Below are 137056 nucleotides of genomic sequence, written 5' to 3'. Positions count from 1 at the left end.
CGAAACAAAAAGGATGTAATTTTACTCACTGCTCCATAGCTTTAAGCCAGAGGGGTTCAACTTTGGCTAAGCCTTTGACTAGCTTTCTTGTTTTCGTCAGCAAATCTCCTTTCATGAACGACATGGCCTCAGCAGTCAGCCCTTGAACCACCAGCTTCCGGTATAATTCAATCACTACGTCCCGCCCAGAAGAATGAAATCAGTAAATAGATCCCATCAAATGCGCATATAAAGATGTAGTACTATGGATGCAAAATCTTCCCTTCTTTGCTAAATTAAACACCAGGAGCTCTCATACAACTCATTGCCGAAATTCAATGAGGAAACTAATACCAATATTAGGGTAAATTCACAGAGGATTGATTGAGCCAATTACGATTGACGGCCGAGAAGGACCAGTAAAGTTTAGACTGTTCGTCTTTTTGGGACTTTTTAGGGGGGTGACTTTGCAGATATAGTCCTTAACATTTGCAAATATTCTGATATTTTTCCAATATTTTTCCTATATATTCACTATCTAGCATGTTTTAAAATGTTAAGATTAATACTAGTGGCTCCGTTTGGATTAGCTGTTTTTTGGGATGTTTTTGAAAAACTTTGCTGTAGCAGAGTTTTTAGAGTATATTTTGAAATATTTTTAAAAAATATTTTGGAATATTTTTTATTGGCACTTTATTTTGAGATATTTGGTAAAATTTTAAAAAATTTTAAATTAATTTTTAGATTATCTTTTAGAGTACTTTGTTATAACTTTTATTGTATTTGAAAAACTAGTTTTTGAAAAACACTCCAAAAATAGGAGATCCAAACAGAGCCAGTATCATTTCAACTAGAACTGTAAGCAAAGTAGCTCGAGTCCGAATTCGATTTGAGTTTGGTCAACGTCGAATTTGAATTAATTAAATCGAACTCGAGTTCAAAAATATTGAACTCATTAGTTCGTGAGTTGATTCGAACTCGATTATATATATATATATAGTATTTTAATAGTAAAATTACATATATATTCATTATATTTTATTATTTGTTAAGAAAAATTATTATTTTATTTATTTTTTAAAAATAAAATAATTATAATTTTATTTTTTTTAACTCAAGGTCAAACTTGACATTTTGAACTCATCGAACTTGATTTCAAATTCAATTTTTATAAAATTATGTTGAGTTTCGATTCGATTAGATCGAAACTCGAATCGACTTGGTTCATTTGCATTCTTATGCTCAACAACCAACCTCACTAGTCATTCCCTCTAAAAATTTTTTTTTCCCTAAACTTTTTTTTTACGAATACATATTTAAATACATGACATATAATTCATTCAAACCAATCCTTATTCCTGACCTTTAAGCTAATCCATTTTTCGCAAGTATACTACAGTCCTCACTAAATATGAATTTTTTTGAAAAGAAAAGGTGACCAAAAGGAGATTTCAAATTTGTTTAGCGCAGAATACAACACACTTTCAGCAATATGAGGGGACCATATTTGCAATTATAGTGCCCTTTGTTGGGCCTACTACTAGGTGAGCATGGGCTAGAATGAGCAGGCCAAGTCGACCCGAATGAATCCCCAAATCAACTAGGATCCAACAAACTGGGGCAACCGGCCAAGTTCCGCAGGAGAGTAGAGAGGCAAGAGCAAAATGGCGTTGAGGCTGTCCATGCTAAGAAATGCGGCGGCGGGCAACGTCGCGGGCAGCTTAGGCCTCCGGAGGTGGGTCCACACCGTTGCCCAACCAGCACCCCTTCACGGTGCTATGGACAACTTCACCACCACATCCCCGCCGTTGGTTCTCCCCGAGTCCGGTAACACCTCCACTGAAAAGAGCATCGGTTTTCAGTTTCCGGGCTTCTCTTTCATCGACGGCTCCATGGAGCTCATGGCTGTCCCTAAAAGGAAGGTAAATGGGATATTAGGCTTCTACTGTATTTTGTGGTTTCTATGTCATTAATTGTCCAGTATTTTTGTCATTTTCACGATTAATTATCTGCCTGTAATCTTGTGAATAGCCTAACTTGGATCGTGGAAACTGTAAAACCGTGTTCTACTATAAGAAGGAAGAGAAAAGAAAAAAGAAAGCTCTTAACTTGTTGGCTAACAACTATAAGGAAGTAGGTTGAACTTCATTCCTCAGCGGACTTGTAAGATGGGAATGGCCTCTTCCTTTATTGGGGAATGAGGATAGATTATAGGATTTAGTGTTGGGAGGAATAAACTTCATCGTGGGGAGGAAGAAAAATTCATGTTATTGACTGAAGTGCAATGGGATTTTATTGCTAGCTTTTGGAATTTCGGGGTTGAGTTGAATTTTATGTTATATTACACAATTTTGAGGAGTTTAAAGAATTACAGTTTTAAAGGGGGGCGGGGGGGTTGTAGACGGGCATTTGAAGAAGAAGCATGGTCTGAAAGGGATTTTCAATCTCTGAATATGTTTTCACATACATGTGAGGAGCAACTAATTTTATAAATTAGTACCACGAGAAGAGTAGTTGTTTGGAGGCCATCAATGGCAGACGTATTGTGATTTTTTTCATGAATACTATCAAGCAAGAGCCAAGATGGATTTTGTAGGCTTCATGATCTTGTAATATCTCCTTTTAGTTCATGGATTATTGGGAGTTGTCTTCTTTCGACTTTCTTTTATGATGACTAAAATAGCTAAAGACCACTCTGATATCATATTCCACTTCTGATATAATGTCTATGGTAGGGTTGCAAACGAGTCGAGTCGAGTCGAATTTTGACTTAATCGAGCCGAGCTTGACTTAATTTTATCGAACTTAAACTCGAGCTCGAGCTCGACGAGCTGACAATTGTGAAGCTCGAGCTCGAAAAAATAAAAATAATTATTTTATTTTTAAAAAATAAATAAAATAATATTTTTTTCTTAATAAATAATAAAATATTAAGGATATTTATGTAAATTTACTATTAAAATAAAAAATAAAAATATATAACGCGAGCCGGCTCGTGAGCTAACGAGCTTAATATTTTGAACTCGAGTTCGAGCTCGACTTTGACTCGACCAGCTTGAGCTCGAGTCGAGCTTGAATCGAGCCGGCTCGCGAGCGGCTCGATTCGTTTGCACCCTTAGTCTATGGGGAAGGTGGGTCTATAATATATCTTTCAGGATCAATAAAATAGCAGAAGTATCAGTAAAATGTGACAAGATTGCTGAAACACAATTGGAACCAGCTTCTTTCTTACAAAGGTTTATCACTAGAAACTTTTATTTGTCATCTGTTTAACTTTTATGGCAACAGAAAGCTGGAATTAGTCTTGAGAACTATAGATGAAAAACTAGCAAAATTTCGAGCATCTACATGTGTGTTATATGTCATAACTAGGAGAATTGACATATTGAGTGCATCTGAGTAGCTCAAGAGATTTGGTTATCATGCAGGTCTCTCCACACAAGAGAGGAATAAGAAATGGACCAAAGGCTCTGAAACCTGTGCCAGTAATCGTGCGTTGCAAGTAAGGGTTTTTCCGATGAAGTTAAAAATTATTTGTGCTCCATACAAGTTTATACTATGAGTTACTGCTGTTTGGTAAATTTAATCAGTTCAAAGAGCAGATTTGTGGAGTCTATTGATATATACTCAACTACGTGGTTCATCTCCCTTACAATGAAATTCTGTAGATATAGTTGAGCTTAATCTTTTGAGAGAGTGAGCCATCATTAAAATATGATGTTTCTAATCCTGTATTTCAGATTATTGGTTTTGCCTTATTGTGGTTGATCAAATGCTGTATATCTTTGAAGGGAACAATGAAATACATGTCAAAAAAGGACCTTAGGTGAAATAGCAACATGTGGATGTACACACCCTGTCTCTTAAGATGATTCGTACACCTAATCAGAACGTCTCGGTTGTGAGGAATGAGTTATATCTCAGAAAAGTTATGAGATTGACCTAAGCCCAGCCCCCCCCCCTCCCCCCCGGCGCGGGGGACCCAATTATATTTGCTATTTTGCCGGACTTCTTGTTACATACCAGAGGAGATTCTCCATGTTAAATATTCCTGGACTGGAATTCAACATTCAAATTCAATCTGCTAACTTTTGATTGCTGAATAAGAAAAAGAAATAAAGAGAATATGGATACTTACATACATATTGCATGATTCTCTTAATATGTGCTAGGCATCCTTCTGCAAGTGCATATGTGGAAATTTAACTGGTGGGTGTACCTTTTTCCAATTTTGGAAAACGTCAAGAATATTACTCCCTCCGTCCCACTTTGATAGTCCTGTTTTCCTTTTTCGTCTATTCCAAATTGTAGTCCACTTTCCAATTGAAGAATGTAGTTATATTTTAATTTTCCTAAAATGCCCGTATTCAATGTAAGTTGTTGTTACTATAAACCTACCCCATTTAATGAGAGTTGATTCTTTTTTTACCATCAATTCAAGTTCCCATAAAGTTATACTTTATTTAATGTGAGGGTATTTTAGGAAAATAGCAATCTAAATTTACTTTTCCAACAAAGTTAACTACTTTTTCTTAAACTGTATAAAAAAAAATACAGAACTATCAAAGTGGGACGGAGGGAGTAACACTTTTATCTCATCTAATAATGGTAGAAACTGTGTTACCTGCTTGTCCATAATGATTGATGTCTACTTTATAGTACACTAATGCTGTAAGTTCTCTTTTATTGCTCATTTGAACACATATCGGGCGCCACGGTGTGTGCTAGGTGCTTAATTTTGGATTTTGCAGCAAACTGATATTCATGTTACTTTTGTGAGACAGTTTCAAATGCTCAAGGGCTTCAAAACTTCTGGCTGTTTGTTCCCTTTAACCAGTGTGGATGATGAGTCATTTGAGTATTAGTTTGGCATGCTTTTGTTTTATAATATTTCTCTTGTTCCAAATTGTGGAAGAAACTGTTGCCTCATATGCGATTTTTCCTCTGTGCTGGAGTGTGTATGGGGAAACCTTGAATGGGGAAGTTGAGTAGTGTTTTAATAACTCACTGGTTCTTGACTGAACTTAAAATGCACTTCTGCAGGGTATGTGGTCGAGTCAAACTACCACATTTCTTCTGTTGCAGTGGAATAAAGCCAAGCCCTGGTGAACAAAATTGATCAACAAAGTGAGAGTTTTAGTTTGCGGATCTCTAGAGCATGATCAATATCCATGGTTCTGTTCATCTTTCATGCGTTTCCCGTGAAAGGCCACAAGATTTTGTACAAGATCTTCTCTTTTTCATGTAATCTTAGGTTAACGTGGGGGCTGGCTGCAAGATCACGTTTGTCAATGTGAACTAGAATTCTGCTGCTAATATGAAGCACTGATGTTAGCATTCAGTATAGACGACTCCCATGATTTGTACAAACATTCTGGTTCTACATTTCGATATTGAATAGAGACTTCGGGGAAGGGTAATAAGTCGTAATACCAAGACTTTATCATTCGTGTCGTAACAAAATTCTTGCTTATAGTTATCGCAGTTTTGAAGACAAGTGGTGCCCTTTTATTGTCCTAAAGGTGATAAAAAGGAGAAATTTAGGTCTTGAAGACGGCCAGGATGGGTTGTTGGATAATGGATGTAGCTTGTCTTAACTAAATTCTCCTACTCGAAGGTAGCTCATTTGTCATTGGTCTGCTGCACAAGGAGTTCTTCTGGGAGAATAAGTTCCTTTTTTTTTTTTAGAAGCAAGAGAAAAAGTGCCTTCAGATTCACATACTGTATTTTGGAGGCAGGTGTGTGAAGAATGAATGAGAACTCCAAATCCTGAACCAATCGACTAACTACATCATAAAAATCAAAATGAAAAACACTGGAAAAATGGGACAAATCTGATATGGTGGTACCAGTATGGTAACAATTAACGGGAAAAGAAAGAAAGAGAAAAAAAAAGACAAAGAACACGTTTATATATATTCAAGAACACATCTTCGAACTTGTTGCATGTGGGATTCGAACATTAAACGTTTGTGGTCGCATTTCAGAAATCAAAATTTCAAAGATTCGTACGGTTGCGATCGCATCTTATGCTACCCTTTACGGTGGTCTTAACACCACCAAATTCCCCCACCCTAACTAACTGAGAAGTTGAAGCATAGAGCTGTTAATCGAACCGGGCAGCTCGCGAGCCGAGCTCGACCCGGCTCGATAAGGGCTCGACTCGGCTCGTTTATTGAGAGAAACGAGCCGAGCTCGGCTCGTTTAAGCTCGATAGGCTCGAATAGTAGGGGTATTAGTGTCATTTCATTATGTATTTGATACTCTACAAGCTCGATAGGCTCGAGTTCGAAATCGAAATTGCTTGAATAGTAAGGGTATTAGCGTCATTTTAATTGTGTATTTGATATTCTACAAGCTCGAGTTCGAGCTCGATAAGCTCGACTCGATTTTGAACTCGAGTTCGAGCTCGAGCTCGAGTTTTCTACCGAGCACATCGAGTCGATCTCGAATAGTTTGTGAAGCTCGAATTACTAATCGAGCGAGCTCGAGTTGGCTCGATTAGGGGTTCGAGTCGAGCTCGATTATCACATGCTCGAGCTCGACTCGGCTCGTTAACAGCAAATGAAGCAGTGGCAAAGCAGCACAAGAAACTTGGGAGGGAGGGGTTTAGAAACATCTCATGCATTCACATTCTGGGTTCTAAAACCGTTTTCTGCTCTGCTCTGCGCTTCTCAGCTCTCTCCGCGACTGAGGCACTTTCTCTCTCTAGGCTTTTCTATTCAGTACACAGTTTCTCTCTCTCTCTCTCTCTCACACGCACTAAAAAACAGGCTAGAACACTCATTTTCGAGTAGTGCTGTGCGTGATAGTAGAATAGTTTTAATAATTATTGTGAAAGCTGTAATAAATCATGGGGATAAATGAAAATCTCATGCATGCACCGCCCGAGATATAGTGCTTGCTTCTGAATTTGGATTGCGCGATTGAAGCTTTCGAATGCGTTTATATATATATATATATATATATTTGCTGTTGATTTGATTTGTTATCTGTTTTGTTCTGTCCAAAAATTCGAGCTACATTTAGCTTAAGAGAAAGGATTGATGAGTTTGGGTAATGTTAAGTTGTATACGCTAAAATGTAGTTTGGAATACTATTACGAATCTGTTACGCGATTCTTTTTTTAAAGTTAAATTGGCTGGTTTTCCCTTAGGTTGTAGTGTTTGAAATTTTACTAGCAGTGTTAGAAGAAGAGGTGAAGAAAATAAAAGAAATTATGTTTGGTTAAATCATTATGTAATTCTTGTTGGTTAAGAAGTATTGATAGGGATTATATAGTCATGGAAGTGAACCAGTCAAATTAATCTCAGCCAGCCAACCCCCCAGGCTGACTTCTGGAGTTCATCTCGTTATAGCAATAGGCTAATGATTAATTCTGTACTGAGCTACGGATGTGAATTCACGGTGGTGTTATTGTTTGAACATAAATAAAAATTTTTTGTTAATAGACAACTAGAGTTCCTTGTCATTTGGAAGAAAGAGAAGTCGTTCAGGGTGACAAGTGGTCTTGAAATTCTGGAAAAGCATAAGGTTTCCTCTCCACTATGAGATGTAGTTACTGGCTAGATTTATTTCATGTGCATTTTGACCATGTTCAGATACACATGCTTGATCGATTGATTTTCTGTACTATAATTAGTTGACAATTAATTGCGATGATTCTACAGTGTTTGTCAATTTCCTTCTCCTGTTGCATACTACAATTTGTTTCCAACCCAACTCATGTTGCATGGTGGAGAAACGGCACTTAATTTCACTTTTCTCTTGTATTTTGTAGAAATATATACATGATTGTGTAGAAAGGAGGTACAACCACATTGTCTGCAGTACAATGCAGAAATGAAGTTTGGCAAGGCATTTAAAAAACAAAAGGTCCCTGAGTGGACAGAAGCCTATGTTGACTATAACGGACTCAAACATGTATTGCAAGAGATCCGTCGACTCAAACAAAGTAAGCAACCTCCAACTCCATTAAGATCTGCTCAAAAGAGAAACTCTAGTGGTCTAAATCTACAAGCTAGAAACAGTTATGGCATGGGGGATATAGAAGACCAAGCTATAGCTGTAAATACTGTTAAACAGCAGAACTCTAGAAAGTTATACAACACAGAGTTTCTTTTGTCCCCTGAAGAAGGAGGAGAGAATGAGAAAACATTCTTTAGAAAACTTGATGAGGAGCTCAACAAGGTCAATACCTTTTATAAGGACAAGGTGGAAGAAGTGATAAATGAAGCATCTTTGCTCAATAAACAGATGGATGCATTGATTGCTTTCCGAACTAAGGTGATGAATCCACATCGTGGTACATCAAGCTCTCCAAAAGGCATCCCTACAGATGTCAAAAATTCAGCAGACTCAAAAACTAGTTCCCCTAGTAGAGCTGCAGGTAAGTGCATAAACTACATTACGGCTTTGTCCCCTAAATCAGAAAGTGAGCACAGCTAGACCGATTTGAGATGCAATATGCATCTGAGTGAGCTAAATACAGTACAAAGACTACTAAGTGTGGCATCTGAATTGAACTGAAAACTAGTTTGTGAATGAATTTCAAGAACTGGAATTTCTACGCTGATGTGTTCAAAATATGCAGAAGAGATAACGACAGAAAGGTGTTATTCAACACTGATTGTTCTTTTAAAGAGATTGAAATTGTACCATCTGTGATATTAACCAGGAAAGCTTGAAATTTACTTGTTAGTTTGTGGGCGTGGTATCTCATTGATTGTAAGTATTTCCATGTGACACAGCAAGTGCTAAATTCTTAGGATTGTTAAACTGGGACAACAGAAATAACTAGTTTTTTCAAGGCCAAAATACAACATACAGCGCTGATGGCTTCTTCATATTTCCGCAAGCTTGCAGAAATTTGATAATGTGGTTTCAATACGCTTATGATTGTGGAACTGAATGAATTAGCGCAAGTCATGTATAACCTTGTTTACAATGATCCACGTGTTGTCAATTGCTTCAGAACCCATTCTAGAAATTATATTCTCATACTTCTTAATTTGCCTTCATACAGAACAAGTGTGAGAAATGGCAGACTTAGAGTTGAAATTTGTAATACTGCAAAAATTGACTGTTCAAGCAGTGAGGCAATGCTGATTCATAAGCATTACCGTCTCTTTTATTGATTTTCATAACTGCTCTGAGGTTTTACATTAACATGCCAATATACAGCAACGGAGCAAACTGATTTAGAATCTCCAGTAGAACTACAGCATCTGAACAATGACAAAGTCACTGGGAGTTCTTTAAGGGAGGATGCAAATGTCAGAGAAAATGAAACACATTCTTTAGATATCCTTGATAGAGTGAAGATTACTAATCCATTAGAAAGTCCAATATCAACTATTAGAGGCTTCTTGATGGATGAGAAAGAAAAGGGCTTGAGTTTCAACAAAGATGAGCTAAAGAAAGTTGAGGAAAGACTAAAAAATATTTTTTCTGAGTACTATAAGAAGCTTCAACTTCTCAAAAACTACAGGTCAGGAATGTTAACTTTCTGTTGTATTTCATTGAATTCTTAAAACAGTTTTTGCTTCATTTTCAAATAATGAATTTGTTGTTCATTTCATGGACGATGTCACAGTTTCATGAACCTCTCGGCATTTTCCAAGATTTTAAAAAAGTATGAAAAGGTATGACACTAATCTCCAAGCTTTTCAGATTGGAACCTTCCAATATGTTGTTAAATGAAGAATCTTCATTTGAAAGCCAATTCTGGAAGTTCTGTGATTGGTAAAGTGGAAGCAGAAATTGTCATCTAACCTTTTCCTGTGTGCAGATTACATCAAGGAATGCAGCGAGACCATACATGAGAATGGTAGATAGTTCTTACCTTGGGAGTTGTGATGAGGTTTGTTTATTCTGCTACTCGTTTATAACCATATAACAGGTTGATATCATGTTTTGTATAATTTCAATATTGAGTTAATGCATCTAAGACATGATAGAGTGAATTCTTAAATGTACATAAGAGACTGATACCGATCTTCAAACCAAGGAGCACACATATATTTGCTCTCTTATTTTGAGAGTTCCTCTTTTAAAAGATTGAATTGGGTTGAAAGATGCGATTAAGGTCCACATTGTTGTGTTCTTTGTTTCTCAACAATGGTTAATTCTCAAGTTTCAAGAATGTGGTCTTTGAAAGTAATTACAATAATGCTATTTGTATTCCTTACTTTATGCTGTCTCAGGTTAGTGGGCTCTTGGAGAGGGTGGAGGCAACCTTTATCAAGCACTTTGCAAAGTCTAACCGCAGAGAGGGCATGAAGTTATTGAGGCCAAAACAGAAAACAGAAAAGCACTGCATAACATTCTTTTCAGGTGAAGAAAGATTGTTGCCAGAATAGGCTGCTTCAAACTTGAAAAGTAGCTTGTAACATTCAACTCTTCTTAATAAGGGAATCTTTATTTTGGTTTAGCTGGTAATCCAATTTGATCTTTCCAGGCTTCTTTTCTGGTTTCACGATCGCACTTCTAATTGCAGTTATATTACTACTAGAAGCTAAAAGATTAATAGAGGATGGAAACTTGTACATAAACAGCATTTTGCCACTTTACAGGTAACAGAGAACTTCCCTCTTCCTTTGTTTGAGTATGTGATACGTTTCTTAGGAGTTCACTTTTCTATTCTGTCTTTAGTTCCTCTATCCTGAATACAAAATCTTCTTGCAGTTTCCATGCCTATCTTGTTCTACATACGCTCTTGTATGCTGCAAACATATATTTCTGGAGGCGCTACAGGATCAACTATCCTTTTATATTTGGTTTCAAACAGGGAACTGAATTAGGTTATCAGGAAGTATTTCTCCTCGGGAATGGACTTGCAATGCTTGCTCTTGCCACTTTCCTGGTACATTTGCACATACAGATGGACTCAGGAGCTCAAGATCACCAGAAATATGCCAAATTCATGCCTTTAGGCCTGATCACTGTGAGATCCAATTATCAACCAAATGTTGATCAACTACTGCTACATTGATTCCATTTATGGGCTGAAGTATTTTGTTGATAATATAGGTTATATTCATCATTATGTTCTGTCCTTTCAACATTATCTATCATTCAAGTCGTGTATTCCTAATGAAAAGCATATTTCGCTGTATCTGTGCTCCTCTTTATAAGGTAATTTTGCCTGGAAAATTTTGTATATGAACATAATTATAGAGGTATACATATTTATGACTACGTTCTTTTCTGAATTCTGCATTCATGCAGGTCACTCTTCCAGATTTTTTTTTGGCAGACCAACTCACTAGCCAGGTCTAGATCTTACTTATGCTTCAGGGGGTTTTTGTTTGGGATACTTTGCTCCTATTTTTATGTTTTGTATTTTGTTCAATTACAGATACAGGCGATGAGGAGCATTGAGTACTATATTTGCTACTACGGTTATGGGACTTCTAAGGGACAAAATAAGTGTACTACTCGTGATGTCTATGCCGTTTTCTACTTCATTATTGCAGTCATACCATACTGGCTTCGCTTCCTTCAGGTCTCACTCAATTCATTCTCCTCATTGAGTTTTTAACTCCGCAAACATTCATGCTTTATGATCCATCAAAAGATTTTAACAGCAATATGGCTTCGAGCATGATGTAATGAATCATCTTGGTGACACGTCGTTCTTTCTTTTTATTTCATTAGTTTACCTATCTCATGTTCAACAATTATATTCACCAAGATGTAACCCACTTACAGGTATAAAACAGAGAAACCTCTGACATTGCTAATGCAGGAAATAGATTTTGGACTAACAAATCCATGGTACTTTCTGTTTGGCCTTGTTGTATATATGTGGCTAACTAATATAAACTGCTTTTCTTCTGATGGTTATTCCGCTAGCTCATTCTTAGTATCCAGAACTTAAATGCAAATCTTTTCTAGTTCTTTGTTAATATAATTGTCAAGATAAGGGCTCTAAGAAATTGCACAAGAAAGTTCAATAAATTGTTGATGCGTCTAAGCCTTCATAAATAGTTGATCCTCTCATTTTCTACTCGCTTGTACAGTATAAGGAACTATGTAGTAATTACTGAAAAAGAAATGGAGAGGCCTGTGATTGACAAAGGCAAGTGAAACAATAAATTGTTAATGAAGAGCATCAAGACCTGTGTTCACAGTCCAGCAGTTAAAAACTTATGCAACCTGTTTCCTAGAATCTTTTATTTTACTCTTCATGTTTGGTAATTATTAGGACTTCACAACTGAGATATCCAAAATACTTCACTTGTGCTCCTTCTGAACCCAAAAAAGAGCTGATATCTACTTACTGTGCGCTTGTTGGTTCTTTATTTAGCAATAACATTGCTTTTTTGGCCAACTGGAACAATCATAGGCTCCATGTGACTTTGTAGTGTGTCCGACGACTGTTGGAAGAGAGAGATTACTGTCACGGATGTAATGCTGTGAGATATTTCTCAACAATTATTGCAGTTGTCATCCGAACGGCTTTTGAACTGAGGAAGGGTTTGACATGGAAGATATTGGCCATTGCGAGCTCAGCAATTGCAACTATCATGAACACGTACTGGGATATTGTAGTGGATTGGGGACTTCTTCACAAGAAATCAAACAACTTTCTTTTGAGAGATAAGCTTATTCTTTCCCACAAGAGTGTGTACTTTTCAGCTATGGTAATGTGAAAAGCATCTTCTCGCAATTTATTGGGTTTCTTGTAGAGTAAGATGTCTGTTGTGTTATGTGTTGTGTTTTTCTTATCAGGTATTGGATGTTCTTCTAAGATTTGCTTGGCTACAACTGGTATTGCCCTTTGATTTGCATTCCCTCAGTGGAAATGCAATTTTAATCACATTTTCTAGCCTGGAAATCCTTCGGCGTGGGATGTGGAACTTTTTCAGGTAAATTCTCCTTATTTACTTGCAATTTAACCATGGTGCCTTTTGGCAGTGCCAGTCTCCCAAGCCATAGATTTAATCGGGCACTTGGCTCAACCAAGACATTTCCATATCATTGCGTCTGCTTCTGTACTTCAATCCATGCATTCATTAGCTACTTTAACATGACCTTATTTCCTTGCTTGGAGTAACTACTGGAAACAATCTTGTCGTTGTGCTTTCACAGAACCATAGAGAAAAAAAGGGGACTTTAACACGAAATCTTTTTTTACTCCATCAGGTTGGAGAATGAGCATTTAAACAATGTTGGAAAGTACAGAGCATTCAAGTCGGTCCCACTGCCTTTCAATTACAATGACGAGAATGACGAGAATGATGAGATTGATGACAAGGATGATTAAACATCTATAGCTTTTATATGACTTCTGGCTGGCTATGAAACTATCCAATGATACTCTTCCGTCAAAGAAGTGGTGTCGCAAATGGATTGTTATCACCCGCCAGCTCAATGATCATTCTTTTTTTTTTTTTTTAACAAGTGTCAAATAGACAAATAACAGAGGCATTTTACCACTTTGTAGGAGTTTTGATCTAGCTAGATTCGTGGTGAATGTCATTTAGTTCAGAGTTGCCTGTTTTTGGTCCGCCCGGCAACAAATTACTGTCAAAACTTCTGCTCATTCAAATGCTACTAGTCGCATTCGGCAAGGAACTGGCAGATGGGACCTAACTATCGTTGCATCCTTCCTCTTTTGTTGCAGAGCGGAAAAGAAGAAGATGAAGACGTTGAGCCAACTTTGGGACTCCATGATAGAGTAGTCATTTGTGTGGCAAACGTAGATTGACCCTAGCAAGTGTCATTTGAAAATGTCCAGTACTGATAATGATACTAATTGTCAAATTCGCATGCTTTTCATTACACTTCTGGATCATATATATAGGTTTTAACTAGTAAAAACAGACCTTCAAGTTCAAATACAACTACCAATTGTTCAATCACCAAAAAAAACATCCCAAAAAACAGGAAAATTGGGGCCCAAATTGGAAGTGTACAGGTAAAGCTGAGAACCTTATGATCTTTATTTTATAGGAAAAGGGCTAAGAAGCTAATAGAATCCAATCCATCCATAATAAAACTTAAAAAAGTAATCAGCACTCAAATCAAAATAAGTAGGTTTTAAAGTTTCCTTTTGGTTGTGGACTTGCATGGCTGCATGGACTGGCTTTGTCTCCAAGTAAGCGCCCAAACGTTATACTTGTGAATTCTTCTCGAGTCGAGTCCCCAGAAAAGAAAGTACTAAATCGTTTGTAAGAGGCTCTTCAAAAAACAACTTCCATGGCAACCAATTTGGCCTCCACCTCTGCTATGTCATCCCCAACTTCCCAAGAAACCCACAATTCAACACTTGAATCAGAGCCAAACCATGAACCCACAGGGGCCACAACCCCTGCAGGAACCGAAGGAGCCGCAGCAGAAAAATCATCATCGGAAGATAACTCACAAGTCAAAAAAGACTTCGCCGTTCCAGAAGGTCATGAGGTCAGAGGAGAAGGAGGAGGAAAAGAAGTAGAAGAGGCTATTTGCGGGTTTCGCCTATTTTGGAAAGACCACCGTTTTAAAGACATTATAGTTTTGGAAGAGTGGCAAAACTGTGTGGAAGAATGTTTAGAAAAGGCAGATGATGATGATGAGGAGGAAGCTGTCAAAGAGATTAACAGAGCATATGTTCAAAGGGAAGTGGTCAAGAGCTTTAACATTACTACGGTGCTGAAGGGGTGCGTAAGAGCACATCCTGATTACTGCGGCCCACTGTTGCAGGCTGAGAAGGCTGCGCGGAGGGAGGAGGAGGAGGAGGCGGCCAGGAAGAGGTTGGGGTCAGTCACAGCTTGGATCTTGGATTGATATATGCATTTTTTTTTTATCCTTCAGAATTTACGTACAGTTGTTGTAGTTGTGGACTCGTAAGCTAGGAGTTCTGGAAGTTGCATTTTATGTCTGTTTTGCTGCTTTGAACTTTCGCGTCTTACTTCTTGACATCTATTCCTAACACTTGCATGAAATACGTAAGCAGTGGCTGCCAAGAGTCTAGTCATCAATGGATTTTTATGAAATCAAGATAATTTCATAAGTGAAATAGACGAATTAAATGCACTTCAATTAATTTAGAGAAATCGCAAACGAGAGAGAGAGAGAGACAGAAACGAAGGAAAAGTGAATCTCCATCATTAGAGTTTTTTAAAAATTTTTTAGTAAAGAAAATGTGAAGATAATATTAGTAGTTTTAAAACTTAAAAAAAAAAAGCTACTAAACATAACATAATGTCATATTAAAAAAAAAAGGTTACCCCAAATAAGTTGCTCTTGAGTGTGTAAATAAATATAGAACAAAGGGAGAAAACAAAAAAAAACAGTAAGGCAGAAGAATCCTTGGGTACAAAAGATTATTATTCCTTTTTTTTTAAAGAAAATATTAATTACAATGCCCTTTTGTTAATCATACTTTCAATATTATTTTTATCAATAATTTTTTTATTAGATTATATGATAAAATAAATAGGAAAAGTGTGATTAACAAAAAGTGAGTGTGTTTCGATAGGAGATTATTAAAATAATTATTGTAGAACTTTTTGTGACGTGGTGTATGTGAGATAAAAAGCTATGTTAAAAATTGTGGTTGTAATGTAAGCAAATAATTTTTTTAAAAAAGCTATGTTAAAAATTGTGGTTGTAATGTAAGCAAATAATTTTTTTTCCATATAATGGTAGTGTAACTTACATAGAACTTCAATTTTGATTACAATTGCCGAATCACTAACTTGATTTCTTTGTTCTCTTTTGACAAAATTACTAACTTAAAAGGGAAAATCGTTCAAAATATTCCTAATATTTTACAAAATAACTTTTTTCATCATTCATTTTTAAAAGTGTAATTTTACGTCCCTTACAAATTCATATTGATTAAATTTGGTTCTTACCTAGGTTTTCGACTAGTTTTTGGACGGAATTCACTACGTGCTTTGCACGTGATCATTTTTTAAGGGCAAAATTATTAAATCAAATTTTACATATTTCGATTCACAGTCACTCACATTTCATAAAATGAATTTTTTCGTCCCTCATATTTTACAAAATAAATTTTTTCATTTTTCATATTTTTCAAAATGAATTTTTTCATCGCTCATTAATCATGTGTGCTAATAGTTTTTTTTTAAACCCATGTATATATCTATTTGATTTCACTTGAATAGTACAAATAGCATGTAATATATCTTTAATTGATTTTGCCAGACGAAATAAAAAACTAATCGAAAACCTAGATAGGGACCAAATTTGATCAATGTGAATTTATAAGGGACGTAAAATTACACTTTTAAAAATAAGGGGCGAAAAAAGTTACTTTACAAAATATGAAGAGCGTTTTAAACTATTTTTCCAAATTAAAAATTGCACAAATGAAACAAAAGAAGACTCAAAATTGAAATTTGAAATATAAAACTACAAAAAATTATGCCCATCCATAATTTATTTATTTATTTATTTTTTCTATAAGTTGCCCGTCCATTAATTTTAAACAAAAAAAGGAAACCAAAACTTTATCTAGTCGTCAACCCCATTTGTCAAATTGAAATTGGATTTTATCTTTTAAACTGACTTCATCCCCAAGCCATGAGAATTGTAATCACCAAAACTCTATACCTATACTTTGCTTACTATTCAGCCCTAAAAACGAACGAAGGAACCGTTTTAAAGTTAAAATTCCACAACAAACAATTAACAATAAAATAGAAAAAGTCGGAGAGAGACAGAAAGGGTTTAAGAGAAATAGAGGGTTTAAGAAGGAAACTGCCATGGGAGGCAATTTGTCTACGACTTCATCAGAAAACCCTAGTTCCCCCACCACCTCCGCTACCACCGCCACAAAAACAGCCTCCGCCGCCATGCCACCCTCGGTTTCCCCACCAACCCACAATTCTAAGCCCCTGTCGGAGGCAACCCATGATCATACACCGCGTGAAGCCAATACCGCAGTGGAAGAATCATCGGATCCACCGTCAGAAAATCAGTCAGAGGACTTGGAACTCAAAAAAGACGACGCCGTCCCAGAAGGGGAGGTTGAAGGAGGAGGAGAGGAGGAGGAGGAGGAGGGGGAATGTGGGTTTTGCTTATTTATGAAAGGGGGAGGATGTAAGGACGTTTTTATTGAGTGGGAAAAGTGTGTTGAAGAAGGTGAAGCAAAGAATGAAGACATTGTGGACAAGTGCGCTGAGATTACTGGTAATTTGAAGAGATGTATGGAAGCTCATGCTGATTATTATGGCCCACTTTTGCTGGCTGAGAAGGCTGCTCAAGAGGAGGCCAGAAAGGAATTGGAGAAAGATAAAGAAAAAGAAACTGAGAAGGGGAATGAGGAATCAGCATCAGTGGAAAATTCCGATAAAGATGGAGCCTTGGGGGTTTCCGAGCAGAAGATTGAAGAGAAAGACGGAGTCTCGGGTGATTCGGAGCGGAAGAGTAAGGAGAAAGATGGGGCTTTGAGTGTTCCTGGGCAGAAGAGTGACGAGAAAGATTGGGTTTCGGGTATTTCTCAGCAAAAAAGTGAGGAGAAAGATGGAGTTTTGGGTGGTTCTGAGGAAAAGAAAGATCAGGGTTCTTGACTTTTTCTTTTTTGTCGGAAATTAGGAATTTTTTTGCTGTTTTCAATTCATATGATGAATTTTGCGGAGGATTGGGAGCAATGGAATTATAGAGATTATTATAAGGTAACTGTAGGGAAATGCTGAGATTTTTTACCACAATTGATAAATTTGAAATAATTGTACTTTTGACATTAGCTGGAAAGTTCTAAATTGTAGTACTATTATTCCTTTGCAATCGAAAGTTCTTTGCTTTAATGATATTTCTTACATTATGTTAAGGTCTGATTTTGGATGTGTACGTGATAAATTATAAAGTGAGGATGTGTTTGTGACCTGAAACTGAGTGAGATTTGCTTGTTCATAAAAAGTTGGTGTACAACTTATTGCTTTCTCAAATTTAAATGATTTGAATGTAAAATCATCTTGGTGGAACGTTTGAGAGTTCATTGCCAGTAAAGCTGAACAAGATCAATCATTGAATGTTATGCATTCAGAGGGTAATTGCTTTTCTCTGCTTCTGACGCTACCAGTTCAGTGGATTTCGCGGAATCTGTTTGTTCAGATTCTTGTTATGTCAACACTGAATGCAAATTCTTTGTTTTGCTTAGGGAAGTGATGGTGAAATCTGTCTCTACATTCCCCTGCTTCTGTGCATTTGTGGTGTTTGATTGTGGGGTGTGTGTGCTTATAGATGTCAATTAGCACTACGGAGTTTTTGCAAATATGGGACATAGGTTTAGGAGCAAGGATGCAAATTTCAGCAACAGCTATCTTGAATTGGAGACTGAATGATAAAGTTTTAAACCTAGAGCACAAAGTTTCTTAAGACTTCAAGCATTCACCTCCATAGCAAGAAACTTGACTGACTTGGAGTGCAAGTTGAATTTTTTCTAATTTCTCTTAATGGTTAATAACTATTAGGCCTTGAAGCACATTTGAAAGTCTTAATGAATATGACCAATTGAATTCCGGCATAATCTTGCATCCAGAGCAATCCAGAGCACAGAGTTTCTTAAGACTTTATGCATTCACCTCCATAGCAAGAAACTTTACTGACTTGTATTGCAAGTTGAATTTATTCTAATTTCTCTTATTGGTTAATAACTATTAGGCCTTGAAGCACATTTGGAAGTCTTAATGAGTAAGACCTAATGACTTCTGGCATAACCTTGCATCTGCACTCTTACTTTGTTCAGATATCCAAGTTCATGTGGACAATTTCTCATGTTGCATGTCTGCTGTCTCCTGCCTGAGCTCTGGACCTTTGGTGATAATCTGATATTTTATCTGATCTGCCATTCGTAGGAAACTTTGTTTGCATCTATGAAAATGGGAATGTGAATTTGGCAAAGGGATATCAGAGGGAGTTGCTTTGTGAATGGACGTTGAGTCTAATATTCAACAAACTTTGACTCGTTTCTCTTCCGCTCTCTATTTCTCTTCTCTGTCGGTAATACGTACTATGTGTTTGTGAAATAGTTGTTTTTTTAAGATTTGTCTTCTTTCTTATGCACTTGTGAAATAGTTGTTTCTTTTAGATTTGTCTTCTTTCTTATGCACTTTTGTAGCTTCAAACTTTAATTGTCCAAGAAATAGAAGGTTCTACTTCTACATGAATCACAAGGCAAGAGCTTAATGAGAATTACATATATACATACTCCTGTCACTCTATTGCTGAGCATTTCCTCCAAAACATTGCATCTACTGTTCTTGTTTTGGAGAAAGCTGATTATTCTTTTATGCATGAGAAGATCGTTCATGATTGCGCCCCCCCCCCCCTCCCTCCCTCTCTTCCCCTCCCTTCTTTTATGCATTAAGGCCTATATACAACCTGTAGGGGTAAATCTTTTAATGGATGCTGTTTCCCTTTTTGGGGAAAGTTTTTGTTGGTCTTTGGGTGAAAGAGGGGGGGAGGGGGGGGGGTTGCGTTTCTGATGCACAGATGTCATCACATATTTTTAAATTCGCTTCGTTTGTAAGTCATTGCCTATTGAAAGTTAAGTCTATTTAAACGAAAAAATTTGGACTCCGGAGAAGCAAAAAAGCTAGAACTGTCTGCAGTGTATCAGAGGGACGCAGGGATGGAGCGTGTTACAAGGAGAAAGATAACAAAGTGGAAAAATAGTTTCTTCCTCCATTGCAAGTGTATTTTCCTCGTACCAGTTTTCTTCAAAACTTTTGCTGATGCATTATAGAAGCTACTGACTCAGCATTGCGCAATTCCATCACTGCTTGTCCCACCTTCAAGCGGAGTTGCATGATTCTCCGAAACTGGACACAGATTACGAATTGAACTACAAATTGCAATTACGAAACCTCTAATACGTGCTATAGGCTTCACTTGGAAAATTAATAAGACTCAATCATAGAGTAAAAGAATTCTTCCAAGTATGAACAAGGCAGATGTTAAGAAAATGGCAAATGGAAGAAGAATGGTTACCATAATAAATAAGAAAAGCAAAGCTACATATTAACTTTCTCGAATTAGCAACTTGTAGGCTTCCAGCAAGATTTAACTGTTGTCTCAAGCAAATTTCTGAACTCAAATTTCAACCCTCACCTTCCCCCGGTCCTCAAGTATATTACGAAGGGTAAGACGCTCGAATTGTCCCGTGGAAGACAAAAGGTCTTCTTATGTTGTATAGAAGACAAAAAGCTCGAATTGCGTGTTTAGTTCGCTCAACCAAAACAAGGAAAAACTAAAAAAGAAAAAGAGGTAATGGGATAAGGGGAATAGAGAAAAGGAAATGATTATCCATTATCAGAAGCTATAAATAATTGCCACGGATTTAAACCTCATCTTTTGCCTCTCTGCTCATTGAACCAAACCAAAGAAAAACAAGCAGAAATAGCAATGTCCAATCTCTTCTCTCTCAATCCGTCGTCCTCCTTTCCGTATCTCTCCCCTTTAACACCCCCCAAAAAGTTCTCTTTTTGGAAAGCAAAACCCACTTTCCAGTTGAAGAAACCAGCACTTGTAACCTCAGTTCTCTCGACTAAAACTGACCCACAAATTCCCCAATCTGTACAGACATTCTGGCAGTGGCTTTGTGATGAAGGCGTGGTTTCGTCGAAAACTCCAGTGAAGCCAGGTGTTGTCCCAGAAGGCTTAGGCCTTGTTGCCACAAGGGACATTGCTAAAAATGAGGTCGTTTTGGAGGTTCCCAAGAGATTTTGGATCAATCCTGATGCAGCTGCAGCTTCAGAAATTGGTAGCGTTTGTTCTGGTTTGAAGCCTTGGATTGCTGTAGCTCTATTCTTGCTCGCAGAAAAGTCTAGAGAGGATTCTAAATGGAAATTTTACTTTGAAATTCTTCCACAGTCTACTGACTCCACTATTTTTTGGTTGGTCCAACTAAATTTACTATATTTGTTTTCTGTTCTTTTAGAAAATTTTTGCTTTTGAAAATTTGCAAGATTGAGTCTTTTTGATCCCTATTGTTTGACATGCTCTTCCAGTGCAGGTCAGACGAGGAGCTTGCTGAGCTTCAAGGTAATCCAGTTTGTTTTCCTTATTTCGCTTTTTTACATAGGGGTGACGGGGGTGCAGTGCACCTTGCACCAATTAACAAGGGGTGCTACAACTGAACCAATTGGGATTGTGGCATATAATTTCTCTTGTAGGACAAAAATCTTGGTGAAATTTTTTTGGCTATTTCTATCTTTTCCTCGAATTGCTGTCTCTAATATACTAAAGATTGAATTTTGAGGTTTACAAAATGAAGATCCGTAAAAATAGCAATTGAAAAGTAAAGGAGCTGAAGAAGCTTTTTATTTTGTTGCAGATTTTGCTCTGCATCCAAGATTGAAATGTTTTTTACTTCGTCTTTTAGGGACACAACTACTGAGCACGACATTAGGTGTGAAAGAGTATGTGCAAAATGAGTTTTTGAAAGTGGAAGCAGAAGTAATCCTTCCCAACCAGAAGCTTTTCCCTTCTCCTATAACTTTGGACGAGTTTTTTTGGGCATTTGGGATACTCAGATCAAGGGCATTCTCACGGCTTCGAAATCAGAATCTTGTTGTAATCCCGTTTGCTGACTTGGTAAGTCCTGAATGTATTGTTAGATTCATGTTCTGCTGTAATTGCTTTCAAATTTCATGTGCTGGTGGATCCTTTTTCAAAATAGTTGTTAAAATTGGTGAAAAGATAAAAATCCTAACCATACCATATACCATTGGAACATGCTTGAAACCAAATGCTTTTTTTATTTTTTAATGTTATTTTGCGTTAAAATCTCAAATATTTGCACTTTGCTTAGCTTCATTGGTTAGGAACATACGTTGCATGCACTAAATGTCTCACTGAGGAAACGTGATGGTTTTTCGAAGTCCAGCAAAAATGCGAACATGAAATGATACACACACTCGAAGGCTCTGTGTGTTGCTGAAAATTCTAATGCCAAACTTGGGATAAATACAAGGAGAAAACAAAGGATAGTATGAACCTTAGATGCAATAATAAACCTAAAGGCTCTTGTTAGCATCTTGAAGCTCCATTATTATTTTCTTTATTGTACAAGGACTTCTAAACAGATATAGAGGATTGAGTAAATGTCAATACGTCAGACACAACCAATTGTGGCCCTTTTATTACTCTTAACAATTTTGAGTTGTTCAGTCCTTTGATGTGGAACATAATTTCAACAGCTTTATAGAGTTCACTTGGACAATTATTTTTTTAAGACAGTTGGTATATGGATCAGATCAACCACAGTGACATTGTAACCACAGAAGATCATGCGCATGAAGTTAGAGGACCAGCAGGTCTTTTCTCTTGGGATTACCTATTTTCTCTGAGGAGCCCGTTACACCTTAAGGCTGGTGAACAGGTGAGGTTTATTAGCTGAAAGTATATATACTTTTTCACTTAGTTAAAAATGCTGCCTCAGGGATATCTGTACAAACACACACACGCACAAATGGGCACTTAAATTTGTTAAACTTGAATATGTAACTTATCTTGTTATACCATGGATTGTCTTGTAACTCCTAGTATGTCTTTCTCATAAGTATTTCCTTTACCTTCTATTGCTTGTATATCAGTGTATTGGTCAATGACCATTTACACCTGAGACAACAAAAGAGAAGAGAACCATTCTAGGAGCTAACTAGGTATGAGATCTGAGTTTAAGGGTCCTTTCTCTTCTAACTTCAGTTAGTTGAGGTGGGATATAAATGCACTTTGACAATGTACAATATGTGAATCAGTTCCAACTGGTTAGAATGCTAAGTGTGAAGTCACCAATTATTTCACCCAATTAGAGTAAGGCCCCATTTGGGGTTGCGGTGGCTTATAAAGAAGGATTTCTGACACAAGTTCTTTTAAGTTACCAAAAGTTGGGCTGCTTAAGTTACGGGAAATTAGTTACCAAACACTGTAAAAGTACTTTTAGTGCTTAAAAGCGCTTTTTTTGTAAACGCACCACAACCCCAAACGGGGCCTAAGTGAACTATGAAGTTAAAAAACCACACAATGGCATTCTGATTCTGCAGGTCTTCATTCAATATGACTTAAACAAGAGCAATGCTGATATGGCTTTGGACTATGGATTCGTTGAATCAGGGTCAAATCGTGATGCATTTACATTAACATTAGAAATTTCTGAGTCAGATCAATTTTTTGGGGACAAGCTGGATATTGCTGAGACAAATGGTTTAGGTGAAACTGCTTACTTTGATGTTAAATTGGATCGCCCTCTTCCACCAGCTATGCTTCCATATCTCCGGCTTGTAGCACTTGGCGGAACCGATGCTTTTCTTCTGGAATCAATTTTCAGAAATGCTGTTTGGGGTCACCTTGAATTGCCTGTTAGCCATGCAAATGAGGAGCTTATATGTCAAGTGGTTCAAAAAGCTTGCAAATCTGCACTTTCTGGCTACCCCACCACCATTGAGCAGGTGAGCAAGTCCTTTTGCTTTACGACCGAAATGAGTTCATTTTTTGAGCATCTTTGGCACATCTTGTTTAACTGAAATTAATGGACTTGTGGTTATCTTGTATGCTCCCTTGGCAATTGATAGACTAGGAGAGAAGACTGAGTTGTCCTCATTCATTTAATTCTGTTATAGTTGTTTGCCAAAGTATACCATTTGAAAACAGATCCTCTTAACATCTATATGACCATTGCAATAAATGGAAGCACGGTTAAAGCAGATCCAAGTGGCATGAGATTTTTATGGATGATGCAGAGATGTTGCAACTGCCTGTATACTGCTGTTGCTTACAGGCTCCAGAATTTTGCATAGATTGTATACTCTGTCTTCCTGTGTCCTAAAATCTCAAGCTCATATCCTTCAATTTTATTTCTTTAAGTACTCTATACTCTTTTCTTCCTCTAATAGGACATGATAGTCCCCTCATTCCTAGGATCCATGAAAGTCTTCTTGACTGTAGCCTGTAAGACAGTAGTTGGCTTACAAAGTTAGTTTGTCTCTGTGTTTTGACTGTGTCTTGAAAACTGGACCTGCATAATAATATATTTCAACCAGAAGGTTGTTAAAATGCTAATGAGGATGTAAACTGCAGGATGAGAAGCTAATAGAGAGAGGAAATCTTTGCACAAGGCATGAGATGGCTGTTAAGATAAGAGCAGGAGAGAAAAAGGTACTGCAACACATTGACAAAATCTTTGCAGAGAGAGAATCAGAGTTGGATGGCTTGGAATATTACCAAGAAAGGAGGCTCAAGGATCTTGGTCTAGTCGGCGAGCAAGGTGAGATAATCTTTTGGGAGTAGAGGGTAGCAGCCACCACCAAACATTTCTTGTTTGTTCATGTATTATGCTGCGAGGGAAGGACACAGACACAAGTTTACGTGGGATTAGCAGAGCATCTCTAAGTGGACACCATTGGCAGTGCATCTAAATCCTGCAGGAGGCAACTACAGCAATCATCATCCTCTGGAAAGCAGTCACCACATATTTCATAATCTGAACTCCCGCCACTGTCTGCAAGTGGTCCGGATTCATGAGCTTCTCTGCACTCGTGTCCTAGGATGGTCTTGGAGATTGAGCTTTCTGTTTTCCAAATTTTGAACTTGCTAATCTTACATGCTTCTGTTGGCCTAAATTTAGCAGGAACATTGTTTAAAGATACAGATCTGTACACCTGTTTGCCTCAATCGATGTGGACGTGTTCTAGAATCAGATGCACTCGCCTGCGAACCTGGGAGTGTGGGACACGAGATTGCTATTGGTAGTTATAACTCTAACAAAGCAAAGATAGGTTAAGGCCTGTACTCCCTCACGAACTGATATGAGTTAGCATCTACATAACAACCTGTAAGTCCTCTTCATCCTCGAATAAGTAAAAAGATTCAGAACCCCTTAGCTTAACAATCCAATGGAGAAAAAGGAACTTTGATACATCAAGGCTGGGTTAATCAAAGAGAACGCTTAACGGACCTGTTCTTTATTGCCTCAAACGTTACAGTACATATATAGATTTCAGATTCATATCATTTAACCTCCGTAATTGATTGTTGTGGAAAGGAATTTGTTAACATCAAAATAAGTGGAAGATTAAGTTATCTCAATGCATCAAGAAAGACACTAACTCAAAAACCTCAGAAGCCACTCAAATTTGCTCATATTGGGAATTTTACAGTGGTATTGGAGTAGTTATTGATTACAACCATCTAAGAGGCCTTCACTGCCTCGATTTTACCATCTTATCTGATCAGACAAGTGCCGAAAATGGCACCTGTTGACTAATCAATAGTGACACATGAATAATTAGCTTTCAGCTGGCAGCTCTTATGCTAAAACAATGAAAGATCCCATGAATAACCATCAGAAAAAACCAATTACATATGAACAAAAAGAATGATTAAAATTAAAATCCAAGTGGAACTTCTAAACCTTCATTTTCATTTCTATGTATTTTCTGCTGCTTCTTACAAAGCTCCCCATGTATGAACACACCGCTCTGATGCCCATGACAAGTCTGACATTTTCTTGATTTCTGAAAGATTTTCGATGGATGAACGCTAATGATCCCAAGCCTTTGCTAACTGAAACACCATGATTTCTTCACACGGTGTCTAGCAAGGACCCTTGGAATTGAATCACAAATTGAGGCTTGGTTTGGCGGCACATGTTATCGGACTACAGTTGAATTCCGAGGGCCTAATAAGTCATCACAACTTGTTCCCTCGCACAGGCATTCTTGCGGATTTGCATAGAAATAATCTTCTTCTTTCGGTTTATCAACAAGAACTCTACGACGTGCAGGCTGTCCCATTCTGCTCTCATGTGCCAACCGCACAGCAACAGAAAACTCATCCCATGAGATCGTCCCATTCTGATGCAAATCCAATAGTGCTACAAGTCTTTTCCGGTCCAATTGGATGGTTCTTTTGAAACCCAGATACCTGCCAAAAATGTAATCAGGGCCTTTCACAGTGCTAAGAGCTCTGATACACCAAAATGGCTCCCAAAACACTTATAATTTGTAAAACATATACCTTCGATGACCTTCCACGACTCTTGCCATGTTTCCATCATAGGTGGGAACAAATGTATTACTGGCCACTGAAACAATGAAATCAAGGGCAGCCATTTGAGATGAATGATTCTGAAACTGTCGCAGATCTTCAGGATCTAACAGCATCTCCTTTTTCACCTGAAATTGAAATAGCAACGGAATTCAAGGAAATAACATTAAGGTATTTTTATAGGACCATTAAGTCATTTTAACATTAAGTCATTTTGAAATTGAAATAACATTAAGTCATTTTATATAGCACATGCACCAATCCAAACATTAAGGTATTTTTATAGGACCATTCTACATACGTTATTGAAAGGATCAAGTGGAACCGTCCAGTCACTGATTAAGTATACATTCTGGGATGGAAAATTAAAAGCTGGGCAGTAACAGTGATGAGATTTGTACATCAATTGTTTCCCAACTATTTGGAATTATTAGTTTGGTTATGTAGATGCACTCCGAATGGACAAACAATCTACTTGTGTAGATTTTACCCATTAGCTACCAGCCCCCAAGATCCAAAAAAAGGTTGGAAAAATTACCACGCTGAGCCCACTTCTTAATTATTACTTGAAGTTTTCTAGTGACACTCCATCATTTAATAAGCTTTCAGGAGAAACAGAATTTAGCACGCCCAATATTCACTGCACAACATGTTAGCGAAAGATGATCTTGTCTGCAATCACTTACAATCCTGGGAAATGCAGTTCTTAGTGCGGCAAGTCTCCTTGCACTGCCATATATTTCACCAGATGCAATATATATCTGTGTGTCTCTGTCAAAACCCAATGCTTTCAAAATCAATGATGTCTCCTCCGGGGTAAGAGGGCATAAGCCCTCAGATCTTTTTACATCAGATATTATCTCTTTCTCTTTCCACCAAGGAAATGCATACCTGAAACCACAGTACAGCCTAGAAATTCCATAAACCTGAAAATCATATTCTAAGTATATTTGTGAAAACATGATGATGTAATAGTTCTCTAACAAGGAATTATGGACCAAAAAATTAATACTCCACAAATCTCTGTCTCTTCTAACTTTATCATACTTTACACTTTGTTTGAACATCATATAACCACAAAGTAGTCTTCTAAGAGACATGGCATAAAAAGACTCCATCTTTGCAAGGGAAGCATGGGACTAATTGCAGTCAACCCACCTCCATTGGTCCAAAACTCGATCTGACAAAGTGATGTCAATGGGAAATTTAAAAAAGAAAAGAATTGTGTGAAAAAATGCGATCATAGTTCTACTTGACCATCAATCTATGTTTCCAGGATAGCAATAATAGATAACAGACAAAGTGACAGGGTAAACCAAAAGCCTGGTGTAGCTCTACTCACCCATCAATCTACATCTTCCAGGATAGCAATAATAGAAAACAGACAAGGTGACAGGGTGAACCAAGAGCCTACTTAGGTTCAGAACTTTTGTTTTGGGGGAGGGGAGGAGGGGAGGGGAGAGGGGAGGGAGTACACCATGTCTTTTAATCATGCATGAAATAGCGATCGCTTTAGTCATTGCAACCGCCAATTATGTAGAAATCCATGAAATTAATCTGGAATAAGCACCCATGTCACTCATCTCTCAAGCACAAAGCTTGAGAGATAACCTAGTGGATCTTTTCCTAAGAAATCAGTATTCATGTTTCTGGCCAAAAGACCTGATATAGATACATGTGTCTGCTACTGAGCAACAAGAATCTTATTTCCCCCATTAACTAAACAGAATATCCAGCATTGGATGATTGTGTCTGTATCATGTTAATGTAGTCAATGAGAATAAAATCTGCCATTTTTTTATGCTGAGAAAAATTCCAGCGACATATTTATCCAAATAATGCATCAAATTCAACAAGCAATTACCTCAACCGTTTAAGCTCCTCAGCTTCCTCCTCAGTGCATCCATGGGTACAACCGGAGAAAGCCAACATGTCCATCTCATATCTTAAATGCAATGCCATGAACGGTCCACTTTCTTGCAGAATGCGCACCAACTTTCGACCCAAAGCCTCAATCTCAGGGGTGAACTTAAGTGCTTGGAAATTGACACGACATCTGAGTCTTTGAAGCTCAACAGGAAGTCCATTGTTTGCGAGTCGAGTGTCTGTTCTGTTGAAGTGTATCACCTTGTACTTGGCAGATAAGGGTAAGATCTGCATGTTCAAATGAAAGCACCAAGTTTGATCATGGGTTCTTCTATAGAAGTATAAGAAGCATATTTAGGTGTCTGTCTACCTTTGTGAAAAGAAATGTCATCCAGATTATGTAATTGATAGAGATATATTTGTAACAATACAAAGTAAACAAACCTGTTCCAAGTAGTACTTATCATTTGACCAGCTAACAGGAGGCATCTGTAGAATTTGGTTCCCAAGTTTCCTTCCAAACCTTTTAGGCAATCTCTTAATAATCCGAACTTCATCTCTTAATGAGTCAATGAAGTGTCTTACGTTAAAAATGTCATCAAAATCACTGCAAGTTATACACCATAGAAATTTCTATAACAGAAAGAAATGGAGGTATAGAAATCCAAATGCTTCTGAATTACTACAAGTTAACCACTTCTGGATAAAATCTGAAGTACCTAGGATCAGCCCAGAATGATTTCTTATCAAGCTCTGGAATAATCAAAGTGAGATTTAAAAGCCGAGCAACTGTTACCATGTCACAGATCTAGCATTCCAAATTGACTAAGTCAGTAACTAGACAATAAGAAGACCACTGCAACAGAAACCATAGGAGTTCCATACATACCGCAGCGCGCATTTGATTCAAGCCGCCATTGCAAGACACTTTAAGAAAACCATTACTTGTATAATTTCCTGCAAAAACACACATTCCTCTCTCAGTATGTGCAAAACTTATTTGCAAAGACTGACAGACATCATTTGCTTATTAATGGTCAAAAGGTAATTACTTTTGTCTATACGTAGCAACATGGACAATAAACATAAAACTGCATATGCCACTAGTGTATTTATAGGTTTACTACTTAACAGTGGTTTATAATCCCTGTGACAGCAATCCAATATGTTTCATTACATTAACAGTGGCTGGATATGTGACTTTATTATCCCCATGGTACTCATTGAAAGAAACACTTGCTACTTTGTTTTCCTCACGGACACTCAAACTCCACATCATGTTAGACTACCATTACCTATCATATATATCTCCGCTTGAGAAATCAATTACTTACTTGTCTCACAAATGACCAAATATTCAGACCAAATTTGAAAAGTCAAGTCTACTATTTCTTTTACACTTAGTCTTTACCACACCAAAGGTGTAAGAGCTTTTTACTACATAAGCACGTTTAGATGAATGTTACATAAATTACATCTGAATGTCAAACAAAATTTTTCTGCACATTGCATCGTAGGAAAGACAAATCCTTTATTTCAAGCTTATCATGCAAAGTAATTAAACATATTACTTTGTATGAACTCAAATTGAGTATGTTCTTGCTCTCAAATATATATATATATATATATATATATATATATATACATATATCATCGATCAAGGTTCCAAAAAATATACCATGTTGGAAGAACCTCAGCATCTTTAAACAATATATCGTCATGAGAGAGGGTGAGAGAGAGAGAGAGAGAGAGAAGAGAGCAGCTTTTTCAGAGGTAGTTTACATTACAACCAGAAGGTTAAAAGAATGCATATAAGAATAACTTTCAGAGTTTTTTCTTAAGAGAAGGGGAGTATGATTAGTGTGTCATTTGGAGGCCATTATGTACTATTTGTAGTATATCATCAGTACCTCTTCAATCTGGTTCCTTAAGTTGACCTAGCGCTTTGGGTGAGTAATAAGATTAATTAAGCAAATGAAGGCAGAGAATCAAAGATGTGAACATTTAAAATTTCATTAGTACAAACTTAATGAAAATTCAAGCCAAGAAGCTTCTTTTTGCTTCTTTAAGCCAATTAAATGAAGATCAATGACCCAAATTCAGTTTATTATATAGTGTCTTAAAGAGTTAAACCAACTTTAAGAGATAACAACATTCCAAAGAAGCAAAAGGGATGTAGAAAATCTATTACAAGTAAAGGAGGCAAAAACAAGGCCAAAAGTTGGTGAAATAGCAAACAAGTTTAATTGCAGGCTACTGTAATAAGCACAAACTACAAGACTTGGAGTTGGCCTGTTTCGTTGCTAAAGTAAAGACCATCTTTTCCATGCGTAAGGTGTGGATAAAAAGAAATGTAAAACTAACAATAATTAGATATCCAGAAGAAAAAACACAGCACCTTTTATATATTTAGAGCTTGCCATTTATTTGTCATTGTAAAGGCAAACTAATATTCATGCAGAAAAAACCAAACAGCCCATCTGTCCCTGAATTCAATAGAGATAAATAATCAACTCTGTAATTCCGTGATTACACAATTACAACAACCTTTCTCCAATTTTCTACTTAAGTTTGTCATATTTGACGGATTCCTACCACTGCTAGGTTATGTCTAATACTGTGTACAGATAAACATTTTCAATGAATCAAGCATCAATCATCCACATTGAAGTTAATATCTGACATCTAGTCACTCACTACTTTATGCATATCCAAACAGTAATAGAAACCTATTCCACAGAAACTCTATATGAATTTCCACGCCGTCCAGCAGATCTCACATCACCGACAAAGAGCTAAGACCACAAATACCGATCACATTATCCTAAAATGATGTAAAAACCACAAATATGCTATCAAACTCGCAATCTAAAATGCACATCCACGATAAAACAACCACTGGAAATGAATTTGGAGCTTTCAAGAAACTCACTGGCAGGCAAAAGAATGGGAGGAGATGGCACAGCATCTTCAACACGAAAGGACAATGTAGACGCTCCACTGAACCGGCTTGACAATCCAGTTAGTAAACGCGGATGCCACAGCTCGCCGACAGCCACCAGCTGAACCAAACAGGTCCATATCAAAATGCTTGAGCATACCCTTATAAACCAGACCTGTAACCTTGTTCTCTGGATTACTTGGCCCCCTTGTAAACTTCCCTTTTCTTTTTCGAGCCTTGCCTGTCCCAAACTCTCTGATCTAACCTCCATTTTCTTTAACCTTGCTCATCATTGAAGCCTATCCTTCATCTCAAAAATCAGCATTTAAAAAAATAAAAAGTTGCAGTCTTTTCTCAAATTCATGCAACCCGTTTTTAAAGATCTTAAATTGATGATGCTCAATTGGAGCAAATGCCAGAATGTAACTGAAATTTAGGACACTGCCCAGTTAAAAATTTTCAAAACTTGAGAAAACCCAATTGATGAAAATGCACCAGCATCTAATTAAAAAAAATCCAAATTTTGAACAGCGTCCCTCCTTCCCAAGAAATCCCAATTGGCAAAAACAGACAAATTTAATTTAGATACAAAGTTTATATTAGAGAAATCATGCAATCCCAGATTGGGAAAAAAGCACAAAAACGATTTCCACAAAATAAAAATCCAAACATGAGGAGGAAATGAGAAGAGCAAAACCGACGGTGGATTCACGAGGTAAGACGTAGAGAAATTGAATATGGTCGGAATCCCTTCAATGAAAATTCTATGTGATTTTCCTTTGAGAAAAACAATTCTTATTTCTCTCTTTTGTTTCTTTTGGAGTGGAAAATAAAATATGAGAAGTGTCTGGGCAGTGGCCCTGTGTGAAATGATCAGTTGAAAAATGTATCTGAAAGAGAGGGGGAAGATGATCTCGCAGTGTCAAGGAGACAAAATTATATTATTTTGGAATATTTTTCCATCATTTCTAATATATACTATTAATGCATGTTTACCAAATACCAACCCAAAAAAAAAAAAAATACTAGTACCAGTAATGATGTTATGAATATTTTAACATCCAAATATGGGAAGTTAGATCTGCAGGTTGAGACTTGTGCTTTTAATTAAACTTGTTTTTATTGTCAATATAAAGTATAGTATTAAAAAAGAAGTTTTGTTTTTGGGATGACACGTGACTAGGAGTTAACTCATAGCACCAGTAAGAAAAAGAAAAGAAAAAAGGGAGTAGTTACTCTAATAGCAGACCTCAATTATGAGTGGATTTGGGATTACTACGCGTAATTAATGAAGAGTTACTAATTTTGGAAGGAATTACATCTTCCAAAGTGTTTCTAATTCTCTTCTGGATTTCCATTGATCTGTAGACCAGGCGGAGTTTGGAAACTTGTGGTAGGAGCTAAATTATTTTACAGTGTAAAAGTGTTGAGAGAATATTTAGGATACAGTGCCAATTAGTATCAAAGATTAAAATAATAAGTATCTAAAAGTGTAAAAATCGATACTTCCTAAAGGTGAATATACTACTAATAATTGGTATCCCCTCATATTACAACTACAAGACAAGTGCTGATTAATCTTATGCTTTATCAAATGAACTAAAACCATTTCAGTTTTTAGAAAGAGGATTTGCATAAAGTGATAAAGATTTGGGTGAAACTATCTGTTCCTTGTTTCCTGTATGTTTCACTTAAAGTGAGGAAAAGTGGATAAATCTTTGGTTTAGATATATGGCTTTTGCAAAATTTGCATCCATGATATACCCTCCCTTAGCTTAACTGGCAATACCTTTGACCAAAACTGCCTGCATGGCTGGTCTGTTGTTCAACTCGTACATTATTGTCTCCTTGTCCTTTAAATAAAGTCCAAATGTGTGTGTGTGTGTGTGTTTTTTTTTTGGCCCCCCAAAGGGTGGGTGGTAAAGACAACCATATGAGGATTTCATTTCCGCTGGTGTGTTAGAGACAGGTTAATGGTAGAATTGAATGGAGAGCTTGAATCTGAGAGAAACTAAATTGTGTTTGGATTGCATTTTCCGTCATTTTTCATGGAAAAATTACTGTAGCGATTTGATATATGCGAGGGAAAAAGGTGATAGGAAAATGTGATCACGGAAAACGATAATATTTTCCGACGAAAACAAGCAATCCCTAAAAAATTCTACTATATCAGTTGGGATTTTCACTTTTAACAGCAGAATCCACTTGAGATGCCCAAAGTTTAACCTGGAGTAGATGCATGTGTCTGTGTTGGTTCAGGTTGGCAGAATTTTTCTCAATGAAAAAAATGCAGTTTTGGTACCCAAACTTTGATACACAAGCGATTTTAATCCCCAAATTTTGGACAAAAATAATTTTTTAATTATTGAGCATATTTAGTACTCATGATGAATTTTTTCCAAATAACTACCAAAAAAGTTACTTGATAGTTATATGTCCGGCAACTATTGTATAAAAAAATGTCAAAAAATGTAAAATTTTCTTCTGACATTAAATGTCACGTAAAATATCTTTTTGACATTAAGTACTACGTTTAAGGACTAATAATTTTATCAAGTAAAATATCCCTCTCACACTAAGTACTAAGTTTAAGAACTAATAATTTTATCAAAAGGATATTTTACATTTTTTGGCAAATTTTTGTTAATAATTGCTAGACATGTGACTATCACGTGATTCTTTCAAGTAACAATTTGGAAAAAAAAAAAATCGTCAAGAGTATTAAACGTGCTCAAAAGTTGAAAGTTTGGATATCATATTTGTTTTCGTCCAAAGTCTGGGACTAAAAATGTTCATCGGGCAAAGTTTGAGCATTTTTCTCTTTTCTCAATCATGACGGTTACCCCATTGTTTCTCCCACCCCATCTACAGATTCCCTCGTTTTCTTTTTTGCAGGCAAATCTTATAAATCTTCCTCCAGTTCCATGATGCATCAAAACGAGAGAGTGGATTACACTTACAGTCGTGATCCTTCTCATACACATCTCATACATATGCCAGTTGTTTTTGCCATGTTAATTCACACACGATATTAACGCAGTGCACGTACTTTCTTGGAGGACATGAAAAGCTGGTTTCTAGCTCCCGCTGATCAATTGTTGAAAACTTCCCTTCGACGAAAAGTTAGCTTTGTTTTGTACTGAGGACACACTATAATAATGTCATTGAGGAGATGAATATTAGTACCATCCTATTTCCAGTGCAAAGGTATGATAGAGATCATGATGGTGAGCCAAGAAGGGGTACCAAATACTCTTAATCGCAATCATGATATACCCACAATTTCCCACAGGAGATTTTTCAAGTCAAGATGGATGTAAAATGGCCAACCTTTGTTCGGATTGTTTTTTTTTTTTTGTGGAAAAATTTGGGATGTTGTGGGTTAAGTTAATTATGGTCCATACTAATAATTTCTAAGTTAATTATGGCCAACCTTTGTTCAGACTAGTAATACTTTCTAAGATGCACCTTGCAAGCTAACTTTTTTTTTTTTTTTTGATTGTTGCAAGCTAACTTCAAAGCATGGATGAGTATAATATCAAATTTTCCCTAATTATAAATTTGGTGTCTTAAGGACAATAGAACTGAAAGTTAGAATTAGCAGTCCTCTAACATATGTAAAACTATATAATATTACACCTCCACTTACTTAGCTACGTAATTTTGATATAGATTAAGACACATAAGTTGCCTATTTCAAATTTGTAGCCAGCATTGCAATTATACATACTTTGCGATGAATTCCTCTGATACCTTACCATACTAACGTACCTTTTATAGTGGTTTAAAAAACAAACATAATCAATTGTTTAAGCTTGTGCACTTATTTTAGTTAGAATTTTGTTCAACTGTTCTTTTTATCACAAAATTAACAATAGTGTATTGGTTACTGGTGTAGTTTATTTACCCATCTATTGTTATTTCATATTACAAACCCTATTCTATGTTGACCTAAATAAACTACGACTCTATTTTTCAAGACATAAAATACACTGTTAATTTTAAATCTAGCTCTGCAATTAGAATTTTAATTCTTCTTGACAAATATATCCATTTGGAAATTAGAAGTACAAAAAAAAAAAGCAAAGAGACATATTAGAATGACAGTATAGTTTAGCTAAATTTCACTATCCCGTACCAAGTCACAATTTCAAAACTATTGAATGATTGTCACTTGGAAAAATGAGTTGGGAGAGCATGGTAGTGACTCAAATAAGCCTTAAGCAAAAAAATAATAGAAAGGCAAGGTTTTCTCTTTTTGTTTCTTTTTTTCCTTACTATTTAGTGCTGGTTAATGACTCGTAGTTTACTGCAATCTCTGGAATTTTTAACAAACAAGAAACAATATACTTTTTGTGAGATGTACTAGGTTGAAGAATCATCCCAATCTAGCGTACGGGAGAGTTTTAATGGATTCTCCTTGGATATTGGGCCTTGGCCCAATGGTTTGTAGTTTTCTTTTAGTTTGTAGTATCATTAGTATCATTTTGCATTGTTTTGAAAACTATATTGGACTGATCGATTTGATTGATCGGACTGGGAATCGTTAATAGTTTTGGTCCGATTCATACTTTAGATTGATTGGATTTAAAAACCAATAAGAATTATTCAAACCGTGTGAATTGGATTGAACCGTTAAACCAGCAAATTTTTTTTTTGTCTATTAAATTGAAAAAAATTAAAAAAGAATAGGTTTTTCTTAACCCTAAAAACTAATTATTAAATGCCACATCCATCGTTTTTTTCTCATTTTTTGCCTCTTATCAAGTTTGTATCTTTATTTCTATATTCCCGATTTCCTCCAAACTTCAAGCTTTTTTTTTTAAGTTGCAATATCTAAATCCTAAAAATATGAATTAAATTTTAAATTCACAATGTCTAATTCCTATAGATGTAAATTTTGTATAATTTCAGAATATTGTGGTATTTTTTAATTGGATTTAAGATTTTTTTTTTTTGATAGATACAATTGAGATTGAGATGAGATTTATTTGTTTCAACTTATAATTTTAAAAATTTATTTGTGAAATTCAAGTTCTTTGAAAATCTTAAACTTTTCATCATATAGAATCTTAAATTAGTCTATTGCATATCTCATTTTGTGCATATATATATTTATATAAATTATTTTTAAAAAATTCCTTGAACTAGGGTTAAAACTCGACCCAAATACCTTGCCGGTTCAATTAACGATTCGGATTTCAAAACATTGTCATTTTGTACAACAATACCTAGTCCGAGAGAATAACGCATAGAATGTACTGAACAGACTAGAGTGTCATTAGGCCCATTATGATTAAGCTACCTAATGATGAAAATATCCCTAAACCAATAGATCAAGGTGGTCAATTGCATCGTTATTTCACAAACAAATTCAAACCACTAAATGAGCAGACGGACCAAAATGCCACCTCAATAGCATGCCAGAATGACCAAAATATCCCCAAAACACCAAAAATTACAATGAAAACCTTTTGTTGATTTGACCATTGCAATAAAGCAATCCCTTTCATAAAGCTCACGTACTCCCTTTTTCTTCTCCCTTTTAAGTTTCATCTAGCCTTCTCTCACCCTACCCCTCAAATCCACTCAACAATCACTACAATCTTCTCTGACCCTAATTCACTAACCAATCACTGCAAGCACTACGATGCTGCAAGCTGCATTTGAAAAAAGAACTTGTCAATATCTTTCCATTCATCTCAAGTGTAAGATCTTAGAATTGAAGGATTGGATTCTTGTTTTGGCTCAATTGAACATTGAGTTGGTCGAATTAAAGGCCGGCTCAGGCTTCACAGTGCACAAAAGAGCTGTCAACTCCAATATTATGGGAAGAAAAGGTGTGAACAGGAAGCATGTGGCAAGCATATTGAGCAATTGAAATTTGACATCAAGAGGGAAATTAAGGAAATGCCGAGTTAAAAGGGTGGTTCTGTGGCAATGTTGAAGACATTAGAGTGATTTCTATAATGAATGAGGAAGTTGATTTGGGAAAAGCCTTGGTTGGTTTCTACCTGAGAGGAGAAGATGAAGATGAACTCACCCACACTAGACTTATCTATGGTGTTGAGATGAGGAATGTTTCAATCTATGGATTGGCTTGTACCATGTCTGATGATGGTAACATTTGTTTTATAACTAAAGAACTTGAAGCAAATCTACGTGAACTTGAAGCAAATCTACGTGAAATTCTGGCATTAACATCAAGAGGAGTAGCAAGCCTTGAGGAGGATTTTTTGCATGAAGAAAAGGAAGGCGGTTTGGCCGATCCAATTACCTATCTTATACAAAATTTGGAAAAATCTGAAAATTTGAAAGGATTCTTGTGTGTTGAAGCCTCTAATGTTGAAGTCTTGGCCAGCATCAAGTCTGAATTATTGATAGTTATAAATCTAACCCGAATTCAAAGAAATTAAGGGCGATGGCATTGATTTGTCACGAACTGCTTAATTTTCTATAAGCACTCATACCGTGCGGCACTAGCAGTTGTTCAAGACTTGAGCGATAAGCGCTTTGCTAGTTCAGCCTAACCTCTACATGCGCGAAATTATGCACAAGTCAAAAGTAGTGAGAAAATAAAAGAAGTATTGGAGGCTAAGAAAAACTTGTATTGCTCTTGAAAACGCTTGTACAGGATATTTTATAAATAAGGGGATTTGACCTATTAATAAGCAAGTCAAGAAAGTTTTACAAGTTTTTAGAGAATTCTACAATAAATTTTTCGACACACAATCTCTAGAATCTTCTATACAATACAAAAATCTTATGTACAGATTATAGGCTATTCCTCAAGACTCTCGCGCGACATATAACATTCCAGAAACCTTTAAGGCTTTCTACATACTTCCAATACTGTTTGGAAGAGTCTCCATGTCTAGCTAGCCTGGGGCAGGTGCACGTGATCGGTGTGCGATCTATGTCATTCTCCCCTATTTGAATAAGACATTGTCCCTAATGCCTTAACTAGGTTCAAACATCCGAATAAACTCCCCAAATTGCTACTACTTTTTGACCAGCTCCCAACTAATCTCGAATTCCCGTAGCTCACACCATCGCACCAAGTGCTTCTTTGATGGTGCGTGATTCTTGTACGAAATAATATGATCGGCCACGATCTCCTAGACAATCTTATCGTACTTATCCCTCATACCCGCAAGTGCCCTCGCTGACATGCTCCTTGATGGATTGTGCAAGTCTTGATAGAACGGCTTGAGTAGATTGACATGAAAGACCAGATGGAGTTGGGATAATGTTTCGGACAACTCCACCTTATAGGTTATGTTTCTCACTCTTTTTAGTTCAGTAAACAATTCCTCATATCATCGCATGAGATCCTTGTGCACCCCACGAATACGTTCGTGTTGATAGAGTTTTACAAATATTTGGTTCCCCTCTTTGAACTCGTGGAACGTGTGCTTACGATTGGTTCATTTTTTCATCCGTTGCTAGGCCTTCTCTAAGTATAGTTTGGTTGTGTTCGCTCGTTCTTGCCAATTCTTGGCAAATCAATAGAGGGGAAGACTAGTACCCTTGTAGCCATTAACAATATCTTTTGCGGTTATTGGCTGAAATTCAAGTACGATCCCAAACGAGCTCTTGCTAGTGCTCTCGTTTCTTTGCAAATCGAAATAAAATTGGGCAACGTCAAGTAATTTTGTCCAATCTGCTTGATTCACTATCAAATAGTGCCAAAGGTAGACCTCTAGTACGTTATTCACACATTTTGTGTGCCCATCCATTTGCAGGTGCATTGTCGTTGACATATTGAGCCCTGAATCAAGAAAACGAAATAAGTCTGTCCAAAACTTATCCATGAACCGTGAGTTTCAGTCACTTACAATCGTTGCCAATCATATTTGACGATATGGCCTATAAAAAGTTTGGCCATCACCTCTACTATGCATTCTTTTGGGGTTGGGATGAAAGTAGTATATTTGGATAACGGATCCACTAAAAATAGTAAGCTTACCTCAACATATTCTGGTTTTTGGACAAGCTTCTATCTTTTTTCTAGGGTTGAAATATGTGATATGTTTGTTTTAATTACTTGAGAAAGATCTATCACCGGTTTCAATGCCGAGGGTTCACTATTGAATTTTTCTAAAGGTTAGGAATATCTGTAAAGATTATGAAAGAAATAATAAATTTAATTTCCAGATAACTAATAAATTAATGAAAGTGAGAATTGTTCCAAATATTGAGGCCAACCTTTGTCCAAGCTATATATATGCTGGGTTCTGCCATTAGTGATGACAAAATAGAAAAATAAGATTTGTCGTTTAACTTTAGAAATTGAAAAATACCATAGTACAATTCAAAGTTGTATAAGTCGACTTACCATAGGATGATGGCATTAAGCGCCTTCTTTAAGTTGCAATCATAATAAACTCTCTCCATCTCACTTTGATAATCTTGTTTTCCTTTTTCGTCTGTCCCAAATTGTAGTTCACTTTCCAATTGAAGAATGTAGTTATCTTTTAATTTATCTAAAATACCCTTATTCAATGTAAGTTGTTATTAGTATAAACTACTTTATTTAATATAGATTGTTAACCTACCCCATTTAATACATTTAAATTTAATGTGAAATAATGTAAAATGAGGATTGATTCTTTCTTGACCATCAATTTAAGTTCCCATAAAATTATCAATTCAAGTTTTCGTGAATAATTAATATAAAATTGTACTCTATTTAATGTTAGGGTATTTTAGAAAAATAGCAACCTAAATTTATTTTTTCAATAAAGTTAACTACTTTTTCTTAAATTGTGTAAAAGAAAAACTAAAACTATCAAAATGGGAGAGACAGAGTACAATGAATCTACTAATACAATAATTGTGTATACTAACACGATAAATATACAAAAAAAATGGTGTATATACATACTTAAGAAACGAGAATGTTCTTTCACCTGTTTAAGGGATTATCAAATTCAAGTCCAAAACAACAAATATAGAAAAAAAAAAAAGTCAGCCATAGCAGAATTAATACTGTATAGTTAAGGATAAAAAACGAAAAAATCCCATGTGGTAAACCTAATACACAGAAAAATTTTTCGTGGTTTCAAAACGTACAACATGACACATCATATTTTGAACTAAATTATAAAAGTGACGAAATCCGTTAAACTTAATGGAAATGACTTATTAGAACCTGAAAAAAAATTTTATACCTAATTTTTAACAAATATACCTATTCTACTCTTTAACTCTCAATTCTCTCTATTTAGAGAATAAAATAAATGATTTTTTTGGGCCGTCTTTTGCTTAAATATATCAGGATATTTTGGTCATTTCGTCCATTTCCGTTAAGTTTAACGGATTCCGTCACTTTTACAATTTCGTTTAAAGTATAGGATGTCATGTTGTATGTTTTGAAACCACGAGAGGTTTTTCTGTATATTAGATTTATCATGGGGTTTTTTATTTTTTACCGTATAGTTAATTATATTTGCAACTGCAGAGAGTCTACAAACCCCTCAAGTCCTCAACTGACATAATTAATGATTTAACAATAATATTAATTGGGCAAAGGGCACTTTTGATGCGTCAAATTTTCATTTCTTTGTTACCATTTCTTGATCAGAAGATTTCGACACTAAAGTAGCTATCATCCCTAGTTATGTATAGGACATTTTCTATAGAAAGTTTTATATAAGTGGAATGTTTTCCTTTGTTTCAACTCTGTGGCCCAAAGAATTTGCAGCATCTGGCTTTCAAAGATAGAGATTGACCATTTTAGAAAGAACGAAACTGTTGAAATAGTGGGATGTGGAAGTGGAACCCTTTTTATTCTTGTTAAATAAACACATACAAAAATAAATTAATCCTATGATTTTGGACTTATCAATGACGTTGTGTTAGAAATTATTTTTCGGCTACAAGCTAAAGTATTTTTTTTTTGGAGCAGCTATAAGCTAAAGTCAACTGTTTTCATCCTTAAAAATTGTTATCCTTTCAAGCATTAGAGAATTGTACAAAGATTTGAATTTGATAGGGTAATTACAATTTTTTTTCGACTTTTTCTCTAGTCTTATCCCTACTCTTCCAAAGAAAAAAGAGAAATTATTTTATTAATCTAACACAGACAAATAGATAGATGGGAAAATAAGCCTCCCCATCTTGGAGATGAGAGAAAGAAAGGTAAGGTCCCGTTTGGATTGCATTTTCCGTCATTTTTCATGAAAAAATTACTGTAACGATTTGATGTATGTGAGGAAAAAAAGTAATAGGAAAATGTGTTCACGGAAAATGACGAAATTTTTCTACGAAAAACAGCAATCCAAGCAAGGCCTAAGCCTTTTACCTTCTGCTTATTCGTTTGTCAACAAAATTTTTATCTTTTTGGTCAATAAAACAAGTACTAGAATTTTTAAATGAATTTTTTTATAGTCTATACATCTCTCTTTTTTCCTATAGCCTATGCATCTCTTGAACAAGAGAAGAGTAAACAGGGATCGCATTTTGACATTTCTTTAGACATATTGACAAATAGACTAATACTACTGCTATTGCAACCATAATACTCAGCAAATGTCTAAATTTTATTTGCGCCTGCAAACTTGAAAAGTTCAGTAGATGTATCACACTGGCGGAGGTGGCATTTGGTTTTGAGTTGAGGTCAGTAGATCTTCATATTCGATGAAACATTCGAGGAAGCAACTATAAATACATGGATTTGGGCTGAATTTGCATTTGACGTTTCCCCCATGGTATAAGCATTTAACTTGTTCACTCTTATGAATAAGAACATGAAATTAAAAAAAAAAAAAAAAAGGCTGCAGTATAGGGGGAGAAAAGAGGTAACCATCAATTCAAGCCTTTGTTTGTCTGTTAATTAACTCTACTTAGACCATGTTTGATAACTCAATTCACCGTTTAAATTTAATGGATTCAGATCTTAACATATTCAGACTGTTTGATAACAAAAAATTGAACATTTGAATTAATTAAATGACACTAAATTTTCTAAACAAAACTTATTCACAAAATTAAGTGATAAACTATTCACTTATCACTAAATATAATATATACTCAAATGTATTAAATTTAATATTAAATAATTTAATATCTTAATATATTTAAATTTTAGATTACAAACTCCAGATTTCAATTGTATCAAACGTATCCTTATTCAATCTTTCCTACTTTACTGCTTTTGTCATTCGGGCATCAGTTCCGAATTTGGTCCACACTCTGCGCTTTCCCTCTTGTGGGATGCGGGCCAAGGTAATGTACCCGTTTTTACTATAAAACGAATCTACTTAACCCGTTTTTAACATAAATCTGAAAACGAAAGAAATAACAAGTAAATGTTGAATTAAGGCCGAATCTGATCTTTGCTACAAGCCTTCACCAGCCCAGTTCCTGCCTTTCTCTGCCTATGCGATTTCTCCTCTTTCTCCAATCCTAATCAAAATTTTCCCTTTTTATTTTCAGCTCAATAATTTTCATCATCTTCGTCTTCATCGAGCCCCCCGACCGCAATCACAAATCTTTCTCTTCCCAAATCCTGCTTTATCAACTGGAATCTGAATTGACCTTATTAGAATTGATCAAAAGATATGGACCTTTGTAGTTATCCTCAAAGATTTAATTTTTGTATATTCCTATTAGTCCTGAGTATTATCTCAACTCCGGTTCAATCAATCCGATTCGATCTGGATTCGGGTCATACTAAATGCATAGCTGAAGATATTCAGTCAAACGCCATGACCGTCGGCAAATATCATATTGTTAACCCAAATGAAGGCCAGCCCTTACCTGATTCTCATAAAGTCACCGTTAGGGTAATTTATCAAAGCCCTATTTTTTCTGGGTTTTATTTATTTTTGTCCGTTTCGGTTTAATTATGTGTGTCACATGCTTGTTTATATTTTTCAATATTTGCTGCATATATGTTTAAAGGCTTTAGGCTAGTTGGTTGATTAGTATAGCTGAATTTATTTTTTTCTTTGCTATTTTTTATGCGAAGAAAGCAAGGGATTTAGTGAATTTGATTGTTGTTTTATTCAACATTTGTGTTTGGCTGGTTAAAGATTTGATTTTGATGGATTTTGATGGGTTACTGAACGAAGACTATGATGGGTTCTGTCCAAAGATTCCGTTGCCTCTAGTAGTAAATATTGTGTTTAAGTGGATATCAAGGTCTTTTTTTTTGTTTTTAAATTTCTTTGATGTATTTTTCTGGTTGTTTGATACAGGTTACATCAGGTTATGGGAATAACTACCACTATGCGGACCATGTCAATACAGGGCAGTTTGCATTTCAGACTGCAGAGGCTGGGGATTACATGACTTGCTTTTTTGCAGCTGATCACAAGCCTGCTGTTACGCTCACCGTTGATTTTGATTGGAAGTCTGGTGTCGCAGCGAAGGACTGGTCAAATGTTGCGAAGAAAGGTTCTGTTGAAGTAAGTATCAGATTTACACAAGTGCTTTTTCTTTTGTATTGATAACATGAGTGGGGGATTTAATAGTCTTGAATTGTATTTGAGCCATGTTTCATGCCTAATGAAGTATTGTACTTTGATCATTCGCTTGGACTGTTTTTTGCCAGTGGCCATGATTTTTTTTCCTTGGGGAATTGAGGAAGCAAACAGATGTTTTCCTAAGATTCTCCTTGGCTTGTGTTTGCTTTTGTGTTGGTAAATCTAGTGCATTTGTTACTGCAAGTTTCGAACACCTTTGTCGCACCTCATCATCAAGGAAAGTAACAGCTTACAAGTCCTTCAGTGGGAGAGTATAGCTTCCCTGTTGGAGGTGGCTTTTGTTTAAAAAAGTGGCGTCCATTTACGTATGGACTAGATAATGATGAATTTGAGAATAGCCTTTTCTGTTAAGATCTTTGATCATTGGCAAAGGAACAAAGCAGTAACTGGGTGTGGTAGACACAGAGACACAGTTTTATGCATAAATGTTGGTTCAGTGTTGTAAACAACATTTATGCATAATCCCATTCCTTCCTGCTTCTTAAATCCCACTATCCTCTGCTAAAATAAAAGAAAATTTTAAAAAAAGTATTGTGAACACACAAAAGGTGTTCACTTTATTAATTATCCAATGGAGTCCCCTACTTTCAAAGAAGCATAATAGAAAAAATATTGTAAACTGGTTTCGTTTGCTAACAAATAAATGATTATCATGCAGTAATTTACACGAGGCTTTGTGTATCTTTAAGATACTGTAAATTTTTAAGGAGAGATGATTGAAAAGTGAATATTCCTCTTTTAGAAATAATTTTACTGTTCCAGTATTCTTTAACTTCCAAATGTTTTTGAACCGTGTTTTGATACATGCCAAGTTATCCCCCCTGACCTTCCATATATACATAGAGGTGCACACCCATAAAGAATACCTCTCTTAAACCAACTCTTCAGAGCATTCTTCAATTTGTACCCCTGATTGATTTTCTCTGTGATGTCATACAAGGGCTCGTCTTTAATCTAGTCGCAAGCTGTTACCAGATTGAGAATGACATAAAGGCAAAGAAAAATATGCACCTTTACGTGCTGCAGTTGTGTCAATACTGTTCACTTGTGGAGTTTAACATGATCATATTGGGTATATGGTGTGCCCAGAAATGAGTTCTTTAAGATATAATAGCTGGAAGTAGCACTACCTCGTATTTGAGGTATTATTTGTTTTCCCTGCCTGCCCTATCCTGTAAACGAGATGCTTCGGTGTCTTTTTTTACATGGCACTTTCTAGGGATAAAAATGCTTTTTAGATGTTATGACTAACTTGGCGCAATTTTGAATTTTCTTTTGGATGAGAATATTGACTAGTGGTTCTGCATAGTCTGCGTTCATGATTTGATTGGTTATAATTTCTCTATCATCTGCAATTACTTTGATCACTGTCTTTGCCCTTGCAATGGCCCTGATGGGTACAACCTCTTTCATGACCTATGGCCCTAGTCTGTCACTTGGTTAGCAATTAGAGATTTTTTTTTTTTCTGTAGAGATTTTTAGGTTGTTTAAGTAGTGGTTTGAGAATTTTGGATAATTTTGTTTGAAGAATATTGCATGTACTTGCATAGCAACACTTGTAAACACAACTCACATGCTACTATGGATATTGTACACAATGATTTTCATTTTTCTTCCTTCCAATGCCAGTTAATGGAGTTAGAGCTGAAGAAAATGTTTGATACTGTTCAATCCATTCATGACGAGATGTTCTACCTGCGAGAAAGGTGGGTTTACATATTCTCATTAACGTCAATGTAAAATATTTCTCATAGTGGCGTGTTCATATCGTCATTATCTCTGCTCAAAAATGTTTTTATGTACTGACAGTCATCTTATACTTGTTACAGGGAAGAAGAGATGCAGGAGCTTAACAGATCTACCAACGCGAAGATGGGTTGGTTGAGTCTTCTCTCAATTGTTATTGCCTTGTCCGTTGGAGGATTGCAGTTATGGCATCTGAAGTCGTTCTTTGAGAAGAAGAAGCTAATATAACGTTTTTTATAGGCGCTTTTTAGTTGCAAACTAAACTTGTTCGTGTACAATTTTGGACATGTTGAAAACAGGAACGCTATGAATTGATATGACGAGATGTTGGATCCTCAATAATCTTCAAAATACAGATGTTGCACGGGCAAATAGGGCCGTTTTCCTGTTTTTGTCTCGTGAATTACATCTTGTTGCTTATTTATGCAAAGCACCCATCGTCACGCATCGCGATCAAGCATGTGTAAACTACATTACAAAACGACAACATAACAACAAAAATAACATTCAAACTATTTTTGCAGATTACATTACAATTCTGTTTTGCACAAGAGTTGAAAGAAAGGAGGGGGAGACAGGAATAATGCCTACATGCATGCTTTGATCATCTACAACCACAATTTATAACAAACACTGGCTTAAGAAATCAGACCAAAGTATAGCATAGAAGATGTTACTTTCACCAAGCTAGCTTAGAATATTTCCGGATCAAGTTCAGATTTGCAACTATATTAATTCAGATATCTAGCGAAGATGTCCATCTCCTAAAACCAAAATCCACAGTATGGAAAAGAATTGGTGACAGCAGAACTCCTGAAACCTCGTGAAGTCTATTCACAACCCTTTCTGCGTGATTGCATGTGTGGGGTGAACTGGGAAGCTCGCTGATAAACTTTGTGATTTTCACATCCAATTATCTTTTAGGATAGGATGCTATGAAGTGAAGAGGTGCCAGTGATGATCCGAAGGCAGAGTATCCTTAATTTTTTCCAGCCTCTTCAGAATTTCCAAGAAAGAGGGTCTCTGATTCATATCTGCTGCCCAGCACTGCTCAACCAACCTGAGCAAAGATAATACAACAGATATAAGGAACCAAAAGAAAAACAACGCCATCCAAATGCAGCATCCCTAATGCTAAAGAAACTTCATGATACACTAAAGTTAAAACATCCCCAACACCAAGAGTTGCAGAGTTTACTTACTCTCTCAATTCAGGAGTAAAGCCCTTTGACCTAAACATAGGTCTGTGTCCTTCTGCAACATACTTAGCAGCATCATACGGTTCATAATGTGAAAGTGGTGGGTCACCCTCAAGCATCTGCAACATTCGTCAAGCACACTACTCAATCTATTATAGATGCGTATGTTGCATGAGTATTTTTCTGGATAAGATAATGAACAGAAGTTACCTCATATAGTATCATAGCAAAGGAGAACACATCAACCTTCTTATCATACTTTCGGTGCTTGAATACTTCAGGAGCCATGTACCGATCTGTTTACACAAAAAAGAAATTAGATAATACTTTATCCATAGATGAACTTGTCACATTGAGAGACTTAAAATGGTACTTACAACTTCCGGTCTCTCCGGTCATTTTGTACACATCATGTGAATTTTGAACCCTGATGAGTTTACTTAAGCCAAAGTCTCCAACTTTTAAATGGTCTGCACTAGAGTTCACAAGCAGAACATTCCTGAAAAGAAAATTCAGCAGGCAGCTCTTCGTGATTTAAATCGAAAAAGCCAAATGGAAAGATGGGCTTCAACGCAAGAGACACTTTGCAAGGTGCAGAAGCTCACTAATTGGCAAACAAAAGATGTATATGTAAATATGAAACTAGATAAATAGAGTCACCTTGGCTTTAGATCTCTGTGAATCACGACATTTGGTTCATTGTGAAGATAAGCCATGCCTCTGCCCACATGATTTATAAAACGCATCAAAATATTACACAAAAAATTATTACACTGCCTGGTGTCAATCTGAGAATGCTTTTTTCTGACGATGATATCATAACGTTTGCATTGAACAAACTGAGAAACACAGAGAACTCACTACACCTCATTAGCTACTGACAGATAGCGCATTAATGTTCTTAAGAGTACAATAGGCTGTGCGTATTGTAACAAACACCCAAAGTATCTACATGTTAACTGCCAGACTACTTTGCTGCAGTGCTAGAAGGAATTCAATTGCAAACTGAACTCTATCCCCAACCTCACTCCATAACCAGAATAAGTTAAACTTCTTCTAAGTCCATAAGCAAATCAACTTCTCTACTTTTTCCAATCCCACAAACATGACACATCCAGACATCCTTTTCTATTGCTTCTCAGCATAAGACTTCAATCCTAGACAAAGTTTGACGATAGAAAAGAAATGTAAGGCTAATCTATAGTAGCTACTCGGTATTGCAAGAATAGTTCCAAATTCCTGGAAGCAAGATTTCCAATTAACAAGGCAAGCAGAGAATCCAACTTCCACAAGATCATCTACACATGAAAATGGGAATTTATAGCTACTTTAGTCTGAAGCTCTCCGCTGAAGGTAAAAAGAAAAGAACAACAAAGTTGAAATACCTGGCAATATCTAATGCAAAATTGACTGCTGTTGACGGACTAAGTGCACCTTTTTCCTTCAGGTACTGGTGTAGATCACCCTAGAGGAAAACATGACGCTGATAGTTAACCCCTTGATGTGGAAAAGTTCATCAATACAAGATGATGTACTCATTCACTTACCCCCCTTAAATATTCAGTAATGAGCATTAATGGCTTCCTTTCAGTAACAGCTCCAAGGAACTGAACTATATTTGGATGCCGAAGTTTTACTAGCAAGTTTACCTCATGCCTGAAATCCTGACTGCATCGAGAATAAAAAAAATAACTTTTAATATAGGCTGAAACAACCAAAGCATCAGCAGGTTTTGCTGTTACAGCTACTGTGAAACTAGAAATTATATAAATTGAGTTGATTGAAAAATACTTTAAGTGATTCAGGATATTCAGAATTTCATCCAAAGGTGCCAACAAAAACTCTTTTAATGGGCCAAGAAAAAGCATGGTAACATCTGATAGAATGATGAAATCGGAAACTTATCAACAAGTTTAAACTGCAGCCAGCTTTATTCACTTATAATTGAACAACTTCCATAATTTACAAGCTGCACTTCTGTATAAAGTTATTGGAAAGGGTTTCCAAGAAAAAAAATATGAAGTCTTTACCTTTGTTCCACTAAAGAGAAGTAACCGAGGCAAAACCAATTAGCATTACCAATCAATGAAATAGCCTGGATTGTTAAGATCTTAAAACTAAGCCAAACCGGCATAGGACACCTCTACCCCATAGCCATTATCCTTCATGAGGTTTAAAGAGACTCATGTTACTAAAAAAATCTAAAATAAAACAAAAAAATGCTTCTTGAGTCGAGGTATGATTCATCTTAGATAATTAATCAAGCACACATTCACTGAGAAAGAATCAGAAGAACTTAATAACAAATTGACTATCATACAACTTAAGCAGATTAAAATACCTTTATGGCAAAAATGTTACAATTGACCTTGCAGTTGAGAAACTTACATCACCAATCTATCATCTGAGAGGTTTGGAAGAATTCGTTTAACAGCTACAGGTGTTCCACGCCAACAGGCTTTTAGTATCTCCCCAAAGGACCCCTAAGGATTTCTCATTAATCAGAAATGAACTTTTCAATATCAACAAAGTAGCAAATTAACATTAGCATATTTCCTAATAGTCAATTATAAGCAGCATAAGATGCATTTCATTGAACTATCTACAACAAGACATGAGCTACTTAAAGCAAAAGGAATTGGTGACCTGTATCTGTTTTGCCCCCGCTATTCTCCCCCAAACAACCCCCGTCCCAGAGAAAAAATTAGCAAAGGCAAAAAATGCCAAAAGCTAAGTAAGATGATTCGATCATCATCCCTCAAGTTTGTTAGCAATCAGACAAACAGAAAAGTACAGGAGAACATGTACCTCAAACTAAAGGCTACTGCATATAATTGGAGGAAATGGAATTAAGTCTCTTCTCTTTTTTTTTTTTTTTAAATAAAGTAGATTTAACTCTTTAAGAATGACTGTTAACAACTCTTTCCTGCCTAAAGTATGTGATCAGCATTGAGTGATCACACACACACTCTCTCTCTCTCTCTCTCTCCTGGCCATCAGTTATGAGTGATCATTCAATTAGTGAGTTATCTTGAAACCAGTATGAATGTCAAATCACATTAGTTCAATAAGATATTAGATACAAAAAGAAAGAAATCAATCATACAACTAAATGCATGTATACAAGCAGTTTAGCAGGACTGAGCACTTCATCATAAAAGTTAAATGGATTACAGAATCATTTGAACCCACACCTTTCCTATAGTAGCTGAATTTTTAAAGTCCAACTCAGAAGGTTCAATCTCCCAGTCACACTTATTTGGTAGCGGCGGAGGAACAGGCCTTGGTTCAAAATGGCTTCCACTCTGGCCCTGCAAAATCCATTATAAGACTCTTAAGCTGAAAGTAAACCCCACAAATTTCAACCTGTACATATTTTTCTCCGCCAATTTTGCTACAGTATATTAGTACTATACATGCAAACCAGGGAGTAGCTTTCGAACTTTAAACATTCGTTAAGCGGAAATGAGAAAACAAGCTGAAAGATTCAGATTGATTGAATTGTGCATCAAATCAGTACCTTTCACTACTTTCAACTTGGTGTGGGCTATATTACAGTCACCTTCCAAATACACCACCCATTAATCGGAAAGAAACTTACAAAGATGGAAGAGAAGAACAAAATACATCTTCTGAGCTTATACGACAAGCAAGGTAACTTGAAAGAACTTGTATTCCCAAAAAGCTCACAGGAAGCAACTAAACCTCTATAACAAAACCCCAACAGAATGTTCATTGCACAAAACAAGATTGCTCTCAATCACAACTCTGAAAATCTGATATGGAGGACGAAACCAAAGGAAAATGAGACTGACATTTAGATGTTCACTTAGAAATTCTAAACCCATTAGAACCAATATACCCACATTAGGAAAATTCACAACATCATACTCATAACCTGAACCAGCTAACGCAAAGTAAATGGTCCAAAATCATATACTTCAACTGACTATGCAAATGTGTAGGCATCCCATAAGAATTCATGAAAAAGCAACACATCATATTTTTCCATGAATGATGAGAAGTGTAGCAAGGGTAAAAATGATAATTAAACAGAATAGAGAGGAAGAAACTGCTTCCAGGAAGAGCAGATGTAATAATATAGCTTAAAAAGGGAACAAGCCATAGTTTTAGGAGTTAAAACAAGAAGGGAGAGGAGGAATAGAAGAAGAAGAAGAAGAATAAGTAGCTGATGATGATGATGATGAGAAGGGAAGAGAATACATGGACAGCATCAAAAACTTACATAAGATAAACCGCCATATGACTTCAACAATTCAATCATGCTATGCTTTTTTGCTCCTTCAGCATCAGCTAGAGGCTGCCATCATAAACATTGAGCTCAGAAGAAAAGCTGAAAAATAACACAAACAACGGCTGATAAAGGCTTCCTGACAAGATTAAGATGTTAATTAAGTGTGTCTCAAACAGATAATCAGAAGGCACATAAGATACTACAAGTAAATAGAACACCATGCCCTGTATTAGCGATGAAGTATCCCAACGTGAACTCTCCACAAAACCATATAACCATCTATCTCTTTTTTTCTGTTTCCATAACACAATCATGATTTTCAAAAAAGATCGTATACAAGTTCGCAATTGACTCCAGATATGTCTCTAATTCCACTAAGCTGCTATTAACTGCAGCATAAAGGGCTAGAAAGCTCGAAGATGTAAAGAAATTGCCTGAGTTACCATAATCATAATAGCTTTCAAACATTCCTGACCACATGAAAAATCGCAAAATAGACTGGTATCACCTTGCTTTCACCTTTTGTAAACATACCAAAATAACGCATCCAACAGCCCATGGACTTCAAAAGTAACCTCTAAATGACCATAGCAAACTAGAAATGTCCAATATTAGTAACATGAAATCTCATTGGCCTGATTCACTTTAGAGCACAGCAATTACAGTGTCAAACACTTAACCACTGATTAAATGCACATAGCTTACAAAACGCAGTCAATAAATTACCACTGATCCCTTCTCCCCCTACTTGAAAAAAATGTTTCACCTTTACCCAAACCAAACCATTTAGTCAATAATCTAAGCACAAACTACAATTACTTTTGCCTAAAGAAACAAATATAAACATAATAGACCCAAAACACTGCATCAGAATTGTCAATTTCAATTGCACTAGATACATTTCCGCGCAAATTTAGCAAAGAAAAAAAATTAGCACTAAAAATCATAACTATAAAAAAAAAAATTTTTTGATAGCATAGAGTATAGATAAAATGTACCGTATTTTTCCAGCGATCTTGAGCGTTCACATCAGCACCATACTCGATTAAAGTCTTTGCAACATCGATCCAACCGTGAAGAGCTGCAACGTGGAGCGGAGACCTGTTATCGTAATCCTTAGCTTGTACCAAAGTCCGATCTTCCTCAAGCAGCTTCCGGACCGCAGCGGCGTCGTTCTGGTGAGCGTGCCAAAGTATCATCGAGGTTCGACTTACTCTGGCCTTTTCCTTCTTCTTCTCAACGGTTCCCACGGCCGCCGTCCCGGCCGCAGGAGCTTCCCCGGCGGCCGAATGGTCGGAGCTGCCTTCGCTCCCGCTCATTTCGGATCGGACCTGATCGAAGTGGTATCTCTCCCCCTCTGCGTGAAATTAGTGTGTGTTTCAAGTGCTGTTCTAATTATTTGTATGCAACTGTATGCGCGTGTTTGGGCGTCCTATAACTAAGGGATAATTTCAGAAACCTCCCCTGAGGTTTCTGACACTTTCACTGACATCCCCTGAGGTTCTCAAAATTTCACTTACCTCCCTTGCTTTTGATTTTGTGGTAACAATCCAGTCCAAATCAGATTAAAATATTATTTTCATGTGTGAGAAGGTATTTTTATTCCATAGCTACCCTTTGCAGAAGTTGTATTAGTAGAAGATTCAAAGAAGAATAAATGATTTGGACTAATTAGTAAAGTTGAGGGGGGGTAAGTGCAATACAAAAAATTGCATGCACCAGATGTGCCATGCAACAGTTATTTGGCAGATTTTGCAACGGCTAACTGCAAATTGCAACGGCCAGAAGGTTTGCTGTTTCAGTAGCAATAGCATATAAAGCAAAGCAACTTAACTACCTCTGAGGTTTCAAGCTATTAACATTCTTTGCTACTAATTTGGAGTGATAACAAGTGCATTTGCTGTGCTACAATTAGAGCTCTGAGTAAAAAGTTTTAGCTGCAACCATGGCCTCTTCAAGCCATAGGGGAGAATCATGGAATTCACCTACATCTTTCTCCATTAAAAACAGGTTTTGCCGCTGTAATCGCAAAGCAACCGTAATGATATCAGAGAGTGAAAGGAATCCAGACAAGTTGTATTTCTATTGAGAAATTTCCAACTTTGTGATGAATTTTAAAAAAATTCTACAAAAGGGGTGATTTTGGGTTTAATTTCCGTCAGGGGGGTTTTCGCATTTGTGAATTTCACAAATGCGAGCTTACAAGAGCTCGCATTCGTGGAATGCGAGCTCTGGTTATTGAGCTCGCATTCCACGAATGCGAGCTCTTCTCAATTTTTTTTTTCCTTTTTTAAGAGCTAGGGAATTATTTCTAGGAAGCAAATGCGAGCTCTTATCTTTTTTATTTTGGTATTTTTTGAGAGGTAGGGAATTATTTGCAGAAAGCTTCTAATTTTTGTTTTAAAAAATGTTGCAAATATTTAAAATTTTGCAAATAGCTCGCATTTGTTAAATTTGACCTGCAAAAATTGTATTTAACTTTTTTGTTAGATTTCGCATTTATAAGTATGACTTGTAGAAAATTAGATTCAAATTTAGATGTATTAGGGTTTTAAAAATATTATATAAGTGATAAAAATTTTATAAATTGTAAAAATAAAATCAAACTGCTTGGATAATTAAATGTTATATTTGCATAAGAAATAATACAATAATCATAATAATGATAATACAATAATATTGGTGTAATAAAACTGCCATTAATTTAAATATTTACTTATAATGCCCAAAGAGCCTAATTACCAATTTTTTCTTCTCGCGCTCAAATATAACATTAACCCGCATGCGAGCTAACCTTGAAATAGAAAAAACACAGAATCCCGCTTGCGGGTTTCAGGAGTATTCGGATATTCTCATATGCACCTATGCAAATCGAACCAACCGGATATCTTATCCGTATCCCATTTTTTTAAATAAAAATCTTATAAATTTGAAAAATAAAATCAAATTTAGATGTATTAGGGTTTTAAAAATATTATATAAGTGATAAAAATTTTATAAATTGTAAAAATAAAATCAAACTGCTTGGATAATTAAATGTTATATTTGCATAAGAAATAATACAATAATCATAATAATGATAATACAATAATATTGGTGTAATAAAACTGCCATTAATTTAAATATTTACTTATAATGCCCAAAGAGCCTAATTACCAATTTTTTCTTCTCGCGCTCAAATATAACATTAACCCGCATGCGAGCTAACCTTGAAATAGAAAAAACACAGAATCCCGCTTGCGGGTTTCAACGTTATTCTGCGCTTCGTGTGTTTGCTTTTGTTTTGCTTTTGTCTTTTTTTTTCGAAATGGAGGGTTGGCGGTGGAGCTTAGTAACAATTAATTCTTCACTTTGTTGCCGCTACTCCAGTGCATATTAGGACCACTGGTTTGATCACAATTTCCTTTCCATTTTTGTTCTTGTTATTTCCTCTGTTTCTTTTCCTATATCCAGAATGTCGTATAAGACCACATATAAGTGATCTTATATGTGATCTTGTTATTTCCTCTTGTCAAATCACACCAGGCACAAAAAATGGCGCCAATATTGCAGCTCAATTGGCGCCTTACTCCCAAAATGACTGGATTAATTCATGTATCAGGAATCAAGTTTCTATTATTGTTGTTAAGCTTAATTAATCATATCAGATGCCATTATGTAACTAAACGGTAGTAATTAACCCCAACTACTTGGGATATATCTGTAATTTTGGCCCTGATGACGTCAGAAAAGGGGCCCAATTTTTTATCAAGGGAGGTAAGTGAAATTTTGAGAACCTCAGGGGATGTCAGTGAAAGTGTCAGAAACCTCAGGGGAGGTTTCTGAAATTATCCCTATAACTAATGCCTAACTGCTTTTTAATCTTTTTTCAGTTTATTATTTTTCATTTCATTTATCCGCTGGGCGGCTCTGTTTGGATCTCCTATTTTTGGAGTGTTTTTAAAAAATTAGTTTTTCAAATACAATAAAAGTTACAACAAAGTATTCTAAAAGATAATCTAAAAATTAGTTTAAATTTTTTTAAAATTTTACCAAATATCTCATAATAAAGTGTCAATAAAAAATATTTCAAAATATACTCTAAAAACTCTGTTACAACAAAGTTTTTTAAAAACACCCCAATTTATCGGGAAAGTACCTCAATAGTTCTAATTTAATTTTATGGGTATTTTCTTTACCCTTTTTGGGTGGGAGAATCTTGGCAGCCAAACACGGTCTTTTACCTTTTCTGCTTGGCCCGAATGAGATTCGAACCGCAGAAATCTAGCTTCCCTTTCGGATCTCTCCCCCTTTTTTTCTCCTCTCGTTTCATATATAAAGGGGAAAATTCCGTAACATTTACAAAATTACACATGCCTCCCATAAGGTTAAGATTTTGATAACAAATTGGTCCAATCAAAAAAAGTAACATTAAAAAAGTATGTTAAGGAGAGAGATGCAACCCTTATTTCATAAATACCCCTTATGCATGTATATAAGTTGTATTAGTAAAAAAATGAAAACAATTAATGCACATATTTTACTACTCAAAAAGTTGATATTAATATATTAGGCAATACTAATAAGAAACAAAATTACATTAATGATCACAAGATTCATCAAAACAAACTAGACATCTCTTTTGACGTAATGTTTGTTATGATGCTTGTGATCTTAAACAAAAAAAATTTCGAATTTTGCCTTTTTTTTACCTTCTTTCTACTTTTATTTCCATGAAATCACTTTACAATTATCACAATTTTAAGAATTTCAAAGAAAATTAAAAGGAGGGAAAAGAAAGGCAAAATTCGAAAATTTTTCTGTTTAAAATCACAAGAATTATAGCAAATATCATATTAAAAGAGATGACTAGTCTGTTTTGCTGAATCTTGTAATCATTAATATAGTTTTGTTACTTGTTGTCTAATTTATTAAATGTGAACTTTTTAAATAGTTAAATGTGTATATTAATTATTTCTAATTTTTAATTATTTTTATTCTTTTACTAATACGACTTATACACATGCATAAGGGATATTTGTGAAATAAAAGTTTCATCTCTCTCCTTAACATACTTTTTTAATGTCACTTTTTTCTAATTGGACCAATTTGTTATCAAAACCTTAACCTTGGGGGAGGTTTATGTAATTTTATAAACTTTAGAGGAGACTAATAAAATTGTCAGAAACCTCAAGGGAGGTTTCTAAAATTATCCCTTTATAAAGTTACCAACTTACATTTCCATGTAGTAATTTTTGCATCTGGTTTCCTTCTGAACCTCAATAAGTTACTGAAGAAAGGGGGGGAAAAAAAAGGCTTGATAAGTTTTCAGTTGACATTGAACTGTTTTTTTACCCTTTTTAAAGAAAGGAAGAATCATGAGAGCAACCCTTACCTTGGGGATGAATCTGGACTTGTACACAAAAAGTATGTAAATGGATTTTCCATAAAAAATTCTCTACATTTTCTGTGAATACATTTTCCAATCACCTTTTTATTTCGCATAAATCAAATCATTACCGTACATTTTCTACAAAAATTTCAAAAAATTACAATCCAAACACGACCTTAGTTTTCTTACCCCGAAAGCAGTATACATTAGCCAATATCTGGATGTGGAATATACGAGTTTCTTAGACAATTCTACCTGTCGCCAGTGTCCCTCATCCAGAAAGAGATGAAAGCTGTGCGTGGCATACAAATACAAGTTGGTAGGGGCATACTGCCTTAATCATCAATGTTGGCTGCTCTAGCGTCTAGACTAGGTCTTCTTTCTCACTTCTCCCAATCACGAAGCAACCGTGTAGAGTGGTCATTAAGTCTTTGTGGCATTCATGCTGATTTAGTTCAACCGCATTCATATTGGTACTTGAATCATTCCCAAGCACAGGGAAGGTTGAAGTTGATGTAAAATCTACTCCGACTTCGTCAAGAAACTCAGATAGCTGTAGCAAGACTCTTATACGCCAACAACTCTCTCGTGTAGTTCAATTTGTAGACAGGAAATGGCTTTCTTGCAGTCTATTTGCCAAGAAATTTTAGCAAATGGATCTGGTCAAATCAATCATTGTTCCAGATATTGAGGATTCAGAGTCATCCTTAGAAGAGTCAACCGTGAAACATGTTGCTTACAGAGATCACCGTATGATCATGCACGAGAACTTTAATTAACCAAATGATAAATCAAAGGTTTGACAAAAAAAAAAATGATAAATCAAAGGACTCTTCCCCAAAATACAAAACTATTCAAAAGGGACAAGGCACCATAACCAAGTTGAAGTTACAGCAGGTCAAGTCCCTTGTTAAACAACTAAGTGGTTTCCAATATCTCGTAGACAGCTGAAAGAGCAAAATAGATGAATAGGAAGTTTCAACTTGTAAGGAATAGTTCAATCTGTTAACTTTATCTGCAAAGATTGCATTTTTTGTGTAATGCAGAAAGAATCCGCGTATGACTGCAGATATAAATGATGTTACTGTGTCCAGTTAATCTAGCTACTTTTACAGTATATAGACGGAGCATTTCACAAGTCTTCTTGGTCTTCAAGGGATCGTTTACGTGCCCTCAAGTTGAGTTTCAAGCTTTCAGGTTGAGGAGGGGTCATCCCACGGCGAAACAGAACTGCAAGGGCCCTCATTTTTTGACAGAGATCAAATACCTGTAGAGAGATCCTGTTAAATATGAAATAACGGCGGTGACTAAAATCCAGGTCTTGATGTGCTTCTTACCGATGAGGCTTCTACCTCTGCCACGCCTTCACAATCTTGGCCGCCTCCTTGGAGCAAGTCACAGTAATTGGCAGCTTCAGTTTGATCTTCAAATACCTTCAACAATGAGTCATATATCTTTAGGCTGACAAAATCATTTTTCTAAATTTCAAGACCTACAATTGGGTATAACATAACAACTACAACAAGGTGGGGCAGAATTTAACGCAGAATCTCAGTCTCTACTTATTTACACCTAAATAAAAAAGCAACCGCAAAAGATGTACAAACACCATCAACACCATTCCCTATTCCCCCAAAACAAGCCAGTAACATGCTGCTGATATGTTCCTTTCATCTCATACAACATCAACACACTACATAACATCACAGGGTCATGCTCTGGTGTTTGCATGGGTTCCAGGACTTTGTATAAAAAGCTTAGCTTAAATCTCTTGTTTCAGACCGAAAGTTTGGGGCATAAATGTTTGAAAAACAAAGATGAGTTTTGAAGACTCACAAGCACACCCTCCTGGATATCCTCAACCAGCATCTGAAATTTTGTTTCACTTCCTGACTGCTTGGCTTGATTTCTCCACTTGCCCCCTTTTGAAAACAACAATCCAAGCTCTCTTTCAACTTCACTGCAAGGGAAAACAGAATTTCAGCAAGTCAAACAGAAAGAATTCAGAAAGACTAACATACAAAGCTGAAACTCACCTTCTGTTTCTGCGAGTTTTCATTGTACATATCTGGTTTTCCCTGTGGGTTAGTACATACACAGGTTTGGAAGGTTCTCTCCAGGGGTTTGCCTCTAATACTGGAAAAAGGAGCGACAAAAGTCAAGCACTCGTGTAACCTTGCAGGAACAAATTCTACAAAAAGCAGAAAACTTATGATGCCTTCAGAGAAAAAGTCGAAAAATGGAAAGATAAAACCCAATCAAGGAAAAAGAAAGCAGGACTAATCACACCAATTCCTTCCCTTCTTCCACTCACGCGAGTAAAAATGTCCTGTGCCTAGAAAGTTCTACACAGTCCTGACTAATGTATGTAAGAAAGATAAATTTCAAGTTCTATTTGGAGGATCAAAATCCACAATTCTTAGCCAATGTTAAGAGTAGTATTTCATCTCCCTCTATGAGTAACCAGTACCAAACATTTCACTTAACATCTAGTATTTGACAAATCATTCCCTTAATAAAGCCCATTTTTTTCTTGACCTTCAGTCATTACACTATCAAAATCAGAAAAATAAATGAGAAAATCAAGAATGAAATATAGCTTATTTCTGTTCCACAACTTAAGCAAAATCCCAGGAGACAAATTGGATTGGTTCTTGATTCTCCCTTGATAAAACTATACTTTCGCAGGCAATGTTAAAGATGCTAATCACTCAATCTTGATTATACGCAACGTTCCAGGCTCCTTTACAACTGGAATGCCAGTTTCCAATATAAACATTATGTGATGGCTAATAAAAGTAAACGAATTTTCAGAAGCAACATCCTTGCTACAACATATTTCTCAACCAATATATACACGGTCGCACAAGTCCAGCTCCTAGTTAACTATGTCGTCAAACACCAGAATAAATGTCAAAATGCAAGACAAGGCACCAAATGGCGTGATAAACTCAACAAGGCCCTGTTCACATAAACAACCAACTCATGTCACGTAGAGCTCACAAATTGAACGAAAGCTCGCACGCAGGTCTGAACCATGATCAAATAAGCTAAATCAAGACGAAAGGGAAAGAAAGATTCTACAGAATCCAAAATCTAGACAAAGATTCATTGATGTGAGTACCGTACCATCATAGCTACTGCTGTCAAACGATTGTTGGAGATGTCTACGCATGTCATAGGCGCGTGAAGACACTTGCTTAACGAACTCATTGGAACTCCCGGGAATTGTACCGTCCATGTGAAGCGCCCTTTCCACCTCTTCATCCCTCCTCTTATTCTCTTCATCTTCTTTTTCTCCTCTAATATTACACCCCGCCTGCGAGAAATGACATCTCCTCCTTGCTCTGCTAGATTCTTGAGAAGAATCGTTGTACGAAAGACGAAACTGACAAGTCCCTGGCTTAAGAAATTGAGACGAGAAACTGATTCGCCGCCGATGATTTTGAAAAGGGTTGCTGCTGGTGCCGCTAGGTGGGAGGACTACAGATGGTGACACTGATGACAGTGAATCCATCAAGGTGCCCAATATGATATGGTGAAAAATAGTTTTATAGTATTCTCTTCTTATTCTTGTCTTGAGAGAGTGTAAATCGATGAAAGCATAACTGAGGAGATAAAAGGCAGAGAAATCCTCTGCGTGCAGGAGAAGAAGTTGAATGATGATGGAGGAATGCAGTATAAGGAAAGAGTTGGAAGAATCAGAGTCCGAGTGAGAGAGGCGGGGAAGATATTTTTCTCATGGTTTGGTTTGGATGGTAGGTCCGGTGGGAGTTGTAGAAAGAAGGGGACAAGTTACGAGTCAAATTGGCAGCCTCATAAAATTCTTTAAAAAGTTTTTGGATCTTTAGTTTCATTCTGATCTGATAAGAGGAGAAATTTAAGTGGAATTGCTCATGCTGCGGATGAATCGTGAATATTCATTCATCTGCACTTTTTCTTGTTTCACGAAACACATAAACATAATAGATACTCGGAAAATTACGAGAGCCCAACCAAAAAAAAAAAAAAAAGAGCGACCAATCTTGCACGCTTTAAAGATACGCTTATGGTTTTATCCCATAAAATTTTGGAGTCTTTCCACCAAATTTCTAACTACAGTTGTCCCACATCTTCTCTTAACCAGCAAGACCAGAATTTGAACCCAGAAAGCTGATGATCGATCAAACGCTTTCTTATCATGCTTATATTTCATTGATAAAAACCAGAAACCGCGGCGTACTTCGATTACACATGCCTGTTATGCGCTATTTAACCTTGAAGAGAAAATGTGTGCTGTCGAGTGGCAAACCACAAGTGCAAATTATAATGGAACATGAACCAAAATACACAAGTAAATACATGCCAAAGTGATTGGTCAGCAATATAATCTATATACAAGCCCAAAGGAATCAAAAGGTTAACTAATGAAATAGCTTGAAATACAGGATAACGAGGATGGCCAGGACGAGGGCTGCAATAATGGAGCCAAGAATCCACTTATTCCGTGTTATCCGTCTGGACATAGAAGTCAAGACTTTCTTGCTCTTATCGATGGCATCATCTACTCCATGAAGCTGCAAAATAAAAAATCCGTCAGATGGAGATAGACATAAGCCCTGCAGTAGCAATCTAGAGCAAAATGCATGCAACGTGTGAAAATGGTTTTGAGTGCGCCAAGCTTCAAGGTGAGATAAAATGTCCAAGTATAAGCAAATATGTCAAGTCATTTATCAACAGCAAATTTACATGCCTTCGTATTAGAGTGTAGAAGAGTTTCACGTTGTTGATGCAAATCCCCGAGGATTGAGACTCCAAGATCTTCTGTCTCCAGAGCTGCTCTCCGGCTTTCTCTGATTCGGTCGCTCGACTGATTCAGTCTCTCCGTAGTCATCATCACTCTTTCTCTTTGGTTTGCAGAAGCCTTTAAACATCCTTTGTCAGTAAAACAGGTGATTCTCCTAATTTAAACATGTAAACTCATAAATTTTTTTTTTTTTTTTCCTTTTTAGAGTGCTCTACTGTTTCTCAAGCCCTTAGCATAGCATATTTTTCTTCACCAACATCATTATGGATCCCGCATGACCAGATTTTGACTAATGCGCCAAAAAATGATGTTAACAAACACATACATTTATAACTACTTTGGTATCCTTGATAATCTCACATTGGCACGTTATGATCTCATAAAAAAGTGGCATTTCATTTTCTTTTTCCATTTCAAGTTAGTCAAAGAGGAGCTTCCAGCTTTAAAAATCAAATCACCTTATGCATTCAGCTCTCCACAACAACTCCATAAAGATTTGGATGCTGTTAATGGATAAATAAATCAGCAAGGGAAAAGTCAATAACCTTTTTCACTGAGCAAAATATGGACAAACTCAATACTTCCAGCAACCAAACTGAATCCATCTCTTTCTTTATTATAGTTGTTTCTTTAACCCCCTCCCCACCCAGGGGGGTGGAGGAGAGAGTGTGTATGCCTGTATGGGAGCGCTAAGCTGGGGTACAAATAAAAAGCAACAGTATCTACAACAGGACATACCATATGCGAATCGGCCAATCCAGCCTCCAACAGCTCCTCATGGGCAGCTTGGACAGAATTTGCTGATGTTAATTTCTTAACTTCTCTTTTCAACTTATTTAAATCAGATTTATATTCTCTGAGCTTAGCAAGCAGTGTAGCCTTCAAACTTGGCTGCAGACTTCTTGCCTCAAGATCCATTTTCCGAATCTGGCGAAGCAAAAAATCACTAAATATAGGCCAGAGCAAAGAACATCAGCTAGACAGAATGCAAAAGCTTTTCAAATACCAAAACATCAGCATCATCAAGTCCTGCTTTGATGTCAGAAACTTGTTGGTTCTTTTGCTCTGCCCAAGAAAAAGCCAACCTACTGGATGAGTGATAAGGAATAGGAGTAACTTAATGGCACAACAATAACATAGGTGCAAATTATCCATTAAGCACCAGTCTTTTCACTCACAAAATTACAGTAACTCGCTCTTTAGTTGCACTCTTTGGTTGCATTTCTTGTTAAGCCCACCAAAGAAAAAGGACCTATTTTTAAAATAATTCTGGCAACATTTTTCTTTCTACATACATGAGCCCAGATTCTTTGCTAATCAAAGCCAAAACCTTTGAGCGCCTCAATCATTGACCGCCTCAATCAATTATAATGGAATATCTATAAATCAACTAATTTTCAGAGAAAGGGGAAAAAGAAAAAAGAAAACCAGAAGTGATTGTCAAGCGATAGTCGATTGTTACCTCCATCAGCAAGAGCAGCAGAGTTACACTTTCTAGACAAATTGGCAGAGAGCTCACAATATTGCCTCTCATATCCTTCAAATACTTCACTCATCTTTTTCTCTTCCTCTTGACACAGCTCAATCCCCAATTCTCAATTTCAACTCCACCACCTAAAAACAACCCAAATTAAAAGAATTTAAAAAAAAGAAATATAAAAGCCAAAACTTGGATCGAACTTCCAAAATAAAATTGATCAAATAGATACAATTTCCAAAAAAAAAAAAATCATCAAACATCAAAGCCCTAATGATCAACAACTGGACACAGTAGATGGGTGTATGCGTGCTTGCGTGAGTCAGAGTTTGATGGAGAAAATGAAGTACCGGAAGAGGTTGAGTTGACTCGGATGGGAGATGAGCTTGAGTAGGGAGATCTCGATCGGTCCGAGAGGATTACTCCTATGGCACCTACCCGGTTAAAGGAATTGGGGGAATGAACTCTTTTCGATATTTAATGCATCAGGCCTCACAAGTAGGCCTGCAAACAACCCGAGTCGAATCGAGTTTTGAACTAATCGAGCCGAATCTCCATTAAATTTTATCAAGCTTGAGCTCGACGAGCCAGCAATTTTCAAGCTCGAGCTCGGCTCGAATCAAGTCGAGCCGAGCTCGAGTTGAGCTCGAATTTGAAAAAAAAATAAAAAATAATTATTTTATTTTAAAAAAATAAATAAAATAATATTTTTTTCTTAATAAATAATAAAATATTAAGAATATATACGTAATTTTACTATGAAAATAAAAAATAAAAAAATAAATATATAATATACGTAATTTTATTATTAAATAAAAATAAAAATAAAATATATATATATATACTCAAGCTCGCGAGCCGGCTCGCGAGCTAACGAGCTTAATATTCTAAGCTCGAGTTCGACTCGAGCCGCTCGATTCGTTTGCAGCCCTACTCGCAAGTACCAGTTCAAACTAGTTTGCCCCTAAAGTGTAAATAGATAAAGATACAGTGAAAATAGATTTAGACGAAATGTAATGTCGATCGACAGTATTGTGATATAAAAAATGATTTGAAATGAAACTTATGACAAAAACTTAGTTTTTTTTTTGACAAAAAAAATTAATTTGAAATGAAACTTATGAGGCACGTAATTTTTGAGTTAATATATCTTTCGTAATTTAGTGGGTATGGAATTTGGGAAATGAATTTCAGTGCATTTAGCAAATATTAGAAATAAAAAGTAATGTGGGACAAGGACTTGATTTACCGTAGGGTTGGATGGGCTCAATTTAGCATTCAAGAGGTAACGCGAGGAAAATGCAATTTTGAGGAGTATTATTGGAAATTTAGCTCTATTTATTGAAGAAAACCCGTGTAGAAAAAATTTCATTTGAATTGCTATTTTTAGAAGTTTTATAGAAAGATTTTGTGTAACAATTTGATGTGATCTATTGGAAAAGTATTTGTGGAAAAAGTAAAAAATTTTCTGCAAAAAACTACTTGGAAATTCAAGGGGTAGGAGTGTTTTTTAAAAACTAGTTTTTCAAATACAATAAAATTTTTAAGAAGTACTCTAAAAGGTAATCTAAAAATTAGTTTAAATTTTTTTAAAATATCTCAAAATATATTTTAGAAACTCTTCTACTCTTAAATATCCCAAAATATTTTCTAAAAATATCCCAAAATATAATCTAAAAACTCTGTTACAGCAAAATTTTTTAAAAATACCCCAAAAAACAGCTAATCCAAACGGAGTTACAAAAGCCTATGGCCTGGGTTGTATATTGAAGTTGCTAGAAATGTTGCTAAAATCTCTTGTTTCTACTTTCTAGAAAGTGTTTCTATTTTCTAAAATCTCTTGTTGCTCAGAAATTTTTGAGCAAAAATAAAAAAAAAATAATAATTATACATATTACGGGATAAAATTTTAATAATTTATATGTAAATTGATAGTAATTCATAATTATAAAATATATATTATATATGATTATGTATTTAATTATGCGTTTGGATGAAACTGATTTGAACCAAAAGCTCATATAATAGTATTGCAAAAGCGATGGAACTTGATGGCACGTACGAGATGAAAAAGGTAGAGATGAATCTATGTCAATGTCAAGTTGTCAACGGACGAGAACGTTTTGCGAAAACGTAAGGCGAGTCTACATAATTTACTACGCTTTTGTTATTAAATGACTCTGAAAATGTTAATTGTTTTTCAATTTAACCTAATCGTGCAATTCTTATACCATCTTGTGTAAACTAACCCACCCCTCTGTACCAATCGGGCCACCATTTCCTTGCTAATGCTGGTCATGATCGAGAATAAAATTCACTGAAGCTGGAACGCTGGAGTCGAACAATCAATCTTTACAAGAACCCAGATATGAGGCTTAGGACACATAACTACAATTATAATGGGCATAATAGGGTTCTGAGAGTTTGGTTCCCGCAGCAATCTCAGGAGTCTCAAGGCAAACCACAAGTCCACATGCCGATCAAACTACAGTGACACATTCAGAAATACAGATTACATCTTCAGATTCTGTACAACATCAGCAAATAGAATATAGACTGCCTGAGAAAAACGTCCTACTCAAGCTTCTCGCGCAACCAAGAAAATACTCGCCCTTTCCATGCTTTTAGTGCTACAAAATACGGTCGATTGATTGCCTTGAGCAAATCTCTAGTGTACAGCAAGTGTAAGTTTACGAAAACCCTAAACTCTAATCTAGATTGTAATACCTTGCAAGCTTAATCATGAGAGCAAAACAATACAAACACAGTAACGGATCATGGATGCCATTCCTCTTGAGCAGAACCAGTTTCGTTTGGCAATGTATTTTTACCCATTTCACCGAGTTTACTGTCGGACTGCTCTAATTCATTACCAGGGAACAATTCGGATTGCAGAGAAGGAACGATATTATTCACGTGCAACCATGTTAGCTCCCACAAGCTGTCTCCTCCAAGAGCGCTCCTCTGTACGAGCACCCCCTTTGTCTTCATGACAAGCAAGGTATTCTTCAGTAGCTCTGGTACCAATTCCTGAAGCTTTTCACTTTTTTTCCCTCTGACTTTCACCTTCATATACTTTTCCATCCGACTAAGCACCCCCAACCACAATTTGCAGAAGGTCGTCAACTGTGACAGCTCATGAAGCAATAGCAAAAACACTTTAGTCAAGAGTTTCAGGGCAAGGACGAGTGTTCCTTCCATGTTTCTGTAGTCTTTCTGGGAATGTCCCTGTGCTATTTCAGTCAAGTCATCAAGCATAGTGAATATGACCATATCAAAACACTGCAACCATAAAGCATGTGGAAGATGAATCCCCTCCACTCCTGTCAAGCACATTTGCACTGATAAAAGTGCATGGTTTCTCACCTCCTCTCTCTGATCCAGACATACTTTTCTTAATGCCTGGGCAAGCCTCAGCCACATCTCTCCTATCTCCTGTGACAGTTTCAAGGCTTCTGCCTCAGCCATAGCTCCCTTGGCATCTTCATCCCACCGTGTTAAACAAGCAACAGAACCTGCCATAAGGTCTATCGCGCGAACAGATCTATCAGCCTGTCCAACTCGAGACTCGGCAAACTGCCTTGCTGCATCTATACAAAGAACATAATTCGCTGGAGTTAAGTGGGCTCCATCTGACATAATAAACAACAGGGCATCAAACCCTGATTCAGAAGCTTCAGGGTGTCTAGCTGTAATAGAAAGTAACGATGCAATAGTTCGCCATCCCAGTTGTGATCTGATGTGAGTAGCATTTGCCTTCACCAGACGACTAACTTCCTGGGTTATTTGCTCACAGTATGCATCTGCAACCCTCGCATCAAGTTTGAGAACCAGTTGGAGTGATCTCAAAAGTTCATCAGCCAAGTTCTCTTTATATGGGAGCAGCCTCTGACAAATACGGAGGAGCCCAAAGACAGCCTTCTCAACCAGGGCGGATGGCATTACAGTTGACTGAACAATGTTAGCTATGTGCTCATAGACACCCTGCCAGAGGAGTCCAATCCGGTCTCTATTATTCAGGGTAATTGCAATAAGCAACTCCAAACAAAAAACTGCGGTGTCCTCGTCCTCAGGAGAACTACTACCCTTCTGAGGTCTCCCAGCAGCCCATATGAGTGCACGTGCAAGCTGTAATAAAGACTCAGCCAACAGAAATTTACTTTCAGTGAATATGCTGTCAATATGACATTTTTGAATAGTCTGGAGTGTGCGTTGATGAGCAGCAAGTTGTTGTTCAGTGGGTTGAGACCTTGGTTCTTCCGTATCTAATGACAGGAGCTGACTGAATCGGCCCATCAATCCAGAGGATCTTCTAGGAGTACCTATGGCTTGCACTTGAACAGAAGATAAAGAATTTGTAAGAGGCTTTCCCTGTCCTGGCTCAGGGGACATCTCTGAGTCATCAGCTGCATCACTGGCCACACGAGCAGGAAGAAGCCCCAGTTTATGCAACCTTAAGATGCAATCCAATATGTTTCTCCATCCAGTACGGATAAAATCGCCATATCTGTTTGCTATAGTGAACACTGTGACAGTGGCCATCCGTGCCTTGCAATCATCACCAAAGGCCAGAACAGGTTCCTCAACAGATGAGGGATTTAACAATGTTGTGAACTTACAGAGAGACACTACAAGATCATCCAAGACATCTTCAAGATGATGACATGCTGAAATTTTTGCCACAGCTAGAAACCCATCAATACACGTTTGGTAAACTTCTTCATGTTCTGCATGATCAAAAACAACAGAAATGGCAGCAATTGTAGGACCAGACATTATTGCAAACATGTCATGGTCAAGGTACGCTCTAGAATCAGAGACAATGTAAGGGGCACTTTTTTTGGATTTGTGCATTAGATCAATCCAACGACTGGGGGTCATTTCGGCAAATCCAGCACCTTGTTCTGGTGTTGTGCGGATTTCATTCTTGCAGATAGAATGATACAGCTCAGAGAGAAATTCACGAGGAAGATCATTACCTCCATTAATGTGCCGATTGTTTCGAATGAAATCCTCTTCTGTCATCTTTTTCTTCACCTGGACGTTATGCTGGTCAGTGTTGAGCATTATTAATGAATAAGAAAGCAAGAGAGCCGCATCTTTATTAGCTAAAATCTGCGGTGATTGCTCATAGTATCTCTCTGAAAATGCCTCAAGCACCCTTTGTATCTTTTGCGATTCTCCAGGCAGTCGAAAAGTCTCCAAAAATAAACGCAACGCGATATCTAGGTTCATATCTTGGAAATCAAATGTTTTAGCAAATTCATGAAGAACCTGAACACAAAACTCATCATGATTCCCCAGAAAATCTCCAACAAGATTTTTATCTAAACCAGCAGTATACCTGAAAAAACAAGCCACGCTTTGGGGGTCAAGTTTTTCAGGCAACAGATGTGTGCCCTGAAGAAATTCTAACCCTTTCTTTGGATCCCTGTTGAAGTGATCAGCACCAATCATCAAACGTCTTTTGATGTATTTCCTCCGACGAACAAAGGGAACCCACTTGTCGGGTTCATTATAGTTCTCACACTTCAGCATCCAGAATGGAGTATATTCCTCAAGATTTACAGGAGCAGGTTCTGAATTAAACAATCCATTTCCTATCCTCTCAGCCATCCCCTGAATAACAGCAATCAAACCATCCAAGGCAAGGATATGCATTGCAGATAAAGGACTATTCACAGGAAATGCACTCTTGGACAGCAAATTCGCAAGTTCTTCAAACACATTGCCGCAAGTAATATCACAGTCTAAATTTGCATACATCTCTACCATGAATGTTTTTTGCCTACAAAAATCAACAAGAGCCTCCATCGCTACCTCCTGTTGCTGATATGAAGCCCCATAACGGCTTTGCGAGAGCCTTAATATCACACAGGAAAAGAAAGCCTCAAGTTGTAACTTAAGTTCAGTACGCAAGTGCTGATAGAGATTGAGAACAATACTGCAGACCATGGAAAGAATTAGTGAGCTCGTTGACAAGCCAAACTGCATTAGGTTACGAAATAGTTCGTCCTCTACCAAACTCAACAATCTAGGATGATGTGTAATTGCAGGGCCACCCAATTCAATAGCTGAATTGATCAAACCTAAGGCAAAAAGAGGTACATCTTCATCAAAAGCTATAGAATTTGCTTTAGGGCCCATTCCCATATGTTCAACAACATTCAACAATGAACATAGGAAGTGAAATATCTCAACCATGCAGGGAACACCGTAAGGTTCAGTCATCAGATGCGAATCATAAGGAACAGAATCCTTTCCACTATCTGTCTTCCCAGCACTATTGCCCATCACATTGAGACCAGTTGAAATATCAGAAGCAACATTTCCAAGTTGGCCATTGTACTCACTACCATTCTCTGATTTGCTACCAAAGCTGTAGTCTGCATCAATTCCACCGACCTGCACTCAAGGAAATTATACATAACTTTACTGCTCAATCAGTCTCCACAAAATTTCGGGCAGCACGCATGCACGTATCAAGCACAGGTGCAAGTCCTCATGTATATGCAATGAGGCCTGATTGTAAAAAAATGGGAACAGAAACTCCAGTTTTAGAACACCATTTATGTCCCAAAAAAAAACCTATTACATAAAATTGATATATTGACCTTAATATAGAAGATCAATTCCTTCTGACATAAGATTGATTCATTATCAATCCCGCCCAACCCCCTCCTTGCATGTATATTGATAAGCCTCTGCCCAACAATTGTGTACCACGTATACTCAACGCACCATGCTCACCAATCAGAAGTTCTAATAAATCATCTTGTTATTAGAGCTATACAAAAGAACTTCTCAAAGATAACCACATTGAATCAAAAGCAATAGAATCAAACATGAAAAGATACCCAAAAACAAATAAACTCTACAATCTAATAGCAAAAACAAAAACAGTCCAATTGCTTGGGATTGCCCAAGATATGGAAATAGTCAAATGCAGTTTTTTCTAGAAGATCCCAGGCCTAGGATAATAACATCACACAAAAAATATGAGAAAGCTACATATGTTCATTCTCAGCATCCTCATATCTACTTGGAACCTGAACTTCAAGGCATCCAGGAGAATCCTTAAAAAAGTTAGGTAGAGGAAACACAGATGCAAGAGAAGAAAATTGCATGTTCAAAGAAATGATATGCTAATTCACTATGATGCATTATGAAGAAGTGGGAGCAGCAAGCTCATTATTGGTGTTCCTGCAAATAAGTGTTGAATTTTTCAGTTTCCTAATTTTGTCTTTAAATCTTTTCATGGTGTTCCACTAGTCTTGTAGCATTTCTTCGTGCATGGGGGATCAGAGAATAAAAAGAGGAAAGAAGAAAGGGTGCAGCCGCACCTCATGCTTAATAGGAGTGCCTCCTTTAACTAGAGAACATTCTGTGTTGTCAACATCTGGAAGGTGTGAAAAGATACACCTGATCAGTTCATGCATTGTGTGGCGAGCTATCCGTTGTAATAGTTCACCTTTTGTTCCAGCTTGATGAACAACCCGGAAGCATGTGTTGACAATAGTGCAGACATGCTGATTACTTAGAACAACAGATGTTTTCCCTTTCATGCAAGCCAAAAGAACCTGAAGTATCTTCATCAATACAACTTCTTCAGATGCAGGATCAGTTATCTCAAATCTGCAGCTAGTCACAGCATCAACTACCAAGTTCATGGCTTCTTCAATGTTGACTGTACTTAAATCAAGCACATCAAGAGTCAAAATCTTGTAAACCGATGACAATGCAACACCTGTGATTGGAGCACCGGTCTCATCAGATCGAATCACCTCTAGAAAAGGCTGGAGATACAGGACTGGATTGATTGTTTGCCACTGATGCTGCCATACAAATATTTGTTTCCTCAATGTCTTGAGAGACTGGATAAGAGAGTGCTCCAGCTGATCATCTCCTGAAACATAGCGACCTCCCCACCTAACATTCCTCCTCATGACTGCCAAAACAGCTCCTATTTCTGAATTAACCATACATGCTAAAGCAGCTTTATTGGAAGAAGTAGTCTCACAGTCTTCAGGTTCCTCTTCGATTGCATTGATATTTGATTGTAGCCTTAAGCGCCCCATTGATCCTTACTTTCACCACAATCCCACAATGTTAAAACCTATCAGCAACTGCTATAGTGCTGGGAGTTTGGTGAAAGGACAAGCCTCGCAATCTTTAAAAGAAGCATAAACTTAGTGAGGATTTCAGCAATTCTCTGAAGTGGATAAACAAGATTTCCCAACAAAATGAAGATAGGAAAACAAGAATTCAGAAATGAAGATCGAATGCACAACAAGAACACTGAAAATCTACCATAGATAGTAAACAAAGGAGGACTGATGGAATCATGTTGTGAAACATACTACACAAAACAAAGATCCAAGACAATAGCACAAGTACACATATATGCAACCACAATATGCTAATGATTCAGTCTAACTATATAACAGTGAGAAGAAGAGCATGTGGGCTATCCTATTTCCACTGTCCAAAACACTGGACCAATCTTTGTACTGAATCAGTACACGCGCCAGTATGACCACTAAAACCTCAGAGCATTGTCACAAAATCCAAACAATATTTTTGACTGGTTGACAGATTAACCAAATTATATAGGATGACATCGATCCCACAAGAAAGAGCTAACATAAATAAATAAATAAGCAACTCAAGGCAACTATAATGCTTAATTTCTACACATGCTATGCAATAGAGGAGCATTGAAATACAGGAGTAAGAGAATGGTTTCGTTTAACAGATACAAATATGCAACAGACAAAAGATACAGCTAGTACTTTACAGAATAAACTATGGCTCATGACGGCGGTCACACAGTAAATTTTAAGATAAAGCCCAAAATGGAAATATTTTCCCAAAGCAAAAATATCAGTATCGAAGAAACAGATAAAAATGACAGAAATTTTGAACTAAGGGAATGCAAGAAACTAGAACTTTTTCATCGACTAATGATGAGAAATTTGATCAACGATCCCACATTAACAACAACTTAGAACGCCAATTTGCCTAAATTAATTACTTAAGAGTGCGCATTAAGAGACCAGCTACCAGCACGACGGACAAAATTAACATCCAATCACAAAAAGCACCCATCTACGTCACTACATTTGAATTCTCAATTACTAAAACTTCATGGTTCAATGACTCGGCCGAGTCGTCACCGGAACTTCAGCTACCTCTCCGCGACCGGTCCGCCATATCCGGTTGACGGCAGAACCGGTGGAAACTCGCTCAAACTCGGAAGATCCGGGACTCAAAAAAGCGGTCGAGTCAACCCGTATTGACTCATCAAATATCCATAAATGGAGGCTTTCACCATGATTTTCAGAGACATTAAAGGTCATAAACAAAGAAACAAAATCTTACCCATATCCAATTATAAAAAATTGCACGAGAGACAGCCATAACAAATCAATCTTTTTACCAATCTATAACCCAACATTCTCTCACTCTTCACTAAACAGCAAGTGGGCGGCAAAGATTCAAGAGAAGGAGAAGGAAAAATAAAAGGGCGAAGACGAGGCGGCTTTCATACCATATGCACGGGGGGAGGTGAAATTTGGAGAGGAGGAGGAGGAGGAGGAGGAGGAGGAAAAAGAATGAAAGGCAGAGTCGAGGGACGAGATGGCTGCGAAAGGTCAAAGGTCCTTGGCTGCTTTGACCAGATATTCCCAATCTGGTTTGAAGCTGTACAAAGTAAAAAAGACGGTAGTAAAACTGATCATCTGACGAATTGAGTAAAGTAAACAATAGCAATAATAAGAGTACCTAAACGCCTAAGCAAAAAAATTACTGAAATAGAGTAATATATAAGAAAATTAAAAAATCAAATTTTATTATACTCCCCAGTAAAATTATTTATTGATAAAGGGCTCTTAATTGCTGTAAATGTAAAATGCCATGAAGATTAGAGAGATGTCGCTTGTATATAAATAAAACTAAGGGTCCGTTTGGATGATGTATTTTTTGGGAGTTTATATAAAATTTTATTGTAACTTATTATATAAGTTATAGAAAAAAAATTTGTATATTTGAAAGTTTGGAGAAAAAATTTCTTTTTTTTTCCCTTTTCTTTCCACTTTTTTTTCTTTCACCCCACACCACTCTTTCTCCTCCCTCACTTCTCGCCGCCACCTCACCTTCCCCCTCTTCTTTTCTTCCTCTCTTCCTTCTCCTCCTTCCTCTTTTCCTGTCTCTCTCTCTATTCTCCTCTTCTTTTCTCTTTCTCCTCTTCTTTCTCGTCTTTCCCCTGCCATCGCTCTTCCTCACTACACGCAACCAGTTTTGGTTGCACAACCAAGGGTCGTTGGAGAGAGGGAGTAAGAGATAGAGAGAGGTGAAGTAAGAGAGAAAGGTTGGAGGTGGGGAAGGGAAGGGAAGGGAAGAGGAAGAGAGGGCAGAGAAGAGGAGATGAGAAGAGAAGGGAAACGAGGGAAGAGAAAAGAAGAAGAGAAGGAGCAAGAGAAACACGAAGAGAGATATGAGGGGAAAAAAAAAAAGGAGAACATAAGAAGAGTTGACTATAAAAAGAACTATAAAATATTGTGTCATAGCTCTTGAATGTTTTAACATTTATTTATGAGCTTCCCCTACAATTTTGATTACATTTACATAGTACATACAAAATATAATTACCCGATAATTAATGGTTCGAAATACATAATAATTATTGAAATATAAATTAACATCCTATAGTTAACAATAAAGGGGAAAGCTTACAAACTTCTAACCAATTTTTATTTGATAATATTTCAATGACTCACAAAAATATTTAACATAGACATAAATGTGATCTAAGATGAGTTAAAAATATACGTTTTAATAAACAAATAAAAAATGATCTCATGTACACAATATATTTTTTTTGTTAATAATTTTTATGCTAAATATGTGTTTCGTTGCAATCGTAACAATTTTAGTGTAACCAATATGGAATGGTAACGACCGCAATCGCGATTGCAAATTTGAACCATGTCTAAAATTGACATCATCCCACTGATTGGCTGCTTTCTAATAGATATATTTTTGATGCCAATATAAAATTTTTGTCTAAAACCTAGAAAATAAATTAGCAAATGAACAAACCAATCAATGTCGAAAATCTAGTAACTTTAGTTCCACCAGCTAAAGTTGAATTTGGACATTTTACATATTAGTCATATATTTTAATACAAATTTCCTTCTAAAATGAGATCCCTTAAAAAACCAAAAAGAAGGAAATAGGATAAGGCAGAGTTCCATTTAATCCATGATAATAATAATTAGAGAAAGATGACTACATAAACACATTGGAGATCTAATTCAATTGCAACAAGAGAGGGGAGTGAGGAAGGGGAGGGAGGCGGTAAAAGGTGGAGAGTGATGGTGGCAAAAGGTGGGAATGGTAGAGGATTGTTGTTGGCTGAGGAAAAAATTTTGGAGGTGATGGTGGAGGTTGGTTGTTAGAGGTCCTTTTTCTTTCACTTATATATATTAGAATAATTATGTTATTTCATCTGCCCCCGTTATTTTAACAATTGATATTCTAGATTCGTTCAAACGACGAGGGGTTGGAATGCACATTTTGAAATCACAAGGAACTTTTTTGTAAGTTGACTTAACCACGTGGAACTATTCTACATTTTGCCCTTAAATATTTCCCCCTTCAACAAAAAGGAATACCAAAATGTTCAACAACTAAACACACCTAATAGAGTACAAAGATGCAAATAATAAATCCATCACCCTGACCAAATCTGCCAAGAGTCCTGATGTAAAGTGAATAAACTGAACCATCTTAAAAAAAGCAGCGAAAGGGACACAAATCTGCCAACAGTTCTGATGATACGACATTGTAGGAATAAAGTGAACCATCTTAAAAATGTAGTGAAACGGACACAAAATTCAACATGGACTCAGTAGAGAGGACGGCAAAGAGGGAATGCAGAAGAGGGCATCAAACCATTATCTTGGCAGATCTCACAAACAAACTGTCAACCACCTTGCCCATATTCTCAATAGTTTCCAATGTAGCTGGGTATATAGCATCTGTCTTTGGGTCGTCAAAAATTACAAGGCATCCAGCCCCCTGGTCCAGAGTGCCCGCAAACTTCTTATCCAGAATCATCTGAGATAATTTCTTCTCAACATGTTCAGCCGGCAACTCAATTAATTCAGCAATGTGAGCTATTTCAACCCGAGAGAAAGGCTCAATCAACCGGCAAAGGTTCTGCTCCAACAAAGTGTCATACAGTGATGAGAGGTGCCTGTGGACAATAGGATCTCCCTCTAACTGGGCCCTAAAGTTCCGAAGTGCAGTCTCAAAGAGCTTAAGAGAGCGTTTTGAATGAGCATCAGCAACTGCTTTCATTGCATCAAGTTCTGGGCCCTGATACTGCAAGCCCACCTTGGGGGATGATATTATTCCTGCCACATCATCAGCCTGGCTGACCATGATTTTACACAGCAGCATGTACTTTAGGCTATATATGGCCTGGGGATCTTCAAGGGCATTGAAAGCTTCAAATGCCTCATAGAAGTAACTGTAAGCAGTCTTATAATCTTTTTCCTCAGCATGGAGAATCCCACTCTGCAGATCAATCGTGCCCTGCTGTGCTGGAGGAACATAAATAGCATTTGCTGCTGTTCTTGCAGCTGTAAGTGCAGCTTTGGCTTTAGGAAGATTCCTCAAAGAGAAATGAAGCTTGCTCTCTAGCAAGTCAATCTCCACAAGAAGCAGCTTGTCATCTAATCTTCTCACCTCCTTGATTAGTCCAGAAAGGAGAGCCAAAGCTTCAGAATACTCCTTGTTCTCCATCAAAAGAGCTGCGAGTTTTGCCTCAATGCGCTGACGAAGGAAAGTTCGCTTCTCATCACGTGTCCATTGCACAATTTCCTTGCATAGGGCAATCTGAAGATCAGATGTACCAGGTATTTTGGCCACCGTATCAACAATTCCACGAACAATTTTTGCAGTTTTTGCTTTGGGGATCAAGGAAAAGAAGGGCCGAAGTTGGGTCAGAAGGTTCTTAAGTTCCTCTGCCCTATTTTCCTGCCTAAGCAGATCAGAGAGATTGGAGATGGCCTGCTCCTTTATTCTTAGGGCCTCTGGAGAAGATGAAGGGTTGGCAAGTATCTGGTAATAGATAGAAATGGCCTCAGAAGGGCTAGTGGCTTCAGAAGCTTGTGTAAGTGAAGCAGTGGTAGCTGGCAGGGAAGATGAAGACATGGTAACGTCTCAGATGTTTGGACACCTGTGATTCAAGATACAATTAGGATCACATAGCTTGCAGAAAGCCTGGATGCCCTATCTTTAAGGCTAAATTGAATTACAGGATGCAGTTATAAACATGTAACCAGGAATCAATAGAAGAAAACATGGACTCTCAAAGTAACACAAGACTAAGAGACAGCAAGTTATGTCTATGTGCTCCGATATGGAAAGAAGTTCATCTTTGACACACAATATACCATCATTTAATACATCTTGACTTCCAAGAGCTGAAACTAAGCAGGAACAACTACAAAACGTATTGCAGTTATTTCAAGTGCAAGGCACATCTAGGCATTATGGCCCCCTGAAGCTTAAGCACAAGGCACAGGTGTGAACACAATCATATATGGTAGAAAAATATGCATATGCAACATTTTATCATTTATTAAAAGGACATCAATGTCCAGCACAAAAGAATAAGCATATTACTACAAGAATCATAAATATATGTGACACTAACATAATCACAAAAAGAAAGGGCATCAACACAAAATAAGAAGATTAAGCATGACAAAAAGGGATAATAGTTAGAAATTTATAAAGAATACTATAATTATTGCCAAAATCATCTCCATCTCCAATCTCCACATTATCTTCTGAATCATAATATAGTCCAACCGCCACTAATTCCAGAGTCAATAAAAAACATAAACTTTAAATTTTGTAAATCAACAAAACCACAGGAAATGAAAAAGAGAGCACTTAAGAGCCTTCAACCACTGCGCCCAAAAGGCACACGAACTTTTGAACAATCGTCTAATCAGAAACAAAATCGCGCCTTGCTGTGCCTCTGGGCGTAGGCATGCGCCTAGTGCACCATTGATAACTATGAGACAGTTAGTAGTTACAGCATTATATTTTGGATGACAAACTAATCAGAAAGGGAACTAGTCATTAACTTTACAGGAAAATAAAAAAGGCAATAGTTTTAGCAAAAAGTCCCAAAACTCCAAAAAAGGCTATAGCAAAAATCTTATACTCCACAACCCATACTCTGGGCATACTTGTGATAAATTATTACCCTGCTCAATGCCATTCAATAATCCCTGTCACCATATAGTATCTGACATCATAATGCCATAGCCTATCCCCACCTCACATTCACATAGTAGCACAACTATTACAACATAGCAACTAGTCCAACCTAACTTGCCCTGTAAATTTATTGGTTAATCATCTTCCAGAATTTTCCATAACTATGGCCACTGTCAAATTCATAGTAATAATGGTATTGATTATATTTACATGATATTTAGAAAGTTCCACTCCTCATACCTCAAGACATTCGACTAAAATTTTCAATTCCACCTACAGCCAAAATGAAGTAAATCAAATTAACGATCCCAAAGAACTTATATTGGTTAGATTAAGTCCCCACGCCTTCTCCCACTTCCCCCCAAACCCCCTCCCCCCACCCAGTGAAAACAAAAAAGACTAGCGAAGTTGAATTGATGAAAGAAGAAAGGTGTACGGAAAATTCAGGGGAACAACATAGGCCCCAATTTTTAGAAGTCTAAGCTCATAAACAAAATAAGCCAAAATCAAATTAAAAATCTCTTCCGAATCGAACTTTTATCTCACAGCATCCTCACTCATCCGTCCAAGTCCTATTTAAGTTCTTAGAAAGTCCAATGACACAGCTTTGTGGCCATATTCAAAAGGGCAACTTTCCAAATCCAAATTCAGAGCTAACATGAACAAGAAAAAAATTATCAGGGGGAAAAGGGGAAAAGAAAAAAAACAACTCTGATCAGATCATAGGAGAAATCATGAAGTTTCGAGAGTTAGCGTCGATAATCTTCCAAGACTAGCAGACGTTTTAATTGTCAAATTTTATTTTCTTCCGACTATTCAAAGATAAAAAACTGAAAACCAATCCACAAATTTAGCATCCCCAGCGAGAAACCAATCACCCAAAAAAAAAAAAAAAATCAAAGAGCTAACCAAGAATTGCTATGAATGGAACTAGGGTTAAAAATTTTGATGGAAACATGAAATTGAAAGATACCTTCGATCAGCAAAATCTGAAATTGGAGTTCTGAGTGATTCAGAATTAGGGCTCGCGAATGTGTTAGGAACTAACTGTGGATATCGGATGTCCCCTGCGGGACTGTATATACCTAGTATGCAGAAAAGAAACCCATCTCGCAAGCTAATTTGATTCAATAATCATCTGAATTTAGTATTTCATCCCTTTATCTTTTAATATTTACCTTGAGGGCCCATTCTGAAATACTAATGACAATTAAGTCCCGGAAAATTACATCCATAATTTTATTTTATTTTTTCAAATTTAGAAATGGAAGAACAAAGTACGGAGAAGAAAAAAGCAGCAAAGCACGGAATCAAATTTAAGAGAAAATTAAGGCCCCGTTTTGGTAAGTGAGTTTTTTTTATGTTTATCTAAAACTTTAATGTAATTCATTGTAGAAGTTTTTTGAAAATTTTTTGAAGTGTATAAATTTTTGAATATTTTAAAGTGTATAGTCTAAAAATCTTGAAAAGTTTTTTGAAATTATTGTAGATAAAATTTTTAAAAAACTTGTAGCAGACAAACTTGACAAAAAACTTGACTGCCAAACAAGGCCTAAGGCTGCAAACGAATTGAGCAACTCAAGTTCGAGTCAATCAAGTCGAACTCAAGTTCAAAGATATTCAGCTTGTTAACTTACGAGTTAGCTCGATTATATATATATATAAGTTTTATTTTAATAGTAAAATTACATATATATTCCTAATATATTATTATTTGTTAAGAAAAATTATTATTTTATTTATTTTTTAAAAATAAAATAACTTTTTTTATGTTTTCAAACTTGAACTCGAGATCGACCTGTTACATTGAGAGCTCGAGTTCGAGCTTGATACAACTAAGTTTAGGCTTGGATCGATTAGGACAAAATTTGACTCGACTCGACTCATTTACAGCTCTAGAGAAAATTGTTAAACCCATATGCAAAAATTAATCTAACTCAAATAGTTATATAGAAACCAAGTATAGTAATTATTTGAAAGATTAGAGTTGACAAAAAAAAAAATTTATTTGAAAGATTAGAGCAAAGGTATCATACTTTAAATAGGATAAACTTATTTGGAATATCGTAGCACTTTTTTTTATGTGATGTATATGAGATAAAAAGGTGATTGAAAATTATGTTTATGATGCAATTTGAATAATACTCGAATTTTTTTTTAATAAATCATGCCGACCAAACGAGAGAATTTAACGTATTCTTCTTCAAAATTATGTTCAGAAAATCACATATTCAATAAATTTAATTTAACACTATCCACGTTTACCAAATGGCTAATGCTTCTTATTCTTGAGTTTGTACGAAGTAGGTGTTAAAATTTTGGCTACAATGGTAGTCCACAAGTGAAATTTTCAGCTCTCTTTTGGCCACTGTGGCGAAATTCTGAAGAGTATCTTATTAGTTTTTATTTTTTCTCCCTAGCAGAGTATCTAACTATCTATCGACAAGGATTTTATATTTCACAGCTAAATCGTTTCCAATGTACAAGGGCAAGACAGATACATGAGTGGGCGGGCGGTCTCCAGTTCTACGTACATTAACAAAGTGACGGAACTTTTACCAAGTTGTCCAACAGAGAACTATGCTGCTCAGAGGCAACTGAAAACAGGTTTTGGGTAGCAAAATGCATGCAGTTGCATCCCGTGGGAATATCTCCCAGTACACAAGGCATCAGAAATTAATATGTTACAGAAAACATATCATTCAATAGCTTCGTTGATAAGGACTTGAATTAAGTGTTACAGAAAACATTTTGCGGTTTCTTGTCAAGGATCAACATCTTGGATATTCAGGGCGAAAGACATTTCGAAGAGGACCTGAGTCACTCTCTTGTAGACACTCTTAAATGATCTTGGACTGATGAAGTTTGACAGCTCAAGCAACTTGAACAACTGGAACTCTCCTACGAGCCAATAACATATCATTCAACTGGATTACTTGATGCAAAAGTTGATTGATTTTCTGCAATGCAAAACTTGAAGCACTTAGATATTCAGAATTTGTATAACTATGCAATTTTCCAGGAAGGAAAGTAAGACAGTGTTTCACATATGCTGAATTGGGCTTGCGATGCTCTGCAAGCCAAAAGAAGAGAGCAATTGTTCCACCTCTAGCAAACAAATTTAAAGTACTTCAACTGCGAACAGATATGTTAGACATCAGTCTGTTGAATTTTCTGAAGTGCATACATGCATCAGAAGAGACCGGAATAGATAAACGCTAAACATGAACAGCTGCTGAATTGAGAGTGATAAAGGTCTAGAGTGCACCTGGTCTTTTTCTCTGATGAGAAGTCTGAGATGCTGTTTGCTCTCTGCAGGTAGCGCTTGCCCGCGCCACCTCTTTGCTCTCCTATACAACACCACCACCAACAGCATTGCTCCCACTCCAGTTGTTGCTGAAGCAAATAACCACGTGCTAGCTCTACGATCAGCACAATTCCTCATTCTTGAAACAATTTTCTCAATCCCAGAACTGAAAAATCCCAAACCCCTTTTTATCCAGTTTCCGTCTTTGTTTTCAACCTTAGCTTCTTCAACCTCACTCTGGTGATCGCCATCAGATGACAACGAGGCAGGGGAAGACGAGGGATGTAACTGCTGTTGTTCCTCAATATGTGACTGCTGTTGTTCCTCGATCAGCTGGTCCTTGGTTAAAGAAACAACTGGTAAGTTTTCCTGATTACTTGGTGGAAAAATTGCACGGTCAGTAGAAAAGAAACTGTCTTTGATTACCACTGAATTTTCGTCATCCTCATTCCGATGAGCTTTCGTTGTGAAGAATGGTGATTGTACTTCAACCCAATCACTTTCTCCTCCAGATATATCTTCATTTTCCATACCTTGATCAGTAGAAAGTTATATGAAGCATATCAGCAATGGGAGTATTTAAGACTGCTAGTGCAAAACTCGCAGCTTCTCGTGTCTTTTTCGTGGTCACTGATGTTTTATCCAAAGAATTCCACAAGGCAGGATCCAGCTAGAATTTCCTCTTCCAGGATATTTATGCCGGGGTATTAACAAATCTAAGCGGACAAGTGCATGCTAAGGTTCAATTGTTCTGGAGATATTTTGCCAAAAATATCTTTAAAGGCTGATGTGTTCTTAGGAATCTGGCTTTGGCAGCTTGTTCCACATAGGCAACAAGGTTGAAAAAATACAAAAAGAAAAAGCACATCCTTTTTGCACAGACATAGACAGCAGCCTGGTTAGTGTATCTATAAGAACCCAAGAAAACCAATAGGGTTTTAAAGCATATTATTCAGAATTGCCCAAAAATGACTATTAACATTTTGGGATTCAATTAAAAAGTGGAATAGAGAGTGGCACAGGGTGTGGGATAGAAGATCCGTTGCGTAATTAAAGGCTCATGTTTGGATTTCCTTGTTTTTGAAAAAACAAGTTTTTCAAATACAATATTATAATAATATACAAACAAAAACAACTCAAAAAAAAAATCTCATACAAAAGTTTTTCATATGCACTGCTATAATAAAGTTTTTCAAAAACATACCAAAAAATAGCTAATCCAAACAGACACAAAATTGGAAAACTGACATATCTGAGGTTGCTCAAGAAGCTCAATTATACCTGTTCTTTATTAGCAGTCAAATCCTTTAATGGCCATCCCCATTGCCTTCACAGAAGATTTGAATATGGAAAAAGAGAGACAAAAATCACTGCCTTGACCTTGAGGTTGCTTTCAGTTGGGCAGTCCCACATCGGAAAAGGAAGTAGGACGAGAAGCACTAACAGGTGGATAAAAGGAGAACGAATGGGCTTGTATTACATACTTACCTGGACGGGGTCAATGGCTGATCAAGAAGGTCTATGGCCTAGGTTGGTGACCTCCATTGCACTTGGGAGGGGTGCCTGCCTATGGTCTCCCCAAGTGGGAGAGCCAACGTCATAATTTGTGATAGTAGGGGCCTGCGTTCGCGCGGCCCCTGCCCAAGTCGATAACCCAAATGTTAAGCATTAGCCCATTTACGCACGTGAGCCCAAAATTCTATAGGACAGATTTTTTTTTTAACTAATTGAGCGGGAAAGGACATAGTTTAGATTTGGTAATTTTACAAGCAACCATTCAAAAGCAAAATATTGATATGTCTTTTGCTGGGTAATGTTACTAGCAACCCGTCAAATACAGAATATAATAATGTTTTTGAACTTTCAATTGATACAAAATATGACGGTATAAAAATATATTTTTTATTGAACTTTCTTTTAGTATAAATATATTTTGTTATTTTTTAAACTTTTGATTTTATTCTTATAAAAATTAATTTTTATCCTAATCACCTAATCCTATTTTACCAATATAACTGGTCATAATCACCTTAAATATTACTATAATTACATAAACCAAAGTTCTTTCATAAAAATTGTATGTGACAAACAAAATTTACACAAAATTGATTCATTTTATGTAATTATTTTTTAATTACATACACATCCGGGGGGGGGGGGGTGTGTTCTTAACACCAGTCATGATTTTTTCAAAAAAAAAAAAAACTAATAATAATTTGGAGGATTTAAAACCAAAATTCGCAACACTAATTGTGTTTTGTTAAAATCAGTTGGGATTATGATTTATGACTATGGCAGGAGTCACAACTACCACCTCGGCAGGAGCAGAATTTGACTGGTCGTTATTGAAGCGCCAAAACAGAGCGCCTTTATATGACACTGTCGAGTGCTTGTCAACTACCAGCCACCTGTTAGTCCGTCTTTCGCATCTAGTGTAATTTCCTAATTCCCACAAAACCCATCTCCAAAATTCCCAGTAAACCTATAGGATAAGGTAAACAATCATCTAGACTTTGCCATTAATCTTTTATCTCCATGGTATGTTCAGTTGCACCATATTCACCATCAAAGGAAGGGCCAAGAATAAGGTTTCTTTATCTGAACCCCACAATTTTTTTTTGGGGCTATAATATTGGATGTTTAGGTGATGTATCGGCTAAATTAGATGGAATTTCAAAATAATGCATCGGAATTCTGATGATTTTAGGTGGGCGGGGAGGGGTTGGGGGTGTTCTTCTGTTGTTTCTACTGATATGCTTTGATTTATGCCTTTTCTTGATCGTATGTAACTGTGATATTTCTGCATGTCCATCGAGTGTCCTCAGCTCATTTACTTCATCACCTTCAAATTAAAGCACCAATTTAGGCTACAGGGATCCATTTATGTGAAACATCGTCAGAAAATGTATCTTTGATGTTGTATGAGATTAATTTAGATTCCTAGGTGGTTTCAGATTATCTTAGAGTAAGAAAGAAAGAGAAAAAAAATCTGAAAAGTTACAGCAACGTGCAAAATTAAGTTTTAGTGAACTGTTTGATGTTGTTCAGTGTTGGATGACTATCAATTAACTTCTTGATTAGGTGCAGTGTGGCTGTTGAAGATTAAATACTCTGAAGACTTCCAGATTTTCCTTTGATGACCTGCAAATGTTAGTTTCTGCACTTTTAACGTCTGTTGGAATAAACTTTGGGCTTTGTGTTCTGTTTTGGACACTATACTCTAGCTTGAGGAAACAACCTGCCAATTACCACGTCTATGCTCCCCGCTTGCTTTCTGATGGGCAGTCTCAAGGGAGCAGTACCTTCCGCTTGGAGAGACTATTGCCTACTCCCGATTGGGTGAGACGCGCGTGGCAGTCTTCTGAAGAGGAATTACTCTCTTCTTCTGGTTTGGATGCTGTTGTTTTCATGCGCATCATCACCTTCAGGTTAATCTTTTCTTTTTGAAGGACCAAAGATTGGAAGGTGTACCAACATTTTTTTGCACATTTTCTTGTGTCTAGATGAGTTCTCTAAAATTTTTTGAATTTTATATTTTGCTGCTCTAGAACCTGTAACTTGAGACGTTCTTGATGTTCAAGACAAGAAATACCAGGTGTCCTCTCTGAAATGCTTATCTTTTCTAAATTTTGCAGTTTGAGAGTAATTACTCTTGCTGTTGTTATTGGGGTGTTTATCCTCCTTCCGGTGAACTTCTCTGGAGATCAACTTCACGATGTAAATTTCGCTAACTTAACAAGTAGTTCTTTGGATATATTTACCGTCTCCAACGTGAAAGATGGCTCCAATAGGTAAGCATGATGAATAACATGGACTGTTGATTTTAAATGTACTCTGGATTTAAGAGATGCATGGAGAGACTTTGACTCTGGGGTGCTTAATTTGTGGCAGGCTATGGGCACACTTTTGCGCTGTATATCTCCTTACCATCTTTGTTTGTTTCCTTCTTTACCATGTAAGTTATATGTATGTCTATTTTATGGTTTCCAGCGTCCCCAAAACATGAGTGGACCTGTGTCTTCTCTTTGATCCTTTGATGAAATAAAAATTGGTAAAACCAGGGTATCATATTATGTGAAAATAGAGAATGCCGGAAATAGACAGCTGCTGCTCGAAACTATGCTAAACAAATATGTATAGGCGGAATATATATATGTAAACTGTTAAAGTTATCATTAATCTAGTTCTTACCAAAATACACAATCACACAAACACACACATGTACATGATATGCTGTTGATGTATATATTTGAAACCTTCATACAATTAAAATAAGTTAAATTGCTTCCAAATGTCAATTCTGCAGGAATACAAATATGTTTCCTCTAGAAGGATTTCATACTTTCTCTCATCAAAACCTCAGCCACATCAGTTCACCATTTTGGTTCGCAGTGTGCCTGTTTCTGCTGGGATCACTGTGAGTGACAGCGTTGAGAGATTTTTTAAGGAATATCATCCCAGTACATATTTATCACACGTGGTGGTGCGTAGAACGAACAAACTTAGATATCTCATAGTAAGTTCCATTAACTTTAAGGATTTAGATGGTTATGATATGTGGTGGTTACTCAAAGGAGAAAACTTTAAGATTTCATCCTAAGAAGTTTTGATGTACATTCCCAGGGGTCAGTTCCTGTATGTATATTACTATCTGAATTCTTTCATCCTTCCCATGTCTTTTATCTTCCAGTGAAATGCCATGTTTTTGTTATTGAAGTGATTGAGTTAGATAGTTTCACTTCCTAACAATACATTATAAATGTAGAAATCCTTTGTAATTTTTTAATTCAATTCTAGTGTAGGCTGTGTAGCTGATATTTTCTTTTTTACTGTTGATATATCCTAGTGTAGGCTGTGTAGCTGATATATCCTTTGAATTCAATCATTAGTCTCTGATATTCCCCTTGTATTAGCATATAATCATGGATATGCTTAAATTTGGTTCATGAAAAATTAGCTCATATTGGGAAAGTTAAACAGTATTTTTTATTTGGTCAGCAGGCATGGAGTTATTTCCACACTGCCTGATGTGTGTTGGATAGACCGTCAATTGTTTCATCGCTTCACTTACTTTATGTAATCAATGTTCCAGAATGACACAAAGAAGTTGTATAAAAGGCTTATCCACCTACAAAGAGAACCAACTGCTTCAAAATCCCAGCCTGGTAGTTTTTTTGGCTTGTTTGAGGCCAAGGATGATCTTGTGGATCACTATGAAAAGAAATTAGAAGATCTCGAGGAGAATGTTAGGTTGGTGCAATCAGACGTTTCAATGGCTGGAGAAGTATGTCCTCTGCCTTATAATCTTTGATGCATATATTTGATTTGCTTTTGGTTAATTATGAGAATAGTGTAAAACACAAAGTTCCTGAGAACCATAAATTCTGAATTTTGAGTCTGTGATCAGTCTAAATATTACTTGTTGGTCAATCTGTTACTTTAATTGCTTCAATAATTGCATTTCCTGCAAATGAATATTACGTAATATTTAGATTTTTCTCATTCTCCACTGCTCGCTTCTTACTGGAACTTTTCTTGTCAAACACGATTTTGTCATGGGTTGTTATTGCTTACACATCAACTTCAAGATAACATCTGAGAAATTAAGTCAAGATTGCTTTCCTTCTCTGATTTGATTGTCTTCATAAATCAGTGTTTGATTCACTGGTGAAGTTTATTTTGCTTGCCAATAAGCCATTGATCATACTAATGAGATTTATCTCCTGTTGCTGCCCCTCGTAACCCTGGCATGTGAAAGGAAGTTCGTGCAGCCTTTGTGTCTTTCAAATCACGATATGGAGCTGCAGCGGCACTGCACATACAACAAGCAGATAATCCTACGCAAATGGTAGCAGAGCAAGCTCCCGAACCACATGATGTTTATTGGCCTTTGTTCCCTGAATCATTCATGCGAAGATGGATATCTCAACTGATTGTCATCGTTGCTTGTATTCTCCTCACAGCTTTATTCCTTATTCCAGTTGTAGTTGTGCAAGGTCTCACTAACTTGTCTCAACTAGAAATCTGGTTACCATTCCTCAAGAGCATCCTGAATGTGTAAGATACTACCATCAAATTTCTCTCACATTGCATACATGATAAACATTTGAACAGTGGCAAGAATCTAGGTTAGTAAGGCACCTCCCCCAATGTCCATACTCTACCAAATATGATATCCCTCAACTGTTAACAACCTCTTAGTTGCATTCTAGTGTCACCAGTTTCATAAAATGTAGTGCCTGAGAATAGCAGCAGAGTACAAGTAGAATCGAGATTTTAGATCCCACGAGTCAAAACGGAAAATTAGACAAGGAATGAAAAAGGCAAGATTATCTATGAGATAAAAAGAAAAGAGATAATAATTTTTTCTTAAATCTGCCTTCCATCAAATGTAAGATATCAGGGTTCATGTAATAATGAGAATGACATTCAGAATTTTCCAACTAAGTGCCACTGTGTTGCTTGTGTTCAATTGAGTTTTATAACCACAAATTTGGTTGATATAATAGTTCAAAGCTGTAAAATATAATGTGGTTATACAGGTTTGAAGTTTCAGCGATGGGTAAGGAGTAAGATTAACTCATTTGAATACTCGAAAGAGACATCTTCTCTTACGCTTAACTTAGCATATGCAGGTGCAAAGAAATTTACAACCACATTCCGCAGGTGCTAATAACCATTGAAAAATAAATGTCAGAATTTTGTCCCCTGACTAAAATATCTTGAGAAATTTTCATGTAGTAGAGGTACATATTTGTATACTGCTGACATTCTTACTAGGTCTTTATCCAGCAATGAGAAAGGAACACTGTGGCTAGCCACACATTTCAACTAAGTTATCTCCATATAGACTTACGAACTTCAATTTTTTCCTAATTGGTTTAGATGGAACAAGTTAGAATTTTACCCCCACAAGCGATGAAATGATTAATATGACACAATGAACTTTAGGAATTATTTTCTTCTTTTGTCCTTGTTATTTAGTTCTTTTACTTATTTTGCAGAGCATTTGTCAGTCAAGTAGTTACAGGATACCTCCCCAGTCTTATTCTCCAGCTGTTTCTTATGATGATCCCTCCCATCATGAAGTTCCTATCCTCTGTACAAGGACACATATCTATTAGCGAGATAATAAAAAGTGCCTGCAACAAAGTTCTTTGGTTTACCATATGGAACATATATTTCGCAAATGTTCTTTCTGGATCGGTTTTCAGTCAGATATTCATCTTCCTTGAACCCAAGAACGTTCCTGCACGACTTGCTGTTGCAGTTCCTGCTCAGGTGATTATATTCAAAATACTTGCAGTTGCTATACCGGTTGTTTGTTCAAACATGACAGGACAAGTTCAAAAACTATGCTTCTACCGGAGTTTGAAAATTGAGTGCTGAACAATAAACAAAAATCATGAATGGGACAGAAACAGTATCTAGGTCCAACTTTTTGAGTACATTATGACTCTCTTTTCAGTGGGTCTTCTGGTAATGTCCTTCATCCGCACTGATATTTATTTAAGACAGTATTGTCTAAGGGTCAGAAAACATGTCCCCAGTTTATTTAAACATGTGAAGATTGCATATGCAGAGCTAAAAGTAAACAATCAAATAGAGGATCTTTCTGTAGAAAAATCTCATGTTCTTAGAAGAAATCAATTTTATGTGTAGGTTCTCTTTTAATGACATTTGTCAACTGAATCACAAACTGAGCAGGGGTAGGTACCTCAGATTTTCTGGACTTTACTGAAATTCAAGTTTGTATTTATGGTTGGAGTATCTATCAAGAGAAAAAGGATAATGTAAACTAGATCTTCGCCATTTCTGTCAAGGCAATGACCATGAGAGCACTGGATCACACCTGAGGTTCTATAAGAGCTATGTATTTCAACCTCAAAATCAAGGGTTTAAGTTCCTTATCTATGGCAAACCTGTTAGTCCTTATATGAATGTAATGAACTGTACTTATTGTAAGAGTCTGAATACTTTGATTGTTAAAGATGCATTTCACTCTCTGAAATTTAGAACTGAATTCAGTTGTCTATTGCTTAATCTTCTTGATGATAATGTAATTGTCTTTTAATTTTACTACCATTTCTGTAGGCATCATTCTTCATCGCCTACGTGGTCACATCAGGATGGACAAGTACTACATCAGAGCTCTTCCGTCTTATACCTCTCATTTGCAGCCTAATAAGAAAATGTTTCTCTGGAAATACAAATAATGAACTTAAAGATCCAGCATTCCCCTATCACGGGGTCCTTCCAAGGGTTCTCTTTTTTGGCCTACTTGGTATAACGTACTTCTTCCTGGCCCCTCTGATTCTGCCATTTCTCTTGGTTTACTTCTGTCTTGCATACACGATATATTCTAACCAGGTTTGTAGTTGAAGTTTATGTTTTTGACAGTCAATAAAGACAGTTGATTTTTTAGTTTTTGGCGAGTGTTAGGACTGTGGTGTAAGTTGAACTTAAACATAGAATTAACTGATGATTTGCAACCTTAATATGCAGTTTATCAATGTATATGCACCACTATATGAGACTGCTGGAAAATTCTGGCCAATTGTCCACAACTCCATGATCTTCTCTCTTCTATTGATGCATGCCATTGCAGTGGGAATCTTCACACTTAAAAAGCTTCCTCTAGCATCAAGTTTAGTATTTCCTCTTCCAGTTATAACTTTGATCTTCAATGCATATTGCCGGAAGCGTTTTCTACCCATCTTTGTGGCATATTCTGCTGAGGTACATTCATCTATCTTACTATTTTCCCCTTTCTATCTCATGGTTATCTTAACTTTAGTTATAAATTGCATCAGTTAAATGTCAGTTTCACATATCCCAGAGACAATAAAAACAACTTATTAGCAATCCATGAATCACAAACTAGTTTATAAGATCCTTGTAGGCTACTGAAAAATTTTTTAATCTGTTCTCATCATTTCTTTTTACTTCCATGTCATCATTCTAAACTTGTTTCACAAACTTTACTTTAGACTTTGATAAAGAAGGACAGAGAGGACATCAATGATGCTACAACTGCTGAGTTTTTTAATAAATTAGTTGCTGCCTACCAAGATCCAGCTTTATTACCCATGCAATATTCTTCAGATTCCAACAGAGAAAGGACGTCTCTTCTATCTCCTGTTTGAATATTGAGGCTGTTGGAGTGGCATCTGATCCACATTCCAGATGGAAAGTTTTGCAGGATAAAAATTTTTCTGTCTTTTGCACTTTTTTTTTTTCAATAAAAACTCAACAGCTATTCTACATATGAACACCATGTAGTCTACACTGGTGTCATTTGGGTAGTGAAGAGGCTTCACATATATAAGTTGCAGATTGCTGCTTTTGTTTTATATGTTATATATTTGTCTACAGTATTTCAACTTATAAGTATAGCTTGTCAGGATGCTATGTCTTCTTCCTAAGGAATTTCTGTATATGCCATTTGTGAGACCTAGGATTACTTCTCCAGTTAAAGTTGGATGACTAAGGGGAGGCATTTTGGATTTGGCGCTGTAACTTTCTGTCTTTGCAGAAGCAACAAATGGCAGAGGTCTGGTTTGTGTTTTTAACAGACAGATAACAAGGTCAGATATCCAATTATTTGTCTATCAAGCCAGGACATGTTCCTTTCTGGTTAACTATTAAGTGATGCAGTTCAGAATAGCAGAGAGACTCTGAGAGGGTCAATATACTTGTCCGTCAATGATAAAGCCAAAATGATTAGTGATTTCTAGGCCAAGAGTTCTTATTTATCTTTAAAAAATGGTTTGACAACACTTGACTCTTATCAAAGGACAAAACAAATTGCATTTCACAAGTATGGTCAATAATTTGGGTCTATGTTGTTGATTTTCCTCAAATGCTGCAAAATGGTGTACTTGAGCAGGCAAGCTAGGAAACAAGAAGGAAACCTCCTTTTTCTTTCTCAGTTTGGCATTATATGTTTGGTTTGCGCCGAATGTGCAAAGAACCGCGTTTCAAACAGGAGATTGGGATGTAATAATGAACATAAAAGTTAAAGGATACAATTAATATCTTTCTTGCAAGTAACCCAATGCATTTTCCTGCTCCGTGTCATCTCATGCAGATTATTTGTTTTTGTCTGGATTAATTTACAAATAATGACTTTTAAATATGGAAAAGAAAGAGTTAAACTGGTTTACAGGAGAAGAATACAGCCTCGTAATCTAATGCATCTTGTACAATCTTGAAAGGAAGAATTTCATATCTTATAAGCATCACTGTGGGTTTAGTCCAGAATGGAATAGGCAAGTCCTAGTCGCCATGGATTCGGTACCTTCCTTACTTTTTCACCTCAACTACAAGGTTAAGCGCAGAAAAATTCTCATTCAATGACTCGTAGCATTTTTCTTGGATTTAGCCTCGAAACAGATCAAAAGGATCAATAATCCGCATTTCTACAGGAGGCAAAGATGTAGCTACAAGTACTACAGGCTCTTGCTTTTAGTCGTATTATCTGGCAGCAACCTGATATTCTGCCACACACACACACGTATATATAACCAAACAGAAGTTACAGAACTGGGACATTCTTAAATGTTCTCCTAACTCGACTGTCACCATTTTATTAGTAGCAGAAGCCAGAAAGATAATTATCGACATTCTGAAGCACAGGAGAGAATGAGAAAGCGAAAGGGCAGCGATGGAGAAGATGAGGAAGGAAAGACTAATGATCGCGAAATGGGATGTTGATCAAACAAGAAATGAGTCTGCATATCTGGAACTTGGAGGAACTCAGCTTCAGAGAGGTAGAAAACGCTATGTGGGAGTTCGACAGAGACCATCATCAATTATGCAAAAGACACAGCAGAGGAAGCTAAAAAACAAAAAATCTCCAAGCGAAAGTTTGCTACAGTCAAATTAGATTAGAAGTGCAAGTTGGGCCTTATGATAAAATAACTATTTGGGGGGTTGGAAGCCCCCTCTGCTACCACATATGCATCAGTTGTTATAGTGAAGCCGGCTATAGCTCAAAATTCATTATACTTGTACTGAAATGAATTTTGGACCATCGAAACCAACAAATTAACCAAGTGAGGGAGACTCAAAAAGCAAAGCATCTAATTGTAGCATAATGATAACAATAATTACCCCCATCCAAGTCATGTAGTATCATTCGTCACAAATCGGTAGACTGACTGGTTAGGATGCATGTTAAATCAAGGCAAATGGAGGTTGTTTTCATGAGGCAGATGGAGGAATCATATATTTTTTGGTGGTGGTAGAGTCTGTTGGAAACTTTTGTAGGGTGGTGTTATCTTGGCAGGTAAACGTAACCCCGATGAGCTTAATCTTGGATATTCGGCAGTTTGACCAGGATTAATGTTGTGTCCTTTTTGCTTAGGATTCATAAGCAGAAGACCAAATTGGATATGGATATGGATATGGATAGGAATAGGGATATATGAATTATGACCATGATGTGGTCCAACACTAACATAACATACTTGGTAGAGTACTATTTTGGATTTTGAAAAAGCCAAGGCTTAATGCTGATCATATTGTCCCATCATCACACTCCTCCGACCATGACCATGCTAATTTCATAAGAGAATCAGATGGATGGATGGATATAGAAAAAACCCACTTTCTCCAAGTGCATGAATTGGCCTCCTCTCTCCACCACCATTGAACATGTTTAGAAAAGTTGAGGCAGAAGTGAGGCTAAAAGTAGAGGTGTAGATTACATATCCATTTTACATTTACATTTTATTGTTTGAAGTTTAGGAAGGGCCAATGCACTTTCTGTGATTGCTTTTTCATTCTTGAACCATCTTTTTAAGATTTCGATCAAATTAAAAAAGAACCCATCTTTGTCTTTGTAAATTAAATACTACTACTCTATTAGTTAGTACAGAGTGTATTTGTTTGCATCAACACGAGATTTTGGTCTGTCTCAGAGATGACATTAAAAAAAAAAAAAAAAAATTAAGCCAAAAGAAAGTTGCCCTTGAGAACTGGATTTTCCAATATTCAAATGACTTGAGAGCTGCAGGAGTCATGGAACCTCTACAGGTCATTATCCTTGGGAGGAGACAGATCTATGTGGAAGATTCTTATTCTCCCTGCCACATTTCCTTCTCATGTGAAAGAAGTCAAATATCCTAGGGGGGCTCCTCTATTTCTCTACTTCCACAGCTCTACCAGCCGTATCCAATTAATAGCTCTCCTTCTTGGGTAGGCAAGAATCCAGCAAAGCTTTTTTTTTTTTTTTTTTTTAAACAAAAAAGCGACGGTCTTAATCCTTAGATAGAACCCCTTTGCACCTCATAGTTTTCTCTTAATTTGCAGCTACAAGATTGAGCAGCCTGAGTGTTATGTTTTGTATTGTCATCATCATATTCACTCTCTTTTTGAGGTTCATTTGATACGAAAATGGTTGGTTGGGACAAAGACCCATAACCTCCTACAGTACAGAGTATATATACCCCACTCTTTTATGTCTCAATCTTAACTATTGCACTCTTTTAAGTCTCAATCTTAACTATTGCACCATTGATTGTCAATACCCTTTTGACAAAAAAAAAAAAAAAAAAAGGGGATTGGCGATACCCTCTTATCAAACAGTTGATGACAGTAACAAACTTTGTACACCAATTACTTAAAAGAAGACAAACGGTAGGAAGATTTCTGAGGTTTCCACCATTGACATGTTTGTCTTGTAAATTGTCAGTTTCCAGGCCTGCTTCCGTGTACATGCACTACTAGACTAAACCATGATTTGATATGTAATCTATCCAGGTAAACATGAGATGAGGACAATGATGACGATAAAAACAAAATATGATCATTCACTGACCATTTAATGCTGATTAGAAAAACTATTGATAGATTAGGCAGTTTGGTAAAAGAGATAACAAAGGCCAATCAATATTAACATTATTAATGATTATAATTAATACTGGCCAACTACTGAAGGGAAAAAAAAAAGAAAAAAAAAGATGCCATTAGTACTACACTAGCAACTACACTACTGTCTCTACTAACTAAACGGTCTTGACTTATTTAATCAAACCAAAAAGAGACCTTTTCTTTTCTTCCTCATTTGACTTAGAATTTGGAATAGAAGGTAGATTCACTCAAAGGGAAAAGGTAAAAGGAGAAAAGGCTAATCTAGTCTTCCTATGATGAAATTACAGACAAAGCTATTTGCTGACCCCCCCTCGAACGTAAACTAGTATTCACAGATTTGCTTATAAATATGGAGAACAGCATATTTTGCTGTCTTCTAAGGTTAGGCCAGGTTCCACTCTTCTTTTTTTGTTAAACAATATTCACCTGCATCAAAACCCCCTTTGGAACTGGACACAGGGAAAAACCGCATCAGCCCTGCTTTCCACTCCCTGCACCCCCCAACCCAATCAGTGACGGAGCCAGGATTTTTTTTGGGGGGGGGCCAAAATTTTTTCCTAATAAAATTATCTTAATATATTATGTTCAAAATAATTTTCTTCTATTTAAATATATGACATCTAAAAATATCAAATATTAAAATTTAATTATAAAGGTATGTCTATTCATAATATGCGGTATAGTCATAACAAAAATTAACAAAAAAGATAACTTTTGATTAAATATCTTATAACATCACAAACCATCCAATTTGCACATTATGAGAAGATGCTCTCCCATATGTCACCTATGCAATATATATATATATATAACCATGTAATATAAATGTAACTATTTTCAATTGAAAAAAGATAAAAGTTATGTTAACATAATTTGAAATTTCAACATCTTTTCTTAGAAGTAAATTGAGCTCTACGCTCTTTCATAAAACTAAATTCATCTATGATTGAATCACTGCTAAATTTTTCAGCAACTTCTTTTTCTATATACACAGTTAGACAATCATTCAAGAAATTATCTTCCGTCTTGTTTCGGAACTTTGTCTTGATTATTTTCATAATTGAAAATGCCCGCTCTGTAGTTGCAGTTGATATAGGAAGAGTAAGAACAAGTCTAATAAATCTGTCAATAAGAGGATATATCACTGATTTTCTTGTCTTCACCAAGCCTTGACATAACTCATGAATACCCGATAATTCTTGCAATTCATGATGATTTGGAATGTCTGAGTTCAAAATATTGAAGTTCTATTCTTAGACGTACTAGTTCTTGCTTTTAACAATTATGAATTGGGTCTTTTTAGCCCATTAACAATTATGAATTGGGTCTTTTTATTCTAATACATCACATTGGGTCAATTTACTATGGAACATCAAATTATACGTTTAATTTTTGAAAGTTAAATAATTAGTACAATAAACAATAAATAACTTTTTCTGAAGAAAAAAAGTAATTTAAAGATGACTAATTCATATATATATATCTCAACTCTCATAATATAAACTAAAATTGTAAAAATTTAGGGGGGGCCAATTTTTTTTTACACACATATTTACATATTATGAATTAAAATTTTCAAAACTTAGGGGGGGCCATGGCCCCCCTCTGTCCCCCCTTGGCTCCATCATTGAACCCAATCCCAGTTCTTCTCTCTCTGCAATAACTACAGTTTCTGTTGTGCTGCTACAACTTATTCACTGGTTTCAGAAACAGAAGCAGAGCCATATCTTTAAGAATCTTTCTCATGCAAAGAAGCCTTTTTGCCTACTCTTTGTTTCTCTCTCATTCTTCAAGTCATGGAAGAGAGAGAGGAGTCCAATACAAACAAGAAATGCACATCCAAAACTAGCTTCAGAGAGAGGACTACTAATCCTCATAACCATCAGAATCACCACCACCATCCCAACCAGCTACTGCGTCACTCTAACAGGATTGGCTTTGGATTTTGTAACCTGAATCAGAACCAGACATATCCGGCTCTCCTTCCTTTGCCTCCTACCATACCTTTGCAGCTATCCATCACTCCACCTTTCCCTCAAAACCAGAACTTCAGATCAAAATCCCATTTGCAGAAGCCTACTAGGAAACAGAACAATCCTCCTCTTGCTGCCTCCTCTAACTCCAGGGCCCAAGATATCTCCGTTGTACCAGGTAACTATTACATTTCGTAAAAAGTTAGCTTCTTTGTAGTTTTTATGTTTTTTAACCCGATGGTATTATCCTCTAGGATTTGAGTTTGCATGTCTGCTTTTGGTTTTAGAAGCTCACGACATGTAGCATGGCAGAAAATCCGATTTTGGTTTTTGCTCGTCATACGATAAAACTTTCAAGATTGAATTTTTATCCAGCAAAGCGATGTCTTGGTCAGTTTTACGAGAATCCCTTGTGATAGCAATATTTCATATGCTGATTCCAGTCTAAGAGACTATTTGTAAAGTAAATGTCTCGCTGATGCTACAATAATTACTGAGAAGTGAGAACCTAGCTGCACATAATGAATTATGAATATGTAGTACTGTGCTTCAGTGATTGATGCTCTCAGAACTAATTAAAGAGCACTTTTTAATATGATGGACCAGTTTTACAGTTTTTTGATGTAGTTTTACCTCCTTCTGTTTCACTATGCTAAAAATGCAGGTAAGGTGGCCCAAAGGCAAACTGTTCTGCCCCCTGGAAAGAGAGAAGGAAGGAGACTTACAGCTGTTACACAACAATCAGGAATGGTTGCAAGAAGACCAGATTCTGGTGGTCTGGAGGGGACAGTTATTTCTCTTCTTGCCAACCATTTTCATGTCCAATTTGACCCTTCCCAAAGAATCTTCCACTATGATGTTGAAATCTCTCCTAATCCATCGAAGGAAGTTGCCAGGATGATTAAGCAAAAACTAGTCAATGAAAACTCTGTTGAGCTGTCTGGTGCCCTTCCAGTTTATGATGGTAGAAAGACATTGTACAGCCCTATAGAATTTCAAAATGACAGGATTGAAGTATACGTTAGTCTTCCAATTCTTAATGGCAAGTCAATGTCATCTGTTGGGGAAATAGTCAATTCTCAAGAAAAGAAACAGCAAATTAAGCTTTTCAGAGTTAACATCAAACTTGTATCCAAACTTGATGGTAAAGAACTAGGCAACTATTTGAATAAAGAAAGGGATGATTGGAGTCCCCTTCCTCAGGAATATCTTCATGCATTAGATGTTGTCCTACGGGAGAGCCCAACAAACAAATGTGTGACTGTGGGGCGATCATTTTACTCGAGTTCAATGGGAGGCTTGAAGGAAATTGGAGGAGGGGCGGTTGCTTTAAGAGGCTTCTTTCAAAGTCTCAGACCAACTCAACAAGGGCTTGCTCTAAATGTGGATTTTTCTGTGACAGCTTTCCATGAGAGCATTGGGGTGATTCCCTACTTACAAAAGCGGCTTGATTTTCTGCATGATCTTTTGCAGAAGAAGACTAGAGGTTTGACAAATGAAGAGAGGAAAGAAGTGGAAAGGGCACTGAAGAACATCAGAATTTTTGTTTGCCATAGAGAAACTGTTCAAAGATATCGAGTCTATAGCTTGACTGAGGAAGTGACTGAAAATATCTGGTTTCCAGACAGAGATGGGACGAATTTAAAACTGGTGAATTATTTCAAGGATCACTATAATTATGACATACAGTTTAGGAACTTCCCATGTTTGCAGGTTAGTAGGAGCAAACCATGTTATCTTCCAATGGAACTATGTGTGATTTGTGAAGGACAGAAGTTTCTTGGGAAGCTATCAGATGATCAGACGGCAAAAATTATTAAGATGGGATGCCAAAGGCCTAGAGAACGAAAAGCAATCATCGATGAAGTTATGGCAGGCCCTGTTGGACCAACAAGGTAAATCTATAGTATAATGCTGGGACTTCTCTTATTGCTCCTGTTCTTTCTGATGATTTAAACTATTAGAACTCATCTGTTTTTTCAGTGGCAATCAGGGAGGAGAGTTCAAACTCCAAGTGTCAAGGGAGATGACACGATTACATGGCAGAATCCTTCAGCCTCCCAAGCTTAAACTTGGAGATGGGGGTTGTGTAACAGATCTAATTCCAGCTCGACATGATCGGCAATGGAACCTTCTTGATAGCCATGTCTTAGAAGGTACTCGAATTGACAGGTGGACACTTGTATGTTTTGGTGGAACCTCTGATCAAAAATCCAACATCCCAAAGTTCATTAATCAGCTGTCCCAAAGGTGTAGTCAGTTGGGCATCTTTCTCAACCGAAACACAGTTGTTGGACCCCGGTTTGAATCCATGCAATTGCTCAGCAATGTGAATCTCCTGGAGTCTAAACTTAATAAAATTTATAGGGCTTCTTCAAACAATCTCCAGCTCCTGATTTGCATAATGGAGAGAAAACACAAAGGATATGCAGACTTGAAAAGAGTTGCTGAGACAAGTATTGGTGTTGTGAGTCAGTGCTGTTTGTACACAAACCTTGGCAAACCGAGTTCACAGTTTCTGGCCAATTTGGCTCTCAAGATCAATGCGAAAGTTGGTGGTTGCACTGTTGCTTTGTATAACTCACTGCCTACTCAGATTCCAAGACTCCTAAAATATGATGAGCCAGTGATATTTATGGGTGCTGATGTAACCCATCCTCACCCCTTGGATGATTTCAGCCCCTCAGTTGCTGCCGTGGTTGGCAGTGTAAACTGGCCTGCAGCAAACAAGTATGTTTCAAGAATGAGATCCCAAACACATAGACAAGAGATTATACAAGACCTAAGCGCAATGGTGGGTGAGATTCTGAATGATTTTTATGACGAACAATCCAGGCTCCCTGAGAGAATAATATTTTTCAGAGATGGAGTGAGTGAAACACAGTTCTACAAAATTCTTCAGGATGAGTTGCAAGCAATTCGTGCTGCTTGTTCTAGATTTGCTGGTTATAAGCCTCCAATTACTTTTGCAGTTGTACAGAAAAGGCATCACACAAGGTTGTTCCCTGATGGAAGCGATCCCTCTTCTCAAAACCATTTCTTTGATGATAATATTCCCCCGGGGACAGTTGTAGATACTGTGATCACTCACCCGCGAGAATTTGACTTCTACCTTTGTAGCCATTGGGGTGTAAAAGGTACAAGTCGTCCAATTCATTATCATGTGTTGTGGGACGAAAACCAATTCACTTCAGATGAATTGCAAAAGCTGGTGTATAATCTATGCTACACGTTTGTAAGGTGCACCAAGCCGATATCTTTGGTGCCTCCGGCTTACTATGCTCATCTTGCTGCATATAGAGGCAGGCTTTACCTTGAGCGCGCAGATTCAACCGCATCCGCCAAAGGTTCTGCTACCATCTCCCGAGCTGCCCCTCCAAAGGCAACTCCTCTTCCAAAACTAACTGAAAATATCAGAAAGCTTATGTTTTATTGTTGAAATTCTTGCTGTGCACTCTCAAATGTGTATAACTAAATTCAGTGGTTAAGAAAAAGCAGCTAAATTATCTGTCATGTAAACCTCATTTGCCTTATTTAAATGCTATTGGTGCCTTGAATCCTTTATAGGCTTCTGAAATTATGAGCTGCTTTTGTACATTCTCTGCTACATCAGTGAAATGATAGGTAACCTGGAACAATTATTCCCCAGTCCAGTCACATGACTTCAGATGATAGATGTAATACGCAAATATTTTCTTTCAACCAGTCCAACGGACTAAAAGAACAATTTACAAGTTAATGCCAATGAATTTTTGTTGGGAATTCAATTCATTGACACAATTCAAAAATATACACATTTTAAAGAAGTTTTCTTCCACATGGAAACCAAGAAGTATGAGAGAGTTAGAGTTGCCTTAACAGGTTATAACCACTGACTCTTGCTGGAGTTCTTCTATTACTGTGATCAATATATGAACCTACAATTGATGCAAAAGCGCAACACTAAAAAAACCAACACATGCACTACCATTTAGATGGTTATAGTTATCTATAAAAAGAAAGAAGGCAGTTTTTATTTTTATTTTTTAATTTTTTGGTAAGAAATAAGAAGATTAAGTTGATAACAGGTTTAAGCGTCAAAATTTGGACCTCAATACAGACAAAAAGATGCCAAACTATTTGAGCTTGTCTTAATTAATCAAAGATTGATAAATTATCAGAATACGTGGCCTACTGTTCCCTGCATGTAAGACAATGGGTTCTAATTTGTGATCCTCTGTGTTGATCTTGCCATACATCTTTTCTGGCTTTCTTCATATATATGAACCAAATCTTTAAAGATACTATAAATTAATTATATGGTAGGACCATACCATTTTGGAAAGAACTGCCCAAATGGGAAAGCAAGAGTGGAGAAGTCTATCATAAAAAGAAAAAATCTTCAAGTCAAAAGAAAGTCTATGTCCAATTTGATCATGTGTCTTGAGGTGCTTTTGTTGACAATAACCTCATAAAGCTAATAGTGAAGGGAATTGCTGGACTAAGAAAATGACTCCAGCAAATATTACAAAGAATAGAACAAACCAGCCACAAATCAAAATGATATCTAGCCGGATCAACAACATATTCATGCCGGCTGAGGATTCTTGGACAGTTGTTTACCTGTACTATATTATCAGCACAAAATATAACTACTATAGTTGATGGATTAATTTGGTCATTTAAGTTGACATTTAACAAGCCCGCCAAGGCATATGACTAATATATAATTCTTGCCTTGACTACTGCAAATGCATTTACCTAATAATCAGAAGAACAAATTTGATCTCACCTCACCTGAGTGGTTTTTTTTTTTTGTGGTTAAGACGAACAAATGTTATTCAAGAGCAAGAGGGCCAATGCATAACAAGTAGGAGTAAATAGTAGCAACTGATCAGTCCTTTTGCATTGCATGCATTGACAGTTGGAACAGTCTATGACTCTATGAAGCAAGCAAGAAGAGCTGTAGGTGGTCTCTGCAATACTGTGCTGCCATTGTGTTGGTCAGAAATAACGAATGGTCACATATGGAGGAGAATCCAGAATTTGGAAATAGTCTTTACGGTTAACCAGGCTACTCAGGGGGTCAATTTTGGAAGATGCTTTAGCAGGGAGTCTGACTAATAATAATAAGGGTAAAAAACAAAAAAAAAAACCCTTCTCGTTAACTTAATACACAAAAGAGTTCCCTATAGTTTCAAAACATACAATATAACACCTCATCTTTTGAATTAAATTATGAAGGTAACGGAATCCGTTAAACTTAACGGAAATGACTTCTTGGAACCTACAAAAAAAATTTATACCTAATTTTTAACAAATATACCTGTTCTACCCCTTAACCCTCAATTCTCTCTCTCTAGAGAATAAAACAAATGATTTTGTTGAGCTATGTTTTGTTTAATTATATCAGGACATTTTTGTCATTTCATCCATTTCTGTTAAATTTAACGGGTTTTGTTACCTTTACAATTTAGCTCAAAATATGAGATATTGTGTTGTATGTTTTGAAACCACGGAAAGCTTTTCTGTATATTATATTTACCACGAGAGCTTTTTTGTTTTTTATCCTAATAATAAAAGCTATGTGGATTCATGTACAGTATTTGAGTATAGTGCTACCGTGTGTCCCTGGCTTGTTGTCAGTGTATATTATACCACTCCCTCGCATGGTTGCATGAAAAGAAAAGGGAAAAAGAGAATACCAACGAACTGATGAATTGGAAGGTATAAAGTCAAGGATAGGATCTTGCACAGAAGTAGGTCAAAAGTTTGTTGCAATTAAATGCTGCACGGGAAGTATTCCACCCTCGTCCGTATCAAGAAGCAACCTTTCATACTCCAAGGAGCAAAAACTATTGCAACTTTCTTGCTAACTTGAATTGATTGCCAAGACATTGGTCTAGGATCTCATTTGACGAGATCCGCTAATGAATCGAACCGCTCACGAGCGGTTTGAGTCAAACCTCGACTCGAGTTCGATTAATATCGAACTCGAACCGAGATCGAGCTGGCCAATTTGAACTCGAAATCAAAATATTAAGGTCATTAACTCGCAAGCTCAAGTATATATTTTTATTTTTTTATTTTTTTAACAGTAAAATTACATATATATATTCCTAATATTTTATTATTTATTAAGAAAATATAATTATTTGTTGTTTTTATTAGATTAATATTTAGAAACTCGAGTTAACGAGCTGCTCGCGAATCAGAAATTCGAGTACGTTACAAACTGACAATTCGAGCTGCTCGCGAACCAAAAATTGAGCTACAGCTCACGAGCCTTGTCGAGTCGAGCTCAAGCCTGACTTTTCCTTGATCGAGTCGAGCTCGAGCTCAATTGTCTTGGCTCGTCGAGTTCGAGCTCGAACTCAAGCCTACCTATTATTAAGTTGAGCTCGGCTCGATAAGTCCAAAACTCGACTCGACTCGATTCATTTGCAGCACTACATCTGACTTTATCCTAGAAACAGGAAGGTAAGCTATTCATGCAAATTTGATCACTAACCAACCAATGAAAGTAGGTGAAAACCAAAAAATGTTCACCAGAGCTCAAGCAAATTGGCAAATTTCTTTGATCATCCATGAACCCCAGTTCAAAAACAATTAGGTCCCCTTAAGAATCTATTACTGCTTCATTTTAGATACGTTTAAATGTGAACTAGTCAAGTTAATCCAGTACTCAATCAAGAAAAAAGAAGAAAAAAGAGAGGGGGGGGGGGAGCAATATTGGTTTTAGACACAGCACAGGTGCACAACTACACAACACACAAAAGTAAATAAGTAAGACAAAACAAAAGCCAACAAAAGAAGGGGACTTGAAGTAAAGTTAGAGAGGTCTGACTTTCGACTTCCCCTTTTGTCTTTCTCTCTGTTTGGCTCTTTCTTTTTCTTTTCTTATTTCTCCATGTCAATACATGCAGGTGTATACCTCACAAAACAGCGTCCCTTTCACTCCTTTTTTCCACAAGCTTTTTGTAAAAGAAGTAAAGAGGACTATTCGTCTTTCCTGCATTCTCCGTGCCCCCCACCCCCAGAGACTCTGACCTCACCTTTACTCACTGTACAGGATTTGGACTCACTCTAAAGTAGCAGTACTGCTGTATTGATATGGATGAGGGCCCCCGCTATATAATTGCTTGTGATCATCGTAGCTAGAGTGTAATTTATTTGTTACATTAATAAATATACATATGATTAAGCATTAGCAAATATGTATACCCTTAAATAGCTATAAAAATAACAATTGTGCGTTTGAGAGTTATTCAATCACAACAAATGAATTTTTTTAACAAAAAATATTACATGTCTGTTTTTTTTTTTTTCCTTCAGTGGGGTATCCAATTGCATTGGCAACCGACTAGTCCTCCACTGGGCCCTGACCCCCGCACCACCAAGAAGCCAGAGATTATTAAAGAGGGCAGATTCGACCACACGACCTGGGGCCTAATGAGGTGATCCCACAGCCAGCCGATCTGCACCTGGGGTGCTATTACATGTCTGTTTGGATTGAAGATTATGTAAAATTTTTTAAAAAATTAAAATTATAGCTTTTTTCAGATGCGATATATGTGAAATAAAAAGTTTGTCTTAAACATGAAAAAGGTGAAAAAACATGTTCATCAAAATTTGTTTTTGGATAAAAAGGGCGATCAAGAAGATACAATTGCTCATGATCCTATAATTTACTAGTCGATTTAGTTAGAACGCTGCATGGCTAGGCTAGTAGCTTCCCCTACCCGTGATATGCAGGTCCTTAACAGTAACAATTTAAATTTACCTACTATTAATTAATTATAAGGAAACTGCAACAAGAATAATTCATTCGGTACTAAGACATCTAACGGACCACTAGTTGCTCCTATTTGATGAGACACATGATTCTTGAGTACTACCAGTACTATATATATATATATAGATATATATATATATATATATATATATATATTTTCCCAGCCATAGCAATGAGCTATTGGGTAATAATATGAGGCCAACATTTAACTTGAGGTGAATATAATGAATAGCCTTGGTACTTGATTCGAATGAGTAAATCACTCTTTCCAATAATGCTCTAACATGGCATATACCTTTTCTAACTTTTAATTGAGTCAATTATTAAGATCCATCTTATCAATTTCTTCTCTATTGAATGAAACTAGAATGCCTATTGACTTTTTTATGCACCCTTCAAGAGATAGAGGCTACCAGCAATAGGGGTGTAAATTAATCAAACTACTCGATTCGGACTCACAAGTAGTTCGATTAAGAGGTCAACTCGAACTTGGTATTGACCGAATTCGATCTACTTGATAAGGTAATCAAGTCGAGCATTTGTCAAGTCTTCTTGAGTAATTTATTTATAATATAATTTTTAATTGCTTATTATAAAATTATAAAATTTACTAAAAAATCGAGTTTGAAAACTCAATCGAGCACAATATACTTGAACTCGAATTTGAATAAGATAAAATAAGTTTTGAAGAACTTGACAAGTTCAAATTCAAACATTTTTACTCGAATAAAGATTGAATAGTGCACTACTCGACGTCGACTCGATTAGATAGCAGTCCTAAGCAGCAACTGATGAATTGATCACTAATTAAATTTCATATGGATAAAAATTAGGTAGTAGTGGTAAATACATTCTCATTAACTGTGCTTAGGCCCATCTATAAGTTAAAGTACCTAAACATTATGCACATAAAAGGCATCCTGCACAGTAATTGACTGGTAACGTAAGAGATTCTCGTACGGGCCGTTAAGTCACAATCGAACGAGCAACGGCCCAATAAACGGGATGTTCTTTTTGTTGTATTTGTTGTCCCAATTATCTGTTGCTGATCAAGTCCAGTCCAAGTCTCTTTGTCAGTGACTGCATGGGTTTGGAAATCCTATGGGGGCCAAATCCCTGCCTGCACTCTCTTTCACCTCAGCAATTTGTCTGATAAATTAACGGTTCTCAAACCCATGAGGCCCACCCCATGCCCCAAAAGCAAGACTGTCCAAAGCCGAGCAGGCTGTCGAATCGGATTAGATAGGTCAAGGACACGGTAAGATCCGTACACAAGCAGCGTTATTTGTATACGTGTAACACTCTCATCATTGCTTCCACCTGGGCTCCTCCGACCTGGCACTAGCATCAATCATTGACTGATTGATGTCTAGGGTCCACCTCTATCTGCAACGCCGCAGATTATGTCTCCTGACGCCTCGCGATTATATGGCATCCGGAAGGTGTTTCGTACCCCGTCAGAAAAGGTATGGAAAAAAAAAAAAGCTTTTTCCTTTCTTTTAATCCTCATTATAATCTGAATTAATTTTCTATACACTAACAGTATATATATTTTTACCGTTAGATGCATGACATATAATTCAAATTTGAATTTGAAATCCAAATGTTGCATATGTATCGTGCATCCAACCGTAATAATATATACACTATCAAGCCGTGATAATATATATACTGTCAGTATATATAATATTTACTCTTATAACATTTACATGAAGAATAATAAATAAATCTGATGTATTGCATTATAATGCAGAGATTGAAGAGAGAAAGAACACTGTGGTCAGTCACTAAAACTATAATGGCTACAATAATACATTATTGACTAGTGTAAAGGCCGCTAACCAGAAATCAGCAATTCCATTTACTTGCAAGCCTAAAGTACCTCGTAGCTATGGCAGCTCCTCTGAGTTCACGTCTTAAATAGTTCAATCCATGGACCTTCATCAGGTCCTTAAAGAAAGACAGGCAGATATATGGAAGAATTACAGGGTTGAGATTTGTATAAACCGTTGATTCATTGACCCTTGTACCACTAAGAATACAGCAATTATGTTTATTAACATTGTACAGAAGCAGTAGCCTTCGGGTTGAAGTGTTGAATCACAGGCCAAGGAGAAAGCCATCTGTTCAAGAGAACGTTACAGGTGCCAATGCCCAAATTGTTCATTGCAGCCTCCGTTGCCCCCTTCATCACGCGTTTACAGTGCCATACCGTTGCTACAGCCAATTATACGGCAAAATTCAACTTCCTTTTCTCGAAGCTCTGCTGAACATGTCTTTGATATTTCGAGTGTTTTTCTCTACTTTGGCCTTTTTTGCTAGCCTTCCTTTTCCAGTAGTTTTCTTCTCAAGCCCCGTCTTTTCCTGAAAAATTAATGGACAAAAGACAACTGTGACAAGGAATCTTAAAACCGAACCATCATAACATTCTCTTCGAGACCATTTTCAAAAACTACAGCTCTGTTTAGTTCAAATCCCTCCTCTCTCCCCCTCTCAAGGAGATTATCCTGCTGCAGGACATACCCACGGTGGCCATATCACTCCCACACTATCCTCATCTTCATGATAGAACTCTGTTAATTTGTTCTTATCTCCTATGACCAATTCACCAAGTAATTCACAGTTGGAGTTTCAGAAGACAAATTTGAGCCAGACTCTGAAGTGTCAATGATTAACAAATGTCTAGCATCAAAAAGCATAAACCACACTTACGTGCGACATAAGATTCAGTAGGTGAAAATAAGTACATCAAAATAAAATTTAGCTTTGTCTTCCCACAGCAATACATACAAGCATATGTACAACCCAATTAGGTTTTCTTTACCTGAATTGCATTGGTATCAAACGATGCCTGACCACTTTCAAGTGAGGATGGAAGAATTTTGCGCTCTGGTGATCTCAGTTCATCCTGTAAGCACAAGCTGAAAATAAAACAACAAAAACAATATTTTTATCAGAATGAAAATAAAATCCTATGGATCTTAAACTTATTCATCTCAACGCTGACAACTAGGTCCCTTCCTTCGAATTCATCCCCTGTATATTAAGCTGGAGCCATATAGCCAGGGACAATGACCCAGAAGGAGCAGATATTCAAAGAGTTTAAGTGTTTATCCTTCACATGAGAGGATGAAGGGAATTAGGAGAATAGCAGCAGTAAAAGCTGTTCTAATTGTGTCATGAAGATGAATTCTTATCCTTTCAGAGGCAGATGTCTCTTTTCTTTTTAAAGGAAGGACGACTCGTTCTCAGACAAGAAAACAAGGCCTAAACCACTTGGCTTAATTCAATTTTCAAGCAAAATCCACAGGTTTTAAGTGCCAAAAATGTCTCTTTCGCTCATTAGTATAATCACATTTTCCATTTTGAAATGACCTTAGATTTGTTACATCAGAAAATCCAACCTGCCATTTGATTGAAATTTCTTGTTGTGACATATACTTTCCACAACAAAACTTGGGCTGAAGTTGTCATATGTAAACCTTTTAGAAACTAGAAGTTTTATACCAGTAATGATTTACAAAGTAGCTAAAACTTCAACTATTTAGGGGAAGAGGTTATCATATTAGTTTATGCTACTTTCTTGACTCGCATATTTGTTCTTCATCAATAGAATGAAATATGAGCTGCCAACAGCCGGCTTTCAAGGTATACAGGCCAATTCAGGAGAATAATGCAGGGGTGCCTGCAAAGGCTCTCTCTAGTTTTTACCGGACCATTGAATAAAATTCCTTCCATCTACTTTGAAGTCAAAATCAATGCCTTCCAGCAGTTTCAAGCTCCCCATCTCATGCAATCGTGTGGTTTGCTACTTGCTATTCAGCATCAGTTACCTTGCAAAGTCATAAATACTTCTTTCCATTCCACCTAAACCCAATTTAGTGGCTTCTCACTTAGCATACCACTCTTCTATTTAGGTTGCTTCAAAATCATTCATTTGCAAGCATGAAGGGCAAGGAAGAGTGCGTTCTGATGTAACAGTCATTATATTCAATAATATTCAGAAATAAATTTACTTGTAATCACATAATTGAAGGCTATACTTTAACTTGCCGCAAAGAAGCTTCAGCCAAGGCTCTTCATTCAAGTATTCACCAATTACTGAGACCGCATCAACCACTGTACCATCAAACTTGTTAAACATTGATGTTTTGGATTTCCATAACATAAAACCAATAACAAGATCCATTAATTAGCTAACATTAAAGCATGTTCAACTTAATGCAGCATCTACCACCAGAAACTGGATGTTCAGATGTGATCACCACTATTCTCTCTATGTATCTTATAAGTATTTAGACTCAGCATATTCAGATGTATTGTGGCTTTTCATAGCCTAGAGAATATAAACTTGAGCCCACAGCTGGCAGAAAAGATAGCATAACTTTTTGACATAAAGTTTTAAATGTTCAAAGATTACCAACAGAAACCATACATGTAGCTCTCTCAATTTGAGCAGCATAGTTCTTATCCAGCGTTGGTAGAACCTGCCTTAATTGGTGCACCTACAAATTGCAAGAACTGGAAACCTATTAGATGCAAAAGCAACAGAATTTCCCCATAAAGGATTAAGAACAAGAATACCTATTCAAACTGGAAACCTATTAGATGCAAACAGAGTCAACTCCTCATGTTATTTCCTGTCACGTTAGAGATCATTTTAGACCAAAGGATTAGAACCATCCTCTTATTAGATAAGAAGAAAGTGTCAACTAGGTGGCTGATAACTTATAGGCAATAAAGCAACTTGGTAATATCACTAACTTGTGCAAGCAGCACGATTGTTGCTGTCACAATTGATATAATTTTGCCTTGGCGCACCTTTCCAAAATCCTTTTTTTCTTTTGATTTTGTTCTTTGAATCTTGTGAAATCTTTTAAATATCCCAAAACAAGTCAACACTCAAGATCAATGGACCAGTACAATAATTTACCTTATTGAACTGCAGATTCATAATTTGCCCTTTAACGCATCTGTGGAGAATGATTACCTTGGAACACCATGGAAAGAAAGCAAAGATCTTCTAATTTAAGTTATGATGCCCGTTCTGGTTGAGTAAATGATGACAAGCTTGACAACGTTTTTCCTAAGCCAAAACTGGATACTACATCAGATCAGGTATATGAACCCTTTTTCTCTACTTAGGCCCAGTATACTTTTTGATTTCCTTATTCAGTATAAATTTGTTTTACTCAAATTTCAAATTCCCAAATCCATTATCTAGATCTCGAGGAGCTTGATTGCACAAGACTCCAAATCTTGCATATGCCGAATAAAAAATGAATTTAGCATAAAAAGTACCCTATATACTTACAAAGAAGAAATTTCCCCTGGCCACAATTTGCCATTCACTACAGTTGTCAAATAATGATTGCTATAAAAAGACTGTACGCCAATGCTTTTGCGGACAATGCAATGTTTTTTTTTCTCAAGGAAATTAAAGTATTCAGTTCAAGTAGAGAGATCCTCATTTATTTCCTTCAATTAGGCCATTTACTTCTCTACCTCATTAACTTTGGAGGCATAACAGGGCAATGATATACATCAATGGTAAAAACAGATCAACTGACCTTATAGCTCAACCACCTTAACACCATCGAGTCATTAAGCCTAAAAAACTTTGTTGATCCAACTTCTGTCATAAAGAAAGGAAGATAAACAAAAGCAGTTTAGCTTCCTCAAGAAATTAGCCACGCACAGAGGTATGTGAGGCATTTTAATCAATACCACATACATTCCTCCTACCCAAACAGAGTGCAGTTTTGCCTTGTAATGTTTCAATACTGTACTTCCCACTTTCATATTTTCAAAATGAGTGCTCCAGTTCAATAACTCATTTCCACCTCAGCCCAAAAATACTATGTTAAATGACAATATGTGGCAGTCAATGTGCTAGATGACATAAATTACCTTTAAAATCACAGACTATTTGCATGGATTTTTCTGCAATAGATGCCAATTGTTGATATCCTTCATACCCTTGAACATATAATATCTCATCCAGCTGCCTGAATTTCCCTGGATCATCTTTTTTCTGCATGCTCGTGAATATAACAATGAATCATGTTCATAAAACTGAGACCAGAAAAGGTTGCACCCCAATCACTTTACAAGTGGCGTTACTCAAATCACTCAGTAACACATGTAATGTATTAATAAGGTTAAGAATCAGATGAAAGCACATTTAAATCATTCCGACTCTTAAGTGAGTTCCTTTTGTGGAAAAAATTATGTATTTTCCCATGTCCAAGATGAATATGACTGTTACCATTTGTAAACTAAAAAGTTAGCTGAACAGGAAACACATCGAAAATCTCGAAATTCCAAAATCATAAAAAAAAAGAAAGGCCGCAACATTACCTTCATTCGTGCTTCATCAAATATAGGCAGCAGGATGAAAACAGGATCTACTGGAGTGGCAGTATATAAGCGGCCATCTGTTTAAAGGAACAAAGTTCCATGAGAAAGAAAATTTTTGTGGTTTCTCGTGATTTAATTTTTTTTAAGGACCGCAAGAGAAAACATAAGTTCGTGAAGTAATAGCAATAGATAAAACATCATATTTCTGGTGACATTTTTAAAAGCATCATTCATCCACTGTCAAACTTTTCCCATTATTCCATCAGACCTAGTTTCACACTTTCACTCACACAACAGTTTACATCCTGCATTTACTTTTTCCGAGTAAAGTGAGAAACTTATTTTCTAACTATCTCAGTTGGTTTTGTTGAGTCATGCAAATGACTGTAGATGACCATCACAAGAAACTACATGAAGTTTTCTGTGGCATCTAAAGTGAACATTCAGTCCTTGCTTTATGTCTCTAGCACAACATACGACAATAAGACTTGGAATGGAGTTAGCCCACTCCTAATTCATACAAAATCTAAAGTCAATGTTGATTTTAGCTCAAAACTTAAGACATTTGGAAACTTGGCTTCATCCTGAGGAACTTAGTAAAGAATGATAATACCACAAATATACTAGTACCAGATGGATTTACTTATACGAAAAAAGATTGGTTGTTAAGGTGCTCATTTTTTATAATTTTACCTTCACAAACATAATCCCCCAGGAACCAAGACCCATAAGATTGCTTAAACCAGTGAAGTTCCAGAAGTTCTTCATCAAAATAGAGGTAGCATGCCTTATTTCCTGATACATAAGCAACAAATTATAATCATGTATATCTTGATTGACTTGTCTAGGAGAAGAATAAACTAATAAGAACATCATCATCAGAAAAGACCCAAAGCATAAAAGGCTTCTTCCCACTAAAACAAAGAGCAATCCAACAATTCAACAAGTAGTTTTTAACTACGACAGATATTCACACTGGTTCCAAGTGTATACAAAAAAGCGTTCTAAAGAGAACAAAGAGTAATGGAACAAAGGATCCATTTAGTAATAAGTCACCAGCATGAAAGGTAAAATGTCAACGCTTGAAAGAGAGTAAATGTTTAGTTTCTTGCTCACAAATGTATAGTTACAAACATGAAGAGCTTAAAAGATAAAATAATCACTAAAGCAACCAAGAGTTTTGAGTAGGATTACCAGTTTTGGGATGCCGAAGAGATAGAACATTTCCTGAAACATTCCCATTTGTATCGTGATCTGTAATTGTTAAACTTTCCAACTATTAAAAAGCAAGACTTTCTTACATGTAGAAAGAAAAATAGTATAAGTTGTATATTATTAAAATGAGGCTTCAAGTGATGATTTGCTTAAAGGTTTGCAGATTTTTGCACTGGACTTTAAATTCAATTATCTTATATCACCAATCAGTTCAATGAGTTTATCAATGAAGACAAATCGATATTGCATATAGAAGTTCTGCTGTAGCACAGTGAAATGAAAGGACAGGTCAAACAGGATCGACGAATATAGTTCCTAAAATGAAATAGCAATACCGCAAGAATACCAAGTTCAATAATAAAATAAGTAACAAAGCAACAGACAAAAGGAAAGGGTTTAAATATGCATTCCAAACAAGGGAAATGCTTCTTATATAGTTAGATTTGTCTTGTGGTTCTAACTAATAAGAACCAACGGAAACTTATTTGACACCCAGTCAATGGCCAACAAATCAAAGACTTTACAAGCTTCAAGGATGCGGATTATTTTGGGCCACTACAAAGCTCCAAATACACGCAATTTTACAGGAGTACGCTTAGAAGGTTCAGTCTCAAAATTAAATGCTCATTCTCTAAGCCCATATTAACATGTGGCATATGCTATTCAAATGTTTCATTACAATTTGCAACCACATTGACTATGAACTTCCTTTTGTGAAAAAAAAAATAGCCCACCGGTTAAACAAAATAAAAGCAAAACAAAAAAGACTCCTTTTTCATAAAAAGACGTCATTTTTAGGATAGTAAATTACGGTAACACAAGAAAATAGGAAAAAGGAGATGATTACGAAATGCTGCTACCTGGTGCAATAAGAACCCGAGTTTCATCAGCATCTCCCCACCAAGCCATAGTACCTTTCTATATCAACAAATATCAAGAAAAATTTTAATTCCCAAAGGAAAAAGGAAAAGAAAAGAACTAATCAGTTTAAGCAATGAGCAGGAACAGGGATAGCTAAGCTGGATTCAGCATCGACTGCACGTTCAATGACGAAATAGTTTGGCCCATGAATTTGAATAAAGCTTAAATGCCTAAATGTGATTTCTTGTGAGTAGAGCATCAAAGAAAAAGGAGAAAAACTTGGAAATATTTCATGCCCTGACCTTTAAAGCAACGAAATGGTAGCGCTGTTACTTCGGTAAAATTGAGACCGACGGAGACTTTCGGCGGCAAAAAAAAAACACACACACACACACACACTGACTGAGGATGACTGAGGTTCTGGCGGGAGTGATGCGAGGCAGACCTAACTATTATTTGTATCAAGTACTGATTAATTAATTAATAATAAGGAGAGCGTATTACATTATCCAAATTTTTATTTAGTTTATTGTGCTTCTTGCAAAGGTACTACCTATAAGTTGATTGTATTTATGGTTGAGTCCTCAAACTTTTTACTTTTTGGCATTTCACGTCTAATCTTGTCATATTTGATATTTCACTCCTTTTCAAAGTTGAAACGAAGAGCAGACATTGTAGAGCAGTTGCTCTAATCTATACAGTGATTTAATTAATAGAATTAGTTGCCGTTTTTAAACCCAAAAAAAACTTAAAAAAAAAAAAGTAAGAAGTGTGCTTGTGCTCCAAAGTCGCTCAGTCATAGAATATCGATATTTGTATGTTGCAAATGGATATGAAGATAAATCAATTCGATGAAATATCTTTAACTACTTGGAATCTGATATACAGATGTTTTAAAGATCCAAAATTTCATAATGTGATGATCTACATCTTTCTTATTTTGGCTATGATATACGAGTGTTTTAAAAATCTAAAATTTCATACTGTGGTTCTCTACATTTTTCTTGTTTTGATTAGGAATTTCTTTTTCTCTGTTGAAGTCGGGCATTAATTTTTTTTACTAAAACGATAAACCTTTATTAATAAAAAAGAAGACTATACCACTTGAACAAAGGCTCATATTGAGCTTTACAATCGTATATTAGAACACAGAGGAATCCAACATTTTTCATCTTGTATCAAGTCAGATGCATATATACTAATCATTCTACTCCTTGTGCTACCGTCATTTGAGAACAAAATAAATGAGCATTTCAAAAACAAAAGTCTTAAGCTGTGGATATCTCCTAGTTGAGCAAAAAGTCTAAGAACTTTAGTTTTCTTAGTCGTCAAAAATCTAGTAGCTTCTGTGAAGAGATTTCCAGTTTCACTTGTTGCCAATGAATCTCCAGTGCTTTACTTAGTGCAGATTTGAGAGCTTGTGCATAGTCCAGCATAGCTTCTCCTATACTTGATTCCTTTAGAGCCCAAACAATTTATGTATTGCCAACCCTCGAAGTCGGGCATTGGTTTTGCAAGCCCTTTATCTTTAAGAACTTATTTCGTGTTAAAGCAAGGTGGAGCAAGAACAAAGCAGAAATTGAATTCTTCCTCTTTATTTCTTGTTCCTGGATTATTGTACTCCTATCTGGCTGCCTCCTCTGTTCTACTCTGTCTACCCGCTCGTTTCCCACATGATGTTCGACTTCCACAGAGGAAGTAAGGCAATCAGCGTTTCATGTGACAGCATCCATGGAGGTACCTCTATTAAAGATTCCTACAGGTTTTAAGCAAGCAAATTGCTTCACATAATGTCACAAAGCAGAAGCCAGTAAGGGCATTGTAGTTGATTTCCACTACGAAATAGTGGTTGGATGTACATGAATATGTGCAGCTCCTATCCCTCATTGTACCCTATTAAGCAAACTCTTTGGCTGCAAACTTTCTTTGGCTTTTTCTTGCTAGAAGCAATCCATGATACTCATTTCATTAAGAAACCTCAGTAAGTTGGAGTAATTCTCTAATCCCTTCACAAACCTGCATTGCAGCCAAGAACCGTTATTAAAAGTCAAGGCCAATATTCACTTATTTCACAACAAATATATGGCAATCAACATGAGAACAGGTGAAATTATGGTTCAATTTCAACTACAGTATTACATCTTTTACAGTTTTTAACATTTCCTTCATTGATGTATGTATACGTGATTAAGCATCAGATTTATAACCAAAACACTAGCATCCATCGACTAACTTTACAAGCTAATATTAACAGATTTTCATCTGTGGTAAAGAAGGTGATGACAAAAAGAAGAGCAAAAAAGCAAAGGGATCAGAGAGTAGATACCATCTTGATCTGCGACTTGATTGATGCAATTAGGCGGGTATAATCCTCTATTTGCCTGTATATTAAGACACAAATATTTACACAGAGAACAAATTTGAAAACACCTAACTGATTTATCCATTACAACGTTAAGCTCAGAGTTTTAGAAGCAAACAAAAAGTTAGCAAGTTCCAGATTCAAGCAGTGTGCACCAATAAAGGTATTCAGATGGCGAAGCAAAGAAAAAGAGCAACACTAAGACAATTTTTTTTATAACAATTTTCTTTAAATTCGTTTGCCAGCTCAATGTTGTTAGAATCAGCATCAACATCTCAAATGAGAACAAGATACTCATGCAACTGCCCAGGTGGCATTACCTGTCCAACTTTTCCTCCCTTGCAGCAATATATTGTAAAGCTTCAGACCAAGTGAACTCAACATGAAATCCAAGTCCTACATCGACAAATATACGACTTGTGTCTGGCCTGCAAAGATGCAAGGGTAACAATTGCAAGGGAGGAAAAAGCTACGTTATAGATGTCAAAAGTTCCAAAAAAGAAAATAAAATAAAATAAAAAATAAGGGCAAATCTTCCTTCAAGCCAAAACCCCTTAGAAGAAACTAAGAGTATTAATCAATATTGGGATCTAAGATCTCAAAAGCCATGAAGAAAACCAAGTAAAATGGCATTGATATGGTATGAAGAGACGTACACATCAGCTTGCATATACACTTCAGAACCAAGATTGACCAATGTCCTCAGACTGGTTACACTATTATTCTCCAACGTCTCTATGTTTCTTTTCAGATCAGAGCTACAAGAAGTTAAGGGGAAAAACATAAAGAAGCACTGCAGGTCAAAGTGAACTTGTGCAAAGAAGTAGGAGTTTGAGCAATGAAGATGAACAATATCAATACCCAAATGCAAGAAAATTTAAAAGGATACAAAACTTTTTGTTGTTCAAAGACCTTGTCCCTGCAAAAGAGATACATAGAATATTAGAAATTTGGCACATAACAGAAATTCTGTCTTCAAATTCTCAACTTAATATCGAAATATTAAACAGAAAGTAGGCAAATACTCCAACTCATAGAACCCCACTGCTGATGGTAATAAGCTCAATAAAGTGATAACAGGGAATGGTTCTCCAAATAACAACTGTAAGTGGGTGAGTTCAGGATGAGACAACCAACTGATTAGTAAGGCTAGGCTTCAGAAATTAGTCTCCTGCTGCTTTTGCAAAGAATAGAAAGTACAAACATTGTATCCTTTACCAGTTGCTAATAACATTGACTGTACACTAAAATACCATTTCCTAAAACTATCAAAAAATCGTGGAAAGCAGCCTTAATATGCCTACAGCCATTGAACACTTAATACCAATAAGAAGTACATAATTCAACAAAAGAACACACAAGTGAAGCAATAAAGTACAAATGCCTTTCAGCAATAGCGTGAACAAGATCCGGCTTCAAGCGGCGATCAACAAACTCTTCGAATCTCTGTATCTTTTCTTGCCGAACCCTATCCATTTCAGACCTAGGACAGGTTTAATCATATCAAAAAATCAATTTACTCTAATTCAAACAAAAGGATGATATTGACCTTACTGAATCACAAGGGGAGTCTAGAAACTTGAGCGAATAATTAAGCAAATAAAACAGGAGAAGATGAGTATAACAAGATGCCTGTGTATGATATGTGTATGACATAAGTATTTTCAAAATTTCTCAAGACAACTTTAGGCACAAAATGTAGGAAGAAGTATCTCAAGAAAATTCAAAACCGAAAAGTCATCACCATAAACATCGTCAAGGACATGAATAAACTCTTTATCTTTTCTATGCACCACCCCAAAAGAGGAAAACATTTACTAGCAGCTTGTCTAACTAATCTTACTCATCCCTTTCCTTTTACAAAAAATCATAATTTCGAGCTCCTCGAGACGGAAAATGAGAGAGAGGCCAGCGCAGCTGATAGTGAAATTTGGGCAAAAGGTGTGGTCTTTACTTAGATGGAATGGTAATTGCAGACGGACAATTGGGAGTGGGGAGCGTGAGGACTGGGTTATGAGAAGCGCGATTAGGTGGAGGTGGAGGTGGAGGTGGAGGTGGAGATAGAAATTAGGGTTGTTATTATTAGAGAAACATGAACGTAGAAGGAAGATACCTGTGGACTGTGGTGGTGATGGTGGGCCGGTGGCGGCGAATGGAGGCAGCTCTGTCCGAAACTATCCGATGACTGAGAAATTTATGCGCGCCTTGAACTATAGCATATTTAAGATTTTGAAAAGTGTTTTTTTTTTGTTTTATATGAATGAAAAAGTTCAACTCCCATAATTCTACTCTTTTTTTTTAAAAAAAAAAAAAAAGGTTCTACTTGTGAGTTTGGCTGGCTGAATTGCTGTCTAGAGGAGATGTTTCCAGTTTTGGTTGTAAAATCTCTGAGGCTTTATCCACAGGTTTCCTTTTAACTTTAGGAAAATATTAAAGTTACAAATAAAGTATTTTATTATGATTATATAACTTGCTTATTCCTTCTAATTTAAGAAAATTCGCTCGCCCTTGTCTTTTATGGATTTTAGGTATACCCATTTCTCACAGGGTTAGTAAAATTTTATTTGACAGTAAATATTAGAGCATTCGGATCAATTTTCTGGTACAAAATACAAAAAAAAAAAAAAAAAAAAAGGGGAAGATGAAGATATGAGCTCAATCAACATTAGCAGCAAAAAGGGTAGAAGATATAGGCTTAATCAACATTGAAGATATAAGCTTAATCAACAGTCCATTCTGAACTATACATATCAAAAGATGAAGATGTTAGAGAATCTCGAGAGTCATTTGATATATGTGACGTAAAAAATTGATTGAAAAATATGTTCACCGAAAATGTAAAAATTTTTGATAGAAAGATATAATCCAAGCGTCACATAGCTCATTCTACTTAGGTTGCATGGAAAATGAGTCCACGGACCAAAAAAATTTAACAATGATAATATGCAGCTTAAATGTGCTAAATTGACACCCGAAAAAAGATTTCAATTCCAAAAGTTCAGACAAAATTTCCTTTGTACATCACACTAGTCATATTGAACTCTAGTCTGCATAATTACAGAGAACCTCTCTCCCATTATGGAGAGGAACAATTATGGCCTTGCTCATAATCGCCTGCATACAAAAGAATCCTGAGGACCACAGGTTACTAATCATTTTACAGCAACCAAGTTACTTCTGCATCAGAAGTTCAACTTTCTACCTCTAAAATGATTAAATACAAACTGTCAATATACTTAGCATACAACCAGTCACCAGATCACACAAGCTTGAATTCATTTGTTTTCTATTCCCTGCATGTTATAATTGGTATCAACAAGAGTATCTGTATATGGCAACTGCATCATCTTTGTCCTTCTACCTGTCATAAAAACTAATGAAGCATACTTGAATCAGACCATTCAGGCAAGAATAACATATGATATGAGGAACACCCTTTTTCAAAAAAAAAATTTACTTATTATTATTTATTTTTTGGATAGGATTGCATGTAGCCCATCGGGGCATCAATACAACAGCTGACTATCAAGATTAAAACTAACATCAATAGAAAAACTCATGAATATTACAGCTAACTCACTAAGTAGGGGAAAGCCAGACTAAAATCAGAAATTGTGAGATTCCCACACAGGAGGTAGACGCCTGGGGACTCAACCTTTCTTGTTTTTTAACCTCTGGACCAAGGTCTCCTCAGTAGGAGCAGCTTCTCCCACTTCACATTACTGTGCAAGTTTTGTAGATGCTTTTCTTCACAATTCATTATATTTTGAACAAAAACTGATTTACCAGTTCATCGATAAACAAATGGGGCATGTAGAAAATGGATAGCTCAGATGAGCATTTAACTGCTTCATGCACGACTTCACTGCATTTCCATTCATCAATAAATGGAGGTTACCTATAAAGAGAGACTGGAAGCAGAAAAACAAAGACCACAACATGCACAGGCACATGCACACGCAAACTTTACAGACAGAAAATTCCATCAGCTATCCTTTAAGATGCTTCAAGAATCAGAATGATTTATATACATCATGTGCAAACTACCAAGACCGAGCAATTATCGGCTTACTCTATGTCACCCATAAGTTTCAAATCCTTACCTTGTTAGCAATTCTACCAAGACCGAGCAATTACCGACTTACTCTTTGTCACCCATAACTTTCAAATCCTTACCTTGTTAGCAATTCGGAATATCTAACAAAAAAATGCATTCTAGCAATTATAAAGAGTTTGAAAGCTGCAATTTATAATGATGCAGATACATTCAAATCCATTTTCCATATGCATAAGAGAATGAATATTTCAAATAATGAAACCTTTCCCAAGATAGAATACCAGGAATTCCACTATATACCGTCACAAACTGTGACCTCTCGATGTTGATAAAAAATTGACTGATTTCAAAATATGCCAACCGAGATTAGTCATTTGCACCCAGCGTAAGACTGTAGCTTGCTACCTAATTACTGCATACTGATAGTTGCCATCTAGGTTCATCATTATATGAACTCAAACCCTAGGCCAGCTGAACAAGCAGATTTCAGGTTATTCTGGAGATCTATATGATTCTTAGCTGATGTATAAACAATCAAGTGCATAGCTTCAGGGAGAAGTTAAATTTCAAAGATCTCATGCCTACTTCCATTTTCACAATTTTGAAAGGGGTACTTAAAACTCCTAAGCAGGATTAAGAATATTGGCATGATGATTGCACAAGAGCATGACCTGCTTGTCTGTTAGCTGAATGCACCAGCATTGTTAATGGAAGAGTTAAGTAAATGATAATGCAACAAAAAAAAAGACGAAAAAAAAAGAATAACAAGCAGTTCACATCATTTCAGTACTAAGGAAGATAGTAAGTAGAGATGCCCTAAAACCCCCGAAATAGAGAAAATATTTCCTTTTTGGGATAGTCAGACAGATCATATCCAATCAAAATACCTAATCATTTATATAGAAAGATGACGAAATGCCAAGACTTCTAAATAATCCATAAGTGCACACACCATTCTTTATCCAGCTAAAAGCTGTAGCTTTTCTCTTAGAGACATTAAATGCTGAAGTTGCCAGGAAAAGTTGCTTGGCAGAAGACTTAATGTAGTAAATAATATGAGGAAACGAAAAAGAGCAAAGGTAACTAGAAATGATTTAGTTGAAATGAAAAATATATGGTGTATAACTATACTGTGTACCATAACTATCACAATAAGATGCAGCTAAATGAATGTTTCTATAGCAAAGCCCTCAAACTTTTTCTTTAACCTGCCATCACCACAGATAACTGCAAGCAATATGATGTAGATAAAATAATAGTTTAGAGTCGGATAGACTTATGATCCTTGCATTAATAGTCATTTCTAGCAGATTTCCTTATTGTCCAAGCAGTCCCAAGAATAGAATCAAATATGCAAGTGTTTATGTTATCTGCTTCCACAGCAAGTTCCACTAGCTGTTAAGACTATAGAACTTAGCTGATCACTGCATGCTAACAGCTGCCATCTAGGTACAGCATTTTTTAAACTAATCACCTATGCCAGCTAAAATAACAGATTTCAACATGAATATCCTTAGGTGATGTCTAAGCAATCCAGTGCATAGCTTCAAGGAAAAGCCACATTTCAATGATGTCCTACTCACTTTCATCATTAAAATTTCAGTAGAACTATTTTAAACCCCCCAAGCTGGATTAAGAATATTGGCCAAAAGATTACATCAGAGCAGATTCCTCATGTCTCAGACAGGCAGTAAACTCATGCCATAATATAACATTTGATGACTGTATTGGTGCTTATAACGGAAAAGTTAGTACATGATAAATGAAAGATTTTCTCTGAAGGAAAGGAGAATAACAAGCAGCACACAATACTTTGGCACTAAGCAAGGCGGTAGGTAGATGTATAGCCCTAGAAACCGTGAAAAAACGGGAATATTTCCCTTTTGGGATACTCAGACAGATCATAGCCAATCAAAATACCTAAACAATCGTATATGTGTGTACTGCAGGTAGATGACAAGATGCCTCGAGTGGTAAATAATTAATAAATGCCACATGCCATTTCAGCTGAAAGTTATGGCCTTTCTCTTAAAGACATGCTAAATCCTCTAAATGTTCAGCCCATTCAATGCCTAATTTGTGAAGAACTGTTACTCAGCAAAAGAGTTAATTTAGGAAATGCTAGGTGGGAGCAATAAAGAATAAGAACTGATTCAATTGAAAATAAAAAGCATATAACTATAATGTTCAAAATTTGCACCCTAAGGTACAACTCATAATAAAATTTTTCTATTGCCAAGCTCTCCAAATCTTTCTTTAACCTTCCATTATCACAGATAACTGTAAGCGCTATGATTATGTAAAAGAAAAATTTAGTCATATAGACTTATGATCCTTCCATGTATAGTCATTTCTAGCAGACATGTATACTTTTTCTCATGGTGACAAAGTCCCAAGAATAGAGACGACTGTGCAAGTTTCTATGTCTGCTACGGCAAATTCCACTAGTTTTTAAGACTATAAAACTTTGCAAAGAGATGTCATTGAACGCCGGTTGATTCCAAGGAAATTGTCAAGGCTTCTAAAACTGGTTCACTTCCCACTGCCGCGGCTTCTGTGCTATATGATTTACAGCTGAAGTAGAAAACTGCACTCATCATAGAATCTATAAGTACCACAAATGAATACATGATTACCAAAAGGGGTCCTTCCCATATCCTTGATGAGCCATCGCCATAACTTAATGTCTTCACCCTATGCTCAAACAACCCCTCCACCATTGCCATCCCAATAGTCGATCCAAGAAATATCAAAAGACCAACTTGAGTCTGCCCCTTAACCAGAGAACTCGACCTGAGCAACGCCTGTGGCCCTGAAACATCCTCCAACACCGAGATTACTATAGCAATGTTGCAAATGATTGTCGAATTCGCCAGAATGATTGAGAAAATTAGTCCAAGCACCATAGCAGGATACAAAATCAAATCTGACGGGAACCCCATCACGGAAAATGTGCTGCTCACAGCAACAAGGAGTACACAGAACAATGTGATACAACTAACAATCACCACACAAACCCAAAAATAAGTCACAACAATTCGCCTCCAAATCTTCCTCACAATCACATAAAACTTGGATGAATCAAACCTTTTCCTTGAATAAGTACAATCCACAGAGTAAACAACAGCAGCCTTAGACAGCAGTGACAATGTAATATATAAAGGGAAGCACATTGTAGCCGAAACTGCCATTTCTGCAAACTTTTGACAAGACTGTCTGATAAATGGGCTTAATGGAAGTCCACTAGATTTTGCAACCAGTAACAGCCTTATAGTAAGTTGTTTCACAATGGATTGATCAACCAATACATTAGACAAAACTACAGCTGAAACGGGGCAAATTAAGAGCGCCAGAATTGCAACAAAACCAGTCGAATTATATCGAAGAATTCTTACAGTTTCCCTCAAAATTTCCAGTGCATTGGAAGAACGAAAATGATGGTGATCTGATCCGGAACCATGACCAGCAGTCTCCAATTCAAAGTTATGAAGATCTGGGTCCTCATCTTTTTCTTTGTTCAATGCAATTGAATTAAGCCTAGGACTCAGACCACTTGAAGTTTCCATCTTTCGCCCAAATTTACTTATTAAAATTCCCAAAAAGGAACTAATTTTGGACCAACCCCATTAAGATCTTTTCAAGAATACCTTCTGGACAGCGAAAATTGAACTGGGATTTCTTGAAAAACAGGTTCAATTGCAGCCAAACCAAGACAAATGCGGATCTGAATAAAAAAAAGTCGGAGTTTTTCAAGAAGTGGGTCTGACAAAATAGCACATTGCAGCAAGAGTGAATGGTAAACGTTACAGCCGAGAGATGAGAATGGTGTGAATGTGACGGAGAAAGGGAGATCACGTGAGAAAGAGAGCCATCATGGAGATGGGGACTGAGGATTTGGAAGTGCAAAATGTGACAGAGGAAGTCCGAGGAAAAGAATCATAAGTGTATGCTACTCCGCCAAGTGAAAAAGATAAGCGGGGAGGAACTAGGAAGGTGGTGGTGTGCTTGTGCCGCGTGCCGTGTGGACGGGGGGAAGCCAACTTTCTACCTTACGTTACTGGAGCGACTGACCTCTTGCTCACTGGTCGTAGGTTCAATGGCTCATTAATCATCAGAATCCCAGTAATCTAATGGGACAATGGCAACTTGAAGTGTTTAATTGAGTTATATTTTTAGCATTACTATTGATAAATGATTAATTTTACGGTTTGGCTTGGTTAAGCCTTGCAATAATCTTGAGTTGTATTTTGTAGTGTAATGGAATAGTGATAAATCTTTTTTTTCTTAGGAGAGAAACAGTAATAATCATGAGGTGTATTTTGACTTTGGCTAACACATGAATACTATTGTAGAAACAAGAATGTGACCAAAAAAAGAAAAGGAGAAAACTCATGAGATACCACAAATATGACAGTTTAATTCGCTTCACAAATCACTCAACACCTAGATTCATACTCGTTCATTTCAAATATACACCTACTACTCTACAATTTTTTATGCAAATTATGCAAGTCATTGATGCACCGAAAATGTGTGGAGATATGGAATATTTAGCCATTAATAAAAAAAAAAGTATAAGGAATCCATTTTACCTTAGAGGTATATATAAATGAGGTGAAATATGAAATGGGAAATCACTGAGCTTGGTTCAGTAGTCACCATCAATGCCTATAAGCAAGGTTTCCATTTGTCACTATATGTGGGTTGCCACCATATGCACCCGTTTGGATCAGTGTTGGTTCAGTATCCACTGATTTTATTTTGAATCTCTTTAGATCCCCAAAACATAAAATAAAATGTAGGTTTATTGTGTTTAGTAAAATAAAAAAAAAGAAACATAAAACGGGGAAGGAGCACAAATTGGGCTGCTGTGTCTTAAGAAAAGGAAAAGAAAAAAGGATAATGTGGATTTCATTTTAAAAAAACGATCCAAATGAGCAATTGATGAGGCCCGATCCAATTCTCCACGTCCCACCTGTGCATTATCACCCGAAAAAAAGAATCCATCTGCGTTTCTCTCTTTTCTCGTCTGACCATTCCGTTGTTCCCCGGTGGCTCAGAGTTCCTCCATCCCCAAATCAATCAAATCTACCTCTTCGCTGCCGACCGCGAGAAAGAAGTGCTCAAATCTTGTATTCCATCATGTCTACAACCAATTCGCAGATCCTCAATCTCTGGGGAGTCCTGTCTGAATCAAAGCGCATAATCAATGCCCACTCTCGCCACTTCTTAGCTTTATCAGTCATCTTCCTCCTGCCCCTTTCTTTCTCTCTGATCATCTACCCTACTCTTCAATCCACCTTCTTGTCATCCGATTCACTCATCCCACAACAATCCCTCTTCGTCTCCTCACCTTACGCCTCCCCACAGCCCACCACTGCCCAATTCCTCCTCCCTCTCGTCTATACCCTCTTTGTGCTTCTCCTATCCCTTTTGGCTGTAGCCACAATCACCTACAGCACTTTCCATGGATTCTATGGTAGACCCGTTAAGCTTATGTCATCCTTCAAATCAACCCTCTACTCATTTCTCCCTTTAGTTTCCAGCTTCCTTGTATCCCAATTCATCGTGGCTGTGATCATTTCACTTTTAGGCCTTTTTGCAGCTTTAATTTACAAAAGTTTGCAACTTTATGGTTTGGATATGGATTTTGACTCAAAATATTTTCTGGGATTTTCGATTCTCATAGCGATAATGGTTGGATTAGTCTTAGTTTGGTTGCAAGTGAACTGGTCATTAGGGAGCGTGGTTGTAGTAGTAGAGTCGAAATGGGGCTTTGAGCCATTGCAAAGAAGTTACTATTTATTGAGTGGAATGAAAAGGGTGGCATTGTCAATGCTGTTGTTTTATGGGCTGGCTATTGGGTTATTAGTTTGGGGGTGTTCGACTTCTGTGGCGAATGCAGGGCAGGCCAGTGGATGGTGGAGGTGGACCTTTGTGTTGCAGACGGTTGTTAGCTCGGCTTTTATTACTCTGCTAATGCTTCATAATGTAGCTGCTAATGTGGTTCTATACATGTATTGCAAGGCATTACATGGCGAATTGGCATTTGAGATTGCTGAGGAGTTCGCCTGCCAGTATGTTAGCTTGCCCTTTGATTGCCAGAAGGTTCCCCATATCGTTTCTGTTGTTGAAGTTTAGTCTAGTTCTAGGTTGTTGAACTTGGTTTGTTGCTAAATTCAGGCTGTAGTCTTGTTTGGTTCTGTATCAGCTTATGCTGTTTGTTGATCTTCCTGTATACGAACTACATTTGGAATTGTGTGCTGAAATATTTGTAAATATAATGGCTGTTACACGTTTGCTTTATGATTCATTAAACGAGTATGTTAGCTTCGTTTAGCTGGTTGATTTGGAAATATACATCTTTTTTTATCTCATTATAGGATTCCACGATAATTCTTATGTGGTGTGCATTTCTATGTATTCAAGTGGCATTTTTAGTTTGAAACTGTGATTTACTCATTTGATGTTGGGAGAATTTTGGTTTTGCCTGATTATACAAACTTTATGTTTGATGCAATTTAGGATTACTAACTCGATTTCTCTGGTGATATCCACTAGTATAATCTGTTGTGATCAGATGCTTATGCTTCTTGTAGTATGATCTTGTGACTTAAGTCGGACAATTGACAATGTGAAGAAGCAAGCCAGTGTTAGTACATTTTGGCATTTGTCTGCTAATAAAGCATTTAGTCAGCAAGGGCATCTAGGAATTATGGATCACGTATTTGAGTGTTAGCTCAGCATATGTTTAGGGCTCCAGTACTATTACTACAAAAAGCATATCCTGGGAAAACAGCAACAAGTGGTGGAAATGAAAGTGGATTCGACCTTGCTATTGGCTGCTACTGCAATTCTCGTTTACTAATCGTTCGTAAACACATCTAGTACGAGTCTCTCTCGGGTGGGGAGGTCTTGTGTTTGGTATTTCAGATGACAGAGTTGTCCTTAAATGACTCGGCAACACAAAGCAAGAATGCGTGGAGGCAGCAAAAGTTGGCTGATGCCTTGTCAAAAGCCTAAACACATCTAGAGACATCAAATGTGAGCTGATACCTTGCCAAAAGACCATATTACGTCTGAGGCGCCAAAAAATAAGCATTTGATTCTGATAGCATCTTTAAGCGTCATTCTTTACAGATGACCTGCTACCATGGAATGGGAAGAACAAATGGGCAAAATGAACGACCAAGCACATATCAGCATAATCTGCACTACAAGGAAGGTATCCTAGCATTGATGGCACGGCCTTCTTTCAGAAAATTAGGAACACCTTTCAAACCTAGCGAATAGTCGACGACTGATGATGCTTCAGGAACGGTAATTGCAGGGTGAAATTTCACTTGTGTCGTTAAATCTTTACAGTGCATACCATTCTCCCCAAAAGAAACTTTCGTCCAAAGAAGCCATGAGATCTGGCATACTCAGAGGTGGCGACCAGGTGATAGGCTTCGGCTAACAAATGAAAAAATGTTGAGGCTACAATTTACTTGGTTTCTACTTTCTAACATCAGACCTAGATGAAGACGAAAAGTTCAATCTAGTGACCCTGTCATCAGGGTCAGTGCCAAAAAGAAGGCTACTCCAGTTGGATGGCCTCTGTCCAATTCTATGAGGAACTCGGTCACTATCTTCCCCACCTGATGCATCATATCCATCACTTGTAGACCTTGACAGAGGGATATCCTTCTGAGCATTCATGCTAGCAGCTGATAGACCAACGAGTCGCCTTGCTTCTTCAGTACCCAAGGATGCCCCGAAAGGATGGATATCAGGGGAGTCTAAACTACTTTCAGGAGAAGAAGCAACAATTCCAGCTGAGGTGGAGATAGTTCGACCTGTACGGAAAGCACTTGGGGCTTCAAGGTGAAGAGGTGCCAAACTGGTTGAGGTATCAGTAATCATGTACCGCATACTAATTCCAGCAGCTTCACTCGAATTTCTTGTCAGAGGTTCAACGGGCAAATCTGCAGGAAGGCGGACTCGCTTACTGGGTCGTTTTCTGCTATTATCTGGCCTTGAAACCATTCGGCGCCCACTGCTGCCAAAACTACTGTCCGTTTCATGAGTATATTGTGCTTCATGTCTCATTACAGGCTGCAGAATCTTTGACTTCTTTCTAGCTTCTGCAGCAGCCTTTGACACCTCCTCTGCATTCAGCCGAGCTAAAGTCCATGGACTGATCTTTACAGGCACTGGGTTCTTTTTCTTTATTGGCTCCTCCACAACGGACTTTTTTCCAAGTGAACTTACAGATCCAGTCTCAGGAGGAACTACATCAAACTGCAAGAACCGGGAGTTACGATAGAATCAGCATTAGAATTATAACTGACTTGTTACTGTTTGTAAAAAATAAAGGAAGTGGCCATCAAACTGGACACTTAAAAAGCCTTCAGTACTAACGCTCTCATGACTAGTGACTACTAACACCTCCTGCCTTGTAAAATCCTCAACATCATTGCTAAAGGGAATTAAATCCTTTTCTCATTTTTCACTCGAACATTCAATTTTTCCTTGGCTGATAATTAAAAGAAAATCCCCGTTTTAACATGCTATCCTCAAATCATTACTCTTGTGGTTGCAGTGATAATGAATCAATTCTCAAATCAACACTCTTTTGATCGCAGTTATACTCTAGCAAAAGTTTACAAGACAAAGAAGCTGCAAGATATCAGGATATTAGTAAGCACCGTTTTGGGAAACTAAGACCTACTTATCATCAAATAGAGAAGATAGAGGGGGAAAAAAGACAGAAAGTTCTAATTTCCCATGGAACTTATTCAAACATTCTCATATCAGAAATGCTAGAAACAGTCGCTTGAGTAAAACATGAAAGCCCTTTGACTAGCCAAACTTACACAGATACATGACTAAGTAGCGTACATTATGTTGGACTATTCCTTGGAGCAAGAATATGCAGATAATTGTACCTGATCTTCAACAAAGAGGCGTGGCGGTGTGCACCAGGCTGCTCGGTGGAAATTATTAAAGGAGCTTGCACTACTTAATCCAGTGAGGGAACTAACAGGTGACATTTGCGGACTTTGCTGGCCCCCAATGCCCTGTTGCTCTTGCTCCCTCAGAGCTATAATGTAATCATAGGTGCTGATTCCCTGACAATGAAGTATAAATATTAGGTAAGCAAATTTACATTAAAATTTCATTCTTCTGTTTTCCTTCTTCTGATTTAGCAGCTGGAAAGAACAAATCAATATATTATTCAAGGTTCAAAAAGATCAAGAAAAGTCATGTTGATGGAAACCAAAAAACAAGCACAAATTGCAGATGTACTTTCTGCAGCAGAGAACAGAACACTTGCCTTCTTTATAAGAAGAATATGAAAGAAGAAAAGTTGAGCCAATGGCAAGGTTGCAATCATGGCCAGTATGGTACACACTGCCTGTAACAAGGAAAATATTGTTATTCGTTATCTTAGTTTTAAAAAATAAATAGTAAGGGTGAATTAGCTTGCTTGGTGGTCTTTCCATCTGAACAAATGCAGCCAAAATTAAATAGTGAAATAATTAAACACTCACCACGACTATAATGAAAGGAACTACAGTGAAGCTGCTTCCTAGCTTGGTTGTGATGTCCACCGAGAATCTCTTCCGCTCGAGGAAACAGCAAATAAGTACAAGGATCCCGGTTGACCATTGAAGTATAAGCTGAGGTCCACAAACATGGTATAGACCTGGCAATAGTCAATACAATGAAAAGTAACAGGAAAATAAATGCTAATGCTTTTATCGTGACATTCAGACCCTATTAACATGTTGCTGTAGGTGTTAAGTTTGAGATTCATATTTATTTAGACGCAGGAGGATAGCAAATGTATTCTAGACATGATAAGTGTCACACAGGAAGAAGCAGCTTAAAATATTGAAACATATCTGTAAATCTAGGAGATTAAAGGCCTTTCACCATTGAAGCATTTAATGCTAGGAGAATGAACCACTTATTGAAAGCAAACTCCAGAAAGATAATTAGTTTTTTGGATGATTTAAGAGAAGCACTAAATGAAATATGTATGAAACCTTGAAGCTTGTACAGAAACACTAAGTGACATGGATAAATAATTTGGGCACCTGCAGATCTATTGGGAATGTAGAAATAAAAAATCTGTACAATAAACATACCAGGAGAAGGGCAGAGACCATGAGGATAAAGAACTTCCGATAATTCCTTTTACCTATACAATTGTTTAGCCACTGCAAAACCAAAGAACAAAATGAATCAGAGGTTTTCTTTTTTAACAGAAACGGTAAAGATATTTATGCTCGATGTCACGGATTACCCTGCAATGATGATCAAAACGATCAACACATTTGTCACAAACTCTGCAATGCTTGCTATATTTAAAAACCTGAAAGATGGAAATAAGTTTAGTGTAGTTCATAGTTCTACCAGAATCACCACAAAAGGGTTGATGAAGTCATTTGATATCTCCCAAAGCCCAATCAAAGGGCAGAAAGAAAGCAAACTTTAAACACAAAGCAAGCTATTTAGGTTTCGAATGCTAGGCGAGGGAAATTGAAGAAGCTATTTAGACCAGAAAGAACCACTATTGATACAGAAAAATGAATGGAAGACTCAAGAAGCAGAGCAATCTAATCAGTACACACCTCTACTTCACACAAACTACAGTAGAACATGCCATCTTCACTTGTTTGATGCTCAGAAGATTCTTCATGTGAACTTGAGCATTGACACAGGAAGGCACAAGGTAAAAGGGTCAACAGGGCCATGAAATGTCCTCTCTGGTTAGGTGATGCATTCTTCTCTGTTTGGGCAGCATGCTCTGCTTTTGCTTCAACTTCTTTATTAGCTTCATCAAAAGTTTTATCTCCAGTTGTTGCAGCTTTTGCATCTTGTATTGATGAAGTTGAATCTCCACCAAGTTTAGATTGCTTCTGTTGGAGAGGCTTTTCTTGAATCTTAAGGTACTTTTTGGACTTAAAGACACCTGGGTCCGCAGGATCAGCCGCAGCGCACCAAATATATAGGCTGAAGGCAGAAACAATCTGTATGGAAAAAATCTGTCAATTTCCATTTTGACAACAGCATAGACTCAAAAAAATGTTTAGAACGTGTGGCAGAGTTATGGATGCCTGAAAACAATATTAAATATATTTTAGTGTTCAAGACACGTTAAGAGTGAAGCATGTCTAATACTAGGAGTATCATAGGAAAATAGTCCTGTTAAGTGGATCTAAAATTGCAGACCTGGAAGACTTCAAGGCTTCACTATATCTAAAGCAAGATCCCCCCTTGAAGAGAATCAGAATTTCTGAAGGACTTTGTTTTTTTAAAAAAAAAAAAAAAAATAACTGAAGGTAGTAGTATATCGCAAATCTTAATGTCAAATAAATGTATTCTGATCCAAGATATTGGTCATAAAAAGCTCAATTCAGATGTTAAACACATGGTCAGAATATTAATACTTAGTCTTTTTATTACGACCCAATCTAGACATAATCCTATCCCAGTATCTGACATCTGATATCCAATGATTTTCCTTCATACTATATACAAATTTTCACGGAAAACACCTTAAGATCGAAGAATTAATTGTCATCAATTGTACCAACACTCAAATCTGGAACCCCAAGTGGCAATTCTAAACTACTAATGAAACTATACAATGCAGAGCGACATGCCTAAAGAAGATTTGAGGTAAAAGTCGAAGCATAACTGCATTCTCATGACCTTCAAAGATCATAATACTAACCTAGAAAACAAATTTGCAGGATGGCAAAAAATTCTAAGCAACCCAGATGAACCATATTGAAGGATTATGCCCTTGGCTCGTGAGAGCCACCACTGGCTACCCTTGACAAATCGTAGGCATGCCCTTCAGGAACGTTTACGTAAAATTTAAAACCCCAACTTTAACTGAAAGGGTATACTTTAGTTTGGTCAATAAATTCAACTCCTGCTCCGGGAACATGAGGGGAAAGACAACAGCATAATACGTTAACACAACAAGCTTGCTCTGCCTCTGCCCCCTTTCCACACCCCAGAAGAAATTTTTAACATACCCTCCGAGAAACAAATAAAGTTATCCGCAAAGAAGTATGTACACCATTGCAGGCTTATCTTAACTCATCAGGACTAAAATTACACTTCACTCTAAAATACAAGAAAGAGAAGCTAGTTAAGAGTGACATCCAAATTTCGACTAAAATTTGTGGTCCCCAGGAAATGCAACACAAAACTGATGTGATAAATGATCTTACGGAACAATTCTGAATTAATTCAACAACTCCTCCCTTCTCTGCCCAAATATTGAATCACCACAGAAAAATAAATAAATAAAGAAATAAGGCATGGTTTTATATGCAAACAGAAAGAAGAGAAAAGATCAAAGGAGTAGAATAAAGTGCTATCTGGAACCACTTGGCAGTCAATTTACAGATCTCAGTTATTAGAGGCCATCATGGAAACGCAGTGTGTGGAAAATCAGATTAGGCACATCAGAAGAGTACTCACAAGAGGAGTATAGAGCCCCATCACTATGTACTGATACAGCTTCCTCCCCACGAAAGGCGCAAAGAACACATAGAAAGCAAAACCCAATGCCAGAAATACAGCAACGGCTACCACCTAGAAATGTACAAAAAAAAAATTAAAACTTCAAAAAGAAAACTCCCAAAATCACACATTAAAAAAAAAATCTGAAACAAGAAATCTAGAGCAAGCAAGAAAGAGTGAAAGCAATGTAGGTGAGAAAAGGAGAAGAGACCTGCAGAGGATGGTAAGGAAGTTGCCAACCATGCTTCCTCATTGTTTTGGACTTGCTATAGCAACCAAGAAAAAGGCTTGAAGAAAATGGTACAAAGCAAAAGAGGGTTGCTAAAAAAATGCACTTTTTTCCACCCTGAAATTTCTCTTCTTCAGCCTTCTTTTCTCTTTTCAGTCCCCCCACATTTTCATGGAAAGATTGAGATCAAGAACCAGTTCACCGTACAAGCACTAGACAAGAAAAAAAGCACCAATCTTGCATGTTGGTTTTAATCAGAAGAGTGAAAATCAATCAAATAAAGGGCCAAAGGGGGCGCGGGCAATGACATAAAGAAAACAAAAGAGCTCAAAAGGGGAAGAAAATGCCTACTGATAGTGGGTTGTGGGGAATGGAGTGATGGAGTGATGGATAGATAGCAAGGAAGCTTTGTCTGGTTCACTCAATGATAACCATTAACCCCCCATTTCCACCACCACATTGTTATCTTTGAAGATGTATAGAAAAACCAAGACCTTTGAGATAAAAATGGTAACTTTTTTCTTTCTTTTAATCTTATCTTTTTTTTATTCTTGAAGTATCTAATGGTTTTCACTCGAAAATCATTTTTTTTTTCAAGGTACTAATATGCCATGGAAATGCAAGTTGAGGAGGAGGAGGAGGAGGAGGAGGAGGAGAGGAGAGAGAAGAAGATGGGTGAAGGGGGAGTGAATTGATGAGTGATGTTTCTTGGACTGGCATTTGCTTTTCAATGCTATAATCACACCTTGCAACCAACTCACTCTACTCAACACTTTCACTTTTTCCTTGTTTCAAGCGTTACCCTTTTTTGGATTGGATGAGGGGCAAAAAATCACAGGTTACAGAGCTTTATACTACTACAACCAGTTGTCTCACAGTCTGCAGTGATGGGGCTGTGGGCTGCCCCTTTTGTAATCTAGTAACCAAATGTAATATCTAACCACCCCCCATTTAAAGTCTTTGGTACCTTCTTTACCTTTTTCCTCTATCGCCCCTTTTCTTTTGCACATCCCCTTCACTCCCTCCCAAGTTTATTTCTGGTGGATTCCTGCAGTCTGGATTTGCTGCAGCTAACAAGAGACTGTAAATGCTGTAGTGGGCTTTCGAGGCTTCAATTCCTTTTATTACTTGTGGGGTTTTCTTGGTCACAGTAAACTTTTCACCGCCTTTGGTTCTACGTTTTCACTGTAGGCTTGAAGTTGACTAGCGAGTTAGATCTCTCGCAAATGAACGAAGGAGAACATTTTTATATTTAAACGAAAGAGAATATTTTTTAAGGTTATTCTAAAACATTTCTTTAAGTGTAAACTTTATAATTAAGTAGTAACGTAAAATTTTATGTGTATTTCTTTAAGAGGGAGAATAGTAGGTAGGAAGCCAAAGGAAAGGCAATGGAAATGTTTGATGGTTAAATTCTCATTTTAAGATGTAATATTCGAGCTTCTATGAATGAATGCTTTGGTCATGCATCATAAGCTAAAATCAAGAAATCAATTCTTTCAACCAAGATTTGCACTTCAAATAAACTCATCACTGTCTCAAATTTACAACAGAGAATTTGCAGTAGAAGATGGGACAACTTGAGAGAACGTAACTTGCCATTTTTGCTTTTTCAGCTCTTTGTATTTACTAAACAATCTTTTGATTCTCTCTTCTTCTTTTTTTTATCTGAACCAGCTGAAGAAGATTTGGAAGCATTAGGTCCCCGGTCTACGTACTAAATAAAAGTAATGAAAATTGAATCTTAGTCCTCTTTCCTTGAAAACAAATCAAAAGGTAGTGGGTGAGATGCCTAGAGCAGAGGGTGAGATTTGGATGTAGTGCCCAAAACATGCATGCTGTAGAATCTTTCACTAGCTATTAGGGTACCTTGTCCCAAAACCAATGTTTTTAAACTCGGACCGGTCAGTGAACCGGAGAGATGGCCGGTTCGCGGTTCGACCGGTCCGACCGGTCCAACCGGCCGGTTCAAAGGTTCACTTTTTTTTTTTTTTTTTTTAAAAGTGTTAAGTACTAAGCAGGTTTCATTTTACACTTGAACTTTACCAACATAACTTAATTTAAGTTATGATAATAATAAATTTTCTAAAAGTTATACACAAAACATGGAATGATAAATATAATTAAAATATCATAATTCACCACAAGTTTTCATAAATTCATTATAAACATAAATAGATACAATCCAAATGTGCACCAATTATCACAAATAAAAACACAAAAAATAAATAAATTAAATATTGAAATTCTTTTACAACCCTTAAAAAAATCCATAAAAGAGTTCAAGTTAAGACAAACTATTTGAATAGCAAACTTTTATCAGTGACATGATAAGCAACCACACCACCTTCACAATTTCATCAACTTAAGCTGAAAAAGTTAAAATTTTATTATAAAAATATAAATCTAATTGCTCAAACTAAAAAAAACTAAAAATTTTTGAAAAACAAATATACAGTTAAACACATAAAAAATTAATTGCTACTAAACATTACTAATTAACATGTTATATTAAATTCAATGATCCTATACCATTAATTATTTTAAATTCAATTATCAATAGCTTCGATTATGTGCCAACTACCATATTTTTGACCAACCCAATGTTATTATTTGTAATTCCTACCCAATTCCTACACGGATGTGCACTACTTTTGCAAAAATTTCATCCTTAATTAATCGAATAAAAATAAAACAAAAATGAGGGAAACATATGAAAATTGAGGGGAAAAAGAAGAAAATGCAAAAAATCAACTAAAGATAATAATATTGAAAAAAACCTTGAAAAGAAAAAAATTAAACTTACTAAAATGTTGGAAAACAAGAAAAGTTGAAATTTTCAACTTGTTTACAATCTGCTAAAGATAATAATCTGATAATAATGGTGAAGACTTGAGAAAATCTTGTTGTGGATATTTGGGTTAAAAATGGTTAAGAAGAAAAAATTGAAAAAAAAATAAGAGAAGAACTTGATGTTTTAATATATTTTTTAGTCAAGTAGAATTCTCAACAAACTTAAGTACAGTCTAGTGGTAAAATTGTCATATTTAAACTTGGAGACCCAGGTTCGAATCTTAGCTACACCATTCTTAATATTTTGTTGAAGAATTTAAAAAACCGCCGGTTCACGGTTCTTAACGGTTCGCACGGTTCGTCCGGGTTTCAACGGTTCTCCATGAACTTCCGGCTTTAACATTAGACCGGACCGGTGACATGGCCGGTTCGCGGTCCAACCGGTCGAACCGGCCGGTCCGGTCCAGTTCTGAAAACATTGCCCAAAACTAGACCGGGCAAATCGCCTTTCAAGAGAGTGCAAATTTTCTACGTATCCTCCTCCTTCCTTGTATAAATTTTCCTATCCATTATAGCTGGTGCATAGCAAAAGATGCACCAGAAACAGTTCTGGTCACGTAGGAGAAGTAGATTTACTTTGCTGATCTGATGACATGTCCAACCTCAAGAGCTGAACATTAGAGAACTAATAATTCTCTGTTGTCTTAGTTTTTGTATTTGATTACAAGCCAAAGTTTCCGAGAGAAAAAAGAATTAAAAAAGTGTAATTGTAATCAATAACAAGGATTATATCGGGCATTGTCAATGTATATTTCATACTAGTGTGATCTTGCATTGTCACCATGGTCTTAGATGGGCTATAAACTTCATACTAAATTGAAGTATTTGCATCAAAAGTCGTGCTTCTTTTTTGTACCCTTGAAATGGCGGAATCAAAATTGGTAGCTTCAACTATAGTACATCTGCACAGCAAGAAAAAATGAGAAAGAAAAACGGGAAGAGTAAAACTAATGGGTAATGAAAAAAAAAGGACCCTACCACAGCAAAAACAGATACGAATCTGGCAGCAGGGTAGTTCAACCTCATTAAACAATGGAAAACATGGAGAACGACACAACGTTGATAAAAGAGAAGGAAAGGAGAAGGGATGTGTGTGTTGATCACAGTTCTGTCGAGTCCAGGGCCTTCAATGGAGGCCTCTCGTCTGGGAATTTTCAATCCACCACCGTTTTCTGGACTTTAAGCATTTTGGCACATTCTTGTCAGCTGCATCGGGCTTGCTGTTTTTTTTTTTTTTTTTTTTTGCCCTTTAAGACAGCAGACTTGCAAGTCTATACACATCCCAAAAAAAAATTAGTATTTTTTTTGGTTTCTTGTTCCTTTACTAATTGGTTTTAGGATTGTGAAGATTACTGTTCAACTGCATGTTAATGTACATATATATATATATATATATATATTTCCATTAACAATCTTGTGGATGGGGAGATTCTTTTAGCAACTGGTGTTTTTATGCATTTATAACTAGTCCCTAAAAAATCTAGCAAAATATGCAGGCAAATTTTTAATTGCTTTCATAAGTTGCTCAATTATCAATTAATTAAAATTTGTCAATTAGATCATTCATGGGTCCTATTTTCTTTCTTCTTGGTCTTCTTTTTTTTTTTTCTCCTTTTTTGGCCCTTGACTCGAAGGTTTATCACAAGACAAGATTGATATTCAGCCACAATAATTGTGTAAAAAGTGCAAAGTGAGGTTATTTAATAATGAATAAAAGCAACCCAAAAGTCACAAATCTATACTAGGTCTTATCTGCAGTGGTTGAAACTTGAAGGTTTACCTAAACCATTTACGGGTTCAGTAGGAAGAATATTTCAGGACCTCACTAGTGAAAAGCTGTTTGTTTTATTAGATGATTTTCTAAGGTAAAGGTGATGGTTTCAGACTTCAAATGTGGAGAGACAATAATGCAACGTTGTAATTACATTAAGAGGCCCTTTCTCTAATTTATCTGTCCCAACATAATCAGTACCCAATTGGGTATTCTACTTCTTTGCTATAGCACTCACTCACTATCTTCAACTCTTTGAATCATAAAAATTGTAGGAATCAATAATAACCCACTCAAATTTGTCGTGGCTAAAGAGATAAATCAACAAATCATATAAATTCCAGTGCCATTATTTTCATTATTATGCAGATTTTTAGCCGTTTCTTCACTCACACACTACACCTTCTTGCCGACTTTATGAGTTCCATAAATAATATTCTTTTATTTACTCTTGGAATTCTACGTCTAGATTTTTAAGTTTTGATGCATGGCTTCTCCTGTCTAAATCTTAGCCATAAGAATGGTACTTTTTGGGGTACGAGTAAAATGTTTTACAACCCCAGAAACCAAGGGAAACTCGCAGGGGTCTACATAGGCCTGTCAACCGTCCGGGCTAGACTCGGATCCGGATAGTGAATTTTTTGCGGGTACGAGTAGGGATTTAATTCCGTTATTCGGATCCGAATTCGGATCCATTTTGTTAAACAAAAAAGGGATAATTGCAGAAACCTCCCCTGACTTTTATAGTAATAGCATTGACCTCCCCTATCAATTTTGAAATAGCACTGACCTCCCCTATCAAAAGTTGGAGGCAATTTAATAGGCAAAAGTGGGTCAATTTACTAAAGTACCCCTGACATGATTTAATTTTACCAAATGAATGTGATGAGTACTTTCATCAAACCCAACAAAACATTTGTTAATAAAAATTACACTAAATTAACTATTTCTGCATAGTTTAACTAATTAACTAATTAACTAAATCACTAATAATCTAATTAATTAATAACTAATTATCTAATTAACTATTAACTATTAACTAATTAACTAATTATCTAATTGTTAATAGTTATTAACTAATCAAACTATTTCTGCATAGTTAAACTAATTAAATATTAACTAATTATCTAATTAACTAGTTTCTATTTATCTAATTAACTAAAACTATTGTCTGTCCGAAACTAACAAACTATTTGCATGTTAAACTAATTAACTGCTTAACTAATTAACTACCTAATTATCTAATTAATTAATTAACTAATTTTTGTTTATCTAATTAACTAATTATCTAATTAACTAAAGTTATTGTCTATCCAAAACTAACAAACTATTTGCATGTTTAACTAATTAACTAATTAACTGCTTAACTAATTAACTAATTAACTAAAACTGTTGTCTATCTGAAACAACAAACTATTTACATGTTAAACTAATTAACTAATTAACTGCTTAACTAATTAACTAACTAATTATCTAATTAATTAATTAACTAATTTCTATTTATCTAACTAACTAATTATCTAATTAACTAAAGCTGTTGTCTATCCGAAACTAACAAACTATTTGCATGTTAAACTAATTAACTAACTAACTAATTAAAAAACTATTTGCATGTTAAATTATATGCAGTACGCATTAGCTATTTAAAGTATCGGTTCTTTATGGGTATTTTACTTTCAAACATTTAATTTATGATAAAAATATCAATGTTTGTAAGTAAAATTCAAAAAGTGTTACAGCAATATCAATATTCTTACTTTCAAACATTTAATTTATGGCCCTATGCCCCACCCTTTTTGAAAGAATATTACTGTAACATTTTTTGAATTTTTACTTACAAACATTGATGTTTTTATTATAAATTAAATGTTTGAAAGTAAAATACCCATAAAGATCTGATACTTTAAATAGGTAATGCGTACTGCATATAGTTTAACATGCAAACAGTTTGTTAATTAGTTAGTTAGTTAATTAGTTAATTAGTTAAGCAGTTAATTAGTTAATTAGTTTAACATGCAAATAGTTTGTTAGTTTCGGACAGACAACAGCTTGAGTTAATTAGTTAATTAAATAATTAGTTAATTAGTCAATTAGATAATTAGTTAATTAATTAATTAGATAATTAGTTAATTAGTTAATAGTTAATTAGATAATTAGTTAATAGTTAATTAGTTTAACTATTAACTAATTAGATAATTAGTTAAGCAATTGTCAAGCAAATAATAATTGTCAAGCAAGTAAGGGCAAAATTGGAAGAAAATTCTTATCTTACTTCTACAAAAGCTGTCAAGGAGGTCTCTGCAACAAATTGTTACTGTTCAGGGGAGGTGAATGCAATTTCTAAACCTAGAAGGGAGGTCAGTGTAAATGTCAGAAATCTCAGGGGAGGTTTCTGCAATTATCCCAACAAAAAATGGATCGAATACGGAACATAATATTCCGACCCGTATTAGACCCGAATCCGGATATA

At 36.5% G+C, this 137056-nt stretch overlaps 20 protein-coding genes and 1 non-coding gene across 50 annotated transcripts in view; 9 read left to right on the top strand and 12 right to left on the bottom strand.

Moving 5' to 3' along the window:
- The window catches only part of LOC113716876 (uncharacterized), a 2533-nt gene extending 2116 nt beyond the window's left edge, over positions 1-417 (bottom strand). Inside the window, exon 1 of the mRNA XM_027241408.2 lies at positions 30-417. Coding sequence (XP_027097209.2) covers positions 30-124 — 95 coding nt within the window. The 5' untranslated portion in view covers positions 125-417. The remainder of the gene's footprint in view (positions 1-29) is intronic.
- A 1134-nt stretch (positions 418-1551) lies between these two features.
- Positions 1552-5409, top strand: LOC140021615 (uncharacterized). The gene is made up of 3 exons (XM_072072877.1): positions 1552-1901; positions 3408-3481; positions 5023-5409. Exons 1-3 carry the CDS (start codon positions 1644-1646, stop codon positions 5096-5098), a joined length of 408 nt encoding a protein of 135 aa, XP_071928978.1. The 5' UTR covers positions 1552-1643; the 3' UTR covers positions 5099-5409.
- Positions 5410-6314: 905 nt separating this feature from the next.
- On the top strand, positions 6315-13767 carry LOC113715450 (phosphate transporter PHO1 homolog 10). Of its 5 annotated transcripts, none has more exons than XM_072072967.1 (14): positions 6315-6674; positions 7760-8368; positions 9163-9469; positions 9575-9623; positions 9770-9841; positions 10185-10314; positions 10478-10553; positions 10666-10924; positions 11011-11115; positions 11209-11253; positions 11339-11485; positions 12348-12626; positions 12715-12851; positions 13129-13767. In XM_072072967.1, the coding sequence occupies exons 2-14, from the start codon at positions 7822-7824 to the stop codon at positions 13247-13249; spliced, it is 2274 nt and encodes a 757-aa protein (XP_071929068.1). In that variant the 5' UTR covers positions 6315-6674; positions 7760-7821; the 3' UTR covers positions 13250-13767. The 5 variants fall into 5 exon arrangements, with proteins under 5 accessions (XP_071929068.1, XP_071929069.1, XP_071929066.1 ...); XM_072072965.1 differs by having other exon boundaries at positions 6317-6674; positions 10439-10553; XM_072072968.1 differs by lacking the exon at positions 11011-11115 and having other exon boundaries at positions 6316-6674; positions 10439-10553.
- A 2714-nt stretch (positions 13768-16481) lies between these two features.
- LOC113716456 (uncharacterized) lies at positions 16482-19157 on the top strand. The gene is made up of 2 exons (XM_072073050.1): positions 16482-17609; positions 18792-19157. The coding sequence occupies exon 1, from the start codon at positions 16698-16700 to the stop codon at positions 17502-17504; it is 807 nt and encodes a 268-aa protein (XP_071929151.1). The 5' UTR covers positions 16482-16697; the 3' UTR covers positions 17505-17609; positions 18792-19157.
- Positions 19158-20212: 1055 nt separating this feature from the next.
- On the top strand, positions 20213-24634 carry LOC113717714 (ribulose-1,5 bisphosphate carboxylase/oxygenase large subunit N-methyltransferase, chloroplastic-like). 2 transcript variants are annotated; one of them, XM_072072299.1, is made up of 6 exons: positions 20213-20831; positions 20951-20979; positions 21272-21531; positions 22193-22318; positions 22983-23387; positions 24016-24634. In XM_072072299.1, exons 1-6 carry the CDS (start codon positions 20341-20343, stop codon positions 24223-24225), a joined length of 1521 nt encoding a protein of 506 aa, XP_071928400.1. In that variant the 5' UTR covers positions 20213-20340; the 3' UTR covers positions 24226-24634. The 2 variants fall into 2 exon arrangements, with proteins under 2 accessions (XP_071928400.1, XP_027098310.1); XM_027242509.2 differs by having other exon boundaries at positions 20216-20831; positions 21320-21531.
- A 406-nt stretch (positions 24635-25040) lies between these two features.
- LOC113719475 (rhamnogalacturonan I rhamnosyltransferase 1-like) lies at positions 25041-31764 on the bottom strand. 2 transcript variants are annotated; one of them, XM_072072298.1, is made up of 8 exons: positions 30782-31764; positions 28739-28806; positions 28569-28657; positions 28294-28456; positions 27848-28137; positions 26670-26892; positions 25954-26111; positions 25041-25860 (listed from the first exon to the last, which is right to left on the bottom strand). In XM_072072298.1, exons 1-8 carry the CDS (start codon positions 31059-31061, stop codon positions 25587-25589), a joined length of 1545 nt encoding a protein of 514 aa, XP_071928399.1. In that variant the 5' UTR covers positions 31062-31764; the 3' UTR covers positions 25041-25586. The 2 variants fall into 2 exon arrangements, with proteins under 2 accessions (XP_071928399.1, XP_027100474.1); XM_027244673.2 differs by having other exon boundaries at positions 26670-26874; positions 30782-31761.
- A 10152-nt stretch (positions 31765-41916) lies between these two features.
- On the top strand, positions 41917-45413 carry LOC113717755 (transmembrane emp24 domain-containing protein p24delta9-like). Its single transcript, XM_027242554.2, has 4 exons — positions 41917-42579; positions 42994-43203; positions 44911-44987; positions 45111-45413. Exons 1-4 carry the CDS (start codon positions 42355-42357, stop codon positions 45253-45255), a joined length of 657 nt encoding a protein of 218 aa, XP_027098355.1. The 5' UTR covers positions 41917-42354; the 3' UTR covers positions 45256-45413.
- Positions 45414-45528: 115 nt separating this feature from the next.
- On the bottom strand, positions 45529-51881 carry LOC113717754 (serine/threonine-protein kinase VIK). Its single transcript, XM_027242553.2, has 11 exons — positions 51480-51881; positions 50473-50547; positions 49421-49537; positions 48615-48709; positions 47774-47894; positions 47612-47691; positions 46887-46946; positions 46604-46725; positions 46437-46522; positions 46230-46345; positions 45529-46087 (listed from the first exon to the last, which is right to left on the bottom strand). Exons 1-11 carry the CDS (start codon positions 51798-51800, stop codon positions 45961-45963), a joined length of 1320 nt encoding a protein of 439 aa, XP_027098354.1. The 5' UTR covers positions 51801-51881; the 3' UTR covers positions 45529-45960.
- A 4924-nt stretch (positions 51882-56805) lies between these two features.
- Positions 56806-59655, bottom strand: LOC113718030 (uncharacterized). Its single transcript, XM_027242937.2, has 5 exons — positions 58982-59655; positions 57889-57988; positions 57689-57812; positions 57190-57285; positions 56806-57119 (listed from the first exon to the last, which is right to left on the bottom strand). The coding sequence occupies exons 1-5, from the start codon at positions 59367-59369 to the stop codon at positions 56985-56987; spliced, it is 843 nt and encodes a 280-aa protein (XP_027098738.1). The 5' UTR covers positions 59370-59655; the 3' UTR covers positions 56806-56984.
- A 470-nt stretch (positions 59656-60125) lies between these two features.
- LOC113719232 (vesicle transport v-SNARE 12-like) lies at positions 60126-62603 on the bottom strand. 2 transcript variants are annotated; one of them, XM_027244388.2, is made up of 6 exons: positions 62466-62603; positions 62101-62252; positions 61645-61703; positions 61377-61565; positions 60585-60755; positions 60126-60408 (listed from the first exon to the last, which is right to left on the bottom strand). In XM_027244388.2, exons 2-6 carry the CDS (start codon positions 62192-62194, stop codon positions 60256-60258), a joined length of 666 nt encoding a protein of 221 aa, XP_027100189.1. In that variant the 5' UTR covers positions 62195-62252; positions 62466-62603; the 3' UTR covers positions 60126-60255. The 2 variants fall into 2 exon arrangements, with proteins under 2 accessions (XP_027100189.1, XP_071927914.1); XM_072071813.1 differs by lacking the exon at positions 61645-61703.
- A 1986-nt stretch (positions 62604-64589) lies between these two features.
- On the bottom strand, positions 64590-72614 carry LOC113718983 (ARF guanine-nucleotide exchange factor GNOM-like). Of its 2 annotated transcripts, none has more exons than XM_027243936.2 (3): positions 71497-72614; positions 69459-70285; positions 64590-68520 (listed from the first exon to the last, which is right to left on the bottom strand). In XM_027243936.2, the coding sequence occupies exons 2-3, from the start codon at positions 70191-70193 to the stop codon at positions 64891-64893; spliced, it is 4365 nt and encodes a 1454-aa protein (XP_027099737.1). In that variant the 5' UTR covers positions 70194-70285; positions 71497-72614; the 3' UTR covers positions 64590-64890. The 2 variants fall into 2 exon arrangements, with proteins under 2 accessions (XP_027099737.1, XP_027099738.1); XM_027243937.2 differs by having other exon boundaries at positions 71666-72614.
- A 1208-nt stretch (positions 72615-73822) lies between these two features.
- LOC113719131 (26S proteasome non-ATPase regulatory subunit 11 homolog) lies at positions 73823-77528 on the bottom strand. The gene is made up of 2 exons (XM_027244200.2): positions 77391-77528; positions 73823-75362 (listed from the first exon to the last, which is right to left on the bottom strand). Exon 2 carries the CDS (start codon positions 75335-75337, stop codon positions 74066-74068), a length of 1272 nt encoding a protein of 423 aa, XP_027100001.1. The 5' UTR covers positions 75338-75362; positions 77391-77528; the 3' UTR covers positions 73823-74065.
- Positions 77529-79025: 1497 nt separating this feature from the next.
- Positions 79026-80416, bottom strand: LOC113718930 (uncharacterized). 3 transcript variants are annotated; one of them, XM_027243863.2, is made up of 2 exons: positions 79686-80407; positions 79026-79377 (listed from the first exon to the last, which is right to left on the bottom strand). In XM_027243863.2, exons 1-2 carry the CDS (start codon positions 80253-80255, stop codon positions 79291-79293), a joined length of 657 nt encoding a protein of 218 aa, XP_027099664.1. In that variant the 5' UTR covers positions 80256-80407; the 3' UTR covers positions 79026-79290. The 3 variants fall into 3 exon arrangements, with proteins under 3 accessions (XP_027099664.1, XP_027099665.1, XP_027099666.1); XM_027243864.2 differs by lacking the exon at positions 79026-79377 and having other exon boundaries at positions 79432-80063; positions 80151-80416; XM_027243865.2 differs by lacking the exon at positions 79026-79377 and having other exon boundaries at positions 79432-80057; positions 80151-80413.
- A 788-nt stretch (positions 80417-81204) lies between these two features.
- LOC113719784 (U1 spliceosomal RNA) lies at positions 81205-81365 on the top strand. The gene has a single exon (XR_003455029.1). It is a non-coding gene; the product is annotated as a U1 spliceosomal RNA (small nuclear RNA).
- Positions 81366-82070: 705 nt separating this feature from the next.
- On the top strand, positions 82071-89230 carry LOC113717608 (CSC1-like protein HYP1). 5 transcript variants are annotated; one of them, XM_027242367.2, is made up of 11 exons: positions 82071-82218; positions 82806-83152; positions 83360-83515; positions 83616-83679; positions 84031-84240; positions 84817-85008; positions 85483-85781; positions 86729-87005; positions 87819-88094; positions 88230-88463; positions 88715-89230. In XM_027242367.2, exons 2-11 carry the CDS (start codon positions 82872-82874, stop codon positions 88868-88870), a joined length of 2145 nt encoding a protein of 714 aa, XP_027098168.2. In that variant the 5' UTR covers positions 82071-82218; positions 82806-82871; the 3' UTR covers positions 88871-89230. The 5 variants fall into 5 exon arrangements, with proteins under 5 accessions (XP_027098168.2, XP_027098167.2, XP_027098166.2 ...); XM_027242366.2 differs by having other exon boundaries at positions 82076-82312; positions 82812-83152; XM_027242365.2 differs by having other exon boundaries at positions 82077-82312.
- A 5060-nt stretch (positions 89231-94290) lies between these two features.
- LOC113717771 (protein argonaute 7-like) lies at positions 94291-98150 on the top strand. The gene is made up of 3 exons (XM_027242578.2): positions 94291-94751; positions 95238-96468; positions 96557-98150. Exons 1-3 carry the CDS (start codon positions 94397-94399, stop codon positions 98010-98012), a joined length of 3042 nt encoding a protein of 1013 aa, XP_027098379.1. The 5' UTR covers positions 94291-94396; the 3' UTR covers positions 98013-98150.
- Positions 98151-104064: 5914 nt separating this feature from the next.
- On the bottom strand, positions 104065-111292 carry LOC113719307 (uncharacterized). 14 transcript variants are annotated; one of them, XR_011825075.1, is made up of 11 exons: positions 111086-111292; positions 110783-110840; positions 109902-109961; positions 109401-109502; positions 108708-108784; positions 108258-108381; positions 107918-107982; positions 106783-106852; positions 106401-106466; positions 105172-105268; positions 104065-104711 (listed from the first exon to the last, which is right to left on the bottom strand). XR_011825075.1 is itself a non-coding variant. In XM_027244514.2 (11 exons), exons 2-11 carry the CDS (start codon positions 110829-110831, stop codon positions 104589-104591), a joined length of 843 nt encoding a protein of 280 aa, XP_027100315.1. In that variant the 5' UTR covers positions 110832-111013; positions 111086-111292; the 3' UTR covers positions 104065-104588. The 14 variants fall into 14 exon arrangements, 7 of the variants coding, with proteins under 7 accessions (XP_027100315.1, XP_027100314.1, XP_071927940.1 ...); XM_027244514.2 differs by having other exon boundaries at positions 106391-106466; positions 110783-111013; XM_027244513.2 differs by having other exon boundaries at positions 106391-106466.
- Positions 111293-112353: 1061 nt separating this feature from the next.
- LOC113719310 (uncharacterized) lies at positions 112354-115526 on the bottom strand. Of its 3 annotated transcripts, none has more exons than XM_027244518.2 (7): positions 115259-115526; positions 114530-114628; positions 114035-114064; positions 113802-113903; positions 113466-113573; positions 113110-113164; positions 112354-112799 (listed from the first exon to the last, which is right to left on the bottom strand). In XM_027244518.2, the coding sequence occupies exons 2-7, from the start codon at positions 114619-114621 to the stop codon at positions 112752-112754; spliced, it is 435 nt and encodes a 144-aa protein (XP_027100319.1). In that variant the 5' UTR covers positions 114622-114628; positions 115259-115526; the 3' UTR covers positions 112354-112751. The 3 variants fall into 3 exon arrangements, with proteins under 3 accessions (XP_027100319.1, XP_027100318.1, XP_071927943.1); XM_027244517.2 differs by having other exon boundaries at positions 114524-114628; positions 115259-115514; XM_072071842.1 differs by lacking the exon at positions 113110-113164 and having other exon boundaries at positions 114524-114628; positions 115259-115519.
- A 583-nt stretch (positions 115527-116109) lies between these two features.
- On the bottom strand, positions 116110-121289 carry LOC113717572 (uncharacterized). The gene has a single exon (XM_027242320.2). It carries the CDS (start codon positions 120766-120768, stop codon positions 119683-119685), a length of 1086 nt encoding a protein of 361 aa, XP_027098121.1. The 5' UTR covers positions 120769-121289; the 3' UTR covers positions 116110-119682.
- An 823-nt stretch (positions 121290-122112) lies between these two features.
- On the top strand, positions 122113-123579 carry LOC113717716 (uncharacterized). Its single transcript, XM_027242511.2, has one exon. The coding sequence runs from the start codon at positions 122147-122149 to the stop codon at positions 123341-123343; it is 1197 nt and encodes a 398-aa protein (XP_027098312.2). The 5' UTR covers positions 122113-122146; the 3' UTR covers positions 123344-123579.
- Positions 123580-124282: 703 nt separating this feature from the next.
- On the bottom strand, positions 124283-130807 carry LOC113717715 (probable protein S-acyltransferase 22). Its single transcript, XM_027242510.2, has 9 exons — positions 129945-130807; positions 129692-129805; positions 127825-128223; positions 127497-127565; positions 127339-127410; positions 126739-126867; positions 126522-126602; positions 126133-126315; positions 124283-125485 (listed from the first exon to the last, which is right to left on the bottom strand). Exons 1-9 carry the CDS (start codon positions 129984-129986, stop codon positions 124700-124702), a joined length of 1875 nt encoding a protein of 624 aa, XP_027098311.1. The 5' UTR covers positions 129987-130807; the 3' UTR covers positions 124283-124699.
- Positions 130808-137056: the final 6249 nt, after the last annotated feature.

This window comes from Coffea arabica, chromosome 11e (assembly GCF_036785885.1).
Source record: "Coffea arabica cultivar ET-39 chromosome 11e, Coffea Arabica ET-39 HiFi, whole genome shotgun sequence".
Lineage (NCBI taxonomy): Eukaryota > Viridiplantae > Streptophyta > Magnoliopsida > Gentianales > Rubiaceae > Coffea > Coffea arabica.
Note: the sequence above shows the minus strand (reverse complement) of the source record. Positions and strands in the feature narration are given on the sequence as shown.

Bases quoted from the DNA above. Each gene is read 5' to 3' on its own strand.
- LOC113717714 (XM_072072299.1), top strand. From the start codon at position 20,341: ATGTCCAATCTCTTCTCTCTCAATCCGTCGTCCTCCTTTCCGTATCTC. The intron at 20,980-21,271 runs GTAATCCAGTTT...ATTTTGTTGCAG, and splicing joins GGAGCTTGCTGAGCTTCAAG to ATTTTGCTCTGCATCCAAGA. The intron at 23,388-24,015 runs GTGAGCAAGTCC...TGTAAACTGCAG, and splicing joins ACCCCACCACCATTGAGCAG to GATGAGAAGCTAATAGAGAG.
- LOC113717572 (XM_027242320.2), bottom strand. From the start codon at position 120,768: ATGGAAACTTCAAGTGGTCTGAGTCCTAGGCTTAATTCAATTGCATTG.
- LOC113717771 (XM_027242578.2), top strand. From the start codon at position 94,397: ATGGAAGAGAGAGAGGAGTCCAATACAAACAAGAAATGCACATCCAAA. The intron at 94,752-95,237 runs GTAACTATTACA...CTAAAAATGCAG, and splicing joins AGATATCTCCGTTGTACCAG to GTAAGGTGGCCCAAAGGCAA. The intron at 96,469-96,556 runs GTAAATCTATAG...CTGTTTTTTCAG, and splicing joins GGCCCTGTTGGACCAACAAG to TGGCAATCAGGGAGGAGAGT.
- LOC113716456 (XM_072073050.1), top strand. From the start codon at position 16,698: ATGGGAGGCAATTTGTCTACGACTTCATCAGAAAACCCTAGTTCCCCC.
- LOC113717715 (XM_027242510.2), bottom strand. From the start codon at position 129,986: ATGAGGAAGCATGGTTGGCAACTTCCTTACCATCCTCTGCAG. The intron at 127,566-127,824 runs GTGTGTACTGAT...TCCATCTTTCAG, and splicing joins GTAGTTTGTGTGAAGTAGAG to GTTTTTAAATATAGCAAGCA. The intron at 127,411-127,496 runs GTAATCCGTGAC...TTGGTTTTGCAG, and splicing joins GTTTTGATCATCATTGCAGG to TGGCTAAACAATTGTATAGG.
- LOC140021615 (XM_072072877.1), top strand. From the start codon at position 1,644: ATGGCGTTGAGGCTGTCCATGCTAAGAAATGCGGCGGCGGGCAACGTC. The intron at 1,902-3,407 runs GTAAATGGGATA...GTTATCATGCAG, and splicing joins TGGCTGTCCCTAAAAGGAAG to GTCTCTCCACACAAGAGAGG. The intron at 3,482-5,022 runs GTAAGGGTTTTT...GCACTTCTGCAG, and splicing joins CCAGTAATCGTGCGTTGCAA to GGTATGTGGTCGAGTCAAAC.
- LOC113715450 (XM_072072965.1), top strand. From the start codon at position 7,822: ATGAAGTTTGGCAAGGCATTTAAAAAACAAAAGGTCCCTGAGTGGACA. The intron at 9,842-10,184 runs GTTTGTTTATTC...ATGCTGTCTCAG, and splicing joins ACCTTGGGAGTTGTGATGAG to GTTAGTGGGCTCTTGGAGAG. The intron at 11,254-11,338 runs GTCTAGATCTTA...GTTCAATTACAG, and splicing joins CAGACCAACTCACTAGCCAG to ATACAGGCGATGAGGAGCAT.
- LOC113719232 (XM_027244388.2), bottom strand. From the start codon at position 62,194: ATGAGTGAAGTATTTGAAGGATATGAGAGGCAATATTGTGAGCTCTCT. The intron at 61,704-62,100 runs GTAACAATCGAC...TTTCTTGGGCAG, and splicing joins TGCTGCTCTTGCTGATGGAG to AGCAAAAGAACCAACAAGTT. The intron at 61,566-61,644 runs GTATTTGAAAAG...TTGCTTCGCCAG, and splicing joins TTGATGATGCTGATGTTTTG to ATTCGGAAAATGGATCTTGA.
- LOC113717608 (XM_027242367.2), top strand. From the start codon at position 82,872: ATGTTAGTTTCTGCACTTTTAACGTCTGTTGGAATAAACTTTGGGCTT. The intron at 84,241-84,816 runs GTAAGTTCCATT...TCAATGTTCCAG, and splicing joins ACAAACTTAGATATCTCATA to AATGACACAAAGAAGTTGTA. The intron at 88,095-88,229 runs GTTTGTAGTTGA...CTTAATATGCAG, and splicing joins ACACGATATATTCTAACCAG to TTTATCAATGTATATGCACC.
- LOC113717754 (XM_027242553.2), bottom strand. From the start codon at position 51,800: ATGAGCGGGAGCGAAGGCAGCTCCGACCATTCGGCCGCCGGGGAAGCT. The intron at 48,710-49,420 runs GTGTGGGTTCAA...AGAAATCCTTAG, and splicing joins ATTCAGCTACTATAGGAAAG to GGGTCCTTTGGGGAGATACT. The intron at 46,947-47,611 runs GTATTTCAACTT...TCATGTGGGCAG, and splicing joins TTTGCATTAGATATTGCCAG to AGGCATGGCTTATCTTCACA.
- LOC113718983 (XM_027243936.2), bottom strand. From the start codon at position 70,193: ATGGGGCGCTTAAGGCTACAATCAAATATCAATGCAATCGAAGAGGAA. The intron at 68,521-69,458 runs GTGCGGCTGCAC...CCTTGAGTGCAG, and splicing joins GCACTCCTATTAAGCATGAG to GTCGGTGGAATTGATGCAGA.
- LOC113719131 (XM_027244200.2), bottom strand. From the start codon at position 75,337: ATGTCTTCATCTTCCCTGCCAGCTACCACTGCTTCACTTACACAAGCT.
- LOC113717755 (XM_027242554.2), top strand. From the start codon at position 42,355: ATGGACCTTTGTAGTTATCCTCAAAGATTTAATTTTTGTATATTCCTA. The intron at 42,580-42,993 runs GTAATTTATCAA...TGTTTGATACAG, and splicing joins CTCATAAAGTCACCGTTAGG to GTTACATCAGGTTATGGGAA. The intron at 44,988-45,110 runs GTGGGTTTACAT...TACTTGTTACAG, and splicing joins ATGTTCTACCTGCGAGAAAG to GGAAGAAGAGATGCAGGAGC.
- LOC113717716 (XM_027242511.2), top strand. From the start codon at position 122,147: ATGAGGCCCGATCCAATTCTCCACGTCCCACCTGTGCATTATCACCCG.
- LOC113718930 (XM_027243863.2), bottom strand. From the start codon at position 80,255: ATGGAAAATGAAGATATATCTGGAGGAGAAAGTGATTGGGTTGAAGTA. The intron at 79,378-79,685 runs GTGCACTCTAGA...TTTGCATTGCAG, and splicing joins TCATCAGAGAAAAAGACCAG to AAAATCAATCAACTTTTGCA.
- LOC113719475 (XM_072072298.1), bottom strand. From the start codon at position 31,061: ATGGAGGTTAGATCAGAGAGTTTGGGACAGGCAAGGCTCGAAAAAGAA. The intron at 28,807-30,781 runs GTGAGTTTCTTG...GTGTTTTTGCAG, and splicing joins TCCCATTCTTTTGCCTGCCA to GAAATTATACAAGTAATGGT. The intron at 28,138-28,293 runs GTTTGTTTACTT...TTGAACATGCAG, and splicing joins ATAAGTACTACTTGGAACAG to ATCTTACCCTTATCTGCCAA.
- LOC113719310 (XM_027244517.2), bottom strand. From the start codon at position 114,621: ATGGATAGGGTTCGGCAAGAAAAGATACAGAGATTCGAAGAGTTTGTT. The intron at 113,904-114,034 runs GTATCCTTTTAA...AACTTCTTGTAG, and splicing joins TTTGAACAACAAAAAGTTTT to CTCTGATCTGAAAAGAAACA. The intron at 113,574-113,801 runs GTACGTCTCTTC...GCATCTTTGCAG, and splicing joins GTGTATATGCAAGCTGATGT to GCCAGACACAAGTCGTATAT.
- LOC113719307 (XM_027244514.2), bottom strand. From the start codon at position 110,831: ATGGCTTGGTGGGGAGATGCTGATGAAACTCGGGTTCTTATTGCACCA. The intron at 109,503-109,901 runs GTAATCCTACTC...CTTATGTATCAG, and splicing joins TCTTCGGCATCCCAAAACTG to GAAATAAGGCATGCTACCTC. The intron at 106,853-107,917 runs GTCAGTTGATCT...TGCAATTTGTAG, and splicing joins TAAGGTGGTTGAGCTATAAG to GTGCACCAATTAAGGCAGGT.
- LOC113718030 (XM_027242937.2), bottom strand. From the start codon at position 59,369: ATGGATTCACTGTCATCAGTGTCACCATCTGTAGTCCTCCCACCTAGC. The intron at 57,813-57,888 runs GTGAGTTTCAGC...TTTCCCTTGCAG, and splicing joins AAAACTCGCAGAAACAGAAG to TGAAGTTGAAAGAGAGCTTG. The intron at 57,286-57,688 runs GTGAGTCTTCAA...TCATTGTTGAAG, and splicing joins ATATCCAGGAGGGTGTGCTT to GTATTTGAAGATCAAACTGA.